Source organism: Dipteris shenzhenensis, chromosome 29, assembly GCF_047967505.1.
Source record: "Dipteris shenzhenensis isolate YYH24624 ecotype China chromosome 29, Dip_SZ_1.0, whole genome shotgun sequence".
NCBI lineage: Eukaryota > Viridiplantae > Streptophyta > Polypodiopsida > Gleicheniales > Dipteridaceae > Dipteris > Dipteris shenzhenensis.
In genome coordinates this window covers 18,583,534-18,727,712 of record NC_141624.1, presented here as the reverse complement: position 1 = coordinate 18,727,712, position 144,179 = coordinate 18,583,534, and the positions used below count along the sequence as shown (strand labels likewise).

General features: G+C 45.0%; 3 protein-coding genes and 1 pseudogene across 7 annotated transcripts; 2 read left to right on the top strand and 2 right to left on the bottom strand.

Annotated features, from left to right (window-relative positions):
• Positions 1-35,043: 35,043 nt before the first annotated feature.
• LOC147882527 (DHHA1 domain protein) lies at positions 35,044-138,056 on the bottom strand. Of its 5 annotated transcripts, none has more exons than XM_087400634.1 (8): positions 137,778-138,056; positions 124,751-124,849; positions 80,476-80,845; positions 80,246-80,380; positions 66,135-66,217; positions 58,486-58,588; positions 36,608-36,678; positions 35,970-36,332 (listed from the first exon to the last, which is right to left on the bottom strand). In XM_087400634.1, exons 1-7 carry the CDS (start codon positions 138,038-138,040, stop codon positions 36,610-36,612), a joined length of 1,122 nt encoding a protein of 373 aa, XP_087256760.1. In that variant the 5' UTR covers positions 138,041-138,056; the 3' UTR covers positions 35,970-36,332; positions 36,608-36,609. The 5 variants fall into 5 exon arrangements, with proteins under 5 accessions (XP_087256759.1, XP_087256761.1, XP_087256760.1 ...); XM_087400631.1 differs by having other exon boundaries at positions 35,971-36,332; positions 36,608-36,673; XM_087400633.1 differs by lacking the exons at positions 35,970-36,332; positions 36,608-36,678 and adding an exon at positions 35,044-35,141.
• Positions 43,280-44,569, bottom strand: LOC147882530 (uncharacterized). Its single transcript, XM_087400214.1, has one exon. The coding sequence runs from the start codon at positions 44,567-44,569 to the stop codon at positions 43,280-43,282; it is 1,290 nt and encodes a 429-aa protein (XP_087256340.1).
• Positions 75,077-78,460, top strand: LOC147882529 (uncharacterized; annotated as a pseudogene).
• On the top strand, positions 83,705-86,430 carry LOC147882528 (uncharacterized). The gene is made up of 4 exons (XM_087400209.1): positions 83,705-85,016; positions 85,128-85,470; positions 85,634-85,795; positions 85,951-86,430. Exons 1-4 carry the CDS (start codon positions 83,788-83,790, stop codon positions 86,428-86,430), a joined length of 2,214 nt encoding a protein of 737 aa, XP_087256335.1. The 5' UTR covers positions 83,705-83,787.
• Positions 138,057-144,179: the final 6,123 nt, after the last annotated feature.

The window sequence follows — 144,179 nt, the reverse complement described above, 5'->3', positions numbered from 1 at the left end:
TCAGGCCTCTTGGGAGTTCCATTTTGATGTGTGCTAGCGCACATCCAAAATCGGCCTCAAAAAATGGCCTTTAGAGAGCTTGGGTGTTACACCCCCTCGGAGCACCATAGTAGTAGCCCCTATGTTTGAGGCCCAATGTGGAACAATCTAAGGTCCCCTGGCTTGACGTGGCCTCAAATTGGGACTCTTGGGAGCCTCGTTTTCATGTGCACTAGCGCACATTTAAAATGGTCTTTGGAGAGCCTGGTTTTTGAAGCCCCTTTGAGATTAGGGACTCTATGTTGGAGTCCCCACAGGGAATTATCGAAGGTCCCCTTGTCTTGAAGTGGCCTCAAATCGAGACTCTTGGGCTTCAAAGAGTCTAAATGTTGCACCCCCTTTGAGTCGAGGGAACCCTGTGTTGAAGACCCTATGTGGAACTATGTAGGGTCCCTCAGCTTGAAGTGGCCTCAAAATTGCAACTTTTGGGAGCGCCGTTTTGACATGTGCTAGTGCACATCCAAAATAGGCTTTGGAGAGCCCAGTTTTTGCACCCCCTTTGAGACAAGGGCAACCCCACTCGATGGTGAAGAAATATGCTAGACGTACTGATAAGATCTTTGAAATTTGACTGTGCCAAAATTTGATTGTGCCAATTTTGGAGAACGGCTTTCATAGTAGTACTCGATGTCAGGTCAAGCCACACCTGCTCTTATTCCCTTCTTCGGACACATCTGGCATGATGGTAGAACCTTGTTTAGAGACATGTTCCCTAGTTTTTGAATTGGGGGCATTCCCATCCTTCATTCTTTTTTGTTCACAAAAAAGGGGGAAGGTAGAAGCTTTTCCTAAAGAATGCCTTGCCTGAAATTGACCAAAAAATTGCTCCACTCTTTGGCTTCATCTCGTCTTGCATTGGGAAGCTCACAAGGCATCTTAGGGCAGGATCTTATTTCTCTACTTCCGGAAATAGAGAATGAGAGAAGTTTATGCGGATACTCATTCTCTATTTCCACACAAGCTCCTTCGCTATTTCCGCATGAGCATTAGCTTATGCTTAACTTTCCGCATAAGCTCATGCTTATGCTTATGCATGAGCTTATGCGGAAATAGAGAATGAGAGAAGCTTATGCGGAAACTCATTCTCTATTTCCACACAAGCTCCTTCTCTATTTCCACATGAGCATAAGCATGAGCTTATGCTTATGCTTATGCTTTCCCCCTTCTCTATTTTCCCCTTCTCTCATTCGCATAAGCTCATGCTCACGCATAAGCATAAGCTCCTTCTCTACTTCCACATGAGCACCCCCAAGTCTCACTTTTATGATATGCTATGTTTCTCATCTTTGTTTCCAAGTGGTCAGCTGAGTCCCATGCTTTGTTTGTGAATTGCAGTCTCAAAAACGGTATCCCTACAAGTGGCATTAGGTATCAATCCCTAAGCTGCCACATTGCTGCTGCTAGAAAGGATTGGCTTTGAAATTGCACATGAAGCTTCTAACTCATACGACTTCTCTTAAGATCAAATTGCATTGAAGTGCCCACATGGAACAATCTGAGGTCCCCCCTGGTTGGCCTCAAATTAGGATTCTTGGGAACATCATTTTGATGTGTGCTAGCGCACATACAAAACGGGCTTTGGAGAGCCCGATTTTTGCACCCACTTTGAGCTAAGGGGATGCTATGATGCGGAACAATTGGGAGGTCCCCTGGTTCAAAGGGACTCTTGGGAGTGCCATTCTGATGTGTGCTAGCGCATATCCAAAATAGGATTCAGAGAGCCCGATTTTTACACCCCCTTCGAGCCAAGGAAACCTTGTTTTGAAGCCCCATGGGGAACAATCCTGGGTGCCCTCCCTCCCCCCCCGCCTCATAGCGACCTCAAATTGAGACTCTTGGGAGCCCCAATTTGATGTTCACTAGTGCACATCCAAAATGGGCTTCAAAGAGCTTGGTTTTTGCACCCCCTTTGAGCCTTGCAACCCCTATGTTTGAGGCCCAATGGGGAACAATCTAGGGTCCCCCCCTCCAGCTAAAAGTGGCCTCAAATAGGCACTCTTGGGATCTCTATTTTGATGTGCACTAGCACACAATCCAAAATAGGCTTTGGAAAGCCTAGTTTTGCACCCCTTTTGAGCCAAGGGGATCCTATGTTGGAGACCCCATGGGAAACAATCCAGGGTCCCCCTAGCTTGAAGTGGCCTTGAATCAGGACTCTTAGAAGCATCGTTTTGATGTGCATTATCACAAATCCAAAATGGGATTCAAAGAGCCCAGTTTTGGCATCGCATTTGAGTCGAGGGAACCCTGCACTGGAGGTCCATGCAAACCATTCCGGCTCCCCTTTGCTCAAAGTGGCCTCAAATTGACTCTTAAGAGCATTGTTTTGATGTGGGTTTTTGCACATCCCAAAAAAGCTTTAAGGAGTGTGGTTTTTGAACCCCCTTCAAGTTGAGGGGATCCTATCTTAGAGGTCTTGTGGGGAACAAGCCTTGGAGAGCCTAGTTTTTTCATCTGCTTTGAGCCTCGTAGCCCCTATGTTCTAGGCCCCATGAGGAATAATCTAGGGTCACCCTTGGCTCAAAGTGGCCTCAAATTGGGACTCTTGGAAGTGCTATTTGATGTGCACTAGTGCACATCCAAAAGAAGCTTTGAAGAGTTCAACTTTTACACCCCCTTCAAGCTGAGGGGACCCTATGTTCAAGGCCCCATAAGGATCAGTCACACAGGGGTCCCCCCCAGCTTGAAGTGGCCTAAAATCAAGACTCTTGGGAGCCCTATTTTGATGCCCTAGTGCACATACCAAAATAGGTTTTGGAGAACTCAATCTTTATACCCCCTTCGAGTTGAGCAAACTTTGTGTTGGAGGCAAAACAATCTCCAGCTCAAAGTGGCCTCAAATCGAGACTCTTGGAGGCCTATTTTTATATATGCTAGCACACATCCAAAACAAGCTTTGGAGAGCCTAGTTTTTGCACCCCCTTTGAGACAATGGGACCCTATGTTGGAGCCCCCATGGGAAACAAGAAGACTCAAGATATATTGATGGCTCTATACTTCATAGAAATCTAGAGGTACCTCAATATGATGGACCCTATTCAATATCATGAGGCTTTAGAAGTGATGCTTCAAGCATTGCAAGAATCCACAAAGACATGCTTGGCATATAATTGGTGGTAATGTCCTATTAGTTTGGAGGATGAGGCTGCAATTAGGCCTCTGGAGCTAGCTTTTACTTTGGGAGGTTCAAAGGTCTCGGTGGTGATCAAGGCACATATGTATGCTAAGGAGTGGCTATGTGGATTCATGTAAGACACCTTAAATGTGGCCCTCATCCAAGACATCAGTCAAGTCCTAATGTCCACCCATGACCTGTCCATGTCCATCAGTCAAGTCCTAATGTCCACCCATGACCTATCCATGTCCATGAGCTAGATGATAGTCCACCGACCTCTCCCCTACATCTTTAGGCTGAGGTTTAGCTTTTCCTATCACTTGTGGGTTGCTTTGAGAAGAAAAAAGAACAAAAGCAGGCATAGGGGCCATAATCAATGCTTGAAGGGACCACGGAGGAATACCTCCATGGTATTAGAAATGTTGCCATGGTGTTTATCAGTTACGATAATCAAGCTATTTTCTTGCGAGTAGGCCTTGGTATATTTTAAAAGATGAAATTGGGACTCATAGGGAGTACAGGACAAGGTACTGCATACAATAGAGAGAGATACTGATAATGCTTAGACAATGGTCTACATTGAGCAAAGAAGGGTGACCAATCTAGCTGCACAAGTGATAGCCATTAAAATTATGACGTGGCAAATTCTCAGCTTAGAATTTGTGAATTTTATGCATAACTCTGGAGCATTCTTAAACAACTTGGTGTGATCAGCTCCCTTTTCTTAGTAGTAGATTGTCTTAGCCTGTGCATGCTAGCCGAATCCCCTAAGGATAGAGGAGCCAGGGGTGGCCTAAAGTACCCTCGGCATGAGTGTTCCCTTAGGTCAAGCCAGGAGGTGAAAGGCATGAGTGGAAAGGGTGGGGAGAATGGTGTGACCTCGAAGGTTGCAAAAAAGGAGGTGGTGGTCACATCCAAGACAAAAGGTGATTATGGTCAAAAGGAAGCAAAGCGACTTCTCTCCTTTGTTAGAGAAAGAGGCTAAGAAGATCCTGCATGCTGACATGGTCTGTAGATCAAGAGAAGTGGATCTCTACTGGAAAATGATTTTGTCTTCTACACCGACCATCAAGCATTGCTTTATCTTGTGAACCGTCCGTGTACAACAGGAAGAATAACCAGATGGATCCTCTTGCTTTAAGAATTCAACTTCAAAATAGTGGTCCGCAACGGTGCCCAACACTACATTGCCAATCACATGTCTCATGTCAAGTCAGGAGAAGAAGCCACTGGAGTAGAAGATGACTTACCAGATGCCACACTATTTCAAATAGAGGTTGTTCCAAAGTGGTGTGGAGATATCATTGGGTACTTAATGATAGGAAGACCACCCCTTGAAATGAAAGCAGTAGATGCCAGAAAAATAATTCTAAATGCTGCACCCTATCAACTCATTGCAAGACAACTGTACAAGATGGGCAAGGACCAGATATTAAGAAGATGTGTAATGACTCATGAGATCATGCCAATTTTGAGTGAAGTCGATGAAGGCATTGCAGGAGGACACTTCCAAGGGGAAGCCCCAACAAGAAAAGTTCTCCTTGCAGGCTACTGGTGGCCAACACTGTGGGTAGATGCCTATGAATATGTAAAAGGCTGTGATGTATGCCAACAGACTACTGAACCACAACACAAAGACTTCAATCCCCTAACAACAGTTGTTGCACAAAAAAAATTTGAAAAATGGGGGATTGACTATGTGGGTCCCATCCATTTAGCAGCAAAAGGAACACAGACATGCTACATCATTGTGGCCACTGATTACTTTACGAAATGGGCTAAAGCTAAAGCAGTCAGAAAGGCAGATGCCAGAAGCACAGCAAGATTCTTATATGAAAATGTGATCACCTGATTTGGATGCCCCATTAAAATTGTGTCGGATAGAGGCACACATTTTGTCAATGAGGTAATCCAAGAACTCTTGTCTGGCTTTATGGTAATCCATAGAAAAAGCACACCCTACTACCCCCAAGGGAATGGACAAGCCGAATCCACCAACAAAATGATATGCATTATCCTCACCAAGGTAGTAGAACCACAACGTTTTGATTGGACAGAGATACTGAATGCAGCCTTATGGGCATACAGCACCACACTCAAGGTCAGTACAGGGAACACACCTTTTCAATTGGTGTACGGCCTTGAAGCTATGGTCCCACTAGAATTTGTAATACCAAGTCTATGCATAACAATACAGGAACGCATGGGAGACCATGAATCCTTGAAAGAAAGACTCTATCAGTTGGAGAAGCATACAGAAACAAGACTAGTCACCTACCATGCCATGACAACAGAAAAACATAGAAGAAAGGCATGGTTTGATAGAAATCTTAAAGCTAAAGACATCAAGGAAGGTACCTTGGTCCTGTTATACAATGCCAAAGTACACAAGGGGAAACTGAAGTATCTAGGTCAAGGACCCTACCGAGTAAGAAAGATGAATCTCATCAGAGTTGTGCTGCTAGAAACATTGGATGGAGTCCCATTCAACAAAACAATAAATAGGAGCCGACTGAAGCACTACTACTTCAACACGCAAGCCATCCCCAACAAAAATAAAGATTTGGGAAACCAAGTCTTCCTTAGTTAGGATTAGATTGTTATGTGCACACTCACTAGCATATGCACATTTTTGCACATATAGTTTGCACTAGATTGTTACATGCACACTCACTGCATATGCACGTTTTTGCACATTTAGGAAGACCTAATCAATTTCGTATTAGGGATGATTGAGTCTTAGTTCCCTATTAAATCCCACAAATAAGCATATAGTTAGTCCCTGCCTAATCGACACATCACATGCACTTACATGATTTTGCATAGGCACATAATAGATTGCATCAATAATAGTATCACACACTTTCATTCCATAGTCTCCAAGCATGCAATGATATCACAAGCATGACAAGAAGCTATGCCAAAACCCAAGATGAATTGGCAAAAGAGTCTGTAGCCTCAGCAACAAGACCCCCGCTAAACATCACAGCCATCTCCTAAAATGCAAAAAAATCAAACTTGCATACAAACTTATCTACAAGCTCAATGATACGGGTGCAATCGCATCCAACATGTATGCAAGATAGCGAGAAATGCCAGCCTCAACAACGAGACCCCCGCCAAACCTCTTCCCAGGAAGATTCAATGTTAGAGTCCGTAGCCTCAGCAACGTGATCCCCTCTGAAATTCACAATTGTCTACCCGTCCTCAAGAGGAGATAAGCTACCAGGAAACGGAGCAAAATTTGTATGGTGCCAAGGCTTTATAGCAGGATCGGCTGGCATGACACAAGTTCCACAGCCACTGGACTAAAGGCATGGCAATTTAGTTACGTGCTCACAATAAGCCATAACCCGAGGATGGGTAATAAAATGGATTTGGGAGTATGTTGTCTCTGTGCCAACATGGACTTAGGTAGAACAAAATGTGTGTATAGAGTAGCAGCAAAGCTCTGCTTGTACTTGCATAAGGCTAGAAATAATCCCTCTTAGAAATCCAACTTGCATGTTCTATATGCAAGTTCTACATACAACTCCTAAATGCGAGTTCTACATGCGAGTTCTACATGCAACTTCTACATGCAACTTCTACATGCAACTCCTACATGCGAGTTCTACATGTGAGTTCTACATGCAACTCCTACATGCGAGTTCTACATGCGAGTTCTACATGCGACTCCTACATACAAGTTCTACATGCGAGTTCTACATGCAACTTCTACATGCAAAAACTACATGCGAGTGCTACATGCGAGTTCTACATGCAACTCCTACATGCAAGTTCTACATGCAACTCCTACATGCGAGTTCTACATGCAACTCCTACATGCGAGTTCTACATGCAACTCCTACATGCAAGTTCTACATGTAGAGAGAGAATGTCTTACAATTCCTACATGCAGAGAGAGAAGCTCTCCAACTTATATAAATACCCCATAATGGAATGAAGCCCACACTCTTTGGGGCATTGTGTTGAGTTCTACTTTGGTATTCCAAGCAATTGTCTCAAGTGTCCATGCTTCCTTGCACTCCACATCCAAAAGCATGTCCTAACCTTGCAACTCCTCCTCCCCTCTCCTCCAACCTTACACCCCATCCTCTCCCTCTCCTCCTCCCTCCTCCTCCTCCCTTCTCCTCCTCCCTCTTCCTCCTCCTCCTCCCTCCTCCTCCTCCTCCTCCCTCTTCCTCCCTTCTCCTCCTTGCTTCTCCTCCTCCTCCTCCTCCTCCTCCCTTCTCCTCCTCCCTCTTCCTCCTCCTCCTCCTCCTCCCTCCTCTCTCTTCTTTCCCCCATGCTCTTACACCTTCTTCCTCTCCCACTCCTATGCTCCCCCTAAACCCTTAATTCCTCAACCCTTAACCTCCATGATCTACGAGGGAGACGAGTTCTCCACCATGTACTCTATCTACCCTGAACCTTGGATCCTCCTTCTAACCTTGGAACTCTTCTAAACTCTGGAACCTCTCTCTAAACCTTGGAATCTCCTTCTAACCCTTGAAACTCCTTCTAAACCTTGGAACCTCCTTCCAACCCTTGAACCTCTTCTAAACTCTGGAACCTCCTTCTAACCCTTAAACTCCTCCTAAACCCTGCAACCCCCAATGAAGACGAAAGCCTTCATTACCTCAACCATGATGATACATGTTCCTTTTACACATGCATGCACTATGTTTGCTTACCACACTTAAGCCTACGTCTCTCATCAGAACAGGATTCGAGGTCCTAAGCTACACTTATACTACAAACGACAACCCCGATACATCTGTGACTTGAGGAAGGGCCCCCCCAGCGAGCTATCCCTTTCTCGCAGGAGATGGAGGCGAGGTGCTACACGCTTCCCGTGCATGAGTAGGTGACAAAAAGCCTCGGAACCCTGCATACTGAGAATACCTTGCTCTTCCTACAGAAGCCGTAGGAAAGAGCCAACACTCGACATAGTGAAATAGATGATGGAAGATAAGTTTGATGCAACCACTATTGCATGCGACATGTAAGAAGTCCATCAAAACATATCAACTCAAACATCAAACATCAAACATCAAAAACATGCTCCAGTCCATGATATCTAGTGGACAGTCATGGCATAGTAGTGTGGGGGTGCAAGTGGATGGGAATTCACAGGTCAAATTTTTTTAAATCATGGCTTGGAATGTGAGGGGGTGTTGTGATAGCACCAATCCAAAAGGTAGCATCAAAGTCATCAAATAATCCAACCATTGGTGGTGCTATTATGAGAACTCAATGGTGGATTAGATGGTAGTATTTATAGTTTGTATGCATGAAGTTGGGTTTCATCATCTTTCTCAATTGCCCATGTAGAGGAAGGGGCCACCAGCGGTCCACATATCACTGGTACCAAAGGAATTGTTCAAAGATGAAGATAGATGTTTGATGGCAATTTTAGTTATAATGGATAAGTTCAAATTCAAAATTGCCAGTGTGTATGCTCCATGCCGGTTGTAGGAGTGTGAAAGGTAGTGACATCCTTGCCATAAGATTCTCAAAGTTTTTGCATCTCTGGAATATGCTACTAGTAAAATGGGGCAATGAGTTGGGGTAGACCTAGATAAAGCATATGATAGGAGTAGGAGGGATTTCCTCTTGAAGGTGCTTGTTGATAGGTTAGGGTTTGGGAAGGGGTTGTATAGCAAGGTGTCTTGTCTCTTTGGTAGTGTGTCCACAATAACATCATGCCATGGAGAGGATCGAATTGAGTAGGTCTATCCAGTAGGCATGCTCATTGTCCCTTGCTCCTTGCCATTAAGTGGTTCAAGGATAAGCTGAAGTCCAAGATAAGATGTTGGCATGGCATAGTGCTTTGGTGGAATGCCATATTTTTAGTCCTCTAGCACAACAACCACCACATAACATGACATTGATCTAGAACTTTAGGAAGGAGCATTGGTTTAAGATAGAGAGGTTGTTTCAATCCTTTCTATGGACCAAAGATGATGGTCAAAGGTGAATGCACACTATATGGTGGGAGATGTTGAAAGCACCAAAGCAACAAGGCTACTTGGGCCTCCTCAACATTGGCCTCAAGAATGCATCATTGATAGTAGTGAAATAGATATGACGTCTCTTTTGACTCCCATGCTCTATGTAATGAGATTCAAAAGACTTCATTGAGAAGGGTACAGGAAATGGAGTAAAGCCATGGCTAGGTTTAGCATAATACAGCCACCTCTATTCAAGGTTTTAAAAATTGTGGGCTCAGACCCAGTAGTGGGAATGGTGGAAACTTGGAAAAGGTGTGCCATGCTACTAGTAAGGCAAGACAGTGGAGATTTGTAAGGGGATGTGAGCTAGACAAAAAGCATTTGGTGGAGCTTAGCCTTTAAGAAAGATGGTGACGTGTTCAATCTCCCCAAGGAAATGCTTTGTATAAAAAGGCATTAGAAAGTGGGTGGATTTATGGGATCAGAATGCAAGCCATTGGACCACAGAGTATGCTTTGAACAAGGGGAAATATATTTTTTGAGGGAAATTGTGGAGAGAATCCCAGACTCTTGGCCCTAGAACTACGTAATGGCAATGAGTCGCGGAGCTACATCGTGGGTTCTTTACAAGACTGTGCTTCAAAAGATCTTAGCCAGAATTGTGTACCATTGGTTTATTCACAATTGTCCACCATTGCCTTGCTAAATTTCATTTGGTCTACAAGGAGATGCCCCACTTGGTGGAGGCAGAGACTGAGAAGTTTGGAAGCATTGTACGGCTTGCTAGTTTCATGCTATGGAAAGTAATGCACAAATGGCTCTTGGTTTGGGGAAGCCTAGCCAAGCACATCCTGATAAGCCCAGTTTGGCCCCTCTATGGGAAGTGATTTGAATCTATTCATCACCTCATCTTGATGGCCAAAGAAGCATGGAGAAGGTTGGAGGAAGCCAACCAAAGGTTGGGTCAGATGTCTAATTTCCACCTTAGTGCAAGGTGGTGCCTGGTTCTAGCAAGAGATATGCTTAGATTTTTTTCAACCTTAGCTACATACTGGCCATACCTTAGAACCTTGGTGTTTTTAGAAATCTGGGATTGTAGGGGAAAATGTAAGCTCCAAGATAGCATCAAGTTAGGACATTGCAAATGCGAGCTCTAGGATAGCATCACGTTAGCGCATTGCAAATCTACAATCCTCTCTCTTGTCAAATGTAATCTCAAAGATCTCAATGCTGTAATTAGTAGGAAGGACACCTTAGTTAGCAAAATTCTCCTAGATGTTTGCCGTCACCTCCTAGTGGGGTAGGCAATTGTGGTCCAATTTTGTTGCATGTAGCCAACCTCAGGTTTGATACCTAGTTTTGGCCACTTTTTCTAAATGATCCTTTCTTTTGGGATTGACCATCCCTTATCAATATATTTGGCCTTTTTATTAAAAAAAACACTAGGCTGGTCATGTAAAAACTGAGATTTAAGAAATCCCTTTGACACCTCCATGCCACAACATGGCTGGATGCTGTTGCGATGATGATGATGGGGATATTGACCTCGATGCAGAGGCTAACAATTTCTTAATCGTAGAAATAATAACAATCAAGGCAGGCGCCCCCTAGGAAAACTAGAACTTCCCAAATATAATGGTAGGGGAGATCTAGCCCGATTCCTCTAGCATTTTGATGCTGCATGCTGAGCGGGTGGAGATCAATCCAATGAAACTAAGGTGGCCTGGTTTCCCATGGCCTTAATCGATGAAGCGTCTGAATGGTACCTAGACCTCCTAGTGGAAGAGCGAGCCACATGGGACTTGCTTCAAATAGAATTCAAAAGGCTCTTTCAAACAGAGAGACTACAAGATGATCCCACTCTCCAACTCAGCAAGATCGAGCAAGGCCATCAAGAAGATGTACGCACGTATCTGGGCAAGATGAAAAGATTAGTCACCAAATGTGACCCACTCCCTGATGCAAATTACCTCACGGCTTGGTTCATCGCAGGACTAAGGAAGAAAATCCACAAGGATATTAAAAATATTAGTAGCTATGAAACGTTCAGTGCTGCTCGCTACAACCATTGACATCGAGGATGGCATGGCCAACTCTGACACCAGCAGTGATGATGGGAGATCCAATGCACGAGATAAGCACTCTAAAAAGGGAAAATCCAAGTCCACTGCCGAAATATCAAATGAAGATCGCCTAGAGGCCATGACCATGAAGCTAAAAGAAGACATGATGCACGCCATGGAACAAAAGCTTCACTTGTCTCAGCCGCCACCTCAGACTTATCCATGGCGAGAAAATGTTTGGTGTCCACACTACATGGCCAATCATACATCAAATGAGTGCCCGGTCCTAAGAGCCAAGATCACTGCACAAGCAAATCCACCGCCAAGGTTGTGGTGCCATATTTGCATCGTCGGTGGCCATGATGAAAATAGTTGCATCTTCCACATGTGCAACAACCCACCTCGACCTCAACAATACCAACCGGCACCCATGCCAATGTACAAGCAACCAGCACTTGCACAAGCGCCCCCAACTCCGAGGCTAAATCTTGTTCCTATTCGGACACAAGTTTCACAATTACTTAGGAATCCGAATCCACAACCATATCCAAGAGCACCAAATCTAGCTCCTTAGGCAGTTCCAATACATCAACTACAAGCCAAGGAACTAGACTCACCATTCGAGTATGAAGCAGAGTACCTAGTGTACTATGTAGAAGGTGCAAAGAGTCTAATACCAATCTACACAAATCAAGTTCGACCCAATACATATCAAGTACCAATCAAGTGCTATGGTTGTGGAGAAAATCACAGGATCGCAGAGTGCCCTCATCGTGGTAGCCTCGCTACTTTCCAACCACTCTACAGAGATTGTGGCATAGGACATACCTGTATGGATTGTCCCATGAAAAATAAGGTCCCACAACAATTAGAGGTTAAGCCTAATGTCCCAATCGGCATCATTGGGGTGGACCATCAAAGTCTGGGGCCGACAAGCATAATATCACAACCTATGAATGTAATTACATGCCAGTAGAAAGAGGCCACCAAGAACCCTAACATTCCAATCCAACCTATACGACTTCTTAAAAAGAAAGCACAAGTGCCTCCACCTCCGCCAAGCAATGAGCAGCTGAGCTCATCCACATCAACTCTCGAGCCTCAAATAAAAGAAGCTCCATATCCAAATGCAGAGGTGGAGAAGGCTCGTTTTCAAGCACTTCAACAACTGGTACAAAAGGAACAAGCTCAATTTGAGGTTGAGAAACAAGCTCAAGATGCAATCCATGACTTGGCCCCACAAAGTATTGATACTGTACTCGAGCCTCTGTTCCAACAACAGACTCCACACATAATGTACTGCCACGTTAACTTGAAAGGAGCCGCACTCTCTAGCATCTTGAGTTGCCCTATGTCAATTCCCATCGGAATCCTTGTACAGAATTGTCTCAATCTTTGGGAGAGTATCAAGGGATGGATTGAACTTGCAAATCCCCCTACACCTATGAACGACATCAAAGATATCCCTGTGCGGATGGGCGAGAGAGATGACATATGCAACATTATTGTGCCTTTGATCCACAAGGCATATAATGAAGTCCAAGCCACAGTGGATGGTGGAGCACGTGTAAATGTCCTATCAAAGGAGCTTTACGATGAATGGGGTCTCCCACCAATGCAAAAGGCTAATTTCAACATATGCCTTGCCGATGATTCATGGGCTAAACCCTTGGGAATAGTGAATGGCGTGTCCACAAAGGTCATAGGAGTCCACTTTTCCCTTCAATTCATAATCTTGGATCTCCCCAAAAAATCCTATCAAATCTTACTGGGACATCCTTGGTTATGGGAAGCATCAGTCCTCCATGATTGGGGAACTGATAGACTGATAGTCCAAAATCACGACACCATAGTCGGGGTGAATGTGGGGATAGTCTCTATAAAACCAATTGTGCCTAGAGCATTGGATGACACATCTTCTATGACAATCTCAAGCAAATCAGCTCCCCTACAACAGCATGCCATAGCGGGCGATTCCCAAAGCAATGTCAATAACTAGATACAAACATTGGCAACCATTGACAACTACTGTTCATTAGACCCCATCTTCTCATAGATAGATGCTAAGGTTCTACAGGTAGATCCTCCACTCACACATGAAAAACCAATCGATCTAGAGGTGCCATTCTTTATGGCTGATCTCGAGTGGAATAATGAACCTGAAGAAGGTACCCATACCAATGATGACTCCGATTTTCCTTGGGACCTTGAAACTAAGGCTGAGAATGCTAAAATTGAAGATCAAATCTTTAATAATGACTAACCATTCTGCATGCCCTAATGGCAGTCGAGCTCCCAAAAGTTGAACCTCCAAAGTTGAATAACAGCAGAAGATCCCGCAAGAAAGCTGAAGGAGGAAATCGCAGAAAAGCCAAGGCTGAACACTTCAATGAATTCGAACGAGTCCAAACAAGGATCGTCAAATTGTATTTTGCAAAGCGAGCTCCCTCAAAATCAAAACCACCACCTCTTGAATGGTCCCCTGAGGGACTGGAAGGAGTATGCACAACAAATGAACCCTTACTTGGGAACACTTTACTAGTGGAAAAGTTACCCCACAATTCCCAACGTAAGCAAGTTCGGAAGTATAAGCCACATGTGTGGATGAAGCTCAATCAAGAGACTTCAAAAAAAGAAAGTAAAAAAGAGCCTAACAAATTGGTTAATGAAACTATGCCACCCAGTACACATGGCACATGTCAGGCTAGTTCAACACCATCAGAGGTTGATCTTCGAGAAGTACCGGAGTACTTCAAGAATTACACATCCCCATAGCAATGCCAAGACCACTAAGAGAATCTGAAGTTCAAGAAACCAATAGCATTGAGAAACTCCAATCTATGAGGGACCGGTAAAAACTCGCACAATAAACCTCGCCCTTGAAGGGAAGGAAGAAAATTTGGTTTTCATTGGAAAACACCTTCGACAAGAAGATGAAACCAAACTCAAAGCACTCCTAATGGAATACCGTGACTACCTAGCATGGTCATACAAAGAGATGAAAGTAATTTCACTAGATGTGGCTATACACACGATACCTATAAGGGAAGGTGCTCACCCTAAGGTATGTGGACCTTATCGCACAAATCCTAAATATGGCACCATGGTTTATGACGAGCTGGAAAAAACCAACAAAATGCCAGTTCATGGTCACCCACGGAGTTGTTTTGGGGCACATCGTCTCTCAACATGGGATTGCAACTGACATGGATAAAATCAAAATCATCATGGAATTGCCTCCTCCTACAAATTCCAAAGGTGTACAGGTCTTTATGGGACATGCCGGCTATTATAAAAGATTTATATTGCGGTATGCCATGATAGCTAGACCACTTTACAAATTATTAGTGGAATTCTTATGGACCGAAGAGTGTGACCAAGCCTTTGAGCTTTTAAAGTGGCGCCTAATCACAGCATCCATCCTTATATCTCCCAATTGGGATATTGATTTTCATGTTCATACTAATGGATCCAAGTATGCAATTAGGAGTGTGCTTTGTCAACCTGGTGAACATAAGAAAGACTACCCATTCTACTTCACCAGTCGACAACTCAATGATGCAGAGATCAACTATACCACCACAGAAAGAGAAGCCCTAGCAATGGTGTATAGTGTAAAGAAATTTTGGCACTATCTCTACTGGCAAATGATTTTGTCTTCTACACCGACCATCAAGCATTGCTTTATCTTGTGAACCGTCCATGTACAACAGGAAGAATAACTAGATGGCTCCTCTTGCTTCAAGAATTCAACTTCAAAATAGTGGTCCGCAAAGGTGCCCAACACTACATTGCCGGTCACATGTCTTGTGTCAAGTTGGGAGGAGCAGCTGTTGGAGTAGAAGACGACTTGCCAGATGCCACATTATTTCAAATATAGTGGTGTGGAGATATCATTGGGTACTTAATGGCAGGAAGATCACCCCCTAAAATGAAAGCAATGGATGCTAGAAAACTAATTTTAAAGGCTACACCATATCAACTCATTGCAGGACAATTGTACAAGATAGTGCTAGATTAACAGTACGACTATTGTACCCAAGTGACTAAAATACAATTGGAACAACCCCCCATAGGTACTACAGAATCATCAGGATGGCTACATGGGAACCACTTGTATTAGCAGTATCGCGAGTCCTTATCACCGTCTATCATTCTCCAACATCAAGCTAGCCAAATGATCCAAATGTCCAAACTATTCACTAGCTTGGCTAAGGAAAAATATGCGAGAGAATTGGATAGACAGACTGAAACAGAAATTGAAGACCAATTCCAGGCAATCGCCATAGAGGTCAAGGCACTTTGGGCGCAAATAGATGAGAAGGAGGTATAAGAAGTGCACATGAACCAAGCTCTCCAAGCTCAAGAGAAGGCAATAAGGGATGTGGCCTCCAACCTCCACCAAAGCCAAACATAGCCGATAGCAGCAGTACAAGCAACAATAATCCTACAGACCTATTATAACTCTTTGAGCTCCACACATGCTCAGTAGACGAAGGTAGTGGCACAAGCTTGACTCACTCTAATTCACAAAGAAGAAGAGCTACAGGATTGCAAATACAAGCTTGAAGTCATGAAACAGTCTTTGGTAGTATGTGCCTTCAACATTCATGAGCTTACAAGGGAATTCAGAATCTTAAAGGATGAACTTGCTATCGCTAAAGAGCCCAGCACTTCACATGCACAAGTCTTGGACCAATGGTCCAATACCACTGAAGACATTCCTCAACAAGGGAAGATCACCTTGCAAATGAGAAAGCTGAAGGAGGCATATACATCCATCTACCAAAAATACAAAGAAAAAATGGATGAGATGCACTCCCAAAAGATAATCATCTCCAAGCTTAAACTCCAATTGCTAGTGCACAACAATGAGGCAATGGAAGGCAACACTAATGAAGCCCCACTACAATGCACAATGGTGGTGTACCAAGAGCTTGTGGCTGCTCTACAAATGGAAGATCACCTCAACGCACACGTGCTTATCCAATGGAAGCAACTCCAAATCAGGATCATATCTGCTCATCCAACAATCAAATGGGAATGTTCCATAGGTACCAAAACTCTGTGCATAATTTGCCAAGACTTGTCCAAAGATGAGAAAAATATCTTCTGTCTTTCTACACATGCCGGGTTTATAGCACTCAGGATGGATGCTTTCATTGCATATGTATGCTTCATGGGTAGTCCTCCCCTCAAGGTTATTGCTAGTTTGTTGCCATTGCTACAAAGGCCATCACTATTATTTGCAAGGCATGACATAACCGACATCCCACCCATGCAGCTGATGATCCCATCGCACCACCAAAAAGAAGTGTCGGAAGATGACAAGGCCTATCTCACATCCAACTTCCCATATATAACCACTCTCTCTGCCAACCTCATAACCTCACTTACCCTTGCTGCTATCACCCTCTTAACCTTCCCCGAGCTCCATCCTAACATCTATTCCCTCCATCGTCTCTTTGCTCATGCCTCTCACCATTTTCAACTAACCCAACAGTCACAAACTTATGAACCCCTCACACCTAGCTTCTTCCTTCCCTTGCTAATCCTACCCTCGAGGATTACCAAGCTACTCAAACCATTTGCCTAGTTCTTCCCCCCCTCCCCTCTGCTCCCCCTTCCACAACTAATACTCTTCCATATTTCTCCCCCATGTCCCCAGATTCTCTCCCTGCCCCGTCATCACCTCCGACATTACTTGTTCGTCCATTAGTAGAAAATGACACAGATTTGATTTTGAATATCATGATCTGGATAATCCAATTCGTACTCCCATGCCAAGTTCCAATGATGGGTATGATTTTGATGAGATACCACTTCCCAGTATCCCTATCAAGGAATTTTGGAGCAAATATCCTGATAACTCAAGGTGGATTGACCCTGGACAACTTCCCTTCCAAACTTTGTCAGTGTTAAATTAGTGAAGATTGGATAAGCAAGTTGGATCCACAACCTGATTGGCACCGTCCCAAGCTCTTTGATGTAATCTTCTTGAAAGAGTACCTTCGTGCACCTCCATGTCTCATAACCCATCCCAAGTTCAATGCAGTTCCACGATGTAAAAAATGTGAAGCCAACATACACACTTTAGATTAAGATCGCACCATTAATTGGCCAATGATCAAACCATACTCTAGTGTAGAATGGAATATCCAAGGCACAATGATCAAAGAACTTCAACAGCATGAGCAAATAATGCGCAGCAACATTGATCGCTTCCTTCGCGTAAGTGCTATCTTCTACAAAACATTGGAATACATTCTGGAGGTCCCATGTTACCTCGATACCCATTTGCCTCCACTCAGTTTCAATCCCAATGAATGAATCAATGCTCAGATTACAAGCCAATTCGATCAAAGAGTCAACTTCTTAGAAGCACGCCACATATCTTTGTTCGAACAAATGGTGGATACAAGCTACCTAGAAACTGAGCAAAAATTGTATGGTACCAAGGCTTTATAGCAGGATCGACTAGCACGACACAAGTTCCATAGCCACTGGACTGCATGCATGCCAACCCAGGTACGTGCTCACAATAAGCCATAACCCAAGGACGGGTAATAAAATGGATCCAGGAGTATGTTGTCTCTGCACCAACATGGACTTAGGTAGTACAGAATGTGTGTGTAGAGTAGCAGCAAAGCTTTGCTTGTACTTGCATAAGGCTAAGAATAATCTCTCTTAGGAATTCTCAACATGCAAGTTCTACTTGCAATTCCTACATGTGAGTTCTACATGCAACTCCTACATGCGAGTTCTACATGCAATTCCTACATGCATGTTCTACTTGGCAACTTCTACTTGCAACTCCTACATGCAAGTCCTACATGCGATTCCTACATGTGAGTTCTACATGCAACTCCTACATGCAACTTGCAACTCCTACATGCAACTTCTATATGCAAGTTCTACATGTAGAGAGAGAATGTATTACAATTCCTACATACAGAGAGAGAAACTCTCCAACTTGTATAAATACCCCATAATGGAATGTGGGGCATTGTGTTGAGTTCTACTTTGGTATTCCAAGCAATTGTCTCAAGTGTCCATGCTTCCTTGCACTCCACGTCCAAAAGCATGTCCTAACCTTGCAACTCCTCCTCCCCTCTCCTCCAACCTTGCAACCCATCCTCTTTCTCTCCTCTTCCCTCCTCCTCCTCCCTTCTCCTCCTCCTCCTCCTCCTCCCTCCTCCTCCTCCTCCTCCTCCTCCCTCCTCCTCCTCCCTCCTCTTGCTTCTTTCCCCCATGCTCTTACACCTTCTTCCTCTCCCACTCCTATGCTTCCCCTAAACCCTTAGTTCCTCAACCCTTAACCTCCATGATCTACAAGGGAGATTTCTCCACCATGTACTCTATCCTTCCTGAACCTTGGATCCTCCTTCTAACCCTTGAACTTCTTCTAAACTCTGGAACCTCTTCTAAACTTTGGAACCTCTCTCTAAACCTTGGAACCTCCTTCTAAACCCTGAACCTCCCTCTAAGCCTTAAACTCCTCCTAAACCCTTCAACCCCTAATGAAGGCAAAAGCCTTCATTACCTCAACCATGATAATGCATGTTCCTTTTACACATGCATGCACTATGTTTGCTTACCAGCCTACATCTCTCACCGGAATATGACTCGAGGTCCTAAGCTACACGTATACTACAAACGGTAACCCCGATATATTTGTAGGTGACAAAAAGCCTCAGAACCCTACATACTAAGAATACCTTGCTCTTCCTACGAAAGCCATGGGAAAGAGCCAACAGGGATAGAAGAGGGGGAGCGGAGAGGGGAGAGAAGGCATGAAGCAAGGAGGAGGAAAGGGGGTGAGAGGCATTCACAAAGGCAAGAGCAAGAGGAACATAGACAACACTTCTTGGAAGGGAAGGAGATATTCTATTTCTCAAGTTGCATACATACAACTAAAGACCAGAGTCAAACTTTCTAGCTTTGATACATAGCACCTTTTGAATGGAGGGCCAACCCTACTCCTCCTCAGCACTCTCCCTATTTCTCATGTTACAAGCACTTGGACCATGCTCCAAGGTAGAATTCCATTCTCATTCTATCCTTCTCTCGACTCTATCTCATGGAGTTAACAGGAAGGGATACCTTCCTCGTTGAAGCATTTGTAAATTATGCTTTATTTTGCTATGTCTTTCATACAATCTAAAACTTGATCTAATGATCTTGTAAATTTTAGTTTATCAAAATAAGAAGTTTTTGCATGGATAAGGAATACAATTATACGTACTGACATGGTACAATGGTGATGTTCAAGAGGATTAAAGATGGGGGGCAGTTCACCCCTTTGTTGGTGTAAGCTCTTCAAAATGTACATTATTATTTTCTCATCAAATGCTTAAATCGAACAAGTACATGATGTACTAACCTCTAATATGTGTTCTTCTTAAGGAGCCTCGAGATATAGATGAAGCATTGAATGAGGTGCGACAAGGTGCGGGAGCAAGTGGAGGGGCTCAGGGAGGGGGTGATGATGAGATGACAAGGACAACAATGGCGACGGAGAGAAGGAGGACTTGGATGGGGATGATATGGATGATGATTAGAGGGGTAGGAAGTATCTAGGGATGCTTTTGTATAGATACGATAAATTTTGGTCTCACAAAATAATATATATATATGTTGGGCAGATTAGAGCAAGGGAAGCCTCGATCTTTCCAAAAAAGTATATGAAAAAAAATAGCATCAATATTTCCATGGAAGCACTCTCTGAAATTTTTACTAGTGTCAAAAATACCGTTGGGATTAGTATCACCAAAATCATAAAAAGGCAAAACCTGTGTGCTCTATTAACATCGAAAGTAGTATCAAACATTACTTTGTGTTTTTGACATTTTTTGTAATGCTTCTTCTATTGGAATTTTTCTTGCCTTTAATAATGATGTTTTCATTTTGATGCTATAACGATGATAATATCCACTTTTTCCAAATTTGGAGAAAAAGTCCTACTGTAAATTATGTTGATAAAGCAATCTGTTATAGTGACTCACATAATTTCTTTCTTATCAATATCTCTCTTTTATTAGTAATGGGTATGTTCCCTTTCTTCCATTTGGGTCCTCTATATCTTGCAAAATCTTTGTCTCTCTTCGCTATACTTAGGAGAATTGGAAGGATTAACAACCTTGAAGGAGAATGCATGTCTCTAAACATCTATTTGGACAATAGATCTAGCACTCTCCTTGGTTTCATGCTGATCAACCTTAGGCATCGCAGAAAAGCCATATTCTTCCAAGAGATTTTCTAATTTCTTAAGTGAGTGAGGCTTCGTGTTCACTTCTATGATTCAGAAGTGTCAACTAGCCTTCCCTTTGTCCTTTGAGTGACACACTCTCTTCTTCCATAGGATCGGGGACCTTGAGACTGAAGAAATAATGTCGGTTGTAGAGCTTCCTTGTAGCTTCATCTTTTAAAAGCATCCATTGCAGGGGGTCACCCACATTACTCAAAACTATGATGCTCTTTCCCATCTTCACCCAATCAAATTTGCAAGAAGATTTTGAAGAAACAACACATAATATGCTTAAGAGCAACTCATTGTCTTGATGTGCAGGATTGCTACAAATCGAAGGTGGGATGTTTGGATGCATAGGATCCCATGTTTTGGTGAGATAGATTTGGGAGCTCAAAGCAAATTGCACATAGACCACAATCATATTCCTCAAGCATATGTTACACAGATGCGAGATTAGTTATTGCCAAGCTTTTGCAATACACATGTTCTAAGGATGAAGAGTGAAACCAAAAAGCAAGATCAACCATTCTCGCTTTGGATAGACTAGGTTGATTCAATCCAAGGTCTACAATTTCACACGTGTCTCAATATTAGTTTAGATAGCTTCAAGTTAGCTTAGAGTATTCATGTAAACACTATCCCCCTTGGCAAGTTGAATGTGGTTGCTAATTCCTTGTGCTTTTGTGTTTACACTCTACTCGCATTTGTATGCACCATTTTACCCATGCATACTCTAAAAAATAGCCGCATGCACACATGGGGACTCATGTTCTAATCATGGGTCCTAGATCCTTGTTCTTAGAGGTTAGCTATGATTTATAAAGCATGAATGAGTAATGATTACTGAGCATGCTACTTGCACTTGCTAATTCTTTCCCTTTGCCTACAAGCCTAGAAAATATTCTACCACACAAAGAGGGCCAGAACCTACCCAAGGTTACAATAAATAACCTTGGCCAATACTACGAGAGTGATGATGACACTAATGTTGTGCTCCCCATCTTGTTCCAAAACAAAAAAGTAGATGCCATCCTAGATGGGGGAGCCGGAGTGAGTGTAGATATCAAAGAATGCTGGGAGAAATGGGAAAGGCCCCTCCTAGAATGTACCTCTTTGGTAGTGAAGCTAGCTGTTGATAGTAGAATGGCTGAACCCCTAGGAGTTCTTAAGGGGATAAAAATCAAAGTATTTAGCTTGATCTACCTCTTTCAATTTGGGGTAATGAATTTCAGCCACAATAGCCTCGATATGAAGCGATCCTGGGTATGCCATTCTTGTGCTTATTAGGTGTGACATATTTTGAGTGTGACAATGTTAACCCTAGAACCACCATCGATCAGCACTTGCTTAAATTTATGTCCTTGAGCCATTGCAGTGTAATGACTAAAATCTGCAGGGTAGTCAAACCATTGAATTATAAGGATATTATAATTTATCTAGCCATTCTAAATGCTCTATGATTCACATCACCAAGTGGCAACATTGTTATAGGATGGGAGGGTAAGTGGGTAGGATGGCTTAATGCAATTAAGTAATGATGAAACTTTGCATCGAGTAGGGTAAATGCATCTTTCATGAAATTTCACCCTTGGAATGAGATTTTAATTTTATGAAGATGCCTTTTACAAGCAATTTTAAAGTCCTAAACTTGAAGTGTCAATATCACAATGGATAAAGTCATCAATAGGACTAGAATAAAACCATCAAGTTGTTAGGAAATCAAGTTGTGCAATGGGAAATGCTCATAACCTGCAAATCCTCGAAAAACATAGCAACACTCTTCAAAAATACACACAAACTCTCAAGAGTAACCCCTCAGGTAATTGCCAAAAATCACAAACGGGAGAGACAGAACAAGCGTGCTAGGTACAATCTTCCCTTATAGGAGTGGTGCTCTCCTTCCACCTCCTATGTATTTATGTATATTTCCCAAAAAGCTTCTGAGCAAGAATCATACAAAAGCCTCTGTGCTTTCCTCCATACACTCTTTTACAAAAAACCCATCCACCTTCCAGAATAGCTGGCTTTTTTTAAAAATAAAGCTTTTTCTAACTTTAGTTTATGTACATAAGCTTTTATAATATAAAAAATTAGGCATGAGCCTTATTCATCCCCGCATCACTGGAGTTTCGCCTACGTGCCTAAAACATGATGGATCATGCTTGTCAGATGCCATCGCCCGATCAATTACTCTTCCCCTTGGATTCACACGATCAATAGTAATGAAATATTTCAAGCATAAGATAACCTTGGAATTAATCACCATGATCAATCAACCTTTCAGTATTATAGCAATGCGAAATTAATAAATCACAGATGAATGGTGGACACATGCGACACATACCATCTCATGGTGCACCTGATGCTAGACATGAATAAAATCGTATGGATGGTGCACACATGCTACACATGCCATCATAGCGTAAGTGGTGCACACAATGCTATACACTCATACAGCCGCCGCAGCCACATATCCAACCATGTAGAAGCACACATGCATCACTACGAAATAGCGAGCACACATGCATCAGCTGCGCAACAAAAATGCTAGATCTCACTAAACTAAATACTGAAGGATTAAATTAATGGGATATTTTCAATTCTCGTAACAAGTTGGCTATTGTCAAAGGGCGTTAATTTTATATATATATATATATATATAATGCAAATCAAAAAGAAGTTTTTAAAAATGGGATTTATTTGAACGATTACTGTTTATGGTTTGTGAGTTGTTATGGAATGCTGATGATTTTATTCAATCATTACTCATCCTAATCAATGCACTACTTTTGGCATAATCTTTTGTATCACTTCAAGTTTCATTTGAAGTTTTTTTGGCAGCATTCCTCTCTTGATCAGTGCACCAAATTTGACATACTTTTTTAACTATTTTAACTATAACTTGGTTAATGTACATCCAAATTTAATTTCACCTTCACAACCATCATTCGTATAATAGATCCCTTAAGGTTTACCATCCATAAGCCATCATATAATCATTTTAGTCTCAATTCAACAATCATGGGAAAAACACATGATGACCTAATCTTCTTGAACCCGAACAATAAACTGTACCTAAAAATCAACTAAACATTGCAAAGAAAGTTCAACCAACAATAGCCATGCTACAAGAGCGAACATATGTTTAATGCAAAGCTCGTGTCTACAGAATTCTACCTAAAAATCAACTAAACATTGCAAAGAAAGTTCAACTAAAGATAGCCGTGTTACGAGAGAGAACATTGCACATCAATTAGCATCCATCGACCAAGAAGCAAGATTAAAAGATTGGCATAAATTGCATTGAATGATCTAGGGAAATACTATGTATAATTTGTGATGTACATGGTCACAAGAGATATACCTCCTACTTTTACAATTGTGTTAGATATGCATATGTGAGTAGATAAGAATCTAGATAATAACTTTTAGCATTGAATCTAGAAGTTATGATCAAGCTTTTTCCATTAAAAGAAGAGGTTCACAAAGAGGTAGAGAGAGAAATCAGTTGCCAAAAACAATTAGCAAGCCTAAGCTTACTATTCACAATATTACAACAAACATTTAATATATAATTAGCAAGCATACTTACCACATTCTCATCAAAAGTCCCACCATTCAAAGAGGAACATGAAATCCAAGAGAAAGAAATAATCTCATCAGACAAAGTTACTAGAATGATGCCAAAAGTCCCACCATTCAAAGAGGAACATGGAATCCAAGAGAAAGAGCCAATCTCATTAGAAAGACCTAGTAGAACAATGCACTAGACATTCCTACAATCATCAAGCATGCTTATTGAGAGTGCTCTCAACGAAAGCAAGAACGGAAGAGGGAGAGAGAGAAACAAAGAGCCACACAAGTTTTGGTGGGTGCAGAAAACCCTAATCTTCTTTTTTATTCATTTATATATGTGTTTGAGTATTGTATATAACCGGTGTAAAGGCACAGTGACCTTTAACCCCCACAACCTCCCACATAAAGGACAATGTGCCTTTAAGGGAGAACAACCAGGGAGCATACTATCCAATGCCCCCATCAATACATGACAATACTTAAACCATTGACTAGGTAGACTCTTCGTCAGCATATCTGCAGGGTTATCATCTGTATGAACCTTGACAAGCTCTATGCGCTTGTCCTCAAGTACCTCCCTGATGAAATGGTACCTGACCTTAATGCCTTTGGTCTTTGCATGAAAGACCGGATTTCGTGCTAGCTGAATAGCACTCATGGAATCACTATGCAATGTTGGTACACCTGTATGAATCCCCAAATCTCCCACTAGCCGATCAAGCCATATAGCCTACTTGCAACCCTCTGTGGCTACAAAATACTCAGCCTCTGTGGTAGACAAAGCAACACATTTCTGTGCGCGAGACATCCATGACACTGCACCACCTGCAAATGTGAACACATAACCAGAAGTGGACTTCCTACTATCCACATGCCCTGCATAGTCTGAATCTGTGTACCCAAGTACACGCATGTCTCCTTTACCAAAGCAGATGCACATCTCCTTGGTACCCTTCATGTACCTCATGATGCACTTAACTGCCTCCCAATGCCTCTTTCCTGGATTAGCCATACCGGCTAACAACTCCCACTGCAAATGCAATGTCTGGTCTAGTAGCTATCATAGCATACATAAGACTCCCAACCGCTGATGCATAAGGAACCTTGGCCATCATGGCCCTCTCCTCATCTGATTTGGGACTATCTGTATGACTCAGTTTCACATATGGAGGCAATGGAGTACTCACTACCTTCCCCCCCTCCATATTGAAATGCTGCAATACTTTTATAACATACTCCTTCTATGAAAGCCAAAGGAGTTTCCTACTCTGATCACGCATGATGCACATACCAAGAATATGACCTACAAGTCCCAAATCCTTCATATCAAAGGCCTCATGCAACTTGGCCTTTAATGCATCTAGCTCATAAGTATTCTTGCTAGCCAATAGCATATCATCCACATATAGTGCCAGGATTATCAGGCTATTATCCTTAGCCCTTTTAGTGTAGAGGCAGTGATCAATTTCACTCCTTCTAAAACCCTGGGACCGAATGAAAGCATCAAACTTCTGATACCATTCTCTAGGCACTTGCTTAAGACCATAGAGACTCTTCTTTAGCTTGCAAACTAAATGCTCTTTGCCCTTTCCTTCAAAGCCTTCTGGCTGCACCATGTAAATTTCCTCATGCAAATCCCCATGCAAGAAAGCTGTCTTGACATCCATCTGCATGAGCTCCATATCCTCTGCTACCACTAGTCTAAGCGTGCATCTAAGTGTGGTCATCTTCACAACCGGAGAGAATATCTCATTAAAGTCCACACCCTTCTCTTGCTTGAACCCTTTAGCGACCAAACGGGCCTTGTACCTAGGCACATCATCACCTGTGACCTTCATCTTGTAGACCCATTTACATGGCAATGCTTTCTTTCCATGTGGCAAAGAAACCAAGTCCCAAGTCTTATTCTTCATAAGTGAACTCATCTCTGATTGCATAGCATACTCCCACTTGCGTTGATCCTCATACATCATAGCCTCTCTGTAGCAAGAAGGCTCCCCGCAATCAGTAAGCATCACATAGTCCACCCCTGGAACAAACCTATCAAGCGGTCTAGACACTCTAGATGATCTTCTCAAGGGCATTTCAGCTTGCTGCCCCACCTGCATATCAGCCACATTTGGCTCATCATTTCCACCAATAGATGATCCATCATCTACCCTTGATTGTATACCTGTGGGAGTACTTGGTGGTACCATTTCTTGCACATTTGGTGCATGGATAGCTTGGTGTCTATCAACATATGCAGGTGGATTCACATCCTGGAAAGTGATTCTCCTCATTTCCACATCCCTCATGGGTGCCTTATGCATCTTCTTCTCATTCAAGACTACATCATGGCTACGTATGATCTTCTTTGCTTCTGGATCCCAGAGACGATAGCCCATCTCTCCACTTTCACCATAACCTAGAAAGATGCATTTCCTAGACTTAGGATCTAGCTTCTTTTGAAGCTCTTTTGGCACATGTGCATATGCCTCACACCCAAATATACGCAAATGAGAGTAAGAGGGCTTCTTGCTACTCCATGCCTCTTCAGGAATACCACCATACAAACTCTTACCAGGTGATTTATTGATCACATGCACTGCAGTCTTCATTGCCTCAGTCTAAAAACCACCAGAAAGACTTGCATTGGAAAGCATGCATTGCAACCTTTCTTGAATGGTATGGTTCATCTTTTCTGCAACTGGATTTTGCTCTGGAGTACGAGGGGATGTGAGCTCCCTCTTAATCCCACGTGTATCACAGAAATGCTGAAAGTCATGAGAGAGATACTCTCCACCATTGTCAGTCCATAGGCATTTAAGCATTCTACCTGACTGATTCTCAACCAAGGCCATCCATTTCTGAAATACCTGGAACACATCACTCTTTCGAGCTATAGCATAAGCCCACACTTTCCTAGTTGCATCATTAATGAATGTCACATAGTATTCAGCCCCGCCTAATGATCGTGTAGGCATGGGACCACATACGTCTGAATGCACCAAATCAAGCTTTTCAAACTCTTTCTTTCCCCTTCTTTTATGGGCTGATTTAGTCTGCTTCCCATAGAGACAGTGCTCACAAAATTCAAAATCAGAGAAACTCAAATGCGGTACATAACCTAAATGACATAAGAGTTTCATTCCATTCTGGCTTATGTGCCCCAACCTTCAATGCCACAAAGAAGTGCTTGGCTGCTCGGTTATTGCAACAACATGATCAAATACCCCTGATACATGTAAGGGATACAAAGTCCCACACTTAGCACCCTTGGCCAAAAGTATAGAGCCCTTCTGAATTTTCCAACTCTGAAAACCAAAAGTGGTGTGAAAACCAGCATCATCTAGTTGACCCACTGAAATAAGACTCTTCGTCAACTTAGGCACATGTCTCACATGTTTCAAAACAAATGCAGACCCATTTGCAAAAGAAAACTTTATGTCACCTACTCCCACTATGTCACATGCATAGTCATTTCCAAGATGCACACAACTTGTCTTTCCACTGTCATAAGTGGAGAACCATTCCCTATGGGGAGTAACATGGAATGAAGCACCAGAATCCAAAATCCAATCCCGGGAATATGCATCATTTGAAGTGGTAAGCAACTCTGTAGATAAACTAGACATGAAGAGAACATCATTGTCACTATCATGTGTGACTGCATTGATCTCCTCGATCTTCACTTTTCCTTTGTTCTCCCTTGGACTCTCTTCCTTCTGATTTGCACCCTGATTTGCATTCTTTTTCTTAACCTTTTGCTCTCTTTTCAGCTTATAGCAACCCTTTTTCATATGGCCCTTCTTGCCACAGTGGTAACACTCAATGTTTCGTGCCCTAGATTTGCTATGAGACTTCCCTCTTTCTTGGGACTTTCCCCTGAACTGTGATCTGCCCCTTTGCACATTTAAGGCTGCATCCTGCTTATTGCCGTCCATAGACTTCCGTCTAATCTCCTCGGCCAACAAGCTACCCACAACATCATCAAATTTCAGTACTCCACTAGGTGCAGAGTTACTGACAACTGTACGGAAGGTATCCCATGAGGATGGCAATGAACATAAGAGAAATATTGCCTTAGTCTCCGCATCAAAATTCATCTTCTGAGCCTGAAGCTAGCTGAAAATAATATTGAATTCATTCAAGTGAGAAGCAATGGAGACCCCTTCCTTCATCTGCAGCTCAAACAACCTCTTCATGAGGCAAACTTTATTAGAGGCAGTTTCCTTCTCATAAGTGGCACACAGTTTCTTCCACAAATCTTCTGTAGTCTGCTCATTTACTACTGTGAAATAAACTCACTCTGCAAGATGAAGTCTAATAGTAGAATTTGCTAATGCATCCAACTCATTCCAATCATCCTCAGACATATTTGCAGGCTTAGCTTCAATACCTACCAAGGGTTTAATCTGCTTCTTTTGAATAAGCACATCCCTGTTCTTTCCATAAAGAAAAGTTTGTCCCATCAAACTTTTTAATGCTGAAAAACTCCTTTTCAGACATAGAAGAGGATGCCATGATGCAAATGAAGGAAAATCCCAAATGCTAGTGCCTGTAAGAGAGAATCACACCAAATACCAGGTGCACCCAAATGTGTATGCGACAATAGACTGAAATATCACCAAAACTCAAAGCTCAAAGCATCAAAAGATGCAGCTGACTCATGTGCATATACTATGCATCCATATGAGCGAATCTGGCCCAAAAGAAAATGCCAACTGCAATGGCAATCCAAAATGCCAATAGGTGCCAAATGGCTCAAGCATAAACACCGTCCATGGGCATATACATCAATAATATCTCATCCAAGAGAGCATAACACTATCAGTGCATCACCTACAATGTGTCAAAGCTGTCCCTTAGCATAAAATAGCATCCATGTGCAAAGCGTCCATAAAAATAGCATCCCACAAGGCAATCTGGGCCTATCATTGCATCCAATAAGGATCGTAATGCATCCAAATGGCCTATAAATCATCCACTGCAACCCAATGCACACCACGAATGAGCGCACATGGGTCAAACTGCAACCAGAGGGATTTGCATAAGGTATGCTCAAGAAATCATGGTCCCACGGAAAAGACCGCTATTGAAAATAGAACCTGAGATGCCTCAAAACATGGGCGCCATTGCATAATCAGACTCAATAAGAAAATCTGCAAATATCTCTCTTCTGCCAGAACTCCAAAATCCCAACCGATGAGTGAGAAATGGGAGTCAACACTTATCCACTGCCATGTGGCATAAATCTAAGGTTTCAAAACCTTAGAATGAAAAATGCAGAACAAAGAGACGAAATCGAATACACAGAGATCTATAACTCTGAAAATACTCCACCGAATCACGCAAGAACTGACACGTAGGGGTTTTTGGGCATCCGGAACGCAATGGGACAGACGGTTTTGAAAATCGTGGTCTCAATCACTGGGTCCAACACACGGACTGAAAAATGTTTTTGGAAACAGAACTGTTTGTAAACTCCACCGGAGTGCGAATGATGAGCAGCATAGAAGTTTTAGGACCTCCTGAGTCCACCTGAACTGACAGATCTGCAAATGGTTGCTCCAAACTTGAGTTCCAACACCTGGGCAGAAAAACGTAGTAACTGACAGAGTGAGTCAGAAATCCAATGAAATGATCCCAGATTCATGAATGAAGGTATTTCCAAGCTCCTGAAGTAAAGGGGACACCAAAAGCAAGCAATAGTTGCCTCTACAAGTCAATACGGAGTCTCTGTTATCGAACGGAACAGGGAAAAGCTCAAAAAATGACTTTTTCTTTGAAAACACTTAACAGGCTGTCAAAACCACTTCGCAAAGCCAAAGTGACTTTTCCAAAGGTTCCTCCAAGGTAGAGTACACACTTGGATGCAAGTAAAGTCACCCACAAAGCTTCCCACAGAGCTTCTCCTTCCTCCCACAGAGTTGTTGAGCTTCCAAGCATTCACGTACGCTCAGCTAGATCACCAAGGCTCTGATACCAGTTGAGAGTGCTCTCAACGGAAGCAAGAACGGAAGAGGGAGAGAGAGAAACAAAGAGCCACACGAGTTTTGGTGGGTGCAGAACACACTAATCTTCTTTTTTATTCATTTATATATGTGTTTGAGTATTGTACATAACCGAGATAAAGGCATAGTGACCTTTAACCCCCACACTTATAATATTCCCATCATGCATAAAAAGGAACAACAAACAAATGCCATGATTATGGTATACCAAGTCATTGAGAACTTGAATAGAGAAAGAATCAAAATGGCATTCACAAAAAACTTTGTTAACTTTTATTTGATATCGGTATCCTTTTATGTATGTTTGATAAGATTGTGGAAATCAAGTGGTAGCCTAGTGTATAAATGATAAATACCTTGTTATACGGTGAGAATTATTTGTGAATAAGATATTATGAGGGATTTTAGAACATAGGAAGAGTGAGTCATATAAAGAAGTGGGTTGAAATCGGTTGAAATCCTTCTAGAATTCCTATGTGGAATATGAAGGATGTCGATATATAGGAAAGAGAGGATCCCTATGGACTCCATGCTAGAAGACCCTTGACTTTTCTTATTTTAAAGAGCCATGAGAATCTTGTGATGGGACACATGATAAGAGTAGCAAAAAATACATTGATGATAACATGTAGGCTTATGTGATTGATGGGGAAAGGATTCTACAAGCAACAATTGCAATTGGGTAAAGGAAGTTGACAAAAAATCTATAAACGAAGCCCTCCTCTTCTTGTTCAATAAGTCTTCCACCATTAGGACACAAGTTGCTATAAGTCTTCTCTCTTTAGGCCTCTTCCATGAGCCTTCTCTCTCCCCCTATAGATGTTCTCTTGTATAGACTCTTGAGTCCATGTCTGTCCACTTGATTCCTCTCTCTATGAGTAGCCTTGGAGCTTCCACTCCCTCTTGAACGTATGAAACCTCTTCTCCTCCTGTGTGTTTATAGCATTTTGAGTTGCATTTGAGGAGAGTCTCACTCTGTCAATAATAAATATGACTACTTATTCTCTCTCTTGAGCCTCTCTTTCCTTTTCTATTCCTTTCTTCTTATCTTTCATTCAAAATCTTCAAAGTACTTTCTATTCGACTTCTCATTGTACACTCATTGTTCATCCGTTTCTTGAGCCACAAAGGGAGCTCATTCTTCTCTCTTAGGAGACATGTATAGGCTTTGGTTCATTGACAAAGACTGAACATAAAGATAATATTTTTCCAAGGGAGTGTGTATATTTTAAGACTGTTTGACCCCCTATCGGTATTATGCTCGTAACTTTCCATTTGGTGGTCCTATTTCAGCACGAAGCTCTTTTTAATGCACATCTTACCATGCATTTAGATTTTGTATCATAGCTTTCTTGGAAGAGTTATGAGCCTCTAAGTGTGACTACCTATTTCTATAATAGTTTTAACCCTTAACAATAAACTGTCCATAACTCTTCAACCGCTTCTCAGTTTCATATGAAACTTATACCAACATGAAGCCTATATCAAGGTGCATATTTCTATCATATTAAATTCCTAATTTGATGTCTCTAGTGAAAGTTACAGACCTATTCATCTGATAAAAATAGTTTGCAAGACAAATTTAAACTTCTTTTAAGATGCTTCTATGAAGAATGTGCTACTCTTCATCCCTCTTGATATATATTGATTCATGTCATATTGAGCCACAAAATATTATTTTGACAATGCATCACTGTTCTCTTTGATGCAAATCGACTTTGTAAAAACATGGCCTCCCATGACTCTTTCCTTCTCCCTATGCTAGACTATCATGTAACTTGGGATGTTACCATCTTCAATCATATTTGAGAGAAGCAAGGAAAAGAAGTTTTCTTTGCATAAAGTGTATGTTTCATCTCTATTTTCAAATGATAAGAAGCTCTATCACTAAGCTCAAAAGAAGCAAGAATCTAAGAGGTGCCAGAAGTTTCATTACCCCTAGCGTCATGTCACAATATTACCCATGGCCAATACCATAGAATCAACAAAAATCAAAATCGACATGCAACACATTATGTGCAAGATTCATATCCATTCTAGAACAATCTAGTTCAAGATCAGGTTTGCTCTTTCTTATCATAAGCAATCTGAAAATCAAGCATAATTTGATGGAGGCTGTCTTCTAACCTGTTAGGATTGCAGGTTACATGGAGTGGGGCAAGGACTCTCAGTGGTATCTTGATATTGACCCTATTCTCCTGGCACTTGAGTCTTGGAGACTTTGGGTTATATGGTAGTTTCCCCATTAGGTTCTTGCCGTGGGACCCAGGGGAGTGGGAGTGGATTGATGAAGGGCACCGAGAGAAGAGCATCCCCTTCTTTCGTTACACAGTTAGAAATCCCAGGAGATTTCAACTTAGTAGTAGAGGTTGGAGGCTCTCCAGAGCTCCTCATTGGGATAGTTTTCGAATTTTTGCAAAGGTGTAGAAAAACTTTTGGAGGAGGCTCTGAAAATCCCTTAGGAATAGAAAGATCACTCTCTTCTTTTTGGCTTTCTATGCATGGGGGGATTGCAGTGAACTTGTGAAGATCCAAGTTCAGGGCTGGCCCTACTTGTCCTCGATGCCACACAACAGTTGAGTCAGTTCAGCATTGCCCTTGGGAGTGCAAACAGGGGAGGACGATCTGGAAGGGTGTTGTTAGGATTTTTAGCATTTTTCATAGAGCACCCTTCTTCATGACTTAGGGATCAGTGGCATGGTTCTCTCTTACTGGCCTTCAGATGTTTATCGAGGGACATGATTCAGACTCAACCTTCATTATATAACGACACTCTGTAGAGTCTTGTTCTCTCCAAGATGTTCCCTTCACTCCTTTCAGAGCTGCTCATGCCTCAGTGGACACATCATGGGAGATTCTCGCAAGCATTGCAACTTGGCATATTTGGAGGGCCACACGTAAGGAGGCGATGGAGGGTTCTTAGCTTCATCCCTCCCAGTCTATGGCTAGTATATGGACGGATACCATATACATCTTGGTGGCCATCTAGGAGAGCATGCAAGGATTGTCCATAGCACCTACTGCCTAGAGAGGTACTCTTTTCAAAGTTTGAAGAGGATCTCCTTTCTTCTCAGAGTCTCCTTCAGGATTGAGGTATCACTTTCAACCTTGACCTTGGATTTTTGTTAGCTTGTTTTGAGTTGGTTTTTCTCATGCATGAAATGATGTACTCTATTTGAGCTTGCTCTTGTGGTTTTCATTCATACTTAATAATCTTTTTGAAAAAAAGAAGAAAGCATAATTTGAAGGGATGATTTCAATTGCAACAACCATATGACACAAAAAACGACTTGTTTTTAGAAATGTATCTAGAAAAGAATGTCAAGGACAAGCCTTTATGGGTGATAAAATCTCTCACTGAATTAAGACAATTGATAGAATCTAAGCAATTGGACAATTCAAATTCAAAGCAACAATGGTTGTAGGATGCATTCTTTGCGCCTGCAATGGGTAAGGATCTCTTGTCAATTGGTCAAATAACAGAGAGACATGGATATTATTTTCAATAAAGTTAGTTGCAAACGATGACGTTCCACAATTCCTTTATATTTAACGATGTTTACTTCTCGTCTTCATAGTTGTCATGTAGTTTGCAATTCGTCTAAGAAGATGATATCATGATGTAATGTTTTCACGATTATTTTCAAAAGTTAATAATTTGTTTGTTAACACTGTAGGATTTCCAAGAGCTAACCTCAATACCATTCTAAAAATTAGTGATGTTGGAGAGAGGAGTCCACACACCTAGCTAATTGTACAATACATCTCTATGAATGAAGTAAAAGAGTATATATACAACTCTATTCACAAGAATTTCTCCCTTTTGTCCACATGCTCTCTTTAGGTTTGCAAAAGTGACGTGCAACTTACCATAGAGACATCTCAACTATTTTTTAGAAGTTTAATTAAATTGTGGGATGACACACTACATGAGCTTTAATGATAGAAATGCATGGGCCAAACGATCCATGTACATGACTCAAAGGGTGATGGACAATGCTTTTATGTAATTGGGCATCAAGCCAATTTAGAGGATGTTGTCTCATAAACAAGACATCTAGATGGAAACTAAGAAGCTGACCACTCACCTTTGTGCCTATTAGAATAAAGAGGAGATTCTACAAGAGCACTTAAAGATATGGAAGAGGTGGGAGATAAACAAGGTAGCACTACAATAAGAAATTGACACCTTAGAGGCAATACCTTGGCAACACACCCTTGTCAAGATGGTGAATGATAGAGAATAGAGAGATTTATACATGTGGGATGCTTGAGCAATCTCTTGTAACTTTAAGAGAGTAGGCGATGCTTTTTTATATTTGAAGGTGCCTATACATCTAAAGCGATAAGATGATTTCTTGAACATTTGAGATGATTACCTTTGGTACATCTAATGTGACCAAGAAACCCATGATCCAATCATGGTGATTCGGATGATTGCGACGATTGCGAGGTGACTAAGGATGCACATGGTGGCGACTATGACAAGGCTGATGACATCCAAGGTAATTTGGCATCAGAGGCCCCTTGATCCACTATAATCCAATAAGTCAAACAAGCACATAAGAGTTTCAAGTCAACATCTCAAGTGATGAAGAGCTGCACATGGAGGAGTTATGCCACCATCAAAGAGTCATATCATCAAGATTCAACAACATTTTAGATACAATTAAGTTCACCCTTCGTCTTGCCTAATCATATGACAAATTACAGAATGACAATTAAGTTCAGCTTTCATCTTGCATAATCATATGACAAATTACAGAATGTCGACATATTCAATTTTTGGACAGTATGATCAAATGATAGATGCGGATACCCTTGGATCTCAGCCATTCCTCCCATGAAGGAATGGTCCCCATGCCTCATTCTATTGAGCTTTTATTAGCAACTCATCCACAAGCCCTATCCTAAATTGGAACATCAAAGGTAAAAGCCAACATCTTCAATAAAGACACACGTTCCCTGTATATGCATCATGATTATCTGGAATGTCTGTCAAGTGCATTATGGGTGCCATATATTCATACAATGGAATTTATGTCCTCTGCATCCAAGCTATAATGTACACCACCATTAGGTGACAGAATGACATCACCAAGGGCTTGAATTCTCACATGAAAAGTTCTTAGTGGCCTTGTATTGAAAAAATTGCAGCATGTTATCCTGCCACATACGATGGGCGCTAGTTATGTGCATATAAGCCCCTAATAATTCTGGGTCTTTTAGTGTGAGGAGTTTTAGTGGGACAGGACAGAGAGGACTGTTGTTGCATTGTGTGACTATGTACCTCTTTCAACAACAGTGACTATGGATCTGGAGAATTTAACAATTTTTTGAGAGTTACAGAACTGCCAGGTGTGTCCTAGAATTTTTGTGAATCACAGCTTTCCTTAGGGAACCAACATAAAAGCAGTAAAAATGAGCCTTAAGTTTGAAGCACCAAGTATTTTCAAATCCAGGGCTAGAGCGAAATTGCATCGAGGGGAGGAGGCAGATGGAGTACGGAATAACAAAAAATAATCAATTTTATAATGTCGGAACCTGAGGGCAAAGGGTATGACATAGGAGGAAACCATGAGAGCTCGGCAGTGTTTGCATAGATGGGACATTAATGGGAAATGCCATTTAATGGTACACTGCCATAGTATTAAAAGAGCTAGGGTCTTGGGGGTAATCCTAAGACTGGGCAATAAGACTGGGGTGCTCACTAAGGGTTCAACCTTTGAACATCAGTCTCATGTGGCAATCGTATGAGTTCACGGGGTGTCTGTAGAGGGATCCAGCTTGGGAGGCGGTTCTCTGGAAAAGACATGGATGAAAGGAAGAACACACATGCTGATGAAGGGGATAATAATGGAGATTATGGATGGGTGGTGAATCAGAAAAAGCTCTTGTAATTGGCAGTCAGGGATTACACGAAAGGTATCATTGATAGACCCAAACTCATCATGTAGAAAGTACAAAGAAACATGCAGGCTTGTAAACTTCATGATCAACAGACAGCCCGTCGAGACTTGGAGACATTAAAAACGTCATTTGCTGGAGGATTGAGACCATATTACAAATTATACGACTCCATCAAGAACCAATTGAAATCCTAGATGATCAAAAATGGTACAAGACATGTTCTACTGCACCATTTTTTTCCAGAACTCTACTTAGCAGCACAATTAAGTACTGTTCTTTTAACATGATTACAATGTTGAAATATTTTCCCTGCAGAAGGGATAACATGCAAATATAATGCCCTTGTTAGTAGTATGCTGTTGGAAGCTATCAATTTCTCCACTTGCTAAAATCCGCCTTGGTAATCATGAATGAACTTGCTCCACGATGCCCACCACCCCCATAGGCCTGGTATGTTTGATAGTGTTAGAAGGCTTGCAAACTAACTCAACATTCTGAATATCTGACCCACCAAAAAAAAAAAAACTTTTATGCAAACAGACATATATTCAATATTGTAAGGCTTATCCAGAACATGTCTCATGACTAAACCTCTCAACTTCTTACATGACATTTTGCAACCAAAAAAATTCCCCTAGCATTAGACTGAATAAACTCTGCCATCAGTAACGTAGAATTATGAACGGTCTCAGGCTCAATCAATGCTGCAAAGTGGAGCATACTTTTATGTGCATGGCCTGTCTGCAATCAGCACTACTTGAGGCTTCTCCAGAACGATTTGTCCTGCACTACACTATGGCTTGAAGGTCTCATCAATACATTCAATATTGTAAAGCTTATCCAGAACATGTCTCGTGACTAAGCCTCTCAACTTCTTACAAAAACCTAGCATAGACATTTTGCAACAAAAAGAATTCCATTAGACTGAATAAAATCTGCCATCAGTAATGCAGAATTATGAAAGGTCTCAGGTTCAATCAATGCTGCAAAGTGGAGCATACTTTTATGTGCATGGCCTGTCTGCAATCAGCACTACTTGAGGCTTCTCCAGTCCTGCACCACACTATGGCTTGCAGCTCTCAGCCTTCTGTAGTCAAAGATCAAGCTTTACTGATTCGAATCAAAGCTTGAAATATCTGAAAGGAAAAACTATCAAGGATTGATGCAAATCCATGGTATCCATAGCCCCAGGTGGATTTATAATAAGAATTTCATTTAGTGACACTGTCGCCTTGTCTACTACTTGATACAAACATTCATACCCAAGGACTCAAGAGTCTTGAAGGGAACATCAATCGCACTAGGAATTGAAACATGCATGCCATTTCATCAGATTATATCTTCCATTTCCATGATGATGTTTTTTGTGTGGACATGTAAGGTAGTGGAGCATGTAGATGACACTTGCAACGATGGTAGTCAACCGGTGGCCTGGCCATTGAGGGACATGAACACTCCATTTTCCAACTGATGAAAACATTGTATTCTGGACTACAGACTGATGGGGTGTGAGCGATGTGAAATGAATCGTTGTAAATATTATGTAGTAGAGATTATAAACATCTTGGTATGAGTGATATGAATCATGAGCGTGGAGAATGACTCAGATATTATCGTGATTGTAGAGAAGAAAATGGGTCAAATCAGACAGATGGGCCTTATGCCCATGTATGGTCAGTCATGCAATTAAATAAAAGGCTGGCCAGCTTACACACATGGTATTGATCTCTCAACATGTGGGCTACAGGAGTGCCATAACCCTTGTGTGTGCCTATATATGGGCATGGCTAAGATGCCTGACAATTCTTTGATCAAATGCACTTTGGTTTTTTATTTAAGACAGGATCATCTTCATCTATGTCTATTGTGCATGCATGTGCTAATGTGGAAGCTCTAAAAGAGTGTCATATGATCCACGGTACTGATGTTGGCAACAAATAAATAATAGTGCTGCTATGTGGAATGACCTCATACAATTGTATAGAGCTAAGACATGATTCTCAAATCTCTAGATGAAGTTCCATTTTCAGCTTAGGTACTAATCTCACTGTAGGGAAGCAAATCAACATGATTTCAAACCTAGCTAATTTTTAAGGTCTGTTTTCCATGGCTGCCGAAGTTGTTGGGAGCCAAGTTAAAGTTCCATAAAAGTAAAATGAAAATTATCTTTTGTGCTCCCATTTGAAACGCTACTAACGATGAATCTTCATTTGCAGGAGTCCTTTGAGTAATTTCGTTGTTGACTGATCTACATCTGCTGAAATAGCAAGGATAGAACTGAAGGGTGTCTCTCCAAGCTTTCATGTTTGTTATTATGCAATCAGCATGCCAAAATAGAATGCCGCTCTCTTGGAATGCCGTGATAGCTGTGTATGCCTAGAATGGGCATGGCAGGCAGACTTTAAAACTGTTTCATCGATAGCGGGTTGAAGGCTTTCAACCAGACAAGATCATTGTTATCATATTGGATGTATTTTCCAATGTGGCAGCCCTAGAAAACAATGAAGTGGTCTATGCTATTATCATTGGTAATAAATGAAATTAGAGGTTGTGGGGAATGACTTTATGTATATACAGCAAAGGCAAGACGTTACATTCCTCTTTTACTGCATTGATGCATACCTTTAAAATCTTGTAAAGAGGGCTTGTATTGGGTCAAAAAATCTAGGGATGAGGCTAGTGTTAAGGATGGTGTAAATTGCAACATATCATAATAGAGCATAGGGTCATTCTCGTGTATATATTCATGTTATGATCAATTCAATGTAGTGTACAATGCATACTATATAGTTACCTATCCTGTGAACTCCACTCTCCCCCTACGATCCTTCAACATGGTATCACAGCACTAGACCACTCCAGCATGGAGCCATATATCCTCACACCAGATTAGCCAGATTAGGGTTGGCACATCAGATAAGGTTGATTCAAGTCCTTGGTCTAATTTTTGCCAGGTGGAAACCTTATCCAAATTGCCAAATCATCAGCACTCAGCTCCCTGCCATGTCCTCACGATTGAATCCCATGCCAGCACAATGTCACATAATGATGCCACATCAACATGTCTCATAGCATTTTGACACATTATCATGGCACGTCAACATGTGCCACCAAAGCACACAATGCCACACATGCACATTCTTGTAAGCAACATGTGAGCACACATTGCCACATTATCAACATAACCATTTTTTCCCACTCCTTGGACAGAGTTTGGCACAATTTTCAAATGGCCATCACTTTTGCTCTTGAAGGAATTTAATAGGGACATTCACAACCAAGGATTCTGTGTAGTTTTCAATCATCTAGGGGGAGACACCTTTAAAAGATGCTGCATTGAAAGGGGCAAATGAAGGGATAAAACTTTGGTAAATTTTGTGGGATAGGCAATCCTAACCCTGGATAGAAGCATGCAACTACAAAGAATTGTATAATCTCACCCGCTTTGACCTCTTGCTAATCCAAGAAATGACAGGACTATGGGATGGAAATGCTTTAGTGTAGATGGCAGGTAGGCTGAAAAAATTCTCAAGGAATTCAGGTGGACAGGACAGAGAAACCTTTTCACAGTCCTACTTTTTGTGGAACACCTAAACAAGAAATGGCACATAGAGAATCCAGTAAAATATGAATGGCCAGGTTTGATAGGATATGGACAAGGGCAATCCCTGAGAAGTACTCTTGCCTTTTGTGGTTGATTATTCATAAGGCAAATGGACAGCCAACAAGGCCAGGTCTATTTGGCGAGGAGACGAGAGGTGTAAACAGTGTCTTAGAGATAGGAAGATCTTCCTCGTCTCTTCATGAGCTGCCAATTTCTGTTGAATGCTTGGAACACGGTCACATGTCACATTTGGTTTTCCCTCACAATTATGCTTACATTCCTTTTGGGTGATATTCCTAAAGAATGCAAGGGAGACTGGACATGCATCAGGGTCCGTGCTTTATGGAATCTCTGGTTACAAAGAAATGCTAATCTCTTTCGAGATGAATTTTGTGATGTAGGACATCTCACTCTAACATGGTGGATTCTTACAGGCTCGAGGTGATAACTTGGAGAGTTGTGATCGTTGGGTTTACCATTCATGACTGCTTCAGAGAAAGACGGCTTTGGCTTGTCAACAACTTGATCTTGCTGCTTATTACTTGGAACCTTTTGCCTGACATCATTGAAGCCCTTCCAGATGGACCCTGCTTAGTTCATGGTGATTCCCACACAACCCCCCTTTCTCAAGAAATATGAACCATTCCTTTGGCTCCTCAGCAGGTTGGATGCCCCGGCTTCTCATCATGTTGCGTCTCAGACCTCTTCTCAGATTGCCTGGATACCTTGTTCCCAGAATCCAACAAGGCCTCCCTGCCAGTTTGTTTCAGTTTCTACTCCCCAGATTGCTTCATCATCACATTGCCAGTCTACTCCAGCACGCAGCCCAATGCTACCTCACTTTGTTGCTTCAGTGCCACTCCCTCAGGTGGCCTCAATATCTACTCTTTTGACTGACTCAGCTTCTTGTTCAATCCAGATGGCATGCAAAGGCGACACAATACAGAAGGTGGTTCCTAAGGAGGAAGAGGAGTAATTTAAGTGTTCAGTTCTCCATGTTTGGATGTTAAGTGTTCAAATCTGGTTGTATCTAGATGGTCACTAGCCGTTGCTGTTGGTTTCTCCCCCCTTTGCTTTACTGGGGTAGAGAGATTTTTTTTGTAATATTTTGATATATTAATTTAGACCCGCAATGTACACAAAAAAGAGTAGGGAACCTAAAGGAACACAAGGGTAGGCAAGGAGCTGAGAGGCTGAGAGGGGGAGAGGGGGGGGCTGAGAGGGAGACAGTGGGGAACAGAGAGACTGAGAGGGGAAGCGAGAGGTTTGAGATAGAGAGGGAGGAGCTGAGATGAAGCTGCGAGGAGAGGAAGAGGCGAAGAGGGGAATTGAGGAAGAGGTCGAGGCTTAGAGGGAGAGGGAGAGGGTGAAGCTCGGAGGTTAGCATGCTCTGATAGCTTCAAAAAATGAAGCTGAAGAAGGCATGAAGATAAAACAGATGAAGATTCAAGACAACCTCTAGTAACAAAAACTTACTGCAAGTATGACTCGACAATGGAGCTTTGAGGCACATTTTTTAAGGAGATAGTGTTCCGAACTGAGGCCGCAGCTTATACCTTTCCCTGGCCTTGAAAATTGAGCTTGTACCAGACGAAAATGAAGAAAGAGTGTACGATTTGAAGGGAAACTGCCTCGGGAAGAAGTTGGAACAGTTTCTTGAAGATCAGCATGGAAATGCTGCTTGTTGATGCAGTTCAAGGCCTGGAAAGGAGCTGTTTTCTGCAAAAATATAGGAGCTAGAGCTTGGTGATGCCTGTGCAGAGGATGGATCTGGAGTGGATCTTGAAAACAAGGTGGAGCTGGAGATAAATGGCGATTTAGTGCAGCAGCCTGTCACAATTTCAGGCCTTGGATAACAGCAGCGAAATGACACCTCCTTGGCAGCTATGAATAGGAGCCGGCTGAATGGAGAGAGGGAGAAATAGCAGATAAGTGTGCAGGGGGGCTGGGAGGAGGGAGCTAGAGGAGCAAGAGAGGGAAGACGGGGAGCTTGGCTGTAGCTCTAGTAGACCTGATGGGGCAGAATTTTGCAGTGGTGTAAAAAGAAAAAATAATAAGCAGATCGTGCTCTATGTGCTGAGCACATCAGATCTGCATTCTGAATTTTCCAGAGGTCAGAATCGTTTAATCCTTGTCATCAAAACCACATCTTATCCATTGCAGCCACCCACCACATAAAATGAACAAAGATAAAATTTGTTTTGTTGCATTGTACGTATCAACGTGTAGTCTATCTATATGCTAGCGCAGCCATAGAGGAGATTAGACTCCAGCAATCCAAGTCATCCATTGCCCATATCACCTAATTAGTTCCCACGGCATCAATCCATTTGGTTCTATCATTGGTGTACACACTCATACATTTGGCATACCACCCAGTATTTTGGTAGTTGGCTCTTTATCACATCTTGCAGAGATTTGTGGCACTTGGCAGAGTTCTCTCTGAATTGGATTAAGGACAAGTGCATACATTTGCACACACATGCCACCCATGTATAGTCACATCTGTTGACTATTTTTGGCATTGGTTCTTACACACTACATCAGCCTTGTATAGCCTCTTAGGTATTCCCGACACATTGTTGTCATTACTATATTACGGGCTTAATCTTTGGCATACAAATGTTCTTTCACATAACCTAGTTCATAGATTGACAAGTTCAGCATAAGCACCACATCGGCAGCTACAGCGTAAGCCCCATAGTAATAGCAGATCACACACAATGTTATCATGAGTAGACGTTCTTCACTGTACACGAGTAAGCCTCTAGCATAGAGCATAAGATCGTTTCCAACATAAAGCCATACCTCGTCACACCAGAATGATGATATATCAGTTATGTTCTAGGCCTTGATACAACCAGCTACATTACAAGCCTATGAAAGATGCTACATCCCAAACTGATGGATGTTTAGCCATGCACATAGACTACCTTCAGCTCGTGATAATTGAGCATACAGGTTTGATAGGTTGCCATAACTTGTCACTTTTATGGGCCTCCTCTATACCTTCAGCCCCAACTTTTATGCAGCTTCACATCGACTATGTGGTCTTCTAAGGCCATGCATCATTTGACAAAGATCAGTCTACCCCAGCATACCTCACACAGTGTTGTCAATTCTTTTGGGTTGGTGACACCCTTGTACGTCACAACCTATCGGATTGCATCTTCACAGTTGTGGCAATCAACTTCACATCTGGATTCTTTAACAGAGCAGCTTCACAATTTGCAGAGACTTATGAGATGTTTAGCTTTGATATGTTCAACACGTTTGTCATACGCACTGTCATCTTTTGATTGACCTACCTTTGATCTAGGTGGACTTCATTTTATGCATATTTCCTTCCCCTTTTCTTTGGCCTTATTTTTTGGTATTGTTTCCAAAGGCGAAGGACGACCTAACTAAAGGGAGGAAAATACACACTTGTGTATACTATCTTCTAAGTTGTACTCATCATATAGGCTTTTGTTGTGCAGCCATTGTGCTCACACATGCGCATACTATGAATTTTTCAGTCTTTTTTTTGTAGTTTTGGTTGCTATCATATGCACCAAACAAAATCCCAAAAAAGATCTTGTACATGCACCCTCTATTTGACCAGTGAAATTTAAGAGGGGGTGCTAAGGTTGGTGTAAATTGCATCAATGGAAGCCCTTTTCTTTTTACAACTATCAGTTGACTGGAAGACACACACACACTTTTTTTTTTTGTAAATCCAGCGCAGTGTATTTATATTCTCATAAATTTATAAGATGGGAAGTCTCCAAAATGGAGAGTATCCCAGTGATCAGAAACATAAAAAGAAAAGCTCTATGCAAGAAGCATGTATATCACCCTCATGGCAGGCATCATATAAGGATTGCCGCAATGAGGCTTGGAAAGATTCATATAACCTATGAATCTGCCGACCCATGTATGCCCAATTATGCTCACTCCAGATTGTCCAAAGAGCCCAATATCTCACCCATGAGATAAATAGTGAGTATTGAGACAAAGACCGCATAAATCTGCCAAATAACCAAAAATGTTTTCCAAATCTGTGACTCGGGAAACGGAGCCGAAGATGATCTGAAATTCTCCCAAGGAAGTTCCTAGAACCCGGGCAGTGCCAAAGAAAATGAGGGACAATCTCTGAAGGAGCTTGACATCGTAAACATGTGGATGGTGCAATGTGACGTTTGGCAAGTGTGATTCCCACTGACAATGTGCTCGTCATGCATCTCCAAAGAAAAAGTCTCTGTTTCAAAGGTATTTTACACTTCCATAAGATGCGGAGATTCTTCCGCCACCATGAGAGGGGCTTCCTGATATGCCACAGAGTATTAGCATACTGCTGAATCCATGGAGCTGGCTGAAGAAGCCTGTAGGCTTTGATGGAGGTCAAAGCAGGCAGAGGAACAGGATGAGAGCATGTAGCAGAGGGTTGCAATTGCCAATCCATAAGCCTGTTTGTGCCAGCCACAGGAGGAACAGGTAGAAAAGGATGTAACAAATCAGCAATTTTCTTCCATATCGACCTATGATGCATTCCCAATGCATAGGAAGCAGTGGCCTGAGGAAAAGATAAGACATAGCCCCGATCATCTACCACATCATTGATGTATCTAATTCCCAATTTCATGAGATTATATGCCCGAACTGGTTCCTGTAAAGCAAGTGGAATGTCAAAGATGGCACTCCAATGAGTACTTTCTTTTCTCATTGAATTTGTCCCCGAGCAATTATCAAGAGCCCATTTGACCTTAGAAAGTACCTGTTTCCAATCAAGTATCAGAGCAGTAGAGAAAGGACAGCCAGGTATCTTCCCTACAAATCTCACAATGACAACCTCCCAAGGATCAGTAGTCCAATGGCCATAAGCAGATGTCCTCATATTGACACACATGGATGTTATCATACAAGTCCATGGCTGTTGTTGACGGAAGAAAGTATGGAGCATAGTAACCTTCCTTGCTAGTACATGATATCTTATATTGAGAACGTTCAGTCCACCATGCATCCTTGGAGAGCACACCATTTCCATCTTCATCAGTCTCAATGCTTTGACAGTAGTTTTTGTCCTCCATAACAGCTCCATAGCTTGAGACATAAAGGCTGAAATATCTCTCGAAGACCAATGTAGCAAAGGCAAAAAGAACTGAACATAGGACATTACGATAGACTGTACTATTCTGAGCCAGCATGAAGTGGCCAAGTAGAGATTTTCCAATATTCCAGTTTATGTTAAAGTCTTTGGAAGATCCATTTTAAGTGTTGCTTCCTGGTGATATGCCATCCTATAGGATATCCCAAATGCCTGACGACATCTTTGGAATGGACTACCTGACCTGGCCAGAGGATAGAATGCCAGTCACATTGTTTCATGGGGAGCAATTTAGATTTGTCAAAATTAACATGCAATCCCGCTGCTGATCCATACAATGATAGTGTGGTCATAAGCATGTGAACTTCCCGAGGAGAGTTCTGTGTGGCATAAAGAAGGAATCATCAGCATATGCTTGTGCCAAAAAAGATGCAGCCCCAAGGATTTTAAGACCAGTCATCTATCCTGTGTTTGTAAGATGATCAAGATACATCAAGAGGGGATGGGTCGCAATGGCATAGAAGAGAGCACTAAGAGGGCAGCCCTGTCTAACTGATCTAGCCAATGTCCAGGACCGAGATAGATGACCCCCAAGAATGCACTGAGAAGTAGAGCCAGAATAAAGCCAATAAATAGCATTTGCTATCATGGGACCAAAGCCCAACTTTGTCATGATTTGTAAGATAAAGTCCCTTGAACAGTGTCAAATGCCTTAGCAATATCTACCTGCAATATGAGCACATCTTGATGTGAGTACTTAGCATATTCAATTGCAGTCAATGCATTGGAGATATTGTCATGGATTTGTCTTCACGGCACAAACCCATACTGATGAGGATGAAGGCCCGCATTCAGTATCCCGTGAAGCCTATACACAATCATTTTGGAAATGAGTTTGTAAACTACAGGCATCAAAGTAATAGGCCTCCAATCTGACATATGGTCACACAGATGTTTTTTGGGCACAAGTTTGATTATGCCATGCTTCCAAAGGTGCGGCAAGTGATTTTCTTGCCAGGCAACATTGATCATTTGCAAAAGGACATCTTTCAAATCATCCCAAAAAGAAAGATAAAATTCCACCGTAAGGCCATCCCAGCCAGGGGACTTGTATTTGCTGATGTGGGACAATGCATTATCAAGTTCTGTGTCAGTAAAAGGTCTCTCCAATGTAAGTGCATCATCCATTTTCACTATCTCATAAACATATTGAAGAAATTCAGTCCTCGCATCAGTCATTTGATTTGATGGGGAACCAGGAGCAGAGAACAATTTCTGAAAATAATTTTGGCATTCATCTTGGAGATCAGAGAAAGAGTTCGTCCAAGAGCCATCTAGCTTCCTTACCCTTAGACATGAGTTTTTCTTTCGAGTAGCATGCAGGCCCTAGAAGAAGGCTTTTGATGAACAGCCCTTATCCACGAGGGGCTTCATTGTTGCTCTAATCTGCCATTTGTGCAATTTCCGCTGATCATTATCAGTCAGTTTGATCCGAGCATGTGAAAGGGAATCATTTTCTGATTCAGAGAGAGGCCTTAAATGTGAATATTCAGTCAATTGTTGTGCTGTCCTTTTTGCCCATTTAACCTCATTCCTCCATTTAGTCATATACCAGTTTCCATACTCCCTAATGACATTCTGTATACGAGAGACAAAACTGTCCCAAGCATAATCCATGTCCTCCTGGGCATGCAAAGGCAAGGGATGAATTGCAGATCTGATCATTTGCTGGAAATATTGATGTCGGAGATAAGCCTGATTAACATGCAGTAATCTACGGGGAAGAGGTGGCAAATCATCCAGTGGCATACCAAGTTGCAGATTTATCCATAATGGGGCATGATCTGACAAGCCCAATGAGAAATCTATGAAGAGACGAGGGCTAAAATCTGCATATTGTTGTGGATAAAACAAATACCATCTGTCAAGTCTTGCCCAGTATGCAGTAAATGCATTATGATGAAATGTATAACCAGGCACTGACCCTTGGAGAAGCAGCCATAAATCTTCAGCCTGCACAGAAAGAAGCATGCTATCCCATTTCTGCCTTTCCAATGATAGCATATGAGATCTTGAAGTGGTGTTATCTCTCGACAGAGGGGAATTATTAAAATCTCCACAGATAAATGCATTAGATCTCCATGGGTATTTGCTTAAAGAATCCCATAAGGAAGCCCTCACGGCAGAGGTCTGGGAGGCATAGACTGATGCAAACTCAAGAATATCACCATTGACATTACATTGTATGACCATCCATCTGCCACTGCTGTCATTGAAGGCTAACTGAGGCTCCAGCTCATGTCTAACCATTATGCATACACCTGAGTAGGTAGTAGTACCAGCATAATAAATATCATAGCCTCCAAAGTAATCGTGATGACCAGCCTTAGAGTGTTGATTATGCTCTTGCAAACAAACAATATCTGGCTGCATTTTATGTACATAATTCCAGAAAAGCCTCCACTTTGAGACATTGCAGAGGCTCTGTACATTGTATGTAAAGCACTTGAGTGTGTGATGCATGAAAGAGATATATACAGAAAAGTATAAGGGTGAAACAAGATATCAGAGAGGCAAAGCCTCTGCCTGCATGGGCTGCATGCCTTCATGATCCATGAAAGATATGGCATTCTCCCCTTCTTCAGAATCACATATGGGGATGCCCTTCTTCAAAACCTCCACCCAATTTTGAAGGACAGGAGCTGAAGTGGAAGCCTGTCCTAGTGAGGGAGAAGAAGCATCCCATTGACGTGATTGAAAGGGACGTTGCTTCAATACAACCACCTTCTTGGGCTGTTGAAAACCATCCCGATCTGTTCCCACAGATTCCTTCATCTTCTCTTTTTCTTTTTCTTTTCCTTTTCCAGCAAGTGATTGCACCTGATTGATTGATTTGGCATTCTTTGCTCCATTTCTATTTGCTGCCTTAACTTGCAAATTATCATTCTTTTCCCGTGTCTAGGGCGGCAAGGCATTAGGAGGGGGTTGATGCAGAACCATTGGGGCATTCAGAGGCTAGATGCCCAAACTTGTGGCAGGCAAAGCAAGCTCCTGCAAAAACACCCCATTTCAATTCAAAATACTTTTTCCCCAATTGCACTCCCTTAACTTCCACTGCAATAGAAGGAGGGGTGGGTGTATCAGTGTCCTAGAGGATGCAGAACCTGTTACGGTTTCCCATGGGGCGGGGAGGACAAATGACCTGTCCCAAAGAAGTAGCCAGGCCAGGCAATTCTTCATGCATATAATCCGGGAAGTTAACAACCTCAACCCATACAGGACAATGATGTCGTATAAGACTTTGGTAATCCTTATTTGGTGACCAAGGCATAGCATGTACCATCTGCTTCCCGCAGAAGAGGGGAGAAAGCTCAAGTAGCCTCTGCTTGCACAAAGCATCTGATAAGTGCACCTCATAAAAGCCTCTAGATGCAAAACAGACACCCTCTACAAAGCATCCTCCAAGGATGGACTTGATCCACTGTGCAACATCACTGGCTGCTGGGATTCTTCCTGGAAAGAATATTATTACCGCGGTTTGAGATAGCTTCCTGAGAGGATTCACGAGGGATGGCAATTTCAATTTGTATGTGTCATCCTTAAGTGTATCAAACACATTTTGAGCTTCCATAGTAAGCTCATCATCTTGTGATGCAGGCTGAGAAGGGCGGCGCTTGGCATCTGCAGGTCTTTCTTTGCGAGCATATGTACACACATCCGAACCTGAAGCCATGATTGAAATATGGCAAAGCAAGAAAGAGCTGTACGGGGGGATATAGAGTGAAAGATAAAGTAGACAGAGAACTGTACGGAAGAGCACCGGAGGAAAAGACCCAGAAACTGTACGGCAGAGATTGTACGAAGTAAACTGTACGGAACACCAACGGGGCTGTACGGAAAGGTTTGTACGGACGAAAATAGATTGCACGGAAATATCCAGCAGAATTTGTATGGAAGAGGCTGGGCTGTACGGAGAGGCTGACAGGCGCTGAAAACTGCGTTGTACGGAAGGACTGACGAAAGGCGTACGTACACACAGGAAAAAAGCAGAGGTCGGAGAAGGTGTGCGCTCAGATCTGCGCAAGGATGGCGAGTCTACCCTAGGCACTGGTACGGTCGTCCGGAAACCGTACGGCCACCGTATGGGCGTACGGACGGAAGGAGGGCTTGCAAGAAGATCTTGGTGGGGCGCTCAACTTGTTCACGCTCCTCTCTCTCTCACACACGCACACACGCACACACACACACACTACAGATCACCACACACACACTCTCAAAGACACACACACACACACACAATTTTACTGTAATATATATAATATAATATAGAGAGAGGAGATCGAGCAGAGAGGTAGGATAGGAGAGAGGAATAAGAGAGAGTGAGAGAGAGAGAGAGAGAGGGGGGGCGGGGAGGAGAGGGGAGAGAGAGAGAGAGAGAGAGAGAGAGAAAGAAAGAAAGAAAGAAAGAGAGAGAGAGAGAGAGAGAAGGGCAGGGGTGGGGGAGAGTCAACATAACTCACGGGTCAACTTTTTTTTTCCCCTTTTTCAAAGAAAGGAACCTTCTATTAATGCTTGAAAGATTTCATACAAGACAACAGCCCCGAAGGTGCTAAGTATGGAATAAACCGGAAAGACTGAAAGAAAGAAACCGGCATGTTCCAGAGAAACCCAACTCATTGCCTAGGGGATCTCTGGAACTGGGGCTGACAACCAAGTGGGGGGACTATACAGCCAGCGAATCCCTCGAGTGAAGATGTAGAAAACACCTACAGGCCAAGCCTTGCAAAAAAGAGCACGCCTCTCAATTTTCTCCCTGGAGCTTGGAGTCCCACGCTCCCAGGTGGACCGTAGAGTGTAAATGATATCCTGCCAGATGGCAACTAGGGTAGCCGAGGGTGGAACCGGCGGGTGCTCACCCATCACAAGACTGCAGCGAGCCACCCAAATGTTCCAAGCCGTGATGTTGGCTACCACCTCCCAAACACTGTCCTCCCTAGGAGGAGGAGCTAGGCTGTCAAGAGGGACTGCCTCGTGGAGTGTAATCCTTGGGATGCTCTGACCTTGTATCCGGTAGGCTGGGGAGATCTCATCAATCTGAAACACGTGTCCTCCCTCTGTCAACCAAGCCACCATCCCCCAGGTGTAGTCTCTATGAAGACTCTACATACGTGTCATGATCCTAAGGGCTCCCAGTCTCTAGGACACCATCGGAGCAACAATGGCACTGCCCCTCCACTCGCATCTGCTCCAACCACCGTCCGATGGGCAAGCCTCTGTAGGAGGCCAGCCAGAAGAAGTATGAGATCTTCCTCGGCCGCAAGCTAGACCACAACCGCATCCAAAACTTGGAGCGCACATCAAGGGGCACTCTTTGGGTCACCCAATGTCTCTCCCTCGAGGAGGTCCACCTCAACGAGTCCATCTGAAGCCTCCTGCCAATCCGTGTGGTGTAGGAAAAGAAGGGCACCTCATCCATTGACTCAACTAGGCCACCCCTGGAGGGCCAGAACCACTCTCCCTGATCCCACTGGACCTCCCTTAGGGGTCTACCCTCCCACAGCCAAAGGCGCCATCTAGAGGCGTCCTGCTCTGAGACACTGGGGGGGTCAATGTGCCACTCCTTCCCCAAACATCCTACCACTCTGATCATCTGCCCCAGTATATCCCATCAAGACTCCCATCCGTCTCGAGGTCTCTCTCAGTGAGTGGCTTAAGTAGGTCTCCAAGTCCTAGACGAAAGAAGCCGGGTGCATGCTGCCACGCTGCATCAACATCCTCAAGGGAACACCAGTACGGGAAAACTGCCCCAACCATCTGCTGTCTCTGCAAACGTGAAGTCCTTCACACCAGGACTCAGGAATGGCTAAGTCAATCTCGCCTATCCACTACCTTGCGCCTCGCAGATGCGCTAGGGCATCAAGCCTCGCCTCTGTTTCCATAGGTAGTCTGCTCCAACGGCCAAATGATCCTATTGGACCACTATCCCACTGTGCCCAACCAATGTGAGTCCGTTGTCCGAGCGTACGTCCCTCTTGATCTCTGATCTCTGGGTGCCACATAAGGAGCTGGCGCTCAAACTCCTCTCTGCATCTGGGTAGAGCATAGATGAGACCCCATGCCAATCTCTGGCATACCCTGTGAAGACTCCTCATCAAGGGGGAGCCCTTCCCCGTAAGGGGGGCCTCTGAGAAGATCCATCTACGTGAAGGCTGCCACTGTCCCCCAGTGCGTGGGGTGTTCCTCAAAAGCCCTCGTTGTAAGAGGAGCTTCCAAGGCTCTACACCTGGGGTGAGGCCATGAACCACCAACTTCCCCAGAAGAGCCCTGCTCTGCATCTCCGGATCAATGACACCTAAGCCTCCCAGTGCCTGCGGCATGATCACTGTCTGCCAAGCTACTTGGGCCCTAGTGTTCCTCGTGCCATCTGAACCTGCCCAAAGGAAGTTCCGTACCAACCGTCAGAGCTGCCCAATGCATCCTCTGTGAAAGCACCAACAGGAGGCGTGTCATTGGTCCCTTGCCTGCAGGCACGGATGTCGAAGCGGAAGAACCTGCTATTGAAGTGGAGAGGGGGGCGGCGGGAGAGGGAGGGGTAGGGATGTGGGGGACAGAGGGAGGGGGGCGGGTGGTGAGAGTGACCATAGAAGGGGGGGATGAGGGGAGGGGAGGGGGCGGTGGGAACCCTGCAGGGGGAGAGGGAAGTGAAGAGGAAGAGGGGGAGGGGGAGGGGGGGGGGGAGGGGGAGGGGGAGGAGGAGGGATAAGGACAACCTCAGGCCCCCCCTGCTGATCTGGCTCGTCGGGGCTCTAGATTCGGCTCCTCCGCGGCCCCTGTTCTGCGACTTCCGCCATCGCCGCATCTGAAGCTCCTAGGGCTCGCTGCTACTGCAAGGGTGCGTGCGGAGGCTGAACCTCCAAAGCTGGAGGATCGTCTGGATGGGCGGTTGCCCTTGCCACTAGAGGAGGTGGCTCCTGGTGTTCCTCCTTCGAGGCCTCTCGGTCAACCCTGTCCCTCTCTCTGCGATTGACCCTCTGCTTGCGGCCCTTGCGGGCCTGCTTGCTTGGTTTCTTTTTCTTTTTAACCTAGGTCCAGTCCCCTTCTAAGGCGGTAACCCATGGGGTCTGAGACTCCTGCTGCTCTTGCCTGAGAGGACGCTGGACTCCGCTGACTCTGTCTACTCTACGGAGAAGGGGGGGGAGACGCAGGAGGGAGGCCACGAGGGCAATCTCTGGCCAGGTGACCCATCTGTCTGCACCCAAGACAATGGCCTGGTAACCTGAAAATCTCCACCCTCTGGCAAAGTGTGCCTCCTTCAAGGGTCTCGAGAAGGATCGACTCTAGGAGGGACTATGGGCTCTCAACCACCAGTCTGATCCAGGGGACTCCACCATTTGCTAGAACTAAAGCGGCCGACTCTAGCGGGGACTCGAGCACTATGCCAAATGCCCGACCAATGGAAGAGAGGATGGCTCGATACTCCTTGCGGAGCCCTGGGAAGCGGAGTGTAACCAGAAAACGTGGAACATGGTGTGTCGTATCCATGTCCTCCACTGTGAACCCATGATACCAAGGAAAGAGGTAAACCAGATGCGGGCCAAGGAGGATGGATCTCTGCTCCACAAGTGTCGAGGCAGTGTCGGGGGAGCTCAGCTGGATGAGAAAAACGCCTTGTCCATAGATGGTGACCTCTTGGATGTGGTCTCCCTCTAATGCCAAGCTCGCCTGGATCCACTCTTGCACATGTCTCCGTGTAGGCGTAAGGCCCACAATTCTGCCCACAAGCACCTTGTCCTGGAGGGACTGAACTCCATGTTGTACCTGTTGCTTGTCAGTTGGGGAAAGAAGAACCTTAACGACTGTGGGATTCGAAGGTGCTGCCATAGAGCCCCTCTGGCCAGACCAAGGCTTACCACCAAGGTTTTCTTTCGCCTTAATGAGCACAAATGCCCCCGCTGTAGGAAGGAAGAAGAAAAAAGAAAGGGTGAGGAAGAGTGTCAGAGGGGGAGGTGGAGACGAGGCGGAATGAAGGAGGCGACAAGGACGGAAGTGGAAGAAGGAGGGCAAGGAAGATGGAAGGCAGAAGAGGAGGGGGGACGAGAACGCGAGGAGGGGGAGAAGGAGGGAAGGAGAGGGCAAGAGGGCGGAGAGGAGGTGGGAGAGGGGAGCCGGCAGGGGAGAGGAGGAGGAAACTCAGAATCTCAATATTACGTGAAAGCTCCTGCTTGCGAAATTCCACCGAGCCCCAATTCCCTAGATGGATCTAGTATGCCACATGTCTTCATTCTAAGGTACCTCCTAAATGCATCATTTACCCCTCTCTTGGGATATCATTGAAATCATTTGCCCCTTGGCACATTTAATGCATTTAGACCCTTTAGCCTTAGATCCACCTAGCCTTGTGCCATGTCACCCTCACCAAGGACCTTGACCTTAATTCCCTTTTGATCATTTACGTGAAGCCCAAAGAAATATAATACAAACATTGATCCTTTGAAGGAAAATGTCAACTGACCCTTCCGAGGTCATGTTGCCTTAACTTGAGCGTAACATTCCTTCCCTCTTCAGGCATCAGCGTCCTCGATGATAAAATCTAGGAACACTCTCCGTAACTGGTATACGGATTCCTAGGTAGCTTCTGATAGAGGTAAACCATGCCATGCAACCAACAAGGTGGGTATCTTCCGATTGCGTATTTGCATTGTTCCTCTGTCCAGGATTCTTGTTGGTTTGCGTCTTGCATTATCCTCTATCTCCTAAAACAAAACAACACCCTCAATTAGTGAGTCACCTGTATGCAAAAATTTCTTTAAACGAGAAACATGAAACACTCTGTGCACCTTACAACCCTGTGGTAATTCTAATTTATAGGCCACCTTGCCTATTCTTTTTAGAATTAACCACAGCCCACAATATCGGGGTGATAACTTAGCACACTCTCCTGCAGTCAAAGACTAGTGCGAAGGAACTCCGAGAAAAAACTTTTTCTCCCTCTTTAAATTCTCTAACGTGCACCTTACAACCCTGTGGTAATTCTAATTTATAGGCCACCTTGCCTATTCTCTTTAGAATTAACCACAGCCCACAATATTGGGGTGATAACTTAGCACACTCTCCTGCAGTCAAAGACTAGTGCGAAGGAACTCCGAGAAAAAACTTTTTCTCCCTCTTTAAATTCTCTAACGGATCTATTTTCATCCGCATACGCCTCAGCTCTATCCATAGCTTGGCAGATGTTAGCTCTCGCAAGTGCTAGTATCTCCCACATCTAAACTACAAAAGTTCGTGGCACTAGGCACTTTCTGAGGTACTCCAACTGTAGTTGGATTTATTGGTCTATAACCATAGTTCAGCTCAAACGGACTGAACCCTGTAGAGGAATGTTTTCTATTATTGTAGGTAAATTCTAACAGTGGCAACACTTGTCCCATGTATGTTGCCTCAATGACACATATGCTCTAAGCATATCCTCTAAATTTGGTTGATTCTTTCCATTTGACCATCCATTTCTGGATGATCCCCACTACTCATTCCCAACTCAGTCCTTAGTGTCTCAAACACCGCAGAGTCCAAAAATGACTGGTAAATTTGACATCCCTGTCTGACGCTATGGATTTGGGTAATCCATGCAAACGAAATATATATATAAATGACGCTATGGATTTGGGTAATCCATGCAAACGAAATATATGTTTAATAAACAAATCCGCCACTTGCGGGACACTAACAGACTCTCTAGTTGGAATGAAGTGAGCCATCTTAGTAAGACGATCAACTATCACAAGAATAGAATCATATCCACCTTGTGTTGTAGGCAGACCTACAATAAAGTCCATGGAAATGCTCTCCCACCTACCTAGTGGTATTTCCAAAGGTTGTAAAAGTCCGGGTGGCTTCACCCGCTTTGCCTTACTTACCTGACATGAAAAACGTGTCACATATTCATGAATATGCTTTTTCATCTTTGGCCAAAAGAAATCTCGCTTCACGAGATCATATGTCTTCTCGACTCTTGGATGTCTCGCACATGGGCTATCATGGCATTATTGAATGACTCTCTGCCTGAGATCATTCTGACTAGGTACTACTACCTTGCCATTTCTTTTCAGCATACCATCTCTTATGGTATATCTTGCATAAGTTTGGCCTTTTCTGGAGGCCAGGTCACCCTTTTTCCCAGGTTTAAATACATGAGTCTTAGGCTAAAGCCTTTGCACAAACTCGTCCACCTTTTGAGTTTCTCTAATCTCGGTCATTAGAGCACTTTCTAATACCGTGAAACTCATATTATGCATAATGCGTGACAACCATCTGTTCTGCTCTGAGACTTCCCTCCATTTCCACGTCGCATTCTGAGATCACCATCTCAGCCATCCGACGATCCTTGTTTCGTGGACAATCTTTCCACTGATGAGGCTAAAGGCATCCAAAACATAAGCCTTCTCTCCTCGCTTTTTCTCTTTGCTTTGGGTTCAAAGAAGACTTCGACCAAGCCTGTGCTGCCATTGGTGTTACTTTTCTTTTCATTCCAATGGTGGTACTTGGTTTAGGAGTCTCAACTGGCTTCGCCTGCTTGGCTTGACCACTAGGCTGTGAGGCACTCCCTTTGCTAATCCACTTCTTCTTAAACCCAATTTTCTTTGGGCACTCATACCGAGTCCCAACCTGCACAAACCCACTTGGTCTGTTCCCTTTGGCATCTTCATAGTTCAGCGCTATGGCAATTGCTTCATCTAGCGTGTTCGCATACTTAGCTCGAACTTCCATTTTGATCCAATCATTCAATCCAAAGATAAAATATTTTACCTGGATTGACTGAGGTAGAGGTTCATAAACTTTCATTACACTTTCTCTGAACTTATCAGTGTATTCCGCCACTGATAAATTTCTCTGACGAAGGTTTCGATACTGATCCCAAGCTCGGGATGCTTCGCCAGGAGGTAAGAAGTGTTTTCTAAATTATTTTTTAAACCCCTCCCAAGTAGTGGATGCCATTCCATCTTTCTACTGTTTTATCCACCACCTATCCGCTGCCTCATTAAACATATGGGTGGCCTCGTGGAATTTCTTCATATCATTCATGATTTCACAAATGGCGAAAGCCTCGTCCCATTTGTGTAACCAGGTCTCTATGATATCGAAACTACGGTCAGAAATCCAACCAGAATACTTTTCTGACCTATAATTGGCAATATTAGGCACCTTAGCCCTCCTAGGCTCGACCGTATGAACATTGGTTTCAAGCTCCATTGGAGATTTACCTTTCTCTTCTCAAGATGGTCTAACAGACATACTATGAACCATTTTTCTGAGCTCGGATTACCCTACATTTGCTTGTAACTGTTGCGCTAAAATCTGTTGCAAGGCATCCTCCAATAAGGCAATTCTACCAGACAGTGTATGGCCTGCTGGGCGCGACACTTGCGGGGTTGGCCGGACTCCCGACTCAACAAGATCCACCCTAGAAGCTTCTTCTTCAACTTCCATTTAGGTCAATGGGTGTTTTTTTTTTTTTAAATAAATAAAACACCGCCTGAAACTGTGTTTACAAACTGCTTTTCAATCTCATAACCACAAAAGGTGTCTAAACAGGCGTAACCACCAAGTGAAAATAACTGAGAACCAAGATGAATATCTTTTCCCTATACTAGGGAAATATCTGCAATCTCAAATAACTCAAACACCGAGGGCAAATAAACTAGCATATACCACAACAAAACTTAAAAGGCATAGAAAGCTCCCTTATCATATTTCTGCTACACAAAGAGGTCTCGCAGATGCTGTTTGAACACATGCCCATGCGAGTAACGGGATATCTCAAGGCGAATCTGTGAGCAATACATGCACGTGGCAATTCCTTCCGCACCCACTCTCTGTGAGTATCTGTTCTGGACGCAACATGCAAAGTAACCCTGTCGTAGCAACAAACACACCGTCCAGCTCTACGTGCTCCAACGACCTCCTCACAGAACCGTAGTTGTATCACGTTCTAATCTTTGGTATTAACCAAAGTTCTGTCAGCCCCAAGTTGATCATTATAGAAGTAAAGAAGACTGAAGATTTCGAAGGAGCCAGAGGAAGAGCCAGATGCACCAGAGCCACCGCTGAAATCAACTTCCGGTGAAAGGAAGTTACCAACGTGGTATCTAAAGACCTTGCAGGAATCTTGAGTCGCGGGGACATTCCCGAGACGAATTCTGGAGTTTGACGATCACGACGCAATGTGTCTGCACCCGCAACCATCAACTTCACCATGGTGGCTTAGCTTGACGAGACACAGACCTTTGAGGAGGCGAAAGATATACCAGAGTGGCAAGCTGCCATGAAGGCAGAGATGGGAGTTTCAATACAACATACTTGTGCAAACAGTGATCCTCAAAGGGTGTCCAGCTTGGGCACCCGGACTCTCTAGGACCTACATCCTATCCCATTCTACAGGCTGAGACAGGTATGATATCGCTGGAAGGGGAGAGCATTATGTCAATTCATGGCTTACCTCAACAAAGTTGAGAAGATGAATGCCAGTAGAATACCACACAAGGCAATGGAAGCTACACAAATCATGGGGTGGCACAGAGAGGGAATGAAATGGATGGAATCATAGGGTATAACACCTGCTGAAATACCAGAAGATGCATGTGAAATTAGGGGATAGTGACGCAGAAAATGCTACAGAGATTAAGGCATAACGCGGAGACAAAACCCAGTTCTACAAAGAGGAAATTAACCCAATGGACAGCTACGAAATGCTAAAATACCTCTTGGAAGACGTCTCAATGTTTAGGAGGCATCTAATCTGCGAAATCAGAACCAATTCACATGATCTAGAGGTGGAGAGGAGCATGTGGGCAAGAGCCAAGATCCCCACGGAGGAAGGAAAGACCTGCAAAATCTGCCCCAGAGGGGAGGTAGAAAATAAGCAGCATGTACTCCTAAAATGTAGAGCCTATGCACACATTAGAGAAGGTTGCGAGGACAGCATAAAAGATCTGAAGACTCTGTTGGAGGAGACAATTACCAGGTGACACTATGGGAGAAGGAGATGATAAGGGTGTCAGGCATGGGAAAGCAATAGAGGATGGAGAGCAAGAGCAAAGTGAGGAGAGAGAATGAGGAGACAGGTTTGAGCTAGGAGCTCACCCCAACAACCATTGTAATTGGGGTTTCCTTGTGAGTGATCTTTGTATTGAGGGAACTTCAGGATGACTTTGAGCAAACTTTGTAGCGAGCTTCTAAAGACTTTTGTAGGATGGATGCATAGTAATGAAATGCAAGTCTAATCGTTATGTTACAATTGCACTCAATGTGATGGATTGAATTGATTTGTCTAGTGAGCTCTTGTTGTTATTGACATGTATTCTCCTACTCAACGTACTATCCCAGGATAGTGCACCACATTAAATGCAATGCAATTTCCTTGCACCAGTGACCTTGGTTGTTGGTGATACTCCAAAAAGAGTATGAACCTCACCTAATGCATTTTCCTCTGTGAAAAGAAAGTATATAAGTTTAGCATAAGCACAAGACATGATTTTGCAGGCATAGACAATTGCATGGGTGCGAGCACAGATTATGGCCTTCTGGTAAGTGCTGATCTCTCTTCTCAAGGCACTGATTTGATGCAACTAAATGCTCCCGCTCCAATCTAAGTCCAAGGGGGAAATCCATATGTAAAGCAGGGTTTGCAATTACTAAAAACCACAAAAGAGAAAGAGACAATGTATCAAATCAAGAGAAGTATATTAACCCTCTTTTAAAAAACAAGCAAACAGAAGGTTGAGTATGGTCATATCCCATGAAGTTTTACTTTGAAAGTAATCACAATTCAGTGATAACCTGTTCAAACTCTGCAGCAGTACACTAAATAGAATTCAAAACTGATGTAAATGCCAAGACAACATGAAATAGCACACCTGAGAAATTTCTGTTGTATCCTCAGATTCAAGGCAGCGGAGGCTGACTTTAACCATGCAAGGATCCACCTCAGTTATTCCATACACCACAGCTCCTATGGGCCTGCACAAGTACCAGGAAAAACCCTTTCAAAATCAGATGAACAGACATTGCACATATAACCATATGAAGGCGAAAGTATTGTTCTCATATTCTATAAGCATTTGTAAGATTTACTGTACAATAAAGATATGTAGTGATATCTTTTACTCTACAATTGTAAAGTTGTCACAATGTCCTAAATGATCTCATAGATAGACCTACATCAAGGCATTCTATCGACCAGTTTGGCTAGCTGCATGCAAATTGAATATGGCATTTTGTGGAGATGGAACATCAATAAGCTATATGTCAGAAGGTACTTCTACTCAAACCATGTCTTACACTTTAAAGGATCCTCCCAAGGCCAATTTTCAACACGCGGAAAATGAAGGTAGCACAAGTCTGATGATGTAAATTCATAAAGTACTTGTCCATATTCAAATTTATTCAAAGAAGCTTCCCTCTCTCTGTACTTTAGGCCAAAAGGACTCCTTTTTTGGAGTTTAGACAAACTTGACCTTGCTTCCAAGGTGGTGGTTGTCAACTAGGTACAGCTGGCCATGGCATGGTTTGTTTGCTCTTACTGGTGCCATTCTAGGTATTGCATCACCCAGCTCAAAAGGCCGATAAGGAATTTTCTATAGAGTGGACTAGATGGTTTGGCAGACACGAGAGCTAGGGTGGCTTGGGGGACCTTGATCCTCCCCACATGGGAAGGGGGCATCAATATCATAGATCCAAACTTGCAGAGCAAGGCCTTCTTATGCAAGGTCGTGGTCATGGGGCTTTTGCAAGGACAGGAACCTTGCAAGGATTTTTCCATTTGATGCATATAGTTCTGTTCTCCTTCCAAAGGTGGAGATTGGATGGATAGTACTAGGTGGATCTTCACCTCAGCTCAAGGGCTCCCTCCTCCCCTTTGATGGCTGCTATCCTGAAAGCTTGGGCCAGCTTTAGAAATACTCTTCGGAGAGTTTCCCCTTCCTCTCTAGAGGAGATTGATGGCAGTATACTTGAGCCTTTTGATCTCTAGCTGGGCCCTTTACTTGTGTTGGTTTCATTGATTAGACTTTGAGGAATGATCAGACAATGGAGTTGTAAACCAAAATGTACTATGTTAGAAAAACACAAACAAAAAGATGAGAGAGCCAAACAACTCATCCCATGATGATTGAATATAGATCATGTGGGGAGGTGAAACTCCAACCATTCATGAAATTGTATTAGGTGGAGAGTTGTCATGGCTATGAGCTACATCAAAAAACAATAAATAGGGGGGGTATAGTAAAACCTTGTAACATACTTGGCAATTCCAAAGAAGATCTATTAGTCCCAAATAACAAGAAGGCTTTGACTTGTGTTAGGGTACTTGAGAGTCTCCAATGCATCTGTGCCGTTGAATCCTCGAGATATGTCTAATTCTTGCTAGATCCTTGATAAAATCTTTATTTTCCAGGTGTCTCACCCTCCTCTCAAAGCTCCATGGCAAAACGTGTCTCACCCTCCTTTGAGGCTACTTGGCAAAATGTGAGGTCTCTGGGAGAAGGTAGTAAACTACAATGAAAATGTCTCACTAAGGTGTGATCGTGATCTGGATCCATAGGAATCTAGTGCATGGGTCATGGCGCTCCACTAAGATCATCCCAGTGGGAGATGATTGATATAGAAATGTGGCTCTGCTTGATCCCCGTACCCCGTCTGTCTTTCTAGTGTCGTCACCATAATTGAACTCCCATGTATACCACAGATAGTAGGACTTTGCATAAAAGGCAATCTCTCGTTCTATGTACAACTCTGAGAAGTTACTTGGCTCTGACACAAGGTTCCATTATATATATATATCTAGATGAATCTGGGAACATGCCCAAACTCATCATCTACAAATACAACACAGTGTGCAGTTTCAATTTTATTTTTTTTCAAGAAAATTACTTCATTAAGTATGAATGAAAACTGCGAGAGCAAGCTCAAACGCGGGAATACATCATGCTATGCATGAGGGGGAAAAAACAGCTCAAAAGGAGCTAATAAAAAATCAAGGCGGAGGCTGAAAATGCCCCCTCAACCCTAAGGGAGACTCAGAGAAGAAAGGAGATCCTCTCCAAACTCTGAAAAAAGTAGCTCTCCTAGCAGTGGCTGCTCTGGAGGATTCGTGCATGCTCGCCCAGATGGCCATCAATGTGTGTACTGTGTTGGTCCAAATACTAGCCATAGCTTGGGAAGGGTGAACCTGGGTACACTCCATCGCCTCTGTACACCTGACTCTCCAAATATGCCAAGATGCAATGCTAGCCAGAATCTCCCATGATGTGTCTACTGAGGCATGAGCAGCTCTGAAAGAAGTGAAGGGAACATCCTGGAGGGAACAAGACTCCACTGAGTGTCGATGTACAATGAGAGCTGGATCTGGGTCATGTCCCTCGAAAAATACCTGAGGGCTCCACAGGTTTACTGCAATCGCTCCATGAATAGAAAGCCAAAAGGAGAGTGATCTTTCTATTCATGGGGGATTTCCAAAACCTAAGCCAAAAGTTTTTCCGGACATCTTTGGAAATCTGAAAACTATCCCAATGAGGGGCTCCAACCTCTACTGTTGAGCTGAAATCTCCGGGCATTTTTGACTATATAACGAAAGAAGGGGATGCTCTTCTCTCGGTGCCCCTCATCAATCCATTCCCACTCCCTTGGGTCCCACTGCAAGAACCTAATAGGGGAACCACCATATAACCAGAGTCTCCACAAGGAGAAGAGGATATACCACTGTGAGTCCTTGCCCCACTCCATGAAACCTGCAATCTTGACAGGCTGAAAAGCAACCTTCAAAAGAATACCATCAAAAGATCTGGTAAGTCTGCCTCCCGACTAAACATCAAAGACTAGGGTATCTTCATGTGCATCTTGCAGGGCAATAATTTGTAACGGAATGCCCGTCCTTGAGAACGCTCCCCACCAAGTGGACTCTGTGATCGGCATGTCATCTGTGTCAATCCACTCTGCCGGAATGGTTGCCTCTATCTGATGTATCCTCACTGCACTCCCTCTGAGGTGGCCAACTGCTAAAAGTCTCTGACCCTTTGGAAGTCTCCTAAAGGCCTGCCAGGCGCCTACTGTAGAAGCAAGTCCCCTCTCCCATCTAGACCACTGCATATAGTGTGACACTCCAAGTGTCCTGCCATGGTCATCCAAAATCGAGTCATTCCACATGACTGGCTACCTGTGAATTTCTTCACGAGAGGTGGGTGGGACTCTGCGAAGAGTGCTTTTGAAGCTGCCCCAAGCTTTCAGAATAGCATCCATGAGAGGGGAAGGGGGAGACTTGAGATGGGATGAAGTAAAGATCCATCTGATGCTATCCATCCAATGTCCCCCATGAGATGGATGCAGTTTCAATTTCATGATAGTCACTCATAAGATTGAAAATCATAAACTCCATCACGCATAGCAGGGACTAGCTACTATGACATCCCAACTGACGTCATCAACGCCCAACAGTGGGTGTAGACCATAGTATAAACATATGCTCTCACACATACAAATCCACACACCCACACATACTTGAGCATCCGTTTATACAAAGGTCTTTGTACTGAGTTTCTGTCAGCACTCCGGAGGTGAGGGCAAACTCAGCCATGACAAAGGCTACTATAGCACTATAGGAGAAGGATAGCCAAAAAGTAATCATTCAAGCTACAATTGCTTGTGAAGACTATATGATTTCATTTTAGTCTTCACAAATGGTGTAGGTCAAGGTTTTGGTCCATTGAGTCTCATGAAACTTGCCGTATATGAACGCATTGTTAGAATTATTATTATAATCTAGCAGTGACCAATGAAATGTAATAAATAGGTTAGGGGCACTTTTCCCTCTTTAGAGGTTTCCCCCCCTAACCCCAGTTAGTTCACTAACTATGGTTAGTGAAGGATAAGGTTTTGTCACTTAGACAAAACCTTTCCTTGCTTTGTATTTTCTCACTTCATCTATTGCAACTTACGTTCAGCACTCTCTTGCTCTCTCTCTCTTTCCTTCATTTGGTATCAGAGCAAGCCATCCTTCTGGCCTAGCTCCTTGCTCCCAACCCGTACATCCGTGCAACAGCCGTCCATACAAATAGTACAGATTCCGTACCTGCTCACGGCGCCATCAGCTCGTCCGTACACCTGCAACTGCCCGTATCGATGGAGGCGTCCGTACACCTGCACCAGCATCAACATTCCGTCGTACCGAGTGGAGGCGTCCGTACAGTGCCGTGCTACGCGTCAAGTCCGTACACCCGTATAGCTCCATCGCCATTCCGTACTTGCAACTCCCGTGAACATACCGTACAGCACCGCCATCCATACAAGTACAGATTTCGTACCTGATAGCGATGTACACACGTGCTAGTTTTCGTACTGCATTTAGTGCAATCTGCCCGTACAAATCCGTACCTACAACAGCGTCGCCATCCGTACACTGTTCAGCTATACTGTTCCGTACACCTGCTGTCAGCGCACCGTATGGGTATCCGTACACTGTACAGATTCCGTACATCTCCTGCATTCCGTACATTTGCAGGCGTCTGTACTTCCTTCGTTTGGGAGAGCATTTGCAGGATAGTTGAAGTGCACTCTGAGCCTTTGACAGGCTGTGACAGTATTTGTCACTGTGGGCAGATTTTTTCTTTGCACATTTTACTTGTGCATTTTATATCCCAGGAAGGGATTTCACTTGGTCTGTCTGCTGTATTTTTTGAGATTATTTGGTGAAAATGGCTCAAAACAAAACTCCAATGAAGTGTTCGGGGTCCTCACACAAGAGGATAAGTTGGATGGCACCAACTATTCCTTGTGGAGTTTCATGGTTCGCAATATCTTGGTTGGTAGACATCTTTGGGATTATGTCAATGGAGATGAAGCAAGACTAGATACAGCGACTACACCTGCCACTCCTATAGCTGGAGGCAGGGGTAGAGGTACAAATGCAGCACAAGTGGTTGGAGCAGCCGCTCTAGGAGCTCCCAGCGCAAAAAAGATGGGACTCTAGAGATGCACAAGCTCTTTCAGTAATTTCTCTTTCTGTCAAGAAGTTCATTATACCTCATATTCGGTCATGCAAGACATCTATGGCAGCTTGGGAGATACTAGAAAGTATGTTTGCAGCAAGAAATGATGCCAGGGTTTCTTTCTGAAGCGAGAACTTTCCCATACGCATATGGAGGAGGAAGATTCCATGAATTCTCACCTCACAAAGCTTCAGGACCTTGGGGAACAATTTAGTGGCTCCTCATTTTTCTTGGAGTCCTCTGTAGGGTTGAGGTGGCACTTTCAGCCTCTACCTTGTTTCTTCCTAGTTCTTTTGCATGAGCTTGGTTTAGGGTGTTGTTTCTCATGCCTTGCATGATGTACTTCTCCCATGAGCTTTGCTCTTGGAGCTTCTTTCATACTTAATAGAAGTCTTTTCTTAAAAAAAAAAACAGTAATAGTAGCATATCTTCTCTTTGTTTTGTGACCTCCATCTTGGGGGTACAGAAGCATGGGATTAAGGGGGCCTAGCATGTAGGGGATGGCCCTAACAGAGGCCAACCCCTGGTGATACGCTTCAAAGATACCCAAGGGCTGTGCAAACGTGTAGCTTCAAGAGCATCTACAGTTCCATATGGATGAGGATCTCACGTCCAAATATTGTGCAGGGTGGACATGTGAACCATCCAAGGCCTCTGTGCATCTAGATCTTTAAAGATGCTACAATGATATGATCGCGGGAATCTTCTAGAAAGTATTCACAGAGGCATGTGCAGATGTATGTACGGAGGACCAAAAATATCATCCAGAGAGCATGACTCAACCAAATGTCATCGAGCCGAGAGAGCCCAAGAAGATTCATGTCTCTCACAAAAGACCAAAGGCCCCCAAAGAGAGAGCCAAGCCACCTAGCCCCAGGTCATGAAGAAGAGAGAGGGAATAAAGGTGCTCAATAAACTAGCAATTCCCTTCCATATGATCCTCGCCTGTTGTTTGCAGTCCAATAAGCAATGTTGAATAGTCTTCAGCAAAAATGCAACATACACAAGTAGAGTCTGGCTCGAAAATGGACCTCCACTAGTTCACTGCAATCCCTCTTTCAACAGAAAGCAAAAAGAAAGGGAGATTTATCTATTCTTTAGGGATTTCCAGAGTCTCTTCCAAAAGGATTGCTCGGAGTTCTAGTGGGCTTCCAACCTCTAAGGCAGAGCTGAAACTTCCTGACCAAGTAATGAAAAAAGGGGAGGCTCTTCTCTCGGTACCTTGCATCAATCCACTCCCATTCCCCAGGGTCCCACTGTAGACACTTATGGGGACACTTGCGTAGAGCCAAATCCTCCATGTACCCAAGGAAATGTGATCCGAGTTAGGTTCTAGATACCATCCTGAAGCCAAAACACTACTCCACATAACCTACGACCTTCACAGGCCGAAATGGAACGTCCACAAGGATAACATCCATAGGCCTAGACAACCTACCCCCAGAATAAACATAAAAGACCAATGCATCCCCATCTGAACGTCGTAGTCCTATGACTTGAAGTGGGATACCTGACCTCAAAAAGTCCCCAAGCCATGTAGACCGAAAGTGAGGCTCGTCCCCCATTACAAGGGTATGGCTGCATCAATCTAGTGAATTCTTCCTACACTTCCTCTGAGGTCACTTACTAGTTGGTGTCTACAATGATCAATCATCTAGATGGTTTTTGAAATCATGCCAAGAATCCAAAGAGGAAGAGACCTTTCTCCCAAAGAGGAAGAGACCTTTCTCGAGTACACAGCAAACTGGAGGTGAACAAAATGTTTCTTCAATACTGATGTAGTACAGATGATGGCTCTATCCACCTGTGCACTCCCACAGTGGAGCTTAGATGGCGATCTAGACAGATACTAGGTGAAGAGCTACTAGCTCGAAGATCTCTACTAGAAGATCTGATTTGGTACAATGGACTGGGGAGGTCGCCTCTTTATAGCTATGAGGTGGCAGTCAAATCAATGTAGTCGGTGGAACCCGACCAGTCAACCTAGTCGGTGAAGCTGACCAGTCAACCTAGTCAATGGAACCAACTAGTTGTCCATGGAATATTCCCTATACTGTTGCCTCGGGGGCTCTCGCCCCTAGGGGGGCCGCTGCCCCCCATCATAGGAACTCTTGGAGCCATGTCATCACATCTTGCCACCTTGGTGTACCTCGTCAACATTGCCACGTCACCAATCCCTCCACCTCAGTTTGCCATGTCAATCTACCACCTCATGAATGTCAACTCATCATGCCACATCACATTTCCACGTCATGGAAGAGCCTCATATATTCCACACCATATTACCACATCATCAACATGCATGGTGCCACATCAGCCACGTGTATACACATCATGATGATGGCGAGCCACGTCATGATGCTAGCGGTCTGCGCTTTTATTGTAACGCTATGACCAAACATAAATTGCATTTTGTTTTCCAATGGTACTCATCCTTAACTTAAAATGTTGTTTCACAAAAGGAACAAGAGATAAGGAGACTTAGCCAATGTTGAATGCAAAATTGGAAAAACCATGTAAACAACCTCATGCCAAGAGAAAGACTTTTCGCTGCAAGTTGATGGCCAAGTTCACTCCTTAACTCTGCCATATCATCATCTTGAACAGCCTGCCAATTTGACAAGATGGAAGATCTATTGTATGACCTTCAGTGACCAAAATTATTATATTGTATCAAACCTACTATAAAAAAACCACAGATGCATACTAGGAAATAGCAATACAAACATTTCCTCTCTGCTCACATAGTCAGATATACCACCAACCTATACAATACACTAACATTAATATGTACAACATGTTTTTAGGGCATGGAGAAATGCACACTTTTTGGTACAACCACAAACATCAATGTCAAATTGTCTCCTCAATCACACAAACAACGTAGTTTCTTCAAAACACTGAAATCTACCATTGAAAAAAACAAAGCAATGCAAGGACTGGGGTGTGTTGCTTGGCAGATGCAGGATGGGGAAACCAAAAGAGGAAAAAATCATCGAAATCCACCACCAATAAACAAAGCAATGCAAGGATTGGAGTGTGCTGCTTGGCACATGCAAGAAGGGGGAAACCAAGGAAGGGGCACGAGCACGGCCAAGGAGCTGAGCTGAGCAGGGGCGATGTGCTATTAGGGGTGGCTGTTGCAAGGATCATGGTTACTTTGTAATTGAATACTTCTAAGAGTGGGTCTCGCTCCGATGAAGCTGTATCTGATAGTGTACAACAGGTTTCACAGGCCTACAAGTACTATGTCTCATCTCAAAAGAGCATTTAGAATTCACAATATCATCCCTATATGTCTTGCATTCTCTTTTTATGCATCTTGTTGTAGAGGATACAAAAAATGGAGATTCTTAAAGACCATGATAGATGAAGGTTGTCAACAATCATCATCAGTGGCGAGCTTCATTCAAGGGGTGATTTTGTTATTGGAGTTGGTTGTTGCAAGGATCATGGTCACTTTGTCCTTAAATATGTCAAAGATCCAATAAAGTTGTAAATCTACAACAAGTTTCACAGTCCTACTTCAAAGTAGTCTGCCTCATCCCAAAAGTGCATTATAACTCACAACATCATTTCCATAATGTCCTGCATTCTCCTTTTATGCATGTTGGTTTAGAGAATTAAAAAAAAGAAGATTATAAAGCTCAGCTTAATGAACAACAATAGGATTGCACACGAACTCTCATGCATCTCCAAAATATGCACGCTAGGTTGATGAAACTACCTTTGAAGTTATGTGTTGATAAAAATAAAAGAATAACAAACATGCCCTGCTTTGTGCAACAAGCTTTCCAGATCTCCGAATGGAGTTTAAAGCAGGAGATCCAGAGATCTTCTTTCATATTATTGGCATGCACTCTTGGTTTCCAACTTTGGAAGGTCAGGCAAATCAACATATCTATAAAGAGGAAAGAATTTTTACAATTTTTTGATAGAAACCGACCAGTATAGTCGCATTCAAAAGCATATAGCCCTTATTATGCCCTTGGCATTTTCGAATGTGTTTTCAAACTAAAGGTGCTCAGGAATTTGGCATTGCAGACCAAAAATTAATTATGGCCCCATGGTCTTTTGTTATCTCAGGCCCTGGCACATTGGATCCCTAGATGCCAAGACTAAGGATAATTCTTGCTCCCTTATAATTTAAGGCTAAAATAGCTTTGCACTACGGATTACCATTCACATTTTGAGTTGGTTCATCGAATTTCCTTCACACTCGAGCTCGTAGGGTATTCTTATTTTCACATCATTGGCCTATCATGGCTTTTCTTGGTTATTGGACAGCATACATATTTTGGTGGAGTGGACTTCTATTGAACGTTCCAGGGTCTGTCACAACGGAGGAGTTTGTATAAGATCTGTTTCTGAGTATCGTGTCCCTGAATCCAATAATGCTTTCAGGTATGTACTGAATTTGACCCTGCACATCCATTGGAGGAAGCTCCTCCAAAACCTGATCAGTTGGACCTAAATACTTCTTCAAAAGGAAAATGTGAAATACATCATATACCTTTGAGGAAGAGGGCTAGTCGAGCTAGAGCCACTGCTTCAGATGGCATGAAATTTGGACATGTGACACTTATTTTATTAATAAAGATGTGCACCCATGTGTCTAGGTCCTAGGGGCAAGGGTGCATTAAGGTGCTCTGAATGGTAGATGCATGGGTCATAGCCTAAGGGTAGGTGTAAATGGGAAGATGGAACTTGAGTGATCTCAAATGACATTAATGAAAAGGTATCACCCTTCATTGTGAATCTCACGTAGCACTCTCTCTACCACCTTGCATTCATCTGCCATCTCTCTCTCTCTCTCGCCTTCAATGTAGGTTGAAAAGAGAAACAAATACTCTCACAAGGGCGCTCTTCCCCCATTGGAGGGCCAGTCGGCATTCAAATTATGCACGCATTGCACACATTTGCATTCTTGAGAAATCTGGTTTTTCACATTTGCTATTAGAGCAGCAACAATCCACGACTAGGATGAGAAGAGAAAGAGAAATCTGGTTCTTCACATTTGGTATCAGAGTAGCGACAATCCACGACTGGAATGAGAAGAGAAAGAGATCGGGACGGGAAGAGGAAGAGGAGAAGCGAGCAGAGACCGGGAAGACAACACACGGGCAGGCAGCGCATGCAGCGGAGGTCTGCACGGGCAACCAGCACACGGGCAAGCAGGCAACGTATGGACAAGCAACATGGAGGAGAGCGACGGGAGCGAGCCGAACGGTGACGAGGGTCGGCACGTGCCACTGTGCAGGGATCCACACAGGCTGCATGCCGCACGTGAAGGCATTGAACCTCACGAGAGGCCTGTTTGAAGCGGGTTCAAGGCTGGGCACGTGACTCTAGAAGAATTGAAAGCGTGTTTGGGTCTCGGGTTTGAGCGCTCCCTTCTGCAAACCTCAAACTTTAGAATTTGAGAGACCCCGAGGCAAGAGCTTTCTCTGGAAAGTTGCAAACCCCGATTTTGAAGGTCTTGAGGTAAGGGATTTCTCTAAAAGTTGTGCTCTTGAATGGGGAACAGGGTGTCCGAATGGGGTGACTCCCCCATATGAATATACCCTTGAACCATGAGGAAAAGAGACCCCCTGTTCTCCCGAACAGGAATTCAGATTGGAACAGAGAGTGATCCAGTACCCCCTAAAACGGTCTAGAGCTCCAATCCACTCAAAACAAGTAGCCCAAACGGAGTGTACCAGTTTACAGCATAAAAACAATGACGAAAGGCCAAAAGAGAAGGAAGAAGAGGTCATTTCAAGTGGTTTTTTAAAAAAAGCGAAGTGGGAGTCGGATAAGTACCACCAACTCTATAACACTTGACTTTTGCTGTAAAATAAACCCCTTTTCTGAAATTACAGCAAGTCATTTTCTATCTTATATTACTAAAAGGAAAGAATGGAAGAGGAAGAGAGATTTAATAATAAACTTGTCCTTTTTCCTCCACTACCAGAAGGGGATAGGGAGAGAACACCATCACCTCCTCTGGAAGAGGATAATTTAGATGAGAGTTACACACATATTGAGTATGATAATCCACGCTCCTTCAAGAACCTCTTGATAGGGAGTTCTCCTTTAGAAATGAAGGAAGAAACGAGTCCATCCAAGAGCAACTGAGTTTACGCCTTTAACTCAAAAATCTCGTGCACATGGATTGTGATACAAGTGCAAGAGGGAGAGAGGAGTCTCCCGTTGATTTCCAAAAAACGAAAACGGCGTTTTTTAGGCGGTAGTTTTTGCCCCAAATCTACTACTTACCTGTGCGGCGCCATTTCTCGGCATCGTCGCTCCCGCATGCTGCTCCTTGACTCCTGTCAGCCCTCTCACAACTCACCCTCTCAGTCCTCTCACCCTCTCCTCTCAGCCCTCACCTCTCCTCTCACCCTCTCCTCTCAGCCCTCTCACCCTCCTCTCAACCTCTCCTCTCAGCCCTCTCAGCCCTCTCCTCTCCTCCTTGCTGTCCTCTCCAACCTCTCCTTCTTGCTCTCCTCTCCTCTCCTCCTTGCCCTCTCTTCGCTCAGCCTACCTACCCACCCTGCTTTGCCCCTCCGTTGGCGCTGCTCCTCCCGCTCCAGCTCCTCCCTAGGCGCTGCTGCAGCTACACGCACCCCCTTCTCGCTCCTCGCTCCCGCTCCCGCTCAGCCCCTCGCTCCCCTCAGCCACCCCTCGCTCCCCTCAGCCCGCTCAGCCCCCCGCCCCTCGCTCCCGCTCAGCCCCCCTTCTCGCTTCCCGCTCCCCCCCCTTCTCGCTCCTCGCTCCCGCTCAGCCCCCCTTCTCGCTACCCGCACCCCCCCTTCTCGCTCCTCGCTCCCGCTCAGCCCCTCGCTCCTCGCTCCCCTCAACCACCCCTCGCTCCCTGCTACCCCCCGCTCAGCCCCTCGCTCCCCGCTACCCCCTCACTTAGCCACCTCCCTCCCTCCTTTTCCGCTCATCCACCGCCCCCCCCCCCCCCCCCCCTTCTCTACTCCCCTCCCCACTTTTTTTTTTTTTTTGGGGAAAAAAGGGAACCACAACCACCTTTTTATTTTTATTTTTTTTTTTAAAATCCTCGCCATCTTAGCCTCTCCTCCTTCTCCACCTCTTGGCTGCCTCTCCACTTCAGGCTTCCGCACTACCTCTCCACCACCTCGCACTGGATGTGCCTCCCATTATGGGGGGGGAACCGGTGCTCCCGCTCCCGGCTGAACATTAACACTAAGATCTGCACCTGCACCCCAAGAGAATGGGGAACAAAGCCAAGAAAGACGAAAATGACAACAACAAAAAAAAGCAAACGACACAACTGAATTTGGAGGATGTGAACACACGTTACAACCGAAGTGGACTGACGGTAAACAGCAAGGCAAAGGTAGGACCCGCCTCAGCTTCTTCAACCTCTATCTCTACCTCAACCTCAACGACATAGTCTTCTATACAGAGACACATCAGAGTCCAGAGCGCCCTCTCCCAATAGTCAGCGGATATACATGGGAGTCTGCCTACAGAGATGAGACGAGGGGTACAGGAGGAGTTCGAGGTTCAGGTGGAGTTGCAGTCCTTTTCAGATCCACACTTCGGGGGATCATTTCAGTAGAGCAGAGAGAGACACATTCCAGATTTCTTTGGATCCGGATACAACACATGGACAGCCAGGATCTGTTTGTCACAGTTTGCTACTTCCCCCCAGAGACCTCCCACTTTGCCAGAGATATTCGAGGTGATGATGAGACATCCCCATTTGCTACCCTTTATCAGTCCATCGTTGACTTTTCTAGCCGCGGAGAAGTCCTTCTAGTGGGGGACTTCAACGTGAGGACAGCGGCCCGTCAAGTACCACTTCTTGATTTCAGAGATGATTCCACTCTACTGGCAGATGTTGACCTTGAGGAGGCAGGTATGCTACGGGTTTCGACTGACAGGCGAGGTCCACTCTCATCCTATGGGCAGGCCCTATTAGACCTAGGCAGAATACATAATCTCATTATCTATAATGGTCTTGACAGATGGCCCGCTTCAGGTGGTTTCACATGCTTTCCACATGGGGGGGGCTCCAATGTTGTTAATTACATCATGGGATCCCCTGTCTTCACATCTCGCATTACTGACTTCACTGTAGCACCTCTCCCCCCCAGGGGCTGATCATACATACCTTTTCTTTCGCATCTCCACCTCCCTTCGCACAGCACCTTCCACCCCACTCAGTGCTTACTCCACCTACCACGATATACGCTTTGATCGGGATCACTCACCTTCTTACTCTAGCCGTCTGTACATACTTCTCGCTTATATTGACTTCATACCCCTTTTAGAGGATCGTGCTGCCCTTGTCACCCGCTCACTACACGAGGCTGCCATTCACGCTTTTCCCCACACCACCCGCTCCACCCGCCCACCACCCCCTGGAACCGTACCCTATAATAGTTGGTACGATGATGAGTATAAGGCCTTATGCCGTCAACTCAGATTCGAAACTAAAAACAGTCTTCTGAGCGCACCAGATACGCTACTGTCTACGTGAATACCGTAGACTGGTACAGAGGAAGAAACTAGACTTTGTTCGTCGAAACGAGAAGGAGCTACTCAACATTTTGTTTAGTAACGACTTCTGGCGGAAATTTCTAGAAGGACGGTCCCCTCCGCCACTCACTGACACCCAGATCTGGTTTGATTATGCACGCACACGTTATGACATCCCAAATCAACCAGTCCCTAGCCTCTCACACATGCCTCGTCCCACATCTTGCACCCTCTTCACTAGAGGAGGGGAAGGATGCTGTAATGAAACTTCATAATGGCCGAGCGAAGGATCATGAGGACTATGCACTGAGTTCATTGCATATGGGATTAACCTCCTAGCCCCGATCTTAGCAAAGCTTTTTAATGAAGCGGTTTGTTTGGGATTTCCACACACTTTGACCATTAACACTATCTCACCCATCCACAAGGCAGGGGATCCCATGAGCCCGGAGAACTACAGGACCATTATGATTGGACATGTCATGTCCAAGATTTATGCATCGGTACTTGACTCCGAGGTTAGCAGACTTGCAGAGTGTCGAGGACTCAGAGCAGTAGGACAAGCCGGATTCCGGTGTGATCATGGTACCATGGACCACATTCTGACGCTCAAATGTATCATCGAGGAGGTGAGGTCACGGAAGCAAAGGGTTTATTGTTGCTTTGTGGATTTTCGCAAGGCATTTGACACGGTCCTAAGAGCCCGCCTCATACGGCGCCTACAGGACTTCGGTTATGACCAGGAGATCATTTGGGCTGTCATGGCACTTTACGAGAGAGTTTCTGGCAAAGTTCGGGTAGGATCCGGGTGGACAGACGAGATCATGAGTACCATCGGGGTCAAACAAGGGTGTCCTTTGTCGCCTACCTTGTTTGGCCTCTACATTGACGAGCTTGAGACAGTGATGCAGACACAGGGGGGTGTAGGTTGCTCTCTTGCAAGCACGCTGATCCAAATTTTGCTCTATGCAGATGACGTGGCTCTCTTGTCTTCCTCAACAGAGGGGCTTCAGAGACACCTAGACGCACTACAGTCCTTTTGTGAGTCTCATGATTTGAAGGTCAACCTGGGTAAAACCAAGGTCATGATCTTCAATACATCTCGAGCCATCATGCATTAGGAGCAGTTCACATTTGCGGGGTCATCTGTTGCGATAGTTTCATCATACACTTATCTTGGGGTTATCTTCTCCGGACCGAGCTTCACTATGAGACCCGCGATGCAGGCACGCTTGAGTAGAGGGTATGCCTCATTGGCCACGCTAGAGAGGCAGTGCTTCCGCTCACACTTTCAGGATCCACGCACCGAGGGGTTGCTTTTTGACTCCTTGGCTCGCCCAGCGGGGATGTACGGCAGTCCTTGTTGGGGGCCAGACTTGTCGGATACAGAGTGGGCCCGTGTGGAGCGGCTACAGGTTCTCATGCTATCACGGATGATTCATGGTAAGTCATCCGTTCCTCACCAGATCATTCAAGCTAAGTTTGGATCACCCCCTTTACAGCTAGATGCTGCATTTCAGGTCATCACATATCTGTACCGAGTTAGGGAATATGGGGATTATACCTCGGGGCGTAGCAGGCTACCATGGATAGCTCTATCCTCTTCTATCATCTATGGCACTCGCAGCAGGAGGAGATCAGAGGTGCTGGTATGCACGTACAGAGAGATGGTTTGAGCGACTGGGGCTCCACATGGATAGACTACCTCCCTTCTAGTATAGCATGGATGCTCCGTTCTCTCCCCTCTTATCACACGAGGTCAACCAAGTTATCCATGAGGATCTACTACAGCTACACACTTTTCGGACCTGGTTGGAACCGAGTGAACTCCCAGTGATGCTTAGCTTCTACAGAGATCACTTCTTACATATCACAGCGGAGGGTTTCATTGACCCACCAAGATACACACACATTCACCTACCCCACTCGATGAGGATCTTTCTTGGGCAGTTCCGGGTCTCTTCACACAGACTTCGCATCGAGAGCAGCAGAGCAGAGCGACTACCTAGGGAGTGGCGCATATGCACACTATGTGACATACAAGAGGTTGAGATAGAGGAGCATTTCATCTTCAGGTGTCCTGTGTACTATGAGATCCGAGGACGTTTCCACTGCCTCTTCAGAGATAGTTATGGGATTTTAGCCCATTTCCTCTCCTACCTAGACCAGCGGTGTTTGGCAGGTTTCATTCATATGGCACTTAGACAAATGGCACTTAGACACCGCGAGAGGATACTCCGAGCACGAAGACAGGAGCAAACTTCTTCCTCGGTTGATCCCTCTCAGAGCTCTATCATGGAGTTCTTTCAGCTAGATCACATGGACCCCAACGAGACGAGGCCTCGACATGACCGTGACCCGGAGCCCATAACCCGACAGCTCAGACAGAGACACACAGATCACACTTGTAGACATCCCCTCCTTGTTTAGAGTTGGAGCCCAACCGACGGGGGTCACAGTAGCCCTGGTTAGATGCAGAGCTACGACTAGGAGACGTGCCAGGACCGCACCTCTGAGTGGTCGATAGCACTCTATTGCCGACTTCATGCCTCCACTACCTCATCCATCTTGATATCTTGCTGTTGCTGGGGATGATGATGATATTGATGATGATGCTGAGATTGATATATAGTCGACCATCGACATGACTATGTTGTACTTAGGACTTAGTACTGCCATTCTGCATTTTTTGCATTTTTTGCATTTTGCATTTTGCATTGGTATGGACGTTCATTTAGTAGCTCCACTACCACAGCTCGTTGTATCAGGATTTTCACAGTCTCATAGACCCATCGGTCTTCCGAAGACTTTAATAAACTTTCTTTCTTTCTTTCTTTCTTTCTCCTCTCCTCCTTGGTCTCCTCAACCCTTGCCCTCTTCTTCTTGCTCTCCTAGGTCCTCATCCCTTTCCCTCTCTTGTCCTCCTTGTTTTCCTCTCAGCCCTTGCTCTCAGCTGTTACCCTCAGCCTACATGGCTCGGACTTCGTATGTATTTTGGAAACATGCAGAGAAATTGGGGAGCTATAAGGGGTCTGGTGGTTCTAAGAAGTGGAGATGCAAATTCTGTGGAATGAAAAAAACGGGGAGTGTCACCCGTGTGAAGGACCATCTTACCCATGTGCCAAGCAAAGACGTAGGGCCATGCCCCTATGTTCCTCAAGATGTTAAGGTGAAAGCATTTGAGCATTCCCAAAGATTCAAATTCTGTGGAGCCATCATCAAATGAGGAGGAAGGTAGTTCCAGTCAAGCACTGGGGGTAGCAAAGAGGAGTAGAGATACAAAGTCACAGAGTGGTCATTCCTCTATGTCGGCCATGAATGCAAAGAGGACTCTTTTTACCAAAGGATGTATTAGCCACTCCTCCACTACCTAGAAATTATGTACAAAGAGCCAGCATTCAAGCTGGGTTTCATAAGCAAGCAATGACAGAGGCAACTAGCTCACCCAATTGTTCATACAGTGTGCCATTCCCTTTCATGTGGCCAAGACGAACCAATGGAGGAAGACATGAGAGCCATCAGCCGCATTGGATGCGAGTGAGAAGGCCCTTCATCGGAAGCTCTGTGAGTACGTGAGCTCAAGCGGGAAAGAGCATGCATAGAAGTGCAGCTAGAGCCCTTGAAGGAAACATGGAAGAAGTATTGCTGCACTATATTGTGTGACGGATGGCCAAATGTACGCGGGCGAAAGGTGTACAATATTTTAGTGTCTTGTTGCAAAGGCACTATGTTTTTGAAAGCCATTGATGCCTCCCTCCCAGGTCTCATAGTTATCGGTTTATTTATTTGGGGTCATATATGGGAGGCAATCATGCAAATAGGGCCTGAGAATGTTGTGCAGGTAGTGACAGACAATGGGAGCAATTGCAAGTCTATGGGCTCTATGCTAGAGGACGAGTTTCTAGGTATTCTATGGACCCAGGGGTGCATCACATTGCCTTGACTTATTGATCGAGAACATAGGTGAAATACAATGGGTTGATTCCATCTTTCGCACTGCACGAAGCACGGTAAATTTTGTGAAGAAGAGGCCAAAAGGTTTGAGCATGTTTCGGGCCTATAGCAATCTTGAGCTACTGTAGCCTGCAACCACCAGATTTGCATATATGTTTATTGTGCTTGAGAGACTCCTGTGAGTTTGCAGAGAGTTGGTACACACTGTGTACTCAGATGAGTGGCTGCAGTGGGATTAGAGAGAGAGTCCTAAGGCAAGAGCTTTTATGCGTGCTGCCATGAGAGAGGGAAGTGGGTAGAGGTTGAGGGTTTGATCAAAACTCTCAATCTGATCTACACAGTCTTGTGCATTACAGACGTGGAGGGTAGCACTCTTGACCTTTTATTTAAGTACATGGACAAGATTGGAGAGTCTCTCAACAAGCAGCAATACTTGAGAGGAGAGCAATTAGTTTCCTTATGTTTTTCCTTATATGTAAATTTCTTTTTCACTCGAGTCTTGATGCTTTACATTGGTCTTGACTCTTGACTCTTGTTTTTTGTCTATGGTTTGTTCTCTAAAGAATTGAGCAAATCAAGGCTGTATGGAATAAGCAATGGGATTGGTTTCATAAACCAATTCATGCAATAGCACATGCATTGCATCCTCTATGGCAAAATGAGGAGCAATGAGCTTGATGATGGCTTCATGACATACATCAGGGTGGTGACCCATGGTGATGTGTACATGCAGGGCCATATAGGGGACGAGCATTTTCTGAGCGAAATCTTCCGAGCGTCCGAGCGAAGGAAAAAAAAAAGCTTCCAACTATGCATAAATATGGCAAAAATCGATCAGAAGAAAACATAGTTTCACTTAGAAATATGCAAAGTATTATAGCAATGCCTATTTTATACAAAAATCTTTAGGTGAATCTGTAGGAATGGTGAGAGCATAATGGGATGGCTTTTGAAGAAACCCACATGTAGAGTAGACTTCTCTATGAAAATTCCCTTATGATCCTTCTTACAACTTTTACTTAATACGGGGTGACATTGAAAACCCTCTCTCAACCTATCTTCATGAAAGAGTTTCTTCAAAGAAAACTCATTGAAGCAAGCCATCCAGGTAGTTTCGCTAGCGAAACCCCTTTGAAGCAAGTCTCCCAAGGTAGTTTCGCTGGCGAAACTACCTTGGACAGCACTTTTAAAAGTTACATAACTTTCATATCCAATGTCCAAATATAGTCATTCAACCACTCAAATTGATCGGAACACCCCATTTGAGCACATCTATGGAGTTATATTTTGGAAAATCTTTCATATATAGTATTAAATATTACATGTATTTTATGAGAGTGATATATAAGCCCAAGTTAATACTTATTTATAGTAATTTAAACTTCTTTAGAAACATGTCCATAAATATGCTATAAAAACACTAAAAAGATATTGCCATATGATATAAATGTGTTAATAAGTAATTATGTATGCATAGTATTATTACATTGAGAGTGATTATGAGGAATGTTTCTTAAAGAAATCAACACTTTTTAAAGGTAATAACAGGGGTACAAAGGGATGTCTCTAAATAAGAAAATTATGTTGTGTAAAAATGAATGAGTGACTAGTCTGTATATTTTTATGATAAAGGGATCTAGTTCTAGTGAAAATAAAAGTGTAAAAACCATGTTTCCTAAAGAAAAACATTTTTAAAAATCTCTTGAAAAACACGCTCGGATAAACCTGCTCATAGGTTTTTGCTCGTAAAATTGACACATCCGGCCATATAGAGGATGATCTCTTGGCCTTCCGCAACCATACAGCGAGCTTTGGTCGAGAGACAGCAAAGCTTCGAGAGACTCAGCTATAGCATGTCTCATGGTGGGAGAAGTACGGGAATTGTGCTCCCACACTGGCAATTCACTACCCATACACTCAACTTTCAGCTACGTGCATGATGCATCATGCAACATAGTATGGTGTGAGTTACAACTTACATTCTACTTAATTCTAATTTCTAAATCCTAAATTCTAATTATGTGTGCAGAAACACATTGCCATTCGAGTGCTCTCTCAGGATTGCAGTTCCGGTCCATGTGAGAGGAATTGGAGCACTTGGGCACTCTTCCATACAAAGAAGAGAAATAGGTTGAGTACCTCTTAGCTAGAGAGGCTAGTATTTTGTCATTGCAACCTCCAGCTCCTTGAAAGGAATGCCAAGAATACGGAACCTTCTCAGGTGAATGTGGACAAGATCGACATTGAGAAGGTAAAGCTCATTCCACAGATCCCACAAGAAGAGCGCGATATGTACTCCTTACTTTATGAGGAGTTGATAGCATCAACCCGCACCACTCGCTCTTCCACCTACTCTCAGAGTACCACACTTGGAGATGTCTTTCTCTCCTCTGAATTGTAATTGGACGACTCCTTCTTCTTCCTACAGTCCTTAGCAACATGCCCATGCCCTGGCAGATCACAGTAGAAGCACTTCTTTTTTGTAGTTTCTCTTTTTCTTATTCTCACCATCTGAAGCATTCCCAATCCTCATACTTGGCATCCTTCTTCTTCTTGTTGTTGGGCTTTGCATCACCAAGCTCGCCCTTGCCTTTGCCCTTGTCTTTGGCGTAAAAGGCCTTGTGATCACCAAATCTATTGTACTTCTTTTCCTGAGCTTCTTGCTGCAGAAGCAAAGGCGCTAGCTCTTCAAGGCATCGGTGCCGACTGCTACCCTGTAACAAAGCTTGTAGCTCTGAAAGCATGCCAAGCAAAAGCCTAGCCAGTCCTGTGACCAACAGCTGAGATTGATCCCGCACCTCCTTCATCTTGGTAATGTGCTCTTGTACTACTGACTCCCCCTCATCCATGCTCATGCTGTACAACTCCATTTCCAGGTCAAGAATCCTCGCATCGTTATCACCTCGTACATATCCTTCAGTATGGTCCATGGTCCATGTGGCAAAGGAAGTGTCCGTCAGTTGAATATGCGATAACACCGAATCCACAGTGTTGCTAATAATGATGGCCAGAGTCTATGCATCATGCGTCACATAGTCTCTCATTGCGACGGGATCCATTGGTACCACAACCGCATCTTCATTCGCAGTGGCCAGAGTCACAGCGGGTTGAGGCATCAGCTCATCATCACAATCTTCAAGTTGACCTAATTCACCAGGTGGCTTTGGACCTTCATCTTCCACAGAGGATAATTTGTGTCATCCAACTTACCCGTTTTCCCAAACCTTGGAATCAGATCTCTTGCAGCCATGATAATGAAATGAAGGAGATAGACATGTCATGCACCTGTCTAAATCTGAGACGCTCTCCTCCTTGCAAGGACACTGATCCTTCAGGTGCAGACCCTGGTTCCTACAAGTTTGAATCAAGATTGTCCTTTCCCAAGGTCTTCGCCTTCAAGCCCCCACCACTTGTGAACCACCTCAGGGCTCTGATGCCATGTTAGAACAGAGAGTAGACAGAGACGCTGCTTGCTATAGCCAACTCTCCCGTTCATGCAGCACAAGCTAACCCAACGAGTATCTGGATCTAGAAATCACATAGTGGTAAATTCAGATCCCAAACTTCTTATCCCTAGTGTGTACTATGTAGATGTGCAGACAGTAGATAGACAATGCACAAGAGAGACATGTACAACCAGAAAAAAGTATTTCTGCCAATGTGGAAATAATCATATACAAAAGAGATCTTTAGTGTTTTACACTCTAACAGCTGAGTGCTGAATAGATGTAGATACCTGCTGCGCACAGACTTTGTCTGAATAAGTGTTCCCCAAGAGGAAGACATTAAGACAGGGGTGCTGCATACACATGTCAATAGGGTGCAAGGGAGGACACAAGTTCACAATGACTTAAGATCTGGCTTGTTGGAGGAACATTGGAAGTGCTAGCACCCCAAGAGACAGCAACATTGTAGTTGTATTGCATATCATTGAGCAAACAATAAATAAAGAGTTCTAGTAAGAATCCATACAATGGTTATGTAAATTATGTAACCAAATCTCCGCTAATGTATGTGTGCGATTTATTTAATATAAATTTGTTTTTTTTAACAACAAAAGGGAATGGGCATCTTTATGGACGAACTATACCTCACACAAAAAGAGTTCAATCCCAACTGTACTCACAAACTATTGTATTATCTTAAGAATCAACAATATCAACTACGCAAATGGAAGAATGCCTACCAAACATTGTCCAAATTTTCCCTGGCCCAGGTTGATTGAAAAAGACTTCTGAATGGCTGCATCTATGCGAGCCTGATCATGTGACAAAAGCCTTTCACCATTCCTAATAATATCTTCTGGGTCAAGTGAAAGAAGCTGCAGATCAAAGACTCAGCATCATCTTATAACTTCAAAGTCAAAAGTAGCAGCAGTCAGCAAATTGTCTCCAAAACAGAGAAACTACTCGACACCTGCTCAAACAATTTTGAATTGGTAGATGCATTGTAATCAATCTCTCTGTACTTCAGACCAGTGCTGAAAGCCTTGCTGTTTGGAAGGTTCCACTTCCACAGATCAGCATCTTCAATATACTTAAAGAGCAGGTTGATGCGTGCCATGTCTTTCACAGGAACCAATGTCAACAATCTATCTTGATCTTCTCCAGCACAACTAGTCTCCAGATTTGAATATACATTAGATTGAAGCTTGTTTGTAAAGTAATCAAGTGCAAGCGTTGCGCCACTTCTATTCATGTCAAAGTTCTGATTCATATTCGATGGACAAAGACAGTTCCTTGACAAGGCATCGTATGCTGTCTTATGGTGATCAATAATGACAACTCTGCAATGCAACACAAAGATGCATGTATCAGATGACCTATGCCTGTTTGCAAGTGGAAGAATATATTCCAGCATGGGCATAAGCCCAAAAAAAATATTGTAATCTAAAAAATAGTCTAGCACACAGGTCTGCATATGTCACAACAAGCAGGCATTCTCAAAACAGGAATGGGTGTCTCCTATACAGTTAGGAATCGCTGTAAGAGTTTTTCCAAAAGAAAAATTGTGAAAAGCGTTTTGCAATTTAAATGTCAATCTAGAGGAAAATGGATGTTTTCCTTTTAACAAGGAAAAATAAAAGAGCTGTAATTTCCCTATAAAGAGTCCACATACTCCCATAATAGGAGAACACCTGAACATAAGCACATACACATATCCGACAAAAGTTACAATATCCACAAGATATGTAGTTTGACTAATAATGCCTTTACTTATTTTAATCAATGGTATCCACACAGGATTCTAGAACTACAATGGACTGTGATTTGCTAGTGTGCCAAGGACTCTAGTAGTCATTACTACACATGCACCTACAGTTGAATGTATATGGCTAGATTGATGGCAGATCTTCATGGCGGTTTGCAGCTATCTACTCCCATACGGACTGACAGTCAAAATTCCATTGTAGTAGCTCGGAATCCTATGTTTCATGTATACACGGAACACAGAGATACATTATCCTTATGTTAGAGAGAGAATCAAGATTGCCTGCATGAGATATCAGTTTGATCTACTGCCCTACACATCAGAATATTGCGGATCTTTTCACGAAGGTCATATTCAAAGAAAAAGTTCAAAGCTTTTCGCAAAGGTTTGAGCTTCCTTCCATTTGATCCTTAAGATCACTCCTTGTACAGCAATACATTGTCATTGCAAGGGCAATATCCAAGGTAATGGCCAATGTATTAATTTATTTAAAAGGGTTAGGGCACTTTTTCCTTCTAAGGTTTTGCCCCTAACCACCGTTAGTAGTTGAATTTAGGTTTGTATGAGTTTTAACCCTCGTCCGGATTAACCTAGGATTTTAGGGTTTTGCCATGTTGATAGCCCTTTGTAATCTCATTCTTGCAATTTTATTTCAACAGATCTTCAAGTTTTTGCTTGATCCACTCTCATAATGTTGTGTTTGATTCTGAAAAGATCATAGATGATTGTTCCAGATTCTCATAGGCATGGGAATATCCCTTAAAAGAAAAATTAGATGTTTTTTCAATGCTTCAAGAAATTTGGTGGCTATGGTTAGGAAGAGTATGGGTGCTAAGGGCAGACTTTGAGAACAAAAAGAGGGGGAGTATATGTCAAATGCCTGCAAAGATTTCTACAAGGAGATAGGGATTATGCATGAACATGAATGTACAGCCCCATATACACCTCAAATGGTCAGATGATAGATCGAAGGGAAAATGGTTGCCACACAGATTTTGGATGGAGGCACAAATGTGTGCAGCACACACTTTGAATAGATGCCCAACCAAGGCCTTGAAAACTATGACTATGACAAAAAACCCAGGGTGGACTACCTTAGGTGTTTGGCTGCATAGACTATACACATACGCCTGCCTAGTCAATTGAGAAGCAAGCTCAATGATAAGAAGATAAAATGCATATTTATTGGCTACAGCATTGAGAGCAAAGCTTACCATCTCTACAATCCTCAGACAAGAAGGATTTTTGTCCCTAGAGATATGACTTTTGCACATGGTTGTTAAGACACTCGTGTCTTATGGTAAGACACTTAAGACACTTAAGACACGTGTCTTACCTTAAGACACGTTTAGACACGCTCCAAATTTTTTTTATAAAATTAAAAAAACCCTACGTTTTGGACAATGGAACCTTAGACTTTGCATTTTCGTTTCGCCGTACAAGCCGTCCGGTTCCGTACGCTGTTTCGCCTCTCCCGCTGCAGCAAACTTCACGTACGCTGACGATTTGCCGTACAAACTTCACGTACGTACCGTACGGACTCGAGTCTCGACGTACACACGTGACACCCCGTACAAATCCGCCGTACATCGTACGGATCCGCCGTACACTGTACGGATCCGCCGTACACTGTACGGATTTACTGTAGTCTCAGGTCTGTACGTTACCTTCTGCACCTGCTGGTTTCGGTGACGACCATCGACGTTGGAGGCTGGAGCTCAGCCTGCCTTCAGGTTCACATTGTACACACTGCATCGTTTTCTTCAGCCTTCTTTTAGCTTGTTATATAGTGCTGGCTCCACTCTGCATCTTGCTTTCTCCTTTCCCAAAAAATTGGGCCAATTATGGGCTGATTCCTGAATCCTGAAATCCCTAAGAAAGTTGGCCCTCTTCTGGGTTTGTTTCATATAAGAGCCTGCTAGAATAACAGTAAATTTAAAGGGGGCAAAGTATGGGCTGAAAGCCCTAATTAATTTGGCCTCCTTAGGGCTGCATAGATGATAGCACCTTATGCATTAGACTTGTCACTGCTTAATGCTTGAGCCTTCAAGCTTCTATTGCAGCTTGCTTCAAGCTTGGCATGTGCATTTCTCAACACAATTAGTCTATAGATTGCAGTTCACTTGCTTGTTCTACTTCTCCCAAAATTTATATTGAATTATGCTCGTGTGCATGCCAACATGACAGGTCGCAGGTCATAGCAGCAGAGAATTACAGCATAGCAACAGAGAATTACAGCATAGCAGGCTGCAGCAGAGATTTACCATGCCTAAACCTCCAAATCCACTTTGGGGGATCCATACCACTATGATTAACCCCGCTGTGGCAACGGGGTCAGGAAACAAAGAGTGGAAATGCAATTATTGTGGTGAGCCTTTTGTGAGCTCAGCGACACGTCTTATTCTCCATGTGTCTGGACTTGGTGGTAGGGGAATTGGTGGATGTACTTCTGTTCCTTTTGAGATTGCGCAGAAAGTTATCAGAGATCATCCAAAACTTTGTGGTGGACCTAGTACCATGCCTGCTGCCTTGCAAGATGAGGATTTGTTGGGGCCTGAGTCTCACACTATCAACCTTGATGATGCTATGGATAGTGACTCTAGTGCTATTGGTTCCTCTCATGCAAAGAAGAGGGCCAGGAAAGAGGGCATTGCTTTTGCTACATCCTCACAACCATCCACCACTATGGCTACTTCGAAAAAGCACCAGGGGACTTTATCAGGTGCATTGTCCACACAGTCTTGGCAAAAAGAGCGGCAGCGTTTGGCAGATATTGAAATTGGGAGGACTGTGATTGAATGCAATTTTGCTTTCAATGTCCTACAAACACCACAGTGGAAGAGGATGATCAAGGCAGTGGCAGCTGTGGGAGCTACAGATACATGGACAGGTGTGACATATGGTGCGATGAGGACATCTGTGTTGGAGGAGGAGATAGGCAGAATTAACAAAGCTCTTGATCCTATCAAGGAGGGATGGAAGAAATTTGGTTGCAGCATTCTGTCTGATGGTTGGAGTGATGTTAGGAGGAGGGGCATCATTAATATATTGGTATCCTCATGCCTTGGTACGTACTTTTTGAAAGCTGTTGATACAGGTCGAGGAGGTGCTAGCACTACAGGTGAAGTCATTTTTCAGCATATCCGAGCAGCTATCATTGAGATAGGGCCTGAGAATGTGGTCCAAGTTGTTACAGACAATGCAAGTAATTGTGTGAGGATGGGAGAGCTTGTGGAGGCAGAGTTTCCTTCCATTGTATGGACTCCTTGTGCTTCACATTGCCTAGACCTTCTCATGGAGGACATCGGTCGGCTCCCTTGGATTGCTAGTGTGATGCAGACTGCTAGTACCATTGCAGCCTTCTTTAAGAAGAAGCCCAAGGCCTTGGCCATATTCAGGGAGCATAGCAACTTGGAAATTGTCCGGCCATCGAAGACACGCTTTGCATACATGCACATTGTTTTGGAGCGCCTTCTTGCAGTGCATGCAGCTCTTCGACAGACAGTGGTGTCTCGGATGTGGTTAGAGTGGCCTGACTCTACCAGGGCAGAGAGCATGACGGTACAGAGGATGTGCTTGGATCACTCACTTTGGACTGACATGGAGTCCATAGTGAAAGCTCTCCATCCTTTATTCGCTGTCTTGCGGGTGACTGATATGGAGGGAAGTACTCTTGGCTTGGTCCATCATTTCATGGAGCAGTTGCGTGTTTCGCTGAGTACATGTAGCTCCCTCGCACCTGAGAGGTAAGGTTGGTCTATGTCCATTATATTAATAAGTAATGAATCATCACTTATCATAAATCCATTATCAGTGACAAGTGTTTATTATAATTTACAAATTATGTTGATATGTAGATTGGAAGAAATAAGGTCTCTAGTGGATACGAGATGGCAGTTCATGTGTAGGCCCATCCATGGACTTGCAACACTTTTGCATCCACTGTTTAAGTCAGCTGATTTATTCAATAAGCCAGAGTTATTGGCGGATAGAGATGCCTACATAGGGAGGGTTTTTTCAGAGGATGAGCAATTGGAGCTGGACTTGGAGCTTTCTCAGTATCAGAATAGTGTGGGTGCTTCCTTCTCTAGACCCACGTCTAGAAGGAAAGAGATTTGTGTGAAGCCAATTGAGTGGTGGGAGACATATGGCTACTCCACTCCTCGAGTGCGGAAGTTGGCTCTCCGGATTTTATCTCAGGTGAGAGCTGAGACATATATCTTTGAAGTTTGGCATTTGCTATTCCTGGTTAGGTAAAGTTTAAACTGTAAATGTAGATGATGAGTGATCTTGATTCTCACTCCTTTAATCTCGATTTGTAAATACTAAATGCCAATCGGGATTTGGAACCAAATGGCAAAAGGAATGTGCAGCAGGAGCATGCGAGAGGAACTGGAGCTCCTACTCTTTGATCCATACGAAAATAAGGAACAAGTTAAGCACAAGGCAACTCGAGCGCTTAGTATACTGCCGTGCAAACTTGAGGCTTATAAGAAAGCTTAAAAACTTGGCAGGTCCAATGCAGGTAACATTGGTAGCTACTAGCTTGAGTCTATTGTAACATGTTCACAGTTCTATCATCTATGATTTCGATTTTAAATATATCTAGGAAATTGAAATCATAACAATGAACATTGAACATAATAACATATGCTTCATTGCTTCTAAATGTTGTTGCAGGTGGATCCTACAACCATTGACATAACCGAGTTGCCTACTTATGCTAGAGTTGAAGCTGATGAGGAGGAGATATATGCACAGCTACATAGAGAGCTAGAGACCATAGATAGACGAGTCACTCGTTCACGTCGTAGATCAGCAGCATCAGCCATTGCTATTCCAGCACAGAGGGACACATCAGAGGGCAGGGGCAGAGGCAGAGGCAGAGTCAGAGGCAGGAGTGGTGGAAGAGGAGCACGAGGTCGTGGTTGTGCCATCCGACGTGGCCATGGGAGAGCCGTGGCTATGGCCAGTACCTCGTCAGATACACCTATGCGGTCTGCCTTGGACGAGGAGGAGGGGGAGGATGAGGAGGAGGAGGAGGAGGATGAGGTGCCCGAGGAGCCACAGTATGATAGTGAGGGTAACACTATCACTGATGGTGACTTTGGATCCAGCAGTGGCACTGACCTAGCAGATTCAGAGTCCAGACTAGGATGAGTCTTGAGAGACTTGACTCTTGACTCAGATTCAGACTAGGATGAGTCTTGAGATTCAAAAGTTTTCCATTCAGTTATATGTATGAGGATTCAGATTTCATTCAAATTTCATGTGGCATTGGCCGAGTTATTTATGACATATGTTTAAACTTTATTGAAGACTATGATGATTGACTCTTAACTACATTGTACTTCTAAAATGTTAAAACTTAAAACTAGCAGCTAGTCATGCAGCATGCTACATTGCTACCAAGTTGTACTTATACATACTTATATTTTTAAATTTAATATTTATTTAATATTATTATAACTGGAAAACGTGTCTTACGTGTCTTATCTTTAAGACACTTTAGACACTCGTGTCTAAAGCGTGTCTAACGTGTCGTGTCTTAACGTGTCTTACAACTATGCTTTTGCAGAAAAGTTTGATTAGTCCATGCTTGATACACAACTACATACAAGTACTTGGGATGTGTTTGATGGATTACTTCCACTGGCAATTGAAGGCAGTTCAAACCAGCCAGTAGAAGATCAGCATATTCAGCCTACACATGCTAATGTACATCAGCCTTTGGATGCTCCCGGGGCATCTCTAGCATCCCATCTCCTCTGATTCTGGATAGGAACAACAAGTGCAGCTGGTATTGGCCTCGCCTGAGCTTGCTAACTACCATGGGGATCACCTTCTTGCCAAGGTGTACCAGGAGCAATAATTGCATATCTACGGGCAATTGAAGGCACTTCAAACCAGCCAGTAGAAGATCAGCATATTTAGCCTACACATGCTAATGTACATCAGCCTTTGAATGCTCCCGGGGCATCTCTAGCATCCCATCTGAAGGCACATGGTGGAGATGGAGAGAGAGAGAGAGGGTAGGCTAGGGAGAGAGGAAGTGATACTCAAAAAGAGACATAATGAAATGGAAATGAAATGACTAGAGCAATAAACCAAAATGAAAGTACTCACATGTAGACCAAAGAGCTTGTAGCTTGATACTTGATTGATTTGACACTAGACAAGTACAACTCTTATATAGAGCACACACACACATATGAACACCTATGCATATGGGAAAACTCCCAATGTGACACGTGGCATCCATAGGACATACTAGACTAGAACTCACACTAGAACACACCAAACTGACTCAACTTGGCTTCATATTCTAACATCCCCCCACCATGAAGGCAAGGTGAGAGACTACTAGAATGGAACCAAGGACAGAACATGACAGTGACAGGACTACTAAACTGTGCAATGTATGAACTAGACATGGCTCCCCAAATACTCGGAGGCTGAAGTCTGAGCATGGTTCAGAGGTTGGACTAAGCACTCACATGGCTTTACATCCCAAACATGACTCAAAGGCTAATGTCTCAGTGTGGATGCATGAACAACTAAAAGGTCTAGAAGACCAATGCACCAACATCCTGGAACTCATATGCCACGCCTACCCTATCACTACCAATATATGGCTCCCACAGTACATTCCCCTCTTGACTCCAGGGACTAACTAGGAACATGGAGTCACACACCAAACATATAAGAGAAAATACATCATTTTAGGAGGACTATCCAAGGCAGAGGACCTTTATTAACTCTTCAAACATTCTTTTTAAAGGGACTACTCGAGGCACAGAACCTTTAACTCCAACATATAAAAATATATAGAAGATTTCATTCATTTTATGCATAGCAAGGGCAAAGAACCCATGAGCCCAAAGTAGCTACCGCACAAGAGTGTGCACATCCTGATGCAAAGAGGTATGTCGGTCAAGAACCAGGCAAGAATGCCCTCGAATGATGTGTCAATGAAAGCCATAGGAGCAGCTACCAAGGGAGATCACGTCATGACTCTCAATGTGCCAATCGGAGAGTCACCAAATGCTCAAGGGAGCTTCCCAGTTGAAGACGCAAATCGTGGGCTGCTCAAATCAGATCCGTGAGCACCAACGGGAAGCTCGAATGAAGGCGGTAAGAGAGGCAATCTATGGCGGAATCACGAGCAAGTTTTGGCGTGGATTTCGAGGGCAAGAGCAGCAGCAATAGACTGCATCAGATGGCGCAGCAATCGAGGCGGTCACTGAAGTGTACCGAGATCAAAGAAATGATATTTGATTGTTCGATACAGTCTAACACCGCAATGTCACAATGTCGGAGATGACGAGGTGTGAAAAGAGTATTCCCTACTGTCAGAAGCTTCAAGTCAATGTACCGGAGTGTAGGTACAGTCGAAATGACTTGTGGGTAAGCTCGGGAAGCTTAAATCACTGCTGGAGGTCACGGGAGTCCAAATGTGATCAAAAAATGCCAAAAAATAGCCTAAAACTGCTTGGAATCACCTTCTGACAAGTTATACGGACTTCTAGCACTAGCGCGCATCCGTTTCAAAGGTCCGTACGGGCGTACGGACATTTGTACAGATGTACGGACAAAAAAGTTGATTTTTTAACCCTCTAAATGGTGCGGGCCAAAATGTCAAAATCGGACCTCAAAAGGTCAAAAAACAGCCGCTGGACTGCTCCAAAACAAGTTTCTGGCGACCAACGGACAAGAAATGTCCGCCAATGCTGAGGGAGAACCACGAACTAATGTGGGAGTGAGCTGAACTCACAAACAAGGACCAGGAGCAATCACTAGGACACCGGAGTACTTGATGGCGAGGAACCATGGCGAGGCTAAGGGAAGGGAGGCTCTACCTTAGAAATAAGAAAGAAATTTTATTAGTCTTCGGAAGACCGATGGGTCTATGAGACTGAAAGAAAACCTAATACAAATTACAGTAAGGGTGGAGCTACTGAAACGAGCATCATCACCCGTGCTGAATCCTAAGTCTGATCATACATCATCAAATACATCTGGATGTAACAATGAAAAGAAAAGGACTAGAGCGGAGCGGAATCCTCCGTATGTCATGTCACCTAAGCTGGTGCATAGCCGGTGATGGGACGTTGGGGCCCGTCAAGGGATGCCGTGCGTCTCAATCTCCTAGATGAGGCTCGACGCAAGACCAGAGCCACTGTGACTTTCGTGGGACGTATCCCGGGTCTAAACAATGACGAGAGGTCCCCAGAGTGATCTGTGTGTCCCCTCGATGTCTCGTGTGTCGTGCTGCGATCGTCGGGTCGGGGTCTTTGTCACGTCTGTGGCTAGAGACTGGACGATCAGTCACTCGATGGGAAGAACTCTGTGATCCTGCTCTGAGAGGTGTCTGATGATGTGGCCAAACCCCGTCGCCTGAGTAAGTACTCTCCGTGTCGGACCCCCTCGTGAATGAAGACCGCGAGGCATCTCTGATCTGGGTAGGCGAGGAATCTGGAAAAGAGCCCGGAGCCGTCTCTGAAGAGGCAGGTGATATGGCTAAGCGTGGGGTGGCGATAGCGAAGAATAGGTATGTGTGATCAGCTCCTGGAGGGAGTGGTGCAACGGTGAAGTCGGTGATACATGAAGTGAAGGTAGGGGATCCCATGATGTAATCTACTACACTAGTGCCCTCCCCGTGTGGGAAGCAAGTAAAACCACCTGAGGAGGGCCATAGGTCAAGCCCGTTGCAGATGATGAGATCATGCATCCTACCCAGATCAAGAAGCGCGTGTCCATATGGTGTAACAGGCAGGAGTGGTGCCTGGCGCGTGCTCGTCCTGGCGTTGAAGTCCTCAACGAGGAGAACTTCCCCATGGGCTGAAAGGTCTGGGATATCCTAATGTAAGGGTGAATATGGCGATGTCTCACCCTCCTCTCGTGCCACTTTGGCGAAGTGGCGGGAAGTAGCATATTGCTATGAAAAGGTCACGGGTGTCTGTGCGTCGGATCCGGATCCACATGAATCGGGAGTGTGCGTCCTTCCTCTCAATGGAGATGGCTCTAACAAGGGAAGACCTGTATAATACTGCGACCCCACCTGATCCTCAGACTCCTCCTATATCCCTCGTCTCATCCCTGAAGGCTGACTCCCATGTGTAGCCACTGACTATCAGTAGTGGACACTCTGGGCTCTGGTGTGTCTCCGTGTAAAAGACTGTCTCGTCCTGTATAAGACTCCGAGAAGTTCCATGGGTCTGACCATAAGGTACCATTACAATTCCAAATGGTGCATGCTAGGGTCTCGCAAACCTGAGTCTCATAGGCCCCGTTCCCCTAGGGGTACGGGTGGGAGCCCGACGGGTGCCAGTCGACGGGTGCCGGTCAACAACCTACCATCTCGAACCACGGCCCATTTCCCCTCCTTGCGGGCAACATCCCGCTGCTGTAGAAGAACTCGACAGTACCTGTGCGGGTCTTCAGCGGTGGAGTATCACATGATGGATTCCTCCAGTTGTTCCATCGGCACACCCAGCTCTCTAACATCTCTGTTCCATCCAGGAGCTGAGAGGGGGTGTTAGAGGTCAACATCTCATGATGTCACCTAAAGAGAGGGCCTTGCTTGTGGGTGTGCCCGCCTAGTGCAAGGCTAGGGTAGATTTAAAGAGGGCATGTGTTGTGGGTGTGCCCACCCCCCGTGAGGGTAGTCTAGAGTAGGGCTGACAGTACGGTTGTGTGGCCATCCTAGGCCTCTTGCTGCGACTCATGGCAGCCTATGAGGAGGCGCAAATTCCTGGCTGCCTGGGGGGGGCTTGTGTGGCCACCTATGTGTGATGTAGCCCCACCCTCATGACCCTTTTATGGGAAGAGGTGCTCCGACCTAGTAGCCGGCCACCTAGCTTTGTTTAGTCGAGTGCATGAGCAGGAGGGGCACCCCTTTTATGGCTGAATGCGGCCCCCTTGGAGGGTATACTGCAGGAGGCCTTGTCGGCCCTGTTTTGGGGAGCAGTAGGGCTGGTACCAGCCCCTCTTATAGGGCTGTGGGCAGCCCTGGAGGTGAGTCGGCCCACCTGGCCTGGTCGGCCCGTATACAACAGTGGGATCGGCCCCTTTGAGCAGCTGGTCGGTGCCCTGGCAGGCTGGCCGACTAGGGGAGGCTGAGCGCAGTGCCTCCCCCCTCCCCTCATTTTCTATCACTTGGAGCAAGTGTGTGGAGCAAGACTTCCACACTTAGGGTGCAGCAGTTGAGCACCTCTTGTACCGCTCTTCTGAATCTATAAGTAGAGGTTTTCCCCTGCAGTTCTCGGGGTTTTCCCTGAGATCCTCTTGCAGCTTTCTCTGTTTTCCTCTCTCCCTCTCAGTGTGGTGTGTGTGTGAGGCATGCTCTCTCTCTCTCTCTCTCTCTCTCTCTCTCTCTCTCTCTCTCTCATTGCAGTAGCTACTCTCCCCTGGATACGTCATCATATGCTCATGAGGTCACTACAGAGGGACACAACCCGTTTGAGGCCATACATGATGACATCATAGAGGTCTCCAGGCAGGGAGACATCCTCCTTTTGGGGGACTTCAATGCAAGGACAGGAGATAGGCAAGTGGGCCTACTAGATTTTGCATACGAGAGAGATCCCCATGTGGTCCCGGAGCTAGATGCAGCAGAGCTCGGGATCCTGAGACATTCTGCAGATGCCCTGAATAATGTGACAGCATATGGGTGATTTTTGCGTTAGTTGGGAGCAGTCCATGATCTCATCATCTACAATGGTCTTCAGAGAAGGCCATCATCTGGACAATTCACTTGTTTCCCACATGGCGGTGGGAAAAGCACAGTGGACTACCTACTGGGCACCCTAGCTTTCGCTTCACACATACACGACTTCACAGTACCCCCTCCTCCACTCGGAGCTGAGTGTCAAAGACTTCTATACATATGAGTCAGCTATAGGACACAGTCGAGTAGAGGAGGAGAAGCTAGCTAATATGAGGGCAGCCTGGATCAGCAAAGACAGCCGACGCGGTACCACTGAGAGAGGGACGCACAGATCACACACCAGACTGAGAGTGCCCAGAGCACATTCTATTGAGGTCCAACCTATTACAACTCTCCTCAGTGGGGACCGACAGAGACGAGGGGTCACCCTGGACATAGCCCAGAGAGTTCAAAGATTGAGGAGACTGCGCCCCACACAACGCGAGACGGCTCGACACATGCAGATACGAGATATTTTCACAACTCACTAGAGAGCCATCACTGTGCCGGGCTTTGGTTTCTAAGCCCTAGCTCCGAGGTCGACTTGATTCAGCTTGTACTTGGCTGGTGTTTGACTGATTATGATTATGATTTTCATAGATTAGTACTCGGTAAGGGCCCTAGCACGCCCTTTGCTCCAACCCCACTGAGGCTTGTATGAGTCTACGTTTTCTCCGTACTTTGTCCCATAGGCCCGTGAGGCCTTCCGTGGATGTTAATACATCTCTCTCTCTCTCTCTCTCTCTCTCTCTCTCTCTCTCTCTCTCTTCATTTCTGCTGCACTTCTCACAGCGTCAGCCCATGACTTGTAAAAGTGAGGCTTCTTAGGGATCAACTGGCAATTGGTCATAAGGTGCGACAGCACTCAGTTGGCTATGCTTTTGCTCAGCAAACTTCCAAGAACCTAGTTCGTGATGCCTCTTGGGCAAGGCTAATCATATTCGAGGAACTGAGCTGTCATGAGGGCGTGAATTCTTTATTGCGAAATCTACTAGTGAATACCTTTAGCCTGCATGTGGGCAAGGTCAGGGTTGTAGGCGCGCAAGGGCTCCCTAGGAATTAATGCATATTTTCTTGTGTCCATACGTACTATTTTAGATTTTCACAAAATAGTATTCACAAAGAACAAGTGCATGTTTATTGATTGAAGTCAAGGAACTTTGCAGTAATATCTCTAGAGATATGATTCCAGGGACTTGGTACCCTTCGACAGATTTTGAAGCTTTCAAAATTATCATACTCATCAAGTTCCTGCATAAACTCATGTATGAACGCCTCACAAAATTCAATCCAAGTCTTGGGAGCATAAGGTTTTACCTTCAACTCTCGCCACAGCCCACCACGTGAAAGCTTTCCTCACAAATACATCTCAACAAGGATCGGATGGATATCCTTAGGATAGTTAATGATGGCGAACTAGGCTCCCCACCTATTTAAACAAGAGAGCACATACTCTGGAGTCCTCTCTTTCTTCTCGCCTGAGTATATTTCACGAGAAAAGGAGGACTTACCATAGTGTTTCTTATGGGAATCCTGAGTTTGTTGCAAAACTAGCAAGTTTTGTTGTGTAGTTTGCATTTGATTGAACAAATTTAAATAACATTTGCATCAATCTGGACCCCTTACCTATGGTGGAGCGGAAGGTCGAGAAGCTAAGTTCCATTGCAAGGATTTGGCTCTGTTAACGGAAATGAGAGAGGGAGAGAGAGGAGTGCACACAAGATGCTAACTGTACACTATCTGTATTCCAAGGAAAATAGGAATATATACATGAACCTCTTAGGGTTAGGGTTAGGGTTATATTAGGGTTTGTTGTCCCATAAACCTTATGGTGCGATTTACACACCATTCTCAACACCCCCTCTTAAATTGCAGTGTATAAGAAGAGGGTGCTTTACAAAACACAATTTTTGGATTTTTTGAATGTTGCATAACGGCAATAGAATAAAGATCAGAAAAGATGCTCAAGAGTGCAAAAACAGCACAGTAGAAAAACTATGTACAAAGGTGTACAGCTTAACCTTCACTTCCCTCTCTTAAGTTGCGATTAGCGAAGACCAGGATGATGTCGAAAGTGTGCAAGGCTTGCTGAAGATATCTATGACTTGTTCTTGTATCGGACAATGTATCAATTCGATCTCTTCACTAAGAACTTTCTCACGAACGAAGTGATAATGCACTTCAATGTATTTTGTTCTAGCATGAAACACTGGGTTCTTTGCCAGTTGAATGCTTCTCATATTATCTGAATAGAGCACAGTAGGGTCTCCAGAAAGTATCTCAATCTCTGAAAGAAGCCTTTTCAACCAAATTGCTTCACATGTTGCATTGGTGGATCCTCTATACTTTGCTTCGGTGGAAGACAATGCCACTGTTGGTTGCTTCTTGCTTTGCCATGACAAAGCTGCGGAGCCAAGGCTAAAGTAGTATCCACTGGTGGATCTTCTGTCATTTATACTTCCTGCCCAATCAGCATATGTGTATCCGTGGAAGTGTAAGTCGGATGACCTATCATGTACCATGAAGGTATCTGAGTACTCTCTTCGCAGCAAGGAGGTGAGTCTTTTTGGGATTCTACATGAACTGGCTAAGCACACCAACTGCATATGATATGTATGGCCTGGTGATAGTCAAATAGGTCAAGCGGCCAATGAGTTGTCTTTAATGTAGAGGATGGGCCTGGTTGGCTAGCTTTGCCCAGCCCAACCTGCCCTCCATATGGGCTGCCTTGTGCTGCTCCATCCCCTGCCATGTCAGCGCCTGTTCCCCCTGCTTTTGCTGCGCCAACCTATGCACCATTATCAGGGTCTGTTGCAGGCCCTTTGCCTGCCCACTACCCTCGCCATATGGCTCGCCATGCTGACGCCATCTGCTGGTGTCTGTTGCAGGTCACAATCCTGCCCACATTCCAACCATGACTCCATGCCTTGTGTCATCCTAAAGCTGTCCTCTGAGTGCCTCATGCCAGGCCTGATCCAAGACAATGTGTCCCCGCCATCTTCCTGCACATGAGCAGCTCCTGATGCAACCTTTCATCCTTGGGATACCACACCAACCACGAATGCTCCACAAAATCGCGGAGGGCGATTTTGTGGGGCCAATAAAGGGCCCTATTGGGGCTGGTTGGGCTGAGCCAACCAGGTCGGTTGGGCCAGCCAACCTGGTCTGTCCAGTCGGCCCAGATTGGAACAGACTGGTCGGTTTTCTCAGCAGGCCTTAGGGCCTATATAAGGAGAGGCTCTTGGCCTCATTCATAATCCAGCAGCCAGCAGTTCCAGGGCAGAAAGGAGCAGCAGGAAGCCTACTCTCTGGGCCTATCTACAGGAGGTGAGAGAGTGCAACAGGTGCTGCAGACTTGGCTCTAGGGAGAGGCTGGACCTTGGCTGTCTTCTAGGGCAGCAAGGTGCTGAGATCATCATCTTCTGGAGCAGCCATTCACAAGCAGGTTGGAGCAGTGGAACAGCTATCTTGGGGCCTACATTCACGAGGACCAAGGGGACCTGTGTGCTGTAGACAAAGCTTGGCAGGGGCTGCCCACCTAGGCTGATTCACAGGCAGTAAGGTGGAGAAGAACACACTAGACGGAAAGTCTACAGACGCTTGAGGTGGAGCACGCGGGCTCGAGTCTAGAGATAGCCGGCAGATAGGAGAAGGACCTTGTGGTTAGATCAGAGGACCACACCATTGGTGGGACTCTAGATCTATCTCTTGTGTATTGTGTCCATAGTTTTGGACGGAAATATATATTTTGGTGGTTTCTCTATCTGGTTGGTTCATTGTCTATTGATGAGTCTGCACACCTATGTTATGCACATTAAGTAAAGAAGTTTGTGATTCCACACCCCACACCCACACTGTGTGAGCTCCTGGGCATTACTATAAGTCTTCCGCTACGTGTACCCTCTGTTGGGTATTTTCTAACATGGTATCAGAGCCCAAGTAGGAGGCTCACAGGTGTCGGAGCCTGAAGGCAAGGACCTTGTTGAAGGACGACCCTGATTCAGAAGCTCTTGGGAATCGACTTCCACGACTGGAGGATTGTGCCCTTGCGAGAAGGAGGGTGACGCAACTTCAGTCAGGTGCGTTTAAAGTTCGCAGTCCAGGTTATCTGGGGATGTACTTTTGTTGCAGACCTTGCCAAAGGAAGGACGGGTTGAAACAGACGCTCAGAGCATGGTGCCTGGAAAACTCTAGGTTGTTCACTCATTATGAGGGGGACAACTGGAAGATCGTGATGGCCGGATTGCTCGAGTTCAGAGGCGGGAACATGACTGAAGGAGGTGGTGCCAAGAGGTGCTACCAAAGATGGACCTGTGTACCAGGATGGTGTGCGGAAGCGAAACCGGATCTGGTGGAGCAGGAGCCACTAGATGAAAAGCCAGGAAAGGATTTTGACACCGAAAGGTTCCAGAGGACTACGACTAGGGAGTTACTGGAGCATCTTCATCGACGTGTTGGCATTGGGCCGAGATGTGTCGGTGAGAGCGGGTGTTGGAAAGGTCACCTCCCCATCTGTAAGCCCCTAAATGAGGAGAGCGTGGGGGAGGGAGACCTAGGGCAGGATGTGCCCAAAGAGAGATTACCTGGATGGGTGGATCTGGGACAGATCTGGAGCATTCATGGTTGGTGTGGTATCCCAAGGATGAAAGGCTGCATCAGGAGCTGCTCATGTGCAGGAAGATGGCGGGGACACATTGTCTTGGATCAGGCCTGGCATGAGGCACTCAGAGGACAGCTTCAGGATGACACAAGGCGTGGAGTCATGGTTGGAATGTGGGCAGGATTGTGACCTGCAACAGACACCAGCAGATGGCGTCAGCATGGCGAGCCATATGGCGAGGGTAGTGGGCAGGCAAAGGGCCTGCAACAGACCCTGATGATGGTGCATAGGTTGGCGCAGCAAAAGCAGGGGGAATAGGCGCTGACATGGCAGGGGATGGAGCAGCACAAGGGAGCCCATATGGAGGGCTGGTTGAGCTGGCCAAAGCTAGCCAACCAGGCCCTATCTAGGGCTGGCCAAGGGCTTAGCCCCTGCATGGAATCGTGGGCCAGCAAGCCCTGGAAGAGAGAGCCCAGGAGCGCGATTTTGTGCGGCCAGTAAAGGGCCCTATTGGGGCTGGTTGGGCTGAGCCAACCAGGTCGGTTGGGCCAGCCAACCTGGTCGGTCCAGTCGGCCCAGATTGGGACAGACTGGTTGGTTTCCTCAGCAGGCCTTAGGGCCTATATAAGGAGAGGCTCTTGGCCTCATTCATAATCCAGCAGCCAGCAGTTCCAGGGCAGAATCCAGGGCAGAAAGGAGCAACAGGGAAGCCTACTCTCTGGGCCTATCTACAGGAGGTGAGAGAGTGCAACAGGTGCTGCAGACTTAGCTCTAGGGAGAGGCTGGACCCTGGCTGTCTTCTAGGGCAGCAAGGTGCTGAGATCATCATCTTCTGGAACAGCCATTCACAAGCAGGTTGGAGCAGTGGAACAGCTATCTTGGGGCCTACATTGAGGAGGACCGAGGGGACCTGTGTGCTGTAGACAAAGCTTGGTAGGGGCTGCCCACCTGGGCTGATTCACAGGCAGTAAGGTGGAGAAGAACACACTGGACGGAAAGTCTACAGACGCTCGAGGTGGAGCACGCGGGCTCGAGTCTAGAGATAGCCGGCAGATAGGAGAAGGACCTTGTGGTTAGATCAGAGGACCACACCGTTGGTGGGACTCTGGATCTATCGCTTTTGTATTGTGTCCATAGTTTTGGACGGAAATATATATTTTGGTGGTTTCTCTATCTGGTTGGTTCATTGTCTATTGATGAGTCTGTACACCTATTTTATGCACATTAAGTAAAGCAGTTTGTGATTCCACACCCCACACCCACACTGTGTGAGCTCCTGGGCATTACTATAATTCTTCCGCTGTGTGTACCCTCTGTTGGGTATTTTCTAACAAGGTATCAGAGCCCAGGTAGGAGGCTCACAGGTATGGAAGCCTGAAGGCAGGGACCTTGCTGAAGGACGACCCTGATTCAGACGCTCTTAGGAAGACTTCCACGACTGGAGGATTGTGCCCTTGCGAGAAGGAGGGTGACGTAGGTTCAGTTAGGTGCGTTTAAAGTTTGCAGTCCTGGAGATGTACTTTTGTTGCAGACCTTGCCAAAGGAAGGACGGGTTGAAACAGACGCTTAGAGCATGGTGCCTGGAAAACTCTAGGTTGTTCACTCATTATGAGGGGGACAACTGGAAGATCGTGATGGCTGGATTGCTCGAGTTCAGAGGTGGGAACATGACTGAAGGAGGTGGTGCCAAGAGGTGCTACCAAAGATGGACCTGTGTACCAGGATGGTGTGCGGAAGCGGAACCGGACCTGGTCAAGCAGGAGCCACTGGATGAAAAGCCAAGAAAAGATTTCGACACCGAAAGGTTCCAGAGGACTACGACTAGGGAGTTACTGGAGCATCTTCATCGACGTGTTGGCATTGGGCCGAGATGTGTCAGTGAGAGGGGGTGTTGGAAAGGTCACCTCCCCATCTGTAAGCCCCTAAATGAGGAGAGCGTGGGGGAGGGAGACCTAGGGCAGGATGTTCCCAAAGAGAGATTACCTGGATGTGTGGATCTGGGACAGATCTGGAGCATTCATGGTTGGTGTGGTATCCCAAGGATGAAAGGCTGCATCAGGAGCTGCTCATGTGCAGGAAGATGGCGGGGACACATTGTCTTGGATCAGGCCTGGCATGAGGCACTCAGAGGACAGCTTCAGGATGACACAAGGCGTGGAGTCATGGTTGGAATGTGGGCAGGATTGCGACCTGCAACAGACACCAGCAGATGGCGTCAGCATGGCGAGCCATATGGCGAGGGTAGTGGGCAGGCAAAGGGCCTGCAACAAACCCTGATGATGGTGCATAGGTTGGCGCAGAAAAAGCAGGGGGAACAGGCGCTGACATGGCAGGGGATGTAGCAGCACAAGGCAGCCCATATGGAGGGCTGGTTGGGCTGGGCAAAGCCAGCCAACCAGGCCCCATCTAGGGCTGGCCAAGGGCTTAGCCCCTGCATAGAATCGTGGGCCAGCAAGCCTTGGAAAAGAGAGCCCAAGAGGGCGATTTTGTGGGGCCAGTAAAGGGCCCTATTGGGGCTGGTTGGGCTGAGCCAACCAGGTCGGTTGGGCCAGCCAACCTGGTCTGTCCAGTCGGCCCAGATTGGGACAGACTGGTCGGTTTTCTCAGCAGGCCTTAGGGCCTATATAAGGAGAGGCTCTTGGCCAGCAGCCAGCAGTTCCAGGGCAGAAAGGAGCAGCAGGAAGCCTACTCTCTGGGCCTATCTACAGGAGGTGAGAGAGTGCAACAGGTGCTGCAGACTTAGCTCTAGGGAGAGGCTGGACCTTGGCTGTCTTCTAGGGCAGCAAGGTGCTGAGATCATCATCTTCTGGAGCAGCCATTCACAAGCAGGTTGGAGCAGTGGAACAGCTATCTTGGGGCCTACATTCAGGAGGACCAAGGGGACCTGTATGCTGTAGACAAAGCTTGGCAGGGGCTGCCCACCTAGGCTGATTCACAGGCAGTAAGGTGGAGAAGAACACACTGGACGGAAAGTCTACAGACGCTCGAGGTGGAGCATGCAGGCTCGAGTCTAGAGATAACTGGCAGATAGGAGAAGGACCTTGTGGTTAGATCAGAGGACCACACCATTGGTGGGACTCTGGATCTATCTCTTTTGTATTGTGTCCATAGTTTTGGACAGAAATATATATTTTGGTGGTTTCTCTATCTGGTTGGTTCATTGTCTATTGATGAGTCTGCACACCTATTTTAGGCACATTAAGTAAAGAAGTTTGTGATTCCACACCCCACACCCACACTGTGTGAGCTCCTGGGCATTACTATAAGTCTTCCGCTGCGTGTATCCTCTGTTGGGTATTTGATGAGATGTCCATTGGAGCCGGTGATGATCAAGACATCAACATAAAGCACTACAAGAAGGATGTCTTTTGTCGTCTTTTTTATGTAAAGAGATGGATCTGAATTTGATGGCTGAAAACCAGATGTCAAAAAGTGATGATAAATCCTTGCATTCCATGCAAGGATTTATCTTGACTTTTGCAACCTACAGACCTTTTGTTCCATCCCGGTAATAGCATATCCTGGAGGCTGTATCATGTAGATTTCCTCATCTAGAAATCTATTGAGCAAGGCATTCTTCACAGCCATCTGGTGGATGGGGCAATCAAAGTGAGCTGCAAGAACTATGGTTGTCCTAACAGAGTCATCTTTGCAACTGGTGCAAAGGTCTCCTCATAATTTGTGCCATACTATTGGGCATATCCCTTGGCTACCAACCTGGCCTTGTATCTGTCAACCTCACCAACTGAGTTGAGTTTGACTTTGTAAATCCTATGGGCTTCTTCTCTGCGGGAAGATCTGTCAAGGTCCAAGTCTGGTTCTTGATTAGAGCATTGTATTGTTCATCCATTGCATGTTACCACCCACGGACTTGTACTGCATCTTTGAAGGAGGTTGGCTCATCAAATTCCATCACTTTGGCCGTCAATGCATAGTTGCTCTTGTAGGTCCACCTCTCAGGTGTCTTTCAATTGAGAGCAGATCTTCTAAGATTAGAAGTGGAACTTTCAAGAATCTCAGTGATGATCGTGGTAGTTGCTGTATTCACTATGTCAAGAACGTTTTATTTGCCTTTACTCTGAGTGGTCACTGTGGACTGCATATTTTCTGACTCTGCAGGCAAATAAATCTTATGTATCACTAGCATTGCTGGGTGAGGCGGAGTAGAAACTGTAGTCGGACTGTCAAAGTATGATGAAGCCTCGTCAATGATAACATCCCTGGATATAATCAACTTTCTACTTGACTGAGTCATAAAGTCGGTATGTCTTCGACTCTGCAGAATATCCAAGAAAAACACACTTGATTGACTTAACATCAAGTTTAGTCCTAAGTGCATCAGGAACATGAGCATAAGAAAGAGAGCCAAATAATCTCAAGTGACCAATAGAGAGCTTAGTTCATGTGAATGCCTCTTCTGGTGTTCTGTCTTGCAATGAAGCAATGGGACTCCTGTTCATCAAGTACACAGCTAGGTCACATGCCTCGGCCCAATACTATCTTGAAACATTCTTCTCATCGAGCATGCATCTAGATGACTCTGCAATCACCCTGTTCTTTTGTTCACCAACCCCATTCTGCTGAGGGGTATATCTGCATGTAAACTGACGTGTGATGCCATGTAGTCTACAAAAGGCATTGAACTCTGTGGACTTGTATTCACCTCCATTGTCACAACTGAGGACCTTTAGGTACTTGACGGCGCGGTCTGCTTTTCTACCAAGGCTTCGAAGTCTTTGAAAGTGTTAAATGCATCAGACTTTTGTTTCAGGAAGTAGATCAAAGTCTTTCGTGAGTAATCATCGATGAAGGTCATGAAGTACAAAGTCTTACCAAGAGACGGTATAGTAGTCAGACCCCATAGATCTGAATGAATGATCTAAAGAAAATCGGTACTTCGAGTCACAGATTTTGAAAAGGGCTGTCTCTGTTACTTACCCATGCAACAAGCCTCACATACATCTTTTTGAAAGTAGAACTGTGGAAGCCTCTGTACCATGTTTTTCTTTTTGAGTGCTACAAGGCTTCTGAAGTTGAGGTAACCATACCTCTTGTGCCACAATGTACTCAAATAGGCATCCTAATTCTCATAATGAGCTACTAGAGCTCTCTGGATTGGAATGGCAAAAGAAAGTTTAAACATTCTTCCAATCTTGACACCCTGAGCAATGATGAATTTGGGACTCTTGAGCTCTCTCACGATGCATCCATACTTGTTGAAGATGACTTCCATATCACTCTCGGTTATCTGTCCAACAGAGAGAAGGTTCTATGCCATTGTGGGGACATAGAATGCATCTCCAATGCTCCTTGCGGTACCTGCATTACTGTGCAAGGGTATGCTACCAATCCCTTCAATTTTGTGGGGTGTGTCATCCCCCATCATGACGTTCTCTATTGGGTTTCGGTTGGGATGGAGATCAAAGAACCATTCTTTCATATGTGTCATGTGGTTGCTCGCACTAGAGTCAAACCGCCATGTGTCCTCATCCTTCTGTGTCTAAGATGAAGACTGCGATATGAGAAATTTGTGTTGACAGTCCTGAGGGTTGTCTTCATCATAGGCATAGTGAGTGGATTGCTGTTGATGATGATTGCCTCAACGAGGCTTGTGAGACCTATTTGACTGGTCCGCATTGCCTAAATCCCTTTGTTTCTTTCTGCATTCTGGTTCCCAATGGCCTGAAATGCCACAATAGTTGCAATTTCACTCGGATCTAGAGTACTTCCTTGATTTCCTCCTCTTCCAAAGTTACCTCTACCTCTAGGATTCCATGTCCCCTTCTGAGCCGCAGGGCCATGACTCTGAGTCGATGAAGATGGAGATTGTCTGCCCTAGTACTCACCTCTGCCTTGGTTGCTAGAGCGTCCGAAATTCTTGGGTTTTCCTCTGTATGACCCTCTTGCACCTCCTCTTGCTGTGAAGGCAGTATCATGATTCTTTGAATCTATTTTGAGACCACGTCTCAATTGCTCCTGCATAAGCATGTCTAACATGAGTTGAAATGTTGATGGGGCATCTCAAGAGACTAATGCAGTCACAAACTGCCCATAATCTGGTCCAAGTCCATTGATGGCAAGCTGAACTAATCTCTCTTCTTTGACCTTGTGCCCAAGTGATGTGAGCTGATCGCCAAGGTCCTTCAATCTGAGTAAGAAGTCAAGACCTGATTCATTTGTTCAGTTGATTCTCCAAGAAGAGAATATGTGACATGTTGTTGGCATCGTACCTCCCTTTAAAGCCTTTCAAGCAAGAACAGGAGAGGTCTGCCCACGAAGAAGAGGGATCATCGTATCCTTCACATTAAAGTTGATAATATTCAAGGCAAGTCGAGCCTTGGTATCCCACTCTTTCTGCTGCTTTGTGGCTCTAGTTGCTACTAGATAGGAATTTTTGAACCCACCAAAATGTTTCTAGGTTCAATCAGATGGAAGTTAGTGACTCTTTTCATGATGTAAACATCACATCAATCCAAGACTGCCAAAAAATAGATTGAAGAGGCTGATGCAGTACTAAGGTTCAAACTACTCCCAAACATAGCTATCTACTAATCCCCAAAAGAGAGAACTAATTGTGCAATAAGGAAAAACTAGGCTGTATTGCATTTTATCATTTTGTGAGTGTGAATATATAGTGCTACCATTTTATGGAAACATGCCAAAGTTGTAAACGCATAAAGTATAATGTCATCCATACACGATCATATAAAATGAAAATGTAAAACCATGCATGCATAATTATGTCCACGTTCCATCGGCACGGAATGGACATGACATAGGCATCGGATCGCCTATTCAAGTAGATATATGTTGATGAAGCTCTAGCATCTACATAGACTTTCTCAAATCTCGAGCTCGTCTCCTTGACAAAACTGCCTCCAAGGTGAAGATGTGATCAAGGGTGGAGTGATGTCTCCAAAACCCATCCTTTCCTACTTCCCTCTGTCCATGTGCTTCCATGTTAGGAGTTGATCTCTCTCTCTAGTACTAAACCATATGTCTTGTCCAATGTATAACCAATCAAGAGGGTACGCCCAGTGTCCATGGGGCCTACTTTATGTCTCGGCACAATGGTGGTGGTACTCCAAGTAGGGAAAACCCATGGCACACATCATTATTGAAAATCTATACTAGGATCGGGGCTAGGACCTCCTATCCATGGGCAAAATGTTTTGTGCATAATCCCTCGTGGCCCAAAAATGGTGATGTGGATGCACTGATGATGTGGACTGTGTATGCATATGCTGGGAGCACACTGTGCCTCTGAAACACAGATGCTGATGTCGCACTGTGAGGTGGCATTGCCATGTGTCAAGTAGTGAGGTGGTACTGGTCAGAGATAACCATGGTTAAAGTAACCATAGTCAGAGGTAACCGAGGTGATGTAGCAGATAAGGCTGGATAAGACTGCCACGTGGCTAAAACCTGACCAGCCCCAGACCGAACTTAACCTAACCAAGGGTTGAGCTTATTTGCCACGTGTGGCAGAGAGAAGATATGCCACGTGTCAAGGATATAGGATAGAGAGAGATTGTAGAGAGAAAGGTGGAGAGGAAGGGCTCTACATGGCGAGAGCGATGAAGAGGAGGCTGCGCTCCAAGGCTGGTCACTTTCTCATGACAAGCTCCACCTCCACTTGGTGTCGATGGAAATCAAGCTCTAGCACTCATCATTCTGGTGACAAGTTTGCCTTCTACAACTGTAGTTTTCTCGGTGCGCAGAACACGTTGTGCGACGATGAAGGCAGGCACTACTTCGAGATTTCATTTTCGGAACAAGGTGAGCAACTAGATCATTGAAGGTCGGCGGTTGAAGCTCGTTGCAGCCTGTTATAGAGCGTTCGTTGATGACAGGTGACTTCACTAGCTTGAGCAGTTTGGCTTTGTGAGCAGCTGCCTTTGCTGCAGTCTGTGTAGGAGCCTTGAATGGCAGAGGAACCGAGTTGACTGTTGAGGCGATTTGTGCAGTAAGACCGAGCTGCAGCTGTGGAGCCGTGTATAGGAGACGGCTGATGAAGGAGACGGTGTCGACTGTCACCGGTACTCCTTGGTCATGTAGGGACGTATGTGGTGGACAGCGCTGGTGGAGAGTCCGTTGGTCGCAAGAGCTTTGCAAATGTCGCTTGTTGAAGCCGTGGAGGCCGCTACTAATGGAGAAAGCCATGGCACTGTAGATGTTCGTTGCAAGGCAGATGGGGCTACAGGCATTGAAGTCGAAGTCAGCCCAAGAGGCAGTGTCGTGAGGAGGTGCAGCAACGAATCCATGGGAGCCGTTGAGCTGCTGAAGCCTCTTGTAGTCTACTTTGGAGGAGAGCTCTTGAGGCGTTGCCTTCAACTGTGTGGAGGCCGCTTGCTAAGCTTGCTAGTTGTAGGTGTCAATAGGCTACTACCAGCCACTTCGAGGTTGTGACGAAGAAGACTTTGGCAGCAGCAGCAGCAGCAGATGACCAACAAAATGAAGGTGCAGAAGGCGAGCAGAAGTTGGTTTGTTGATGCTGGTCACGTGCTTTGTTGCCTTCTTTCTCATAGTGTAGCTTTGGAGTGCCTTAGTTGCTTGTTGCACCTCTGTCTTACACCAAAGATTTCTCAATAGGACCTTAATGAGAAGGATCCTCTCATTCCATCTTAAAGAAACCAAGACAAACCGAATGAAGTCTCTCTCACAAAACCTTGAAGAAAGAAATGAAGAACTCTCTCAAATGTAGACGAAAATCCCTCTCTCAACCTCTCAAGATCGAATGCCTCAACGGAGGGCTTATCGCCTCGACAACATGCAAGGGCTTATGAGCACCATTGGCTCTGATACCATTTAATGAAAATGAGAGAGGGAGAGAGAGGAGTGCACACAAGATACTAACTATACACTAATTGTATTCCAAGGAAAATAGGAATATATGAACCCCTTAGGGTTAGGGTTTGTCCCATAACCCTTATGGTGCAATTTACACACCATTCTCAGTAGGCTCCATGATGAGAAAGAGGAGACAGAAGAATGAGGTCTTTAAGAGGCAGTTTTCTTCCTTGAAAGAGAGCTGGAATTGCTCCAGATTGGCGAGAAGAGAGCAAGGTAGAGTTGTGGAAGATTGGCTAGGATGAAAGAGGTCTGAGAGAGCAATCGTTTGCAGCCACGATAAGGCAATTTGGAGAAGTATAGGCACAGTTGTGGGCGTCCCGAAGGAGGCCACATTGAGGCCAAAGCCTTGCTAGAGTTGGTACACTCCAATCTATGCGGGCATGTCAATGAACTCATTTGTAGGTTCTCACTACTTTCTAACTTTTATTGATGATTGTAGCCATATGGTTTAGGTATATTGTATGGGCAAGAAGTCTCAAGCATTTTATAAATTCAAGGAGTGGAAGGCCAAGGTAGAAAAGAAGTCAAGGAAGGATTTGAAGACATTCCGCATTGATAGAGGGGTGGAACTTACTTTAAAAATATTTGACGCATTTTGTAAGAAGAACGGAATCAAAAGACATCTTACTGCAGCCTGCACATCTCAGCAAAACGGAGTTGCAGAAAGAAAGAACCATGTCATAGTAAAAATGGGGTTGACCATGATGAGGGGGAAGAACCTCTCAAAGGCCTATTGGGGTGAAGCAGCTAATACAGCCATGCACATCCTGAACAGGTCAAAGACAATGGCAGTTGAAGACAAGACACCTTATGAAGTCTACTCAGGTAAGAAACCTACCATTTCATATTTATTGTTGTCTGGTATAGTGAGGATCGCAAGCCTATCGTCTCTTTCACCTAGATAAGAAATAGATTATTATCAGCAGGGATGTGGTCTTCAAGGAGGCACGGTCTATGCCAGAGGAGGTGACACAAGAAGCTCCAAAGGAACCCCCACCAATACCCAGGTTGGGAATCAAGGAAAAGGATGAAGAATCCGAGGAGTCAAAGGCAGAGCAAGAGGCACAAAAGTACCATAACCACCTAAGATGGTATGTGGGGACACTGTGGGAGTCTCGTGTGACAAATATACCTGAGTCAAGTATTGGGGTAAGGAGATCTCAACGTGTGTCAAGAGCTTCCATAGTTCATCAGTGAGTGCATCTAGCGTGCTTGGAAAGAGTTCATTGGTTCATCCCGTTGTGTGTGACGTTCAAGTGACTTAGACCTCTATTCTTTGACAAGGCTTTCATGGCCAAAAACAAAGACCACAAGGATTCTTCTAACAAGGAAAGCAAGAAGAAGAACAAGAACAAGAAAGAGTGCTTATCTATTGTGCCTAGACATTAAGCTAAATACTGCAAGAAGAAGAAGGCCAGCCAAGCAAAGAATGAGAACTAATCTGACACAAATTCGCCAATGTGGTAAAAGAGGAGCTTTTCTTAGTGACGACTTCATGGCCCATTGAGATAGAGTTTGCAGACCCAGATGTGACAGTGTTCATGAGAGACACCGAAGAGTGGAGCATAGACTTTCTGGAGGAGGATGGGAGATGTTCCTCAGACTTGAGATCTGAGGATCAGTCTAGTACCGCCTGAGGAGCTCACTCAGAGAAAGATCTTGATGAGCTAGCACGCACTAGGGAGAGTATGAATACAGATCTACACAAAAGCATGGAAGAAGAGGGTACTTAGGGTAGGTAACTGGCTTGCTCCAACAACAAACAACACCAAATGTGTTTCCAAGGTATGCATTCTCAATATACTTCATTGGAGATTTCAATAGATTGCTTTGCAATGATTATTTGCACAGGAATTCTTACTTGGTTGGAGATGGATGGTGAAAGCCTTCCATATAGACAGAGGAGGATTTATCAGTGGTGGATGCTTTTGACGCTTGCTTTTGTTAGTCTTGAAATTAGCGACAAAGACTTCAACAAGTTTGCTGCTCAGCAGATGGGCATGTTGCAATAGCATACATCCAAGTCCACACAAGGCTGTTATGGTCGAGTTTCAGTTCTGGAAGTGACCATTGATCACACATGGACCATATTACAAATGTCCTATTTGTGACCATGTGGCAATTGAGCATTTCTACTTCAAACCCTTGTCAAGGCAATCATAGCAATAGGTGATTCTTCACAACCAGTCTTTGCCCTGGGACAACTAGTCACACAAGCAACAAAGGACTCTTCACCCTCGACAAAGATGTCAACCATTGTTCAAGATTGTGACTATAGGAAGACAATGGATCACTCCTCTCTATCCAATTCAAACACTAGCATGCTGTCATGAATTTGTACTTCTCCCAAGAAAGAGAAAGAAAACTAGGATAGTCCAAGAACTAAAATGCATGCATTTGCTAATCTCTAATGCGTTTAAGTGTTGGATTTTTTTTTTTGAATGTGTAGGACCTAGAGCAAAGCAAATTCAGTGCCTGCTTTTTGGAGCTCTAAAAGCCGCCCAGCATTTGGGAAAGCTCGCCTATTCTAGGCTAAGAAGCCCCAGCTTTCAAAAAGCAGGGATCAGCTTTTAGAAAAGCATTCGCTTTCTGGCTGCCCACCTCCAGACTACATATTGAGAGCCTCTGTGCTCACTAGAAGATGGCGATTTGTATTCAGCTTCATGCTCCACTGCTGTGAGCCAGTTGTACAAGAGATTTCTACTACTATAAAGACCTTCAGGGGAGGCCAGGCTCTTATTTCTGGCCCCTAGTGCTGCGTTTTTCTCTCTGTCCTCCTCTCCCACTCCTATCCTCCTTTGCAATGAGATTTCCAATTGGATTGCTGCACTTCCTCCTCCCTTCTATCAATTGCGGATGATTTCTTGAAGACCAGAGTTGCTGCCCACAGCCCGTGTGGGATTCCCAACTTTTTCGTGGAGTTATCTAGACTTCTATTAAGTATCAAAGAAACTCCATGAGCAAAGCTCTAGGGAAAAATACATCATGCAAACATGAAAAAGCATAACCCAAAATCAAACTCCCATAAGAGGGGAAGAGAAAATCCAAGGTTGAGGCTGAATATGCCACCTCAACCCTGTGAGGGATTCCAAGAAGAATGGCGAGCCGCTCCATCTCTGAAGAAGACAATTCTCCTAGTAGGGGCTACCCGTGAGGATCCCTGCATACTCCCCCAAATGCTCATCAAAGTGTGTACCATGTTTGTCCAGATACTAGCCAATGTATGTGCTGAATCCGTCTAAAGCCTCTGTGCATCTAGATCTCCAAATATGCGCCGCTGCAATGCTTGATAGAATCTCCCAACAAGTGTCTATATAGGCATGTGGTGTCTATACGGAAAATCAGGAATGCCATCCAATGAACACGACTCAATGGAATGTTGCCGAACTGAAATAGCCCAAGAAGAGTCACGTCTCTCATAAAACACCTGAGGTCCGAAAAGAGAGAGCCAAGCTACTGAACCCCAGGTCATGAAGAAAGGAGAATGCGTAATCTAGCGATCCCTTTCCAAATGATTCTCACCTATTTGCAATCCCATAAGCAATGCTCAATTGGCTCGTCAGCAGAAAGGCAACGAGTGCATGCTCAATAATCAAGCGATCGCTTTCCAAATGATCCTCATTGTTTGCAGTCCCATAAGCAATGCTGAATTGACTCGTCAATAGAAAGGCAAGGAGTGAATGTGGAGTCTACCCCAAACTTGGATCTCCACTGATTTAGTATGATCCTTCCATGAATCGAAAGCCAAAAGAAAATAGTAATTTTCCTATTCCCAAGGGATTTCCAAAGTCTTTTCCAAAATGATCTCTGCAAATCAGTAGAAATCTGAAATCCTCCCAATGCGGAGCTCTGTTGGGTCTCCAACCTCCGAGGCTAAGCTGAAATTTCCTAGCGATACTGACCGTGTCTCAAAAGAAGGGGAGACTCTTCTCTCGGTGCCCTGCATTAATCCATTCCCACTCCCCAAGATCCCACTGCAAGTATTTTATGGGGATACCTCCATAGATCCAAATCCTCCATGAACCCAAGGGAATGAGATCTGGGTTGGGGTCTAGATACCATCCTGAAGCTATGAAGCACTGCCTTAGATAACTTGCGACCTTGATAGACTGAAATGAAATGTCCATAAAAATATTTCCTATAGATCTAGACAACTTGCTTCCAAAATGAACATAAAAAATCAAGGCATCCTTGTCTGATCCTCAAAATCCAATGACCTGAAGAGGAACCCCTGATCTCGTAAATGCCCCTAACCAAGTAGACCAAGAAGGAGGCCTGTCACGCGGAGGAACCCAATCCAAGGGTATGGCTGCATCAATCTACTAGTAGGCGGAGATAGAAACTAGCTTAGAAGCTTGTAGAGGCTGATGGGGGAAGGAGAAACCAAGCAAGGGGGGCCCAAGTAGAGGCAGAGGGTAGGAGAGGAGGCAGGGTAGGAGATAGTCCACCGGGGCCAGAAGAAGAGGAGGAGCAAGAGGAACAGGCAGGGTGATAGAACAGCAGACGGGGGGGCAGAAACAAAGGTAGGGGGCAGAACAGCGAGTAGGGAGGGAAGAGGCTGGTCGGGGGGCAGAAGAGGAGGGAAGGGGGAGTGTCTGAGGGGAGGTCCGATCATTGCCGAAGGTGTTACCGTAGGCCTATGATACGGTGCCAGTGATGGTGCAACTGCAAGTGCGGAACGGAACAGAAGAAGTGCCGGAATAAGAAGGAATACTCAAGGATCAATGCACATGCTCGTGAGAACCACAACAAGGATGCACCTACTAAAGTGGAATCAAATTAGAACTGGACTACCAGCAGCCCAAAGCACACACATCCACCTCTCAACAGAGATCACTCACCAACCATCCCTTGGGATGCCACTTGTCTTGGTGCTTTTCCCCTTTAAAAGTGGGAAATTCAGCACTCTCCAGGATCCTATAGATTCGATAAGCAATGTCCAACATTGTATCAATTAGAGGTTAGCAAATACATGCATTCTAGTTCTTGGACTACTAATCCTAGCCCCTTCTGGGCATCCCCACAATGCTCATTCACCAATGCAAAGCAAAGGAAGTTCTAGTTAACCAAAGTCAACTTCCTTTGACCAGAGTCAATTAAAAAGATTTATCTTTATTTCTTGGGAGAAGTACAAATTTGTGACGTCCGCTCGGCTTCCAATCAGTTGCCCTCAACTGAAAAGCTTCTTGGTACAAATTGTAAAACTTGTGGATACTCCAAGAAAAATTCATTATCCACCCACTTGTTCTTAAGCTTGACAAGGTACCCGCGGGAAACCTTGCCTCTAGGTCCTTTCTTCTCTATGTGATACACAATTTGTTCGAGTGACAACCCACAGGTTTCAGGATCGAAATCTGGCTCTGATACCACTAAAACCTTTAAGGCTTCTTAGAATTCACAATACAACACACCAACTGCAAGTCTCAAACCCACGTGCCAAACTAGTTGTAGATCACATGCGATCAAAGAGAAACTCCAGCCCTTCCCTCCTTGCTGCCTTCAGCCCCTATCCCTGCTCTCCGTATCCCTCCCTTCCTCATCCGCCCCTTCTAGCTCCTTCTTCCCTTTGCCTTGCTTCCCTCTCCCTATTGACCAAACTTGGTCCAGGCCATTCCTGTGGTATCGGACTAGGCTTCCTATGGTACATGATCAGACTTCCACAATGACCAGACTTGGTCCAAGCCATGATCAGGCTTCTTGTGGTACATGACTAGACCAGACTTCTTGTGGCACCTGACCAGACCATGGGTGGTACATGGTCGGACTTCGGGGGAGATAGACCACGAACCAACATAGTCCTCTTTGGTGACAAAGAAGCAAGGCGAAGATATCCAGCCCACCAAAGAGGGGCCCCTAGAAAGAAAGGAAGAAAGTTTATTAAAGTCTTCGGGAGACCGTGAAGGTCTATGAGACTAAAGATAACTGATACAATGAGCATAACGGTGGTGGTCTCAAAACGGGCCAACCAACCGTTTCTACAAAAAAGAGGTTATGAAGGACTGTGTGTCTAGTCCTGATACAAAAAATATGTGTCTACCTCCAGATGATACAAAGAAGAAGAAGGGGGGGGCACCAAAAATGGGGCAGAGGGGGGAGATACAGTATACATGTGCAGGTGGTGATCGTCAGAGACCAATCATAGAGGGGCCGTCAAATGGGAAGTCGGAAAAAACCCTGCGATAGATGATTGGCCTCTGACGTCACGCGGCCTAGTCGAGCTCGGTCGCCGGGGGCGGCGGGTGGCCCTGTGGATGAGGGCAACGGTAACCCCAGTGGGGCGGGCCGAGAGCAGAGACGAGATGTCATGGACCTGGATGTGTGAGTCTATCCGCTGAGCAAAAGCAAATTCAGCAGCTACTTTTTGGAGAAAACTCTAAAAGCCCAGCTTTTGGGAAAGCTTGTCTATTCTAGGTTAGGACGCCCTAGTTTTCAGAAAGCAGGGGGGCAGCTTTTAGAAAGCATTCGCTTTCTGGCTGGTCACCTCATACTATATATTGAGAGTCTATGTGCTCACTAGAAGATGGGAATTTTAGTCAGCTTCATGCTCCTTTGTGAGCCAGTTGTACAAAATATTTCATTTGCAATAACGACCTTCGGCGGGGGTCTAGTTCTGCTTTTTCCTCTCCCTCCCTCCCCTCCCACTCCTATCTTCCATTGCGATGAGATTTCCAATTGGATCGCAATTGGATCGCTGCACTCCCATGGTTTCTTGAAGACCAGAGTTGCTGCCCACAGCCCATACAGGAGCCCATGCAGGATTCCCAGCCTGTTCATGGACCTTTTTTTTTTTTTTTTCATGAAAGAGACTTCTATTAAGTAAGAGAAAAAACCCGCGAGAGCAAGCTCAAAGCGGTATACGTCATGAAATCATGAGGATAAATAAAACCCCCTCAGAGTGAGGTGGAAAACAACCAAGGCTGAGGCTGAAAGTGCCAACTCAACCCTGTAGTAGTCTCAAAGAAGAAAGGAGAATCCTTCCATTCCCTGAAGAAAGAAGCCCTCCTAGCTGAGGCTGCACGGGAGTCTCCCTGCATACCCATCCATACAGCCATCAAAGTATGTATAGTGTCTGTCCAGATACTAGCCAATGTGTGCGAGGGATGAACCTGAGTACCCTCCAAAGCCTCTGTGCATCTGGCTCTCCAGATATGCCAGGATGCTATGCTTGCTAGAATCTCCCAAGACGTATCCACAGAGGCATGTACAGCTGTAAAAGGAAGGTGTGGTTCCACGTCCAACGAACACGACTCAGTCTGATGACATCGAACCGAAATGGCCCGAGAGGAGTCAAATCTCTCATAGAATACCTGAGGCCCTGTAAGAGAAAGCCAAGCCACTGAGCCCCATGTCATAAAGAATGGGGAGTGGGCAAAGTGACTGAAAATCCTGGCTACCCCCATCCAAATCATCCTCGCCTGTCTGCAATCCCATAAGCAATGCTGAATAGTCTTTGAAGCAGAGAGGCAACGAGGGCAAGTAGGGTCGGCTCCGAACCTGGATCTCCAAAGGTTCACTGCAATCCCACCATGGATAGAGAGCCAAAAGAAGATAGTGATCTTTCTATTCCTGTGGGATTTCCAGAATCTCCTCCAGAAGCACCTCTGCAGACCCACAGTGATATCAAATGTCTCCTAATGAGGAACTCTGGAAGGTCTCCAACCTCTACTACTGAGCTGAAATCTCCTGGCATTACTGACCGTGTAACAAAAGAAGGGGATGCTCTTCTCTCGATGCCCTGCGTCAATCCACTCCCACTCTCCGGGGTCCCACTGCAAATACCTGATGGGAACTCCGTCATAGAGCCAAAGCCTCCAAGACCCGGTGGAGAGTAGCCGCAGGTCTGGGTCTAGGAACCACTTTGAATCTGATCCCTGCACCAAAAGACCTATAACCCTGATAGGCTGAAAAGCAGACTCAAGCAAGATGTCCTCTGAGGACCTGAGCAATCTGCCACCATGCTGCACACTAAAAACTAAAGCATCCTCCTGTGCATCTCGAAAGGCCAAAACCTGAAGCGGAACACCGCCTCTCGTAAAAGTACCTGCCCAAGTGAAGCTAGTGAGTGGCATATCATCTATGTCTACCCAAACCTCTGGAAGGGCTGCCTCAATCTGCAAGATCCTCCCTGCACTCCCTCTGAGATGTCCTGTCAACCTTGATTTGGTCTCCTCTGAAAGCCTGCGGAAAGCTTTCCAAGACCCCATAGATGATGCAGGTCCCCTCTCCCACCTAGACCACTGCATGTAGAGTGAGGCACCCAGTGGTCTGCCATGATCATCTAAAATACTATCATTCCACATGATGGGTTGCTTATCAATCTCTTCACGAAAGGAAGGAGGAATCCTCCGAAGAGTGCTCCTGAAACTTGCCCAAGCTTTCAGAATGGCAACCATGAGAGGGGACAAAGGTGATCTGAGGTGTGCTGTGGTGAAGATCCACCTAATACTGCTCATCCAGTCTCCTCATGAAGAAGGTGTGCACCTCTGTATGCTGCTAATAAGAAAGTCCTTCCGCGGTTCCTGCCCTGGCATAAGTCCCCGCACCACCATCTTGCATAGTAAAGCTCTGCACTATTGTAAATCTGGATCAATAATATTGAGTTCCCCTTCCTGTGTAGGGAGGATGTGGCTAAGGCATCTGTTGTGCCATCAAGCCCACTCCAAAGAAAGTTTCTGATCGGTCTCCTGAGTTGAATGATGCAGTCCCTAGAACGGTCCCTAGAACGGCACCAGCATGAACAGACAAACCAGGGCGTGGCCAAGAGGACCTGGTTGACCACCACAACTCTAGAGGCAAGATCCAGCTTGGCTTAGCTCCAAAAAAGGAGCTTCCTCCTGATGCTCTCCAACACGGGAGCAAACTGTTGCGTGGAAGAGATATCCATGCGGACTTGGCAGCCCAAATACTTGACAGGCACACCCCTCTGAACCCAGGTGAATCCTATGTCAAGCCCCCAAACTGGAGTGTCCTCATCACTGATCCAAAAGCCATTGGATTTATGCCAATTTATCTGCGCCCCTGCCGCCAAGCAAAATAAATCCAATGCTGTCCTGAAAGAAGTCAGCGTCTGTGGAGTGGCATCCAAGTAAACTGCTGTGTCATTTGCCAACTCACTGTCAAGTAGCTCCTCTTCCCTTCTGATGGGAAGTCTCAGCCCAAAGATGTCAGCTTGAGATCTAACATAGATACTCATAGCTTCGGCCACGAACAAAAAAAGCAAAGGAGCAAGGGGGCATCCCTGACGGACTGATCTCGAAATCTGAAATCTCTCACCCCTTACCCCACCAATAAGTACCTGGCTGTGGGCTGATCTGTACAAAGAAGAAACACCTCTGATCCAAGCATCAGTAAAGCCAAAACGTAGAAGGGCGCCCTCCAAAAAACCCCAATCTACTCTGTCATAAGCTTTCTCAAAATCCAAAAGTAGGATGGCTAGATTCTGGCCACTCTGCATGGCCCACTCTGAAGCTTCCCAGAAAGAGAAAATGTTATCAAAAATGCTTCTGCCATGCACAAATCCCGTCTGAGTGTCATGAATAAGATCAGGGAGAAGGGGCTGCAATCGGAGGCTGATTGCCTTGGCCAGAATCTTGTAACAAGTCCCCAGAAGTGTGATGGGCCTCCACTGGGACACTAAATTTCTGCAACCTCCTTTCGGGATAAGGTGGATGAGACCCTCTGTAAGCGACCCAGGCATCTCGCCAGAGTCCCAAATGGCCTGCAGGACTGAAGTAATGTAGTCACCAATCATATCCCAAAATGCAATGAAAAAAGCAGGGGTGAGGCCATTTGAACCTGGGCACTTGCCCTTGTGAAGGGCTGAAAGTGCAATCCTGAACTCTGTGTTGGTGAAAGGTGCATCGAGCAAAACATGCATTTCCAGATTCACCAACAAAGGGATGCTCTGCCAAATAGCCTGCCTAGCAACCTCTCTATCCTGTGTCTCAGGATCAGCAGTAAGAAGGGTGGCATAAAAATCTCAAGCTATGCGTAAGACATCATCAGGCTCTGTCTGTAAAACCCCATGTGAGTCAATAAGCTGGGATACACTCTCTACTATGTCTAGGGCCAAGAGTAGAGAAAAAGTGTTTATTGACTCTACCACCCATCTGAATCCAGAAGGACTCCCGTGCATGAAAGGCATACTCTGCTCTTTGATCAAGCAATATCTGTTGATGAGCCCTTGCTGCAGCAAGGCGCTCCTGAATCCAAGCATCTGAAGGCCGTTTCTGCTCTTCCCTTTGCAAAGCTGCCAACTGCTGGCAAACACTAATCTCACGTCTGAGAATATCTGGTCTCCTGGTACAAGCAACTGAGAGGTAGAAGTCGCTAATACCAGAAAGGGCAGCAGCTACATGTGATGGATATGGCTGCCCACCCTGGACATGAGAAACCCATATCTGCAGGGCTGCCTCTGTAAGGTCCTCCTCTGTGTACAAGGCATCTGGAATCCTGATGCTGGCAGACCGGCCTCTCAAGTGAGGCTCTGAGATAGCCAGCACAACAGGAAAGTGGTCTGAAGTGGAAACCCCAGCAGCAATGCACACCGATCCACCTCTGTCTAGTGCCCACCAATCATCTACATAGAATCTGTCAATGCGTGCATGAATAGGCATCTGCTGCCTCTTGTTCGACCAAGAGAACAGGAGGGACTGTGGCTGAATAAGAAAGGCATCGTCCAACCAAGTATCTCTGCCACAGAAGTGAAAAAGGAAGGCATCCCAAGCTGCTCTCTCCAAAGAGTAAAGTCCTCCTTCTCTACCCCCTTTTTTGTCTGACGGTAACTCAACCATGTTAAAGTCACCTCCAATCACCCATGAATTCGCAATGGGGGCCCAGGAGAGCAAATCCTTCCACATAAGGACACGTTCCCCTCTAATGTTGGAGGCATACAGGTTAAGGAAACCAACCTTACGCCCTCCAATCAAAAGAATAATCCACTGAGCTCTAGAGGGAATAATGACTCCGTATCCAACAACTAAGGGGAGAACCGACTGCGAAACTGAAATAGAAGTGCCCCCCCTGGTGCCCAAGGCCGGCGACCAAAAAGTATGGCCAAAAAGCAACTTGCCCAACTTGGCACAATCTCTAGAATCCAGTTTGTGCTCTTGAATAAATAGGATATCAATGGAACCCCTAGTAACACCTGGATGAAGCTGATCCCGGACCAGCTGTCTACGGCGGCGATGTGGGACGCCACCTAGGCCCTGTATGTTCCAACTAATAATCCTTATCGACAGGAGGATGTAGAGTGGAACACCTTACCCGACCTAGTGGCGGAAACAAACCCCTCAATAGGGGAAGACCTCCTGCTCGAGGAGTGAGGAATGGAACCAAGTGGCGGAAAATCAACAGGGGAAAGAACCCTGCCACCTGAAGAGGAAGCCCTGTCAACAGAAAACCCAATCACTGGCTCACCAAAAGTAGCGGGCACAAATTCCTCCTCTGGGAAATCTGAATCATCTGCCAAGGCTGAAAATGAGTTCCTGTGAAGCAAGCTAGACACCGGAGTGCGAAGGATCCCTTCTGAGGGAAGAGGATCAATAGTGTAAACCATCCCCTTCCCCCTATCCAAGGGAGGAAGTGAGGATTGCTCTCGATCCTGTGTCTACCCAGCCGCGGAGACCTCTACTGCCTCAAGGAGAGTATCTGGTACCACTGGTTCTAGGGAAGAAGCTGCAACTGGGGAGGAGGTCGAAGCTTCGGTGTCTCGGACTGTGCGAGGTGAGACTGGAGGGATAGCTCAAGGTGAAGCACAGTTGTCATGTGCACGGATTGGTATCTGACGTGTACTAGGTACACAGGACTAGCTCAGGTAGCCTGGGGAGGCTTAGAGCTAGGCAGGCTTGATTCTCGGGTTGAGTGGCAAGGGTACGAACTATTTATAGGTCTTCGCTATTTTTGGCGCTTGGGGCCCGAGTCTATAAAAGGGGCCCAGGAGGTTCAATTCCCCTCTAATGTTGGAGGCATACAGGTTAAGGAAACCAACCTTACGCCCTCCAATCAAAAGAATAATCCACTGAGCTCTAGAGGGAATAATGACTCCGTGTCCAACAACTAAGGGGAGAATCGACTGCGAAACTGAAATAGAAGTGCCCCCCCTGGTGCCCAAGGCCGGCGACCAAAAAGTATGGCCAGAAAGCAACTTGCCCGACTTGGCACAATCTCTAGAATCCAGTTTGTGCTCTTGAATAAATAGGATATCAATGGAACCCCTAGTAACACCTGGATGAAGCTGATCCCGGACCAGCTGTCTACGGCGGCGATGTGGGACGCCACCTAGGCCCTGTATGTTCCAACTAATAATCCTTATCGACGTAAGGATGTAGAGTGGAACACCTTACCCGACCTAGTGGCGGAAACAAACCCCTCAATAGGGGAAGACCTCCTGCTCAAGGAGTGAGGAATGGAACCAAGTGGCGGAAAATCAACAGGGGAAAGAACCCTGCCACCTGAAGAGGAAGCCCTGTCAACAGAAAACCCAATCACTGGCTCACCAAAAGTAGCGGGCACAAATTCCTCCTCTGGGAAATCTGAATCATCTGCCAAGGCTGAAAATGAGTTCCTGTGAAGCAAGCCAGACACCGGAGTGCGAAGGATCCCTTCTGAGGGAAGAGGATCAATAGTGTAAACCATCCCCTTCCCCCTATCCAAGGGAGGAAGTGAGGATTGCTCTCGATCCTGTGTCTACCCAGCCGCGGAGACCTCTACTGCCTCAAGGAGAGTATCTGGCACCACTGGTTCTAGGGAAGAAGCTGCAACCGGGGAGGAGGTCGAAGCTTCAGTGTCTCGGACTGTGCAAGGTGAGACTGGAGGGATAGCTCAAGGTGAAGCACAGTTGTCATGTGCACGGATTGGTATCTGACGTGTACTAGGTACACAGGACTAGCTCAGGTAGCTTGGGGAGGCTTAGAGCTAGGCAGGCTTGATTCTCGGGTTGAGTGGCAAGGGTACAAACTATTTATAGGTCTTCGCTATTTTTGGCGCTTGGGGCCCGAGTCTATAAAAGGGGCCCAGGGGGTTTAGTTCTCAGTGTGCAGTTGGGAGCAAGTTTCGTTCCCAGGTGCTAGGTCTGTTCCTGGATTGAGTCGCGGACGCGCGCCTGCATCTTAGCGTAGCCCAAGGCCCAGTGGCAGATCCAAGGCTTCACAGCACCACCTGGTGGTATGGGACACTAGGCTAGTTTGGATCTGATTGGGAGTTCATGCTAGTAGCTCAGCTCGTGGCTCGGAGGGGACATCTCCTGATTTGGGTTCACATCCCGTAGATGTCATGGTTGGGTGGTGAGCAGCCTGCTCAGTTTCTCACGTTGTGTGTGTTTGTTTGCAGATCAGAGGTTTCAGAAGTGCTGGGACGTGTCAGTTGGTATCAGAGCCAGCTCCTGAGGTAGGAATTTCTGATGCGAGAATTTTTGACGATTTCTTCCTCCAGGTATGCCCTAAAATTCGAAATTTGTTGCTGCAAATTCTGCTTGGTTCCTAGGCTATCAGGGGTGGTCAGGATGTAGGGAAAAGGTAGGAGAAAGAGAGAGAGTCTAGATTTCGAATTTACTGAAGGCTTTTAAAGAGAGAAGGATGCACGTAGCAGGGAGAGAGCAGAGAAGAAGGAAAGAGAGGCGACAGGGTAGCTGAGTTGCAGGCAAGTAGATAGCGACTGACGAGGCAAGTAGATAGCGACTGATGGGGCTGCGGTGGAGGCTGTGTTGGTGCGATGGCTGGTAGGATTTTCGGCCAAGGTAGGGAGAAGCGCAAGGAGCAGGAACAGGGTGCGGCCACCCTGAGAGAGGTGTTGCTTTTTTCGAAAAAGCACCACCCTCCAAAGCTGGGAGGGTGAGCCTTTTTTGAAAGCAGGGCTTCCTAATTAGGCTGCCCTGTTCCCTATATAGTTGGACAGGGTTCCAGCCCCATCCATAGCCTTGCAAGGAGCCCTCTCTGCCCTACTAAGTGACTGCGCCATCGAGATTCGGGACAGCCTGCGCAGGCTACCGTACAGCCTGCGTCACCGACCGTACAGCCTGCGTCATCGGCCGAACAGCCTGCGTCATCACCGTACTGCCTGCGTCAGCCACCGCACGCTTACGTCAGCGACTGTACAGACTGCATCAGCGTCCGTACAGATTACGTCAGCAACCGTACGGATCGCGTCAGCAGCCATACAGCCACGTCAGCCGTCCGTACAGCTGCGTCACCTGTACGGTCAATAGGAGGGTACCGTACAGTACGGATTGCTGCAGAATTCCGTACGCTGCAGCCTGCATCGAGTTCAGCCAGACTCTAGGATTATTGCTCCTCCGATTCGCCAGTTTTCAGCATCTCCTTCCATCAGCATCTCTTGGGACGGTTTTTCTCTGCTCCACTATCCTTTCAGCTACGATTTCTCAGTTATTTCTCTCAGTTTATATTCGTTCCAAATCAGATTTCAGTTATGTCTGATTCTGCAAATCCCGAGTTCACCATGGGAGAGCAGGATTTGGATTACACTCCTGTGGGAGAGGAAGATCAGGGTCTTTATGATGACCTGATTACGAAAAAGGCCTTCAGTGAATTCACCACTGCTCTGGATGGAAAATTCAAGCAGGTTAATGCGAACCAAACGGGGTTGACACAGCAACTCCAAGGGATTCAGACGACTTTCACTCTTCTGGCTAGCACTGTGCAGGCACTCACGCATGTGGATGCCATGGCTTCAGTGCTAGGCCCGAACATAACTCCAGACCCTTTTCCGGGAGATCAAAAGTCTCGAACGAAGGAGGTAGTTGACACTTGGTTACACAAGTGGCAGGTGCACTTTCAGTTCCACCCGTACCCAGATGAGAAGAAAATCCAGCTTGCAGCCGGTTTCATGTCAGGTAAAGCGTTGCTATGGTGGAAGGAACTCCAGCCTAAGCCAGATACATGGATAGATTTCAAAGGGGTCTTCAAGAAGGAGTTCCTGAAGAAGGAGGACGATTATGATATCGTTTGCAAGCTTAAAGCCCTCGATATGTCTAAGCAGAACTTGTCATTTGAAGTTTATCTTCAAAGGTTTCGAGATCTGCAAACCAGGGCCACAAAGATGGATCCAGCGACCTTGTTAGGTTTCTTTGTGGATGGTTTGCCAGACTCGTACAAGTTGCAAATCAAGAACAACAAATGCACAACGTTGCAAGAGGCCATGAACTACGCGCGTATTTATGATGACACCATGGCCGGTGCAAAAGCAACTATAGTTTCCGACACGAGTGGAAAGAAAAACAAAAGTTCTTTCAGCCTACGACTGGTACTGGGGAGACGAAGTCTATGGACAACGCCTCCAAGAAACACTTGACTCAGACAAAGAATGGTAAAGCCCGTTTCCTTCGTACTTTGAAGCTTAAGAAAGAAGGACGTTGCTTCTACTGCGAGGAGCGGGGCCACACCAAGAATGAGTGTCCAAAGCGCAAGAATCAAAAGTTAGCGCTCGGACCGAAGCTCCAGGCAGGTCCGAGAACCAGAGCCAAGGGAGCGAACCAAGTTTCGATGACAGGTATTTCTGTAAATGTCATTACCTGCCCACTTTCTTGTAATTGCACTTTCAATACTTCGTTGTTTGGTTCCCATGATCTTTTCCGAGTTTATGGAGAAGTTAGGGACCAACCGGTTCACATTCTCTTTGATCCGGGCAGCTCTCACAATTTTGTTAATTACAAATTTGTGCAGAAGATGGGGCTGTCCACAGTACCTAGCGATCACACCTATGAGGTGCAGCTTCCAGCTGGGAAGCAGTTTTGGGATCGCAAGGTTGAAGCGCTTCCTCTCCAGATTCAAGCTTACACAGGAGCTCTTACGTGTTATGTTATGCACCTGGAGCATGTAGACTTGTTAATCGAAATAGAGTGGTTTAAAACCCACAATATTCAGATTGGATGGACGGAGCATACACTTTCTTTTGTAGATAAGGACATCCAATTTTGTATTCAGTGTGATAAAATTCCCTCATCTCAGGGACCTATTGTATCTGCGATGCAGCTTCGGAATATATTAAACACTTCTCATTATGATGTCTATCAGTGTGTTTTGATTCCGCTTTCTTCATTTGTTGTTTCTGTAATTAACAAGAATGATTTAAGTGTGTTTGAACACCGTGAATTGAGAATGTTGTTAGATAGTTTTAAGGATGTATTCCCTGCTCAACTGCCGGAAGGTTTACCTCCAGAACGGGCAGTAGATCATCGCATAGACTTAGTCCCAGGGGCTCAACCTATTAGTGTACCACCTTATAGGATGAGCCAGGTAGAGGAGGATGAGTTAGCTACCCAGCTACAGGATTACCTGAATATGGGCTATATACGCCCAAGTAAATCACCTTGGGGTGCACCTGTCCTCTTAAGAAAGAAGAAAGATTCTACCTGGAGAATGTGTATAGATTATAAACGATTAAATAAAGTGACAATTAAGAATAGATACCCTCTACCTCGTTCTGATGATTTGATAGACCGTTTGGCCGGAGCAAAGTATGTCACTAAGATTGATTTGCGTACGGGTTATCACCAAATCCGTATCTATGCTAAACACATAGATAGAACCGCATTCCGAACTAGGTATGGTCATTACGAGTTTCTTGTATTACCTTTTGGTTTGACCAATGCTCCTGCTACTTTTCAGCAGATGATGAACGATTTGTTCAGGGATTTTCTGGGCAAATTTGTTGTAGTTTTCTTAGATGACATCCTGGTATATAGTCGAACGCTTGAGAATCACATAGGACACCTCCGGATTGTCTTAGTTATTCTAAGACAGCATAAGCTCTATGCCAAGATGAGTAAATGTGACTTCTTTATGAAGGAGATCATTTACTTAGGACACAAAATTTCTTCTGAAGGTATTAGCATTGATCTGGATCGTATCCAGAAGGTTTTAGAATGGCCTATCCCTCAGACTGTGAAACAACTTCGTTCTTTCCTAGGATTCACGGTATTTCTACGGAAGTTTGTGCGTTATTATTCACATATCACGGCACCCCTGACAAACATATTGGAAGCACCCGTTCTTGCATTACCCGATCCTACCCGGCCTTATGTTTTAGAGGCCGACGCGAGTGATTATGCGATTGGGGCAGCTCTATTCCAAGAGGGCAGACCTGTAGCTTTCGAGAGTAAGAAGCTAGACGACACTCAATATCGTTGGCCCACACTCGAGAAGGAACTTTATGCTGTAGTGTATGCTCTTAAGGTTTGGAGACACTACTTGTATGGTTCAAAGTTCCTTGTATTGACTGATCATCAGTCAATTAAGTATGTGTGTGATGGATCTGAATTGAGGGGACGGAAAGCTAGATGGGCAAAATTAATGTAGGATTTTGATTTTGAAATACGTTATCGTAAGGGTTCGTTGAATAGTGTGGCGGATGCCTTAAGTCGAGTTAAGTTTGTAAATGCTCTGTCATTTACGGAAATATCCTCTGACCTATTTCAATCCTTGAGAGGGCTATACGCAACTGATAGTCATTTCAGTTCTTATTGGCAGAGAGTCCAGGATGGGAGCTCCATGGTTGACCAGGACTCAGGGATTGTGCCACCTATAGTACAGGCGGCGGGAGGTCAGTGGATGATTAGGAACGGCTTGCTGTTCCGGAATGAAAAGATTTGTGTGCCAGATGTTCTGGACCTTAAATCCAAGATTCTCTAGGAGTGTCATGATGCTCCTAGTGCTAGACATCCAGGTATACATAGGACTCTGTCTCTTGTGAAGCATACCTTTTATTGGCCTAAGATGCGTGCATTTATTGAGAACTATGTAGTAAGGTTGCCGAGTTTATGCAGGGAGGGGGCGGGCTGTGAGGCAGGGAGGGGGCGGGCTGAGAGGAGAGGGAGAGGAGGGAGAGGAGAGGGAGGAAGGGGGTGGCGGCGCAGGCTGAGAGGGAGAGGAGAGGGAGAGGAAGGAGAGGCAGGGAGGGGGCGGGCTGAGAGGAAGGGAGGGGGCGGCGCAGGATAAGAGGGAGAGGAGAGGGAGAGGAAGGAGAGGCAGGGAGGGGGCGGGCTGAGAGGCAGGGGGGGGCGGGCTGAGAGGAAGGGAGGGAGCGGCGCAGGCTGAGAGGGAGAGGAGGAGAGGGAGAGGAGGGAGAGGAGAGGGAGGGAGGGGGCGGCGGCGCAGGCTGAGAGGAAGGGAAGGGGGCGGGCTGAGAGGGAGAGGAGGAGAAGGGAGGGAGGGGGAGGGGCAAGGGCTGAGGGCAAGGGAGAGAGGGAGGGGCTGAGGGAGAGGGGGCAGCAAGGGAGCGGGGAGGAGCAGCAGCTCACTCTCGGAACCAAAATGTTCATGGACTTTTCTCTTTCATCACATGTGATCTACAGCCAATTTGGCACGTGGGTTTGGGACTTTCAGTTGGTGTGTTGTATTGTGAATTCTAAGAAGTCTTAAAGTTTTCATATTCCAAGCTGTTTAGGGACGTATGTTTGCACCTCTTAACCCACCAGCCACCCCCTCCGCAGCTAATAAATATCCACCTGCCTCTTTGGTTAGACAGCCAGAAAGATCTGGCTTTTTTATACAATGCAGATGCTGCTCACCGTTTTTTAGGAAGTCTTTTAGAGGCAGTAGAGGCATACCATTTATATTTTTTTTTTGATAGGAGCAAGGGAAGGACACATAAAAATATCAGCATGCATGCACATGAAATTGTAAAAACAAAAACATTAAAAATATGACATCTAAATTCTAATACCATAAAATCTTGGAAAAAGTATTATTACAACCTTTGACATAGGTTCCCCTAAGGGTGCTCCATGAGTCAATTGAAGGAACCCTCTACTCATGGGGCAGTTGAGGGCTTCCGGGAAGCCCTCAACTGTCACAGCATTTGTGTCTTTAAAATTCATTGTTCGACTAGCATTTCAATTAAACTTAAAACAACATTGAATTAACAAAGCTGCAAATCTTGAAATTTAAACTAATAATAAAGATCCCAAAATTACAATCAAGATCCATGGTGATTTCCATAAGTAATGAATAAGTTACATATGTTTAGAAGATATCAACAAAACCTTTCTTTCTTTTCTTCTTCAAAGCATAGAAGTGGGAGAAAGCCTTTTTGCCCTACTTTCAAGTTATTGTTATACTTTGCTTTTCAATATGCTAGTTGCTTCTGCATAGAGGTACTTTTTTACACACATAAAGTACTTGGCGCCTTCATCAAAACTTCCAGTCCCACAAGATCGTAGGACTTGTGTCACATAGGCTACCTCGGTCTTGAGAATTTATGTAGAAATTTCCATTTTTGCAATTCCTCTCAAAAGGACCATTCCTCGCTTAACTGAACAGACATAATCATCAAACATTCGGGATAAATAAACAGAGCCTACTTACTTTTTAGCTTTAGAACTCAGCTCGAGGGCAAAACCTTCAGGTCCTATGAAGTCAAGAAGATAAAACACATCGAAACCATTTATTTCGAGGTCATTTACCCTACATGCACACAACCCACATATAATCACCACAAAATCAGCACAAGGCAACTCAACAACAAGTGAAATGACAGAAGGACAGATGGCGTCAATGGAGCTAAAGCAACTTGCACATAAATCCTTGCTTTTAATACAAGAAAAAAATTCAATGTCCCATAAGCAAGCTCTATGGAGAATACAAACGAATGCAGTCATGATAATATGAAATCATGACATACACCCTTTGATGCATCAACCAAGACAGAAACAGAAGCATAAGCTGAAACCGTAACTCTACATCTTCAACAAAGGCACGAGTACAAATGCTTGCAAAGAGTGCGCAAAGAGATGCAAAACTTTGTTGTACAAAGACTGCCAAAGATAACCTTCTAGTACAAGAGGGAGTTGCTTATTTTACACAACGCTCTCTACAAGAGGTAAGTCACTGATGAAGTTGTAAGAAAACAAGAGCACAAGGGAGGCCTGCCAGACTGGAGTGCCCTCCATAGGTAGAATCACATGCACACACAATGCTAAAAGAGAATGTCAATCACTAACTACAATGAATGAGAATCCAGCAACTAAACTCCAAAACACACACCTAACCTAACACATAGCACACACGAGCTTAGGAGGTGAGGAGGTATGAGGGAGAAGCCACATGGTAGCTTCACATAGAAGCTAGGGCCTCAACCTTCCTTGTTGAAATATTAGGGTGACCTCCCCACTTGTGAGCCCCCATATGAGGAGGACCTAGGTGAGGTTGACATTCATCATAGGATGGGATGAAATGGGATGTTGTAGGGCTTCCATGTGAGCAGCAAACTGGATGCCACATGGGCAGCGAGCATATTTCCTTCTAAGGCTTTTTATAGGTCAGCCCATGATGCCACCCATTAGGGCTGACATACAGACACTGACTGGGCAGTGTTTGGGGCTGCATATAACCCAGCCAAGAGCTCATGGAGAGGCTCAATAGGGTGGGGCAGGACAGCACAAAGGTACAAAGGAACAGGAGGTATTTGGTCAGGTACAACAGCTACTTCAGCTGGTAAAGCTGGAAAGTTCTCGAATCTATATTGATTGCCAAAACGTGCCAAACTTTGACAGCCTATATCTTTTGATTGACAAACCTGAACTCGTACATGTAGCATGTCAGAGCCAATTGAGAGATTTATCATGTTTTTCGCACCATTTGGTAAAGTTGCATGCATAAAAATAAGTATTTTATGAAATTATGGCTAATTTTCTCCACAAAGTTTAGAGGACGATCGCCCATTTTAGGCTATTATTTCTCAAGGGTGAGGATGGTAGGATAGCCTACTTAGGTGGTCCTTTTTCAAGGAGACCTCCCCCACAAAAAAAACACTGATCCTTGCTCTGAATGACAGACTAGATACAAGCGACAAGGCCATGAAAGTTAATGAATAGTTGTCACTTGCATCCGTCTAACATGTACAACCTTTTCAACGTTCAATCGAAGTAAGTTGATACCTAGGAAGCACAATCCAAACATATCAGAAGGAAAATAAATAAAGAGCTCAATTTTCCACAGATAGATCACTTATAGTAAGGCATCAACTTAAGCACGTCCACTATGTAGGTATATGCATTTCCATTCACTATGTAAGTATATGCATGACTATGTTGTACTTAGAACTACCATTCTGCATATTTTGCATGACTATGTTGTACTTAGTACTTAGACTACCATTCTGCATATTTTGCATTCTGCATTGGTGTGGATGCTCGTTTAGTAGCTCCACCCTCACAGCTCGTTTGTACCAGGATTTTCACAGTCTCATAGACCCATCGGTCTTCCGAAGACTTTAATAAACTTTCTTTCTTTCTTTCTTTCTTTCTTATCTAGATAGCCAACTGTGCTGGAAATTTGACTCTAACACGAGAAAGGATGGTGAATAGAATGAGGTGGAAAAGGCTCTATGACATCACATTTGATAAACCTCTCGATTGGAATCTGTGGGGAAAATAAGCCATAGTAATGATAAAAAGGCACTTACTTGCAGTACAGAAGCAATTACAGTCGGCTACAAAGGCTGGAACAGGGCTTGCAAAGAACAGCCTGTTTGCTGTGAGATGCGCTGGGCAAACAGCCAACAACGTGCCTGCAAAGGAGGCCTTAAATAGGCCAGGAAATCGGAGCAGCAAGTCGGCTGATCTGGCTACTACAGACTGGGTCATCTGACAGCTGCCAGGTCGTCCACTCTGTAGGATCTGGTCGGCCAAATCAGTATGCTGGTAGGCCAGACTCGAGGGGCATACAGCCCTATTAAAGGCCCGATTCAGGGGGCAGTTGTTCAGTCTTGTTGAAGCAGATCTTCCACAGATCCAGAGCACACCTAGATGCATACCTACACTCTGTAGGAGAGCATAAGTGCACAGTAGGGAGCTTTGTCAGCAGTAATCTTAGGAGCACAACTTTGCAAGAAAGCTCTACATTTTAGCAGCTATTGAAGCCTACACAGAGGCACATGGCAGAGAGGAGGAGTTTACTTCAGAAGGTGCCACAATCAGAGCCAGATTTAGTACCCCACTGTCACGGGCATCCACAGGCCGTGGCCATGCTGGACTGCCACACAGGCAGCCAGCTCAGCAGCAACAGCCCACGCAAGCAACCACGTCAGCAGCTGCCATGTGGGACTGCCAGGCAGTCAGCCAGCAAGGACACGTCGCAGCAGAGGCACCAGCTCAGCAACCAGTCGGCTACCACGTGGACTGGTCGGTGCCATGGCAGCAGCCAGTTGGCCACATTAGCCCCAGTCGGTGGTGCAGCAACAGGGTTGGCCTTGCTGGTCAGTATTTTGAAGCCCAAGGAAACAGCCCCCTTGGCCCTCATTCTCCATCCACTTCTCAGGCCTTCAAGCCTTCAGAGCAGCAGAGCCAGGCCTTGTTGGAAAGGTCACCTCCCCATCTGTACGCCGCCAAATGAGGAGAGCGTGGGGGAGGGAGACCTAGGGCAGGATGTGCCCAAAGAGAGATTACCTGAATGTGTGGATCTGGGACAGATCTAGAGCATTCATGGTTGGCGGGGTGTCCCAGGTAAAAGGTGTGATGAAATCAGCAATGTACGAAACAGTACGGCGCTGCATACGTGGCTGGAGAGAGCCTGGCAGAGGGCAGAACCAGCAGGGAGAACAGGCGCTGACATGGCAGGGGATGGGGCAGCATATGGTAGCCCATATGGAGGGCTGGTTGGGCTGGGCAAAGCCAGCCAACCAGGCCCTATCTAGGGCTGGCCAAGGGCTCAGCCGCTGCATAGAATCATGGACCAGCAAGCCCTGGAAAAGAGAGCCCAGGAGGGCGATTTTGTGGGGCCAGTAAAGGGCCCTATTGGGGCTGGTTGGGCTGAGCCAACCAGGTTGGTTGCGCCAGCCAACCTGGTCTGTCCAGTCGGCCCAGATTGGGACAGACTGGTCGGTTTTCTCAGCAGACCTTAGGGCCTATATAAGGAGAGGCTCTTGGCCTCATTCATCATCCAGCAAGTCAGCAAACATAGGAGCAGCAGGAGCAGCAGAAGCCTGATCTTTGGGCCTACATCCAAGAGGCAAAGCAGGGCCAGAGTTGCTGCAGACTGAGCTCACTTGGGGCTGAAGCCTAGGCTGCCTACTAGGGCAGCAAGGAGCTGAGATCATCATACCTTCTAGAGCAGCCATTCACAAGCAGGTTGGAGCAGTGGAGCAGGGACCTATGTGCTGCAGACAAAGCTTGGCAGGGGCTGCCCACCTAGGCTGATTCACAGGCAATAAGGTGGAGAAGAACACACTGGACGGAAAGTCTACAGATGCTCGAGGTGGAGCACGCGGGCTCGAGTCTAGAGATAACTGGCAGATAGGAGAAGGACCTTGTGGTAAGATCAGAGGACCACACCATTGGTGGGACTCTGGATCTATATCTTTTGTATTGTGTCCATAGTTTTGGACGGAAATATATTATTTTGGTGGTTTCTCTATCTGGCTGGTTCATTGCCTATTGATGAGTCTGCACATCTATTGTATGCACATTAAGTAAAGAAGTTTGTGATTCCACACCCCACACGCACACTGTGTGAGCTCCTGGACATTACTATAAGTCTTCCGCTGTGCGTACCCTCTGTTGGGTCTTTTCTAACAGGCCTCCCCGCAGCAGACCAGCAGGGTAGCCTCAGCCTCTTCAGGGATCTAGTGAGGATTCACCTGCTCTAGGTAGTCTAGTTTCTTTCTAGTTTTCAGTTGAGGGTTTCAGCCCCTCCATACAGTTGTATTCAGCCCTTCCGGCATTCATACATTTCAGTTATATTCTCTCCCTCTGATTCTCTCATTCACATTCACAGCATCACTTTGTGTATTGAATGCATCATTTTGCAGTTTGCAGTTAGTGAGCAGGAGAGAGAGTGAGGATAGTCTATCTCCCACTACACCCACCTCAGGGTTTGTTTACTGAAGGTATTGGTACATCTGTTGCCAGTTTTTGTGCTTGGTATTCACCATTGTATATATTATGTTTTGGCTGTACATCTGAGTTTTCTCTCAGATCTGCATTGTTCTCTTTAGTGATAAGTAAGCACATGAAGTTAAATTGTGTCTTCTCGAAGTGTCTTGTGATCTCGGGATAAATACTTCCGCTGCAAGGTGTTGGCCTATAGCAAGCAACTACCCTATGTTTCTAGCACTCGTACCACTGACATAGTGTAAACTTGCACTAACACATGTGCATGGATGCAATATTGATACCTGAATACCTGATTGGCTACCCTAGAGTGAGGCAGTGAGTGCATGGATGGCAATATTGATACCCCATTGGCCACTCTAGATTGAGTGAGGTGGTGAGTGCATGCTTTGTGACACATGGCAAACTCCATCCAGGTTAGAGCTGTGAAGCGGTGCCATGTGGCACCCATCCTCTCCAACCATAGTGGATGTATGTGGAGTATGCCACCTCTCTCTCGCTTCATAAAAATCTCTAAACACCTATGCAGACATAATGTCATAGGTGATCTAACTAGGCCCTAACATCTAGCTACCACTCTTAAGAACCATTCGATAATCCCAGCCACTCATCACCCCAACAGTCAACCAATAGTTCATCACCCCAACAGTGAACCAATAAAGTAAATCCATAGTTCATCACTCGCTTTTCCAATACTTTCCCTTGATGAACAATGGATTTTGCACCACCTTTTCTTTTGCATGGAAGACCCTTAGGGCATGTGTCAATCGCACAACCCTTTTGGGACCTTTCATGCTGGGTTTTGACCCAATAGAAGAGGTAGCCAGGTCTTTTCACTTTTCATTAGGTTCCCCAGCGTTCCTCAAGTTATCATCGGCTTCCCCCCTCTATTGGAGCTACCTTCAGAGTGGTCACAGAGATCCCCCCCCCTCTAATTTACCCTCTTTTGCAGCAAAGCTGGCTAGATCGGATGGGGGGTAGAGATAGGGTTGTCAATGATAACCCTAACTTACCCAATGACCACATCATGCTCCAACACCCTAATGGTTCTTTCTTTCGGTAGAGAGTCGAGATTGCAGGCAGACAAGACCACTGTAGGATCTGTAGTACCTTTGGGCATTTTGCCAAGGATTTTCCAAGAAAGAAAAAGAGGCCCAAAAAGCTTTATGGAGCAGCTCCTCCTCGACCTCGGCAGAGTGTTCTCCGGCAACGCCTTCATCTTCGGGCAAGGGTTGCCCAGGGCGGGGCTTCGGACCTAGAGACTGAGAAAATAAGCCACCTGATACCGGAGTCTGCGAAGTTGAGTCCTGCAAGAGAGGGAGAGGCCTCGGGCCCTAGAGAGGAGGCCTCAGCTAAAGAGGGAGCAAGCGACTCGTCCCCGCTCTTACTCGAGGGCTTCAGGACAAGGAGCGTCGGACAGGGGGCAAGGGGAAGGAGAAAAGGAGGTGGGCTCTGCTACAGCAGGAGGAGCGGGGGAAGAAGAAAGGGAGGGGGGTTGGCAAGGGGGCAGGTGTGAGAGTCACGGTAGCATGGGGGAGGGCGAGGGGGAAGGGGGGCAGGGGGGAGGGGATGGGTTCGACGACAAGGGTGGAAGGTCACGTGGAGGCGAAGTTGGAGGAGGGGGGGCAAGGACCACCTTCGGGGCGACAGGGGAGCACTAAGGACCTGCTGGGGTGCTTGTGACATTGTGCCCAGGGCTCCTGCCGTCAAGGGGACATAATTGAAGAAGGTCTCCTCCTCCAGAGTCTGAGGGCGGTCTGTAGAGTCTCCCTCTGTCTGCTTTCCCTTGGGAGGGGGCTCCATCTCATCCTCTGTGTGCGACGTCTGGCACGCCGCCTACGGTTCTACTTGGCCCTATTGCCATACTTCTTACATTTCACCTTGGTCCAAGCAGGCCCTCCCGAGGGCTTCACCCAAGGGGTCTGGGACTCAACTTTCACTTCGATTCCAGCAATTGCTACGCCTAACACCAACGGATTGTAGCTAGCCAATGAACTACTACAACAATAGATAGCACAAGCAGTACCGACGAACAAGCCAGAGCCAAGTGCAATGAACAAATCTGGAGGTGGGATTGAACAAGACGCTTAGAGCAGCTTTGGATGGACGCTCCAAAAATGCCTCCAACAAGGTGAAGCGCTCATAGGAGTAGGCACCAACTCCATCTGTAACGACAACTGCCCAACAGGCAACCAGCAACCTAAATTGTCAATGAACGTACCTATTGCAGGCAATGAACGAACAAGGAAACAAGCCATTTGCACATCCTTATCTACCGCTGTGTAGCAGTTTCCCAACTTGCGAACCCAGCTCGACCCGTCAATCACAAGTTGTGAGCAGAGTAGTAGCTGATAGGAAGACCACGAGCAGCAGGAGCATCGACCTGCATGGCAAATGAACTATTACTTGTCGTTGATTTCCGCATGCTCCACTCAAGCCTATCCGCCACCATGCCCTCGCTATGCTCATGCCACCTTGGCCACACCCTCATAGCCGTCGTGACAACACTGTCCATCCCTGCCGTCTGCCCGTTCCCACGCCTTCAAAACCTTAGCCTAGTTCTAAGGTTAGTTTGATTATTAGTTGTGGTCTAGTTAGGTTAGGGTTAGTTAGGATCAGTTAGGGGTTAACCTGATTGAGGTTAGGTTAGTAGGTTTGGTTAGGCAGGTTGGGTTTAGTTAGAGGGTTAGGTTAGCCTAAGTCAATGTCCTAACAGTCTTAGTAGTCTTAGGTTAGTGCTGTACTAACTATCCTAGGTGACTTAGGACCCCCCCCCTTTTTTTTTTAAAGGGTGGCAAAAAGTCCAATTTTCCAGCCTCTTTAGGGGCCTCACATAGCTCAGTTTGGAGTCTTTTTTTGGCCCTGTTTTGAAGCCTCTTCATCGATCTTCCTCCCGAGCTTTGCCATCAGCCTTTTATCGTGGTTCTACACACTATATCAGGTGCTCATTACAGCAGCATTATGTTGTCTCCTTCTCTGAGTCCACTTCCTGCATTTGAGCTTCTCTCTCCCGGACAGCCACCATGGCACCCAAGCGTGCCCCTCGGGATAGATTGCATGATAGTGATGAGGTTGCTCAGCATGAGCAATTGCCTTCCATAGTGGGTGCATCCAGTGGTGTACTGAGAGAGATCCCTACAGCTCAGGCTTGTAGGAAGTTGGTGGTTACAAAGCCGTCCTCATGGGGTGACTGAGGGTGTTTGACTCACACCTCCATTGGTTGCATTCGAGGCCTCGTGATTGGACCATGCATGAGGTGAGGTGATTGGTTGCATGGAAGGCAGCCACGTTGTGCATGGCGACCTCTCTAGGAGCCAAAGATCATGGCGGTTACTCAGCATGTGGAGGTTGAGAGGAGCATGGCGGTTCCTGTCATTGTGATACACCTATGACTTGTCTGCACGCAGCTTCCTTCACTCTCTTAGTCAAGCCAGGCTTCGTGCTTGTCTATGTCGAGCTCTATGAGAGCTTCTATGATCACATGTGCTTTGTAGGGTTCTTAGTAGAGTCTTGAGAGTCTTTTACAAGTCATTGTACGGCCAACAAACTTGGTAGAGGTGAGGCAAAGTCCTGAGTCTTCAGTTCATTTCATTAAAGAGAGTGTGATTGATTCATTGTATTGCAATTTGTCATTTGAATATTTTGCAAGCATCTCGTGTTCCGGTTCTATCTTAGCTCTTACAGCCAACATATGGTATCAGAGCAGCGTCAAGTGTGCGACGGGGTTGAATTCCAAGTACTGGAAAAATTGAGCAAGTGGAGTGGTGTGAGAATTAAGGGTGACGTTTCCATGTCCAAGAGAGTATTGCGCAGTTCTTATGTGTGCCCTCCTATTGTAGTGCCTAGAGAATTGAGAAGACTGCGAAGCAACCGTGGTTCAAAGAGGAGACGTTCACCACTAGTTCTATTAGCAGAGGCTTGCTTCCTTGAGATATTAAATCAGTGATTATGGAGAATGAAAAGGCTGGTGGGATACTTCTGGCATCATGCAACCTCTCCTTCGGTCTTTTCTCTGTCCCAGCACACAAGTTCTTTTGCATGAATAAAAGACGGGTTGCCAGCTGCCAAGAAGGAAAGTTTCTGCCGTTAAACGTCGACAAAATCCCAGCATGGGAAGCAAAGAATGAAAAAGCCATTGGCTAAATGGGTAGAGCTTTGGGTTTCGAATACTTTCACCACCTCAACGTGAAGCTAACAGCAGCAGAAAATTGGCAGATCCTAGAATCTTTATTCGGAGTCTGGTTGAAACATTCAAAGGCCAATCTCAAACAAGATTTGTTTGATTTACAGATAGTGAGCACATATAGCTAGACACAGCCAGTGCATCAGATAGCAGTAGCTACTACACGGCAGGGGGTTAGTGGTTGGCAGCAAGCCACTTTTGATGAGATGCTAGTAGATTCCTTGTGTTTCCTACCTGAGGCCATCAAACTTAAGATGTCTTTCTCCGATTATGTGAACCTCAAGCGTGATACTCGCACTTCTGGAGGTTACGCACACTAGAATTATGCAGCCAAGGATGTCAAGGACAAACTCATAGTGCATAAGTTCAAAGGGGACACTCGTACACCTGAGCTGGAGGAGTGGCTTAAGAAGTTGGAAGATTATTTTCGCTTCTGCCCAAAGCAAGATGAGGACCGCATAATCTTTGCGGGTATGCACATGCAAGACTATGCACATACTTGGTGGCAGTATATGAGGGATTCACCTCAAAGGCCAACCACATGGAGGGGTTTTAAAGAAATTATGGTCACTACCTTCATATCCCCACTCATCTTGGATTAGTACTTGGCTAAATTTTATGCATTGTCGCAGACTGGTATAGTCCAAGAGTATTTGCAGCAATTTGGCCACATCGGTTACACGTACGGGATGCCTTAAGAACTTCTCGTTCCTCAGTTATCAACTGCTTTCTGCTTTTCTAATCAACTGTCAAAGCCTCAGGTTGACTGTCATAGGTATGATCGACGAAGCCCTCCTCTTGGTCAAGCACCATGGGGACCAATTCCTCCCAGGTCAACTCATTCATCCTACCACTGGCAATCAAGGATGAATAGAAGTCCCAATACTGAGAGGATAACTGGGACAAAAGAGTTATGGCCATGTCCTCTGATAAAATATGCTTCCTCGCTTGGAGGATCTCCTGTTGAAGTTCCTGTAACTTCTTGATGTGGTCCCGCATCGATGAAGACTTCCTGGGATCCAACAACCTCATCTGGACCTCCAATGAGACCCTCTTCATGGAGAGGTTCAGTTATACATGGACTCCAAATGCTCCCATATACTCTTGGGCACAGTCATGTGCTTCACGTGATTAATCACCTGAGGAGACAGTTAAGAAATATAAATGATCTTACCCTTGCATTGGCACGGTCCCAGAGCTGAGACAAGTTCTCAGCCTCCTGCTCCTCCAGGATGCCAAGGTCTTTCGCAAGGGGATCTAGTAGGGCAACACCTATCAGGATAAAATCTGCCAAACCATATGACTGTAACACAGACTCCATCATCACCCGCCAGATGCTGTAATTGAGCCCATCCAACTACTGGTCAACCAGAACATGGGCAACACTAGAATTCTAGTCTTGTTCTCTGCCATCTCGATCAAAGTCGCCATGTCGGAGTGAAGAGGACGATGAGCTGAAAGAGAAGATGGATAGGGTAGAAGTTAACTGAGGGTTGAAGAAAGGAGAAGGCAGAAATAGAGGATGAAGGGTCTGTCAGCCCAATGTACCTTCACACCTCGCTTTCCATCCCTTGGAAACACCTCCTCTCTCATCTGAAAACACCCTTCAAAGTCACCCCTTAGCTGGTCACCCGAACAGTCCACTCCTCGCACACGCTCCTCCTCAAAGACACCTCCAAACAGCACCCTGATCCTCCTCTCTGTGTGTTGGCTCAACACTCCCTCCGCTCCTTGGGTCTCAAGCCAACCGTGGCTCTGATACCATGTGAGAAGTGCAGCAGAAATGAACGGGAGAGAGAGAGAGAGAGAGAGAGAGAGAGAGAGAGCACGCCTCACACACACACCAAACTGAGAAGGAGAGAGGAGAGAAAGGCATAGGAGAACTGCAAGTGATCTCTGGAGAAAACCCCGCTACAACTGGGGGAAAATCTCGGAAATGGGCTGCTCGAGAACTCAGAACAAACAGCTCAACAACCAAGACAAAAGGGAGCACACGGGAGTAGATGAACTGCTCCACTGCCCTGCTCCTCAAGTGTTCACTGGGCTGGCTGTGCACCTCTGCCAAACCCCTGCAAAGAAGTGATGAAAGCACAAGTGGGGGGGGGCCTATAAATAGCCCCCCAGCTTCCTAGTCGGCCAGCAAGAAGGCAGGGCAGATCAGCTGCTGATGTGGGCTGACCCACAGCCCTAGGGGCCGACCCCTACCACCCTCTATATGAGGCTGCACAAGGCCCCAAAGCAGGGGCCTGATAGCTGACAGCCAGGGCAACCGACTGCCCCTAGCCCTCCATATGGTGCTACCTCAGCCTATAAGAGGGGCTGTACCCTCAGCCGACCTGCTCATCAGGGAGCCGACTCCCTAGGCGCCTCAGAAGGGGCTGCCACGCGGCAGCACCGCATGCCTCAAGAAGGCCCTGAACAGCCCCGCAAGTGGGCAGCAACCCCTCCAGCACTGGGTGTCCTGCCAACCCTACTCTACCTAAACCTTACAAAAGGGGCGGGCACACCCATCTACCCTAGCCTCACTCACTGGGCGGGCACACCCGCAAACAAGGCTCTCTCTCTAGGTGACACCAGGAGATGTTAACCTCTAAAGTCTCCTCCTCTCCATGCTTTTCAATTTTCATATTATGAGATGTGGCTAGTTCTCCACACTTTTCTAGCCATAGCCATGAAAATTATGACATGTGACTAATTCTCAGCTTAGAATTTGTAAACGTTAACTAGGCTGGTCATGTAACAAGGATGGTGTTCCCAACTGATCATATATATTGAGTGCACAAGCTGACACGGTACAGTCACTCTAAACTCTGCCTCTAAAAGGGTGAGCTGGTATTGCCTCTGCAACACGACCTTCACACATGCCAATGGAGTAATGGATGGTTGAAAGCCCTTCCTTGAGCTGTCTTAGACTGAGTCTGATCCATAAAGACCATGGCCTATGGTGCTTTCTGCCACAGCATTGTTGTCTTTGTCACGATGCCACATATGTTGCTTTAAAGGGATATATTGACCTTTGGTATAAATAGCAATGGAGCTTCACACCACAAATGAGAGTGGTTTAGCTGTCTACTACATGGGACAGTCTGTAAGGTTATGCATGTGCCTTGGGATGTTGAAATCCGAAAGAGGGTTGTCTTTCGTTGGAGCAGGATGTATAGGGTGGTTTAAATTAAGTCAAAATTATAGGGTCATCTAAACTACGTTAAAGCATCCAGATATGGCCCACCACATGTGAAGAAACAACTGCTTACAGAAATGTCTGGCTCTCTCAGAAATCGTGTGACATGAACCCCAAGACCACTATATTCTTGGGTAGAGTTGTAAAGCGCTCTTTGTGGTGTTTGACAATATGCATTGGATGCTCTACTGGGATAACCAAAAGTTGATGCAATTGTTTGAAGCAACATATGTGCATTAGGTAGAGGTAAGGGGTTGCTGTACAAGCATCTTGTGGTGAAGAAGAATCTCAATGTTTGCCCCCTTGGACAATTGCCTCTTATTTTGAGCCTTCAAAAATAGTGAAAACCATGTTAATTTTTGCATGATAGTAAAAAACCTTGCTTTGTCGATTATCTAAAGACATACATTTACTGTTAACCTTTAAAGATAGTTAGACATCTTATACAGGGATGCTACATGCCTCACAATCTACGACAGACCATCGACATGTAACTTGTCGTTGAGGTCTACAATGAATCCTGAATTAATGTGTCCTCGGTTAATGAGTCATTTTCATGCCCCTTGTAGTTGTAATAAGGCTCTACGATAGGACCTTTTTTTGTGTGACCCCTGAAGTTTAGGGTGAGAGACCTAAGAGCGGAAGGACTAAAAACAAGGATTCCCCAAAACAGTTTTCACAGGACTATACAGAGCAGACCCTCCTTGACCTTCAACCAAAAAGACATACACCAGCATTTTGCCAAATTCACAACCGCTCTGTGGGATTTCTACATTTGAGACATTATATCATTCTGCCGTGCTTCGTTTTGCTTCTTGTTGAAACAGACACATAAAAGGTCTCGACTCAATTCCCTGTTAAGGTCATGTTGACGCAATTTCCTGCTAAAAAGCTCAGAACTTTAGAGTTCCTCCTTTTATGTTATCCAACTTTACAATTCCTCCTCTCATCGATTTCTGAAGGTAAAGGTCTAGAACTGTACATATACTGTGCAATGAGAATTCTTCAAGGCCCCATGTCTGCTCAAAGGATCCCATAGAAAAGGCAATGCGAGCTATTGTATTTACATGAGAAACAAGCACATTGTATTGACATGAAAACCAAGCTATTGTATTTACAAGGGATGGTGCTGCAACTCACTGGAGAGGGTTATATACGGTGTTGGGGAAGAATACAACGGGGATGTGTAGAGCCGAGTGATAGAGATGAGCAGCGAGGGCTGCAAATGCTCCATCAGGGCAAGGGTAGTGGTAAAGTACGGCAGCACGCCCTCTGCTGGGACTGTGGAATTCCATCTTGTTTGTAGAGAGAGAGTGTGACTGTGAAGACAAAGACTTGGATGCCCATGAAAGTCTTTGAAACACTCCTAGGAATGGAGGGAACAATGAATATGGCAACCTCATGGTGAGCAAAGATTATAGGAGTAGGGACGTTTACACCAAGCACCTTATGCTCTTTACATGCCTCCCCTCCACGTACAGCCTCTCGTGTGCGCGCTTAAAAAGAGTCCTCGGCAGTCTTGAATGGGCCCACACCATTAGCTGCCCATCGTGGGCTTTAAAAATTTGAGTGCCTGCCCACGGGCACCCCCCCCTTTACACACCACCCAACGGCCACCCCCAACAATGGTTGTGGGACCTGAACCGACATATTTGAAGGGTGCCCCTGCCAAGCTTTTGCCCATGGAAGGGCTTTCCAAGGGCATGACGTGGAGTCCATGTAGGGCTGGACGGCTTGGTCATGGGCTTTGTGTGTGTAACGAGATGCCCACCCATTGCCCGTCCATCTTATTTCTTCGATCGACTACCCAACGATGGGCGCCTCTTAGTGTATAAATAGTGTCGATGTGTATATGACTGTCCTGACTTCAAGCCCCATGGACAGCTCAAGGCTTTATCTTGGTCGCCTCGTATGGGGGCACTTTCAATTTCAGTACAACGCGAAACAAAAAAGATTAAGGAGGCATCTGGACAACCTGTGTCCCCTGCGTAAAAGCTCAACGGCTCAAAGAATGCGCAGACGGGTGGGTTGCTTTCACAAACGTCCGCCCTACAATAGCCCCACTCTATATAAAAAGTCAATCGTCAGCTGTAAAATGGAATAGAGCATGGAAAAACACCTATAGAAGCTCTCGCCAATGATGGGGCGGACCACCACCCCAGCACCATGGTCGTGATTGTAGGGAAGAAGGAGATTTGATTGGGTGACAATTAGGGACAAGGAGATGGGTGAGATGAAGAAGGCGGCCTAAGAATGAGGGATTCTTGGCATGTCAAATAGGATGGAAGGGGATGCCCCTTCACTCGTTTATGAAAGGGTTACATCACTAGCGGGCTTTTCACAAGCATCTTGGACTTGGCGTCTGGATGCTTGTACAACTAGGCATAGGTAAGGCTAGGGATAGGTAAAATGCCCATGTGAACTCAACCAAACACAAGCATTCAATAGAAAACTTGGCTTCTTTTAATTAGATCGAGCTCATCTAAGTAGCACATGATATAGGGGCCAATGCATCCCCACATACTACTTGAAGGGTCAAGGATCTTTTTTTTTAGTGACTAGATACACCATGTGAGGACTTGTCCTCCTCTACCTCCTTCCCTTCCTCTAATCTTCCTAAAATGCTTCCTCTTGTACTTGAGGGATTGTAAGCAACTAGCAACTATGGGCACTTGGGAAAATGCAACAAGTCATTCTTGCTCATTGTCATTTGAGCACCAAGAATATAATTGAGACAACTGTAGAGGCGCAACGTTGTTTGGGTTTGCATTTAGATTGCATGGGCACTTAATTGCATGGACAAATGGATCAAGTCATTCTTTCTCATTTTCATTTGAGCAACAAGTATAGACCTAGGACAACTGTAGAGGCGCAACATTGTTTATGTTTGCAACTGAACCTTCCAAAGTAAGGAAAAGGATACCGCCTTTCCTAATTTGAAAAGTAACAGATGACAAGGAATGCATGAGGCTTGCTTACATATCAAGTTTATTGTTCCTAGATTGAGGGAAGGAATGCATGAACAAGTAGCAACTAACCACTATCAAACTATCTATGTGGTTGTCTTATTGAGTAGCATTAAGAGCACATACTCTATTTTGATGGGAACACTTAGCAGCTCTACCTTAACAAATCCTCAACTCCATGATAGGAGTACTATTGGACAATAAGCAAAGGAACAACTTACATGGAGGAGTGGATAGTTAGGGTGATGAGAGTGTGCTTCTAGTGAGAAAGTAAAAGTAGCAAATCTAAAGAAATCTTCCAAGGTGTGTCGTTACTGCATAAATGAAGGGCATGATGAAAGCATGTGTTTTTGTAGATTTCTTAATATTGTCTTAGTATACTAAACGGCAAAGATAGGAAGCTAAGTGCATATGCAATTAAAGAAGCTATTATAGCAACAATAACAAATGAAGGTGTAAACATGGGAAGGTTTGTGATTGTTTTTAATAATTTAAAGGAATTTGATGCAATTAGACCTATTGCTAAATTAGATGAGTGGTTTGATGATGTCAATTACAATTGTGTAGAACATTTATGTTGATGAAGCACTCTTCTATTTGCGGGCAACTAGGAATTGTCAGATTGCTGAACACAAACTCTACATATTAGTCTCATTGTGAGTCTTCGCTAGTCTATGTCAAATATGAGTTACATCTGGGTTCTTTTGATTTCTTTCATAGTTATATTCGTTGCTTAAGGTGAGATTCAATACCAAAAATCTTGTGTCTCTCATATATTGAGTTATTGGGTGTCCCATCATAGGCTATCAATGCAATTAGCACCTTATATGGGATAGTAGGTGTCTCTCCACCATGGTGTTTTGGTGACTCTTGGAATTGGTGAATTACTATTAACATACATATTATTGATCATGTTTCTATTGTCCACATGCCCTCGATATGTAGATAATATGTGCCAAGATGTGTTGATTAGTTTAGGGGATGACTCTACTTTCTCTTGGGTCCAACTTAGGTAGCCAAAGACTTACCTTGAACATAGCTACATCCCAATCAAGCAGTACTCCCTCATGCTCAAGCTTCTCAAAGAGATCTTAAGTACTATACACAAAAGCATAATTATATTCATCCTTGGTTTTCATATGACCAACCACATGAGTCTACAACAACAAGAGTTTTCCAAGAGAAAAGAGCAAGGTAAGAATAGGCATGAAAAAAAACATAACTAAGCTAAATGTATAGCTGACAAGATAGTAAATAATAAAGAATATACTTACAAAACATGCTATGAACCGACCCTTGCCGTTGCTGCTCTCAAGGTGACAAGTTCTAATCTTATGTATTGGGCTTGTGCCTAATTTTGCTTATTTCTTAGCCTCTTCTCTTGTAAAGCACCAATCCTAGGGAGATACATGAAAAGGGTGTGGTTTATTGCCTATTGCATCTCGGATCTCCGATCCACTATGAACCATCACTTTATGCATGCTATTGAGCATCCACGTCCTAATAAATTATGTGTTCCCTAGAATAGGATATTCTCTTTGGAGTGCATTTATGACATAGTCCTTCTTATCAACAAATCGATCCATCTTATCTTTAAAGAAGTTTTTATCAAAGAGAACAGTCATGAACTATTGCATCCATGACATGAAAAAAGATCCTCTGTCATCTATGACAATCTCTCTCATGTTCGTCATGAAATACTCAGGACTCGAGGGAGTATATCATAAAAATTGAAGAACTAACCGTATGGAATTCTTTACCATATTCAGCATGAATATAATATAATTCTTCATCCATGAGATTCTCTGGCTTGCCTTCCTTCATCACTATAGGTCCACACAAACTCACTTGCATTATTATGACAATGTACTTCTTCAACCTGAAATCATTCACTCTATTTCTATGCATTTTTCCTTCTAAGTCCTCCAACTGATAAGAACCATTTGAAAAGTTCTTCAAAACACAGTAAAGACCTTCCCATTTTGTCACAAACTTGGTCATAAAGGTACTATCCATCTTGCTAGCATAATACCCCTAGCAAATGAAGTAAGAAATATAAATTCCATAACAGAGTAGGTGTCCATGCTAGTGTCCGTTTCCTAGTGTCTAAGGTCGTTCCTAGTGACTGTCATGGGATCTTATTTGTGCAAAAGTCCTAGGGCCACGGTGCATGATGATCCTAGCTAGGGTCACGGTACACCCACACATGAACAACTGAAGGAAAATAGAGCCACTCTGAAATGTGTTGCAAATGTGGTTAATTTTTTGAGGATCCAGTTGTCTAATGGTAGACCAAATAGGGTGATGTGAAGAGACCAAATAGAGAAATCACATCCAGGATTTCAAACCTATGTGAAAATCATGATCGATGCATTCTGTTAGTGGATGTTCTATTCTTGAACCTTGTGCAATTAGAACTACGAGGCTATCATGATTTTGTCACTAATGCATGCAAGGGCACTGGAGGCAACATACCAAGCAAAACATATGTGGAGGCTGGGAGTACCACACTCTTATGCCCTTGAAGGATAGGAAGGATGGCAAAGAAGAAGATGAGTACTTGAAAATATCTATGATGAGAACGCTGCTGGGCCTTTTTATGAAGGTCATTATGCTGCCTTGAGTGATGCTCTCTCTATTGGAAATATGTTGCAATCATCATTTAGGAGGATAAATGAAGGAGGCATAGATTTTTATATAGGCTCAAATGCAAAGTGATGAACGAGTTGATAATCAAATCTCAAAATGATGCATGGGGCAATTGTATTTCAAAAGGATTCAATGTTCTTCAAGTATGCTACTATGCTAAAGTAGAGGAGACAAGTATACACTGCTTGATCATGAACCAATTGTTTTGGTATACACATCTACTTAGAACAATTGGGTCTTCCATGGACTAAGTTGAAGGTGCCTCAAAATCTATTTTGGTTTTCACACACAATATACAAAGCCATATAAATAGTATGCCCTTTGATCTTTAACCTTTATTGTGATGTCACACAGTGAATACTTGTAATGTGACATATTGGGTGTTTACTTAATATTAACTTGGACACAAACTTGAATCTTCTAGACCTACAAAAATATTCGATCCTCTTTTCCATAATACCAGTCACTAGGATGACGAATATACGTCATGGACTCAATCTATTATACTCAAATTTAAACAATCGATCAAAGCAATCATGCACATCATGCTAAAGGGGCCAATTGTAGTCATAGTAAATTGCATGTTCCACTAATTAGTTCTAGCTACTAAATAATTCTAGTATTATGTCAAACTATGCGACAAGCTTTGACATGCTGGCCAAAGCCAAAGAAGTTCCATGTCATCTCAAGCCTTGTGATCAACCCAAATCTAGCAACAAAGTAGAAAGGGCATTTTCCTTTAAATTGAGACATTGCTCCATCAAACCCTACCGAATGTGCCTTAAGGGTGTATCCTTGATCTTTCAGCCATTTGTCATGTACTAAGAAACAATGTTGAGCAAATAAATTTTTGTGTTGCTCAGCATCTGAGAAAATGAGTGGTCTTATTCACATCATTTGAACCCATGCTGAATCAACCCCCTTGTATGAGGGCACACCTATGTCCAAGCTACAAGGTTACCTTTTGATCCTAAATTTGCAAGCGATTGATGGGTTGTCTAACACCAATGTCTCATCTTTATTGAGGTAAGTTTAGAGTTTGAGTTTAAGACTTAGGGTTGTAGGTTTTATCAATCATATCATCATGTTATTGACATTGTGTGAGATTATGATTTGGTACATGTTTCTTCAAAATATGTTGCCTAAACCAAATACCATGCCACCAACAAGAGACTACACAACAAACATGTTGACAAGTGTTGGCATGGACTACGATACTATCCATGCTTGTCCTAATGACTGCATATTCTTTTTGTGTGGATGTAGCATATGTTTAGTTGCCAATCCATAGAAGAATTGATGGCATGGCATGCTACACATCATTCTACCTATGATACTTTGAGGATTCTTGTTGATTGTGTTGCATGGAAGTACATAGAAATCACATGGATAGAGGAGTCATATAACTTGCATGTAAGAAGTTTCTGGAATTCTAGATGGTGCTTCAGCAGTGAGCAAGTTTCTAGTTTCCATCTACAAGAATACCTTTCTTTCTCCTATCTATGACATGATATATCTTTACTATTGCTCATGCTATAGGTCCAGAGAACTCCAAAGGACCTGATATTGGCACTTGATATAACTGTTCAATCACATAGATTTGGGCAAGCTACTAGGGATGTTGGGGATGGATCTGAACAAGGACACACATGCATATAATTTTTTGATGTCATTGATGAGGGGGTGGAGGATATGATGGATGCAGTATTTAGAGTTATGTCAATGTCTAGTTAGAGTTTGAGGGGATGATGAGGGAGTTACACCAAAGCCCCTTGTATGAGGGCATACATATGTCCAAGCTACAGGGTTGCCTTTTGATCCTAAATTTGGAAGTGATTGATGGGTGGTCAGATACGATTGTCTCAACTTTACCGAGGTAAGTTTAGATTTTGGAGTCTAGGAGTTAGGATTGTAGGTTTTATTGATC

What these genes read in the sequence shown, in the direction of transcription:
- LOC147882530 (XM_087400214.1), bottom strand. Translation starts at nt 44,569, where the DNA reads ATGGAGCTGTTATGGAGGACAAAAACTACTGTCAAAGCATTGAGACTG.
- LOC147882528 (XM_087400209.1), top strand. Translation starts at nt 83,788, where the DNA reads ATGCCTGCTGCCTTGCAAGATGAGGATTTGTTGGGGCCTGAGTCTCAC. An exon ending in CTCTCCGGATTTTATCTCAG is followed by an intron (nt 85,471 to 85,633) that starts GTGAGAGCTGAG and finishes AAATGGCAAAAG; the next exon opens with GAATGTGCAGCAGGAGCATG. An exon ending in ACTTGGCAGGTCCAATGCAG is followed by an intron (nt 85,796 to 85,950) that starts GTAACATTGGTA and finishes ATGTTGTTGCAG; the next exon opens with GTGGATCCTACAACCATTGA.
- LOC147882527 (XM_087400631.1), bottom strand. Translation starts at nt 138,040, where the DNA reads ATGAGGTTGCCATATTCATTGTTCCCTCCATTCCTAGGAGTGTTTCAA. An exon ending in GAAAATTTGGACAATGTTTG is followed by an intron (nt 66,218 to 80,245) that starts GTAGGCATTCTT and finishes TCAAATTGGCAG; the next exon opens with GCTGTTCAAGATGATGATAT. An exon ending in AGTCTTTCTCTTGGCATGAG is followed by an intron (nt 58,589 to 66,134) that starts GTTGTTTACATG and finishes GTACTTGTGCAG; the next exon opens with GCCCATAGGAGCTGTGGTGT.